Source organism: Ranitomeya imitator, chromosome 7, assembly GCF_032444005.1.
Source record: "Ranitomeya imitator isolate aRanImi1 chromosome 7, aRanImi1.pri, whole genome shotgun sequence".
Lineage (NCBI taxonomy): Eukaryota > Metazoa > Chordata > Amphibia > Anura > Dendrobatidae > Ranitomeya > Ranitomeya imitator.
The window spans coordinates 137,179,273-137,318,673 of record NC_091288.1 but is presented as its reverse complement, the minus strand read 5'-3'; positions in this window follow the sequence as shown (position 1 = coordinate 137,318,673).

The window sequence follows — 139,401 nt, the reverse complement described above, 5'->3', positions numbered from 1 at the left end:
TAGCGGACACCATGTCGCGTTTGGATAGCTCCTGTGTGCCTAAACATTGGCGCTCCCCCACAAGTGACCCCATTTTGGAAACTAGACCCCCCAAGGAACTTATTTAGATGCCTAGTGAGCACTTTAAACCCTCAGGTGCTTCACAAATTGATCTGTAAAAATGAAAAAGTACTTTTTTTTCACAAAAAAATTCTTTTCGCCTCAATTTTTTCATTTTCACATGGGCAGTAGGATAAAAAGGATCATAAAATTTGTTGGGCAATTTCTCCCGAGTACGTCGATACCTCATATGTGGGGGTAAACCACTGTTTGGGCACTCGGCAGGGCTCGGAAGGGAAGGCGCGCCATTTGACTTTTTGAATGGAAAATTACCGTATATACTCGAGTATAAGCCGAGATTTTTAGCCCAAATTTTAGGGCTGAAAGTGCCCCCCTCGGCTTATACTCGAGTCACGGTAGCGGTGGGGTCGGCAGGTGAGGGGGTGAGGGCGCTGGGGTATACTTACCTAGTCCCAGCGATCCTCGCGCTGTCCCTGCCGTCCCACGGGCTTCGGCGCTGCAGCTTCTTCCTCTCTTCAGCGGTCACGTGGGACCGCTCATTACAGAAATGAATAAGCGGCTCCACCTCCCATAGGGGCGGAGCCGCTTATTCATTTCTCTAATCAGCGGTGCCGGTGACCGCTGATAGAGAAAGAAGCTGCAGCGCCGAAGACAGGAGGGGACAGCGCGAGGATCGCCAGGACTAGGTGAGTATGTTATATTCACCTGTCCTCGTTCCAGCCGCCGGGCGCCGATCCATCTTCCCGGCCGGCGCCTCCATCTTCCCGGCGTCTGCGCTCTCTGACTGATCAGGCAGAGGGCGCGATGACGCATACAGTGTGCGCGGCGCCCTCTGCCTGATCAGTCAGAGCAGAGACGCCGGGAAGATGGAGGCGCCGGAACGAGACGCTGGGAGCTGCAATCAAGGGAGGTGAGTATGTGTTTTTTTTTTTTTATTGCAGCAGTAGCAGCGGCAGCAGAGATTAATGTGGAGCATCTATGGGGCACAGTGAACGGTGCAGAGCACCGTATAAGGCACAGCTAGGGGGCACAATGAACGGTGCAGAGCACCGTATAAGGCACAGCTAGGGGGCACAATGAACGGTGCAGAGCACCGTATAAGGCACAGCTAGGGGGCACAATGAACGGTGCAGAGCACCGTATAAGGCACAGCTAGGGGGCACAATGAACGGTGCAGAGCACCGTATAAGGCACAGCTAGGGGGCACAATGAACGGTGCAGAGCACCGTATAAGGCACAGCTAGGGGGCACAGTGAACGGTGCAGAGCACCGTATAAGGCACAGCTAGGGGGCACAATGAACGGTGCAGGGCACCGTATATGACACATCTATGGGGCACAGTGAACGGTGCAGAGCACCGTATAAGGCACAGCTAGGGGGCACAATGAACGGTGCAGAGCACCGTATAAGGCACAGCTAGGGGGCACAATGAACGGTGCAGAGCACCGTATAAGGCACAGCTAGGGGGCACAGTGAACGGTGCAGAGCACCGTATAAGGCACAGCTAGGGGGCACAATGAACGGTGCAGAGCACCGTATAAGGCACAGCTAGGGGGCACAATGAACGGTGCAGAGCACCGTATAAGGCACAGCTAGGGGGCACAGTGAACGGTGCAGAGCACCGTATATGGCACATCTATGGGGCACAATGAACGGTGCAGAGCACCGTATAAGGCACAGCTAGGGGGCACAGTGAACGGTGCAGAGCACCGTATAAGGCACAGCTAGGGGGCACAATGAACGGTGCAGAGCACCGTATAAGGCACAGCTAGGGGGCACAATGAACGGTGCAGAGCACCGTATAAGGCACAGCTAGGGGGCACAGTGAACGGTGCAGAGCACCGTATAAGGCACAGCTAGGGGGCACACTGAACGGTGCAGAGCACCGTATAAGGCACAGCTAGGGGGCACAGTGAACGGTGCAGAGCACCGTATATGGCACATCTATGGGGCACAATGAACGGTGCAGAGCACTGTATATGGCACAGCTATGGGGCACAATGAACGGTGCAGAGCACCGTATAAGGCACAGCTAGGGGGCACAGTGAACGGTGCAGAGCACCGTATAAGGCACAGCTAGGGGGCACAATGAACGGTGCAGAGCACCGTATAAGGCACAGCTAGGGGGCACAGTGAACGGTGCAGAGCACCGTATAAGGCACAGCTAGGGGGCACAGTGAACGGTGCAGAGCACCGTATAAGGCACAGCTAGGGGGCACAATGAACGGTGCAGAGCACCGTATAAGGCACAGCTAGGGGGCACAGTGAACGGTGCAGAGCACCGTATATGGCACATCTATGGGGCACAATGAACGGTGCAGAGCACCGTATAAGGCACAGCTAGGGGGCACAGTGAACGGTGCAGAGCACCGTATAAGGCACAGCTAGGGGGCACAATGAACGGTGCAGAGCACCGTATAAGGCACAGCTAGGGGGCACAGTGAACGGTGCAGAGCACCGTATAAGGCACAGCTAGGGGGCACAATGAACGGTGCAGAGCACCGTATAAGGCACAGCTAGGGGGCACAGTGAACGGTGCAGAGCACTATATGGGGCACAGCTATGGGGAAATATGAATGGTGTAGAGCACTATATGGCACAGCTATGGGGAAATAATGATCTATTTTTATTTTTGAAATTCACCGGTAAATGCTGCATTTCCACCCTAGGCTTATACTCGAGTCAATAAGTTTTCCCAGTTTTTTGTGGCAAAATTAGGGGGGTCGGCTTATACTCGGGTCGGCTTATACTCGAGTATATACGGTAGCTCCAATTGTTAGCGGACACCATGTCGCGTTTGGAGAGCCCCTGTGTGCCTAAACATTGGAGCTCCCCCACAAGTGACCCCATTTTGGAAACTAGACCCCCCAAGGAACTTATCTAGATGCATATTGAGCACTTTAAACCCCCAGGTGCTTCACAGAAGTTTATAACGCAGAGCCATGAAAATAAAAAATAATTTTTCTTTCCTCAAAAATGATTTTTTAGCCTGGAATTTCCTATTTTGCCAAGGATAATAGGAGAAATTGGACCCCAAATATTGTTGTCCAGTTTGTACTGAGTACGCTGATACCCCATATGTGGGGGTAAACCACTGTTTGGGCGCACGGCAGGGCTCGGAAGGGATGGCACGCCATTTGGCTTTTTAAATGGAAAATTAGCTCCAATCATTAGCGGACACCATGTCACGTTTGGAGAGCCCCTGTGTGCCTAAACATTGGAGATCCCCCAGAAATGACACCATTTTGGAAACTAGACCCCCAAAGGAACTAATCTACATGTGTGGTGAGGACTTTGAACCCCCAAGTGCTTCACAGAAGTTTATAACGCAGAGCCATGAAAAAAAAAAAAAAAAATTATTTTCTCAAAAATGATCTTTTAGCCTGCAATTTTTTATTTTCCCAAGGGTTACAGGAGAAATTTGACCCCAAAAGTTGTTGTCCAGTTTCTCCTGAGTACGCTGATACCCCATGTGTGGGGGTAAACCACTGTTTGGGCACATGCCGAAGCTCGGAAGTGAAGTAGTGACGTTTTGAAATGCAGACTTTGATGGAATGCTCTGTGGGCGTCACGTTGCGTTTGCAGAGCCCCTGATGTGCCTAAACAGTAGAAACCCCCCACAAGTGACCCCATTTTGGAAACTAGACCCCGAAAGGAACTTATCTAGATGTGTGGTGAGCACTTTGAACCCCCAAGTGCTTCATAGAAGTTTATAATGCAGAGCCGTGAAAATAATAAATACGTTTTCTTTCCTCAAAAATAATTATTTAGCCCAGAATTTTTTATTTTCCCAAGGGTTACAGAAGAAATTGGACCCCAAAAGTTGTTGTCCAGTTTCTCCTGAGTACGCTGATACCCCATGTGTGGGGGTAAACCACTGTTTGGGCACATGCCGAAGCTCGGAAGTGAAGTAGTGACGTTTTGAAATGCAGACTTTGATGGAATGCTCTGTGGGCGTCACGTTGCGTTTGCAGAGCCCCTGATGTGCCTAAACAGTAGAAACCCCCCACAAGTGACCCCATTTTGGAAACTAGACCCCGAAAGGAACTTATCTAGATGTGTGGTGAGCACTTTGAACCCCCAAGTGCTTCATAGAAGTTTATAATGCAGAGCCGTGAAAATAATAAATACGTTTTCTTTCCTCAAAAATAATTATTTAGCCCAGAATTTTTTATTTTCCCAAGGGTTACAGGAGAAATTGGACCCCAAAAGTTGTTGTCCAGTTTCTCCTGAGTACGCTGATACCCCATGAGTGGGGGTAAACCACTGTTTGGGCACACGTCGGGGCTCAGAAGGGAAGTAGTGACTTTTGAAATGCAGACTTTGATGGAATGGTCTGCGGGTGTCACGTTGCGTTTGCAGAGTCCCTGGTGTGCCTAAACAGTAGAAACCCCCACAAGTGACCCCATTTTAGAAACTAGACCCCCCAAGGAACTTATCTAGATATGTGGTGAGCACTTTGAACCCCCAAGTGCTTCACAGACGTTTACAACGCAGAGCCGTGAAAATAAAAAATCATTTTTCTTTCCTCAAAAATTATGTTTTAGCAAGCATTTTTTTAGATTCACAAGGGTAACAGGAGAAATTGGACCCCAGTAATTGTTGCGCAGTTTGTCCTGAGTATGCTGGTACCCCATATGTGGGGGTAAACCACTGTTTGGGCACACGTCAGGGCTCGGAAGTGAGGGAGCACCATTTGACTTTTTGAATACGAGATTGGCTGGAATCAATGGTGGCGCCATGTTGCGTTTGGAGACCCCTGATGTGCCTAAACAGTGGAAACCCCTCAATTCTACCTCCAACACTAACCCCAACACACCCCTAACCCTAATCCCAACTGTAGCCGTAACCCTAATCACAACCCTAACCACAACCCTAATTCCAACCTTAACCCTAAGGCTATGTGCCCACGTTGCGGATTCGTGTGAGATATTTCCGCACCATTTTTGAAAAATCCGCGGGTAAAAGGCACTGCGTTTTACCTGCAGATTTACCGCGGATTTCCAGTGTTTTTTGTGCGGATTTCACCTGTGGATTCCTATTGAGGAACAGGTGTAAAACGCTGCGGAATCCGCACAAAGAATTGACATGCTGCGGAAAATACAACGCAGCGTTTCCGCGCGGTATTTTCCGCACCATGGGCACAGCGGATTTGGTTTTTCATATGTTTACATGGTACTGTAAACCTGATGGAACACTGCTGCGAATCCGCAGCCAAATCCGCACCGTGTGCACGTAGCCTAATTCTAAAGGCATGTGCACACGCTGCGGAAAACGCTGCGGATCCGCAGCAGTTTCCCATGAGTTTACAGTTCAATGTAAACCTACGGGAAACAAAAATCGCTGTACACATGCTGCGGAAAAACTGCACGGAAACGCAGCGGTTTACATTCCGCAGCATGTCACTTCTTTGTGCGGATTCCGCAGCGGTTTTACAACTGCTCCAATAGAAAATCGCAGCTGTAAAACCGCAGTGAAATGCGCAGAAAAAACGCGGTAAATCCGCCATAAATCCGCAGCGGTTTAGCACTGCGGATTTATCAAATCCGCAGCGGAAAAATCCGCAGAGAACCAGAATACGTGTGCACATACCGAAACCCTAGCCCTAACCCTAACCCTACCCCTAACCCTACCCCTACCCCTAACCCTAACCCTACCCCTAACCCTACCCCTAACCCTACCCCTAACCCTACCCCTAACCCTAACCCTAACCCTATTCTAACATTAGTGGAAAAAAAATGTCTTTATTTTTTTTATTGTCCCTACCTATGGGGGTGACAAAGGGGGGGGGTCGTTTATTATTTTTTTTATTTTGATCACTGAGATATAATCTATCTCAGTGATCAAAATGCACTTTGGAACGAATCTGCCGGCCGGCAGATTCGGCGGGCGCACTGCGCATGCGCCCGCCATTTTGGAAGATGGCGGCGCCCAGAGAGAAGACGGACGGGACCCCGGCTGGATTGGTAAGTATGATGGGGTGGGGGGGGGACCACGGGGGGGGGATCGGAGCACGGGGGGGGAATCGGAGCGCGGGAGGGGTGGAACGGAGCACGGGGGGCGTGGAACAGAGCACGGGGGGGCTGGAATGGAGCACGGGGGGGCGGAACGGAGCACCGGGGGGGTGGATCGGAGTGCAGGGGGGGTGATTGGAGCACGGGGGGGTGATTGGAGCACGGGGGGAGCGGACAAGAGCACGGAGGGGAGCCGGAGCAGTGTACCGGCCAGATCGGGAGGCTGGGGCGGCGATCGGTGGGGTGGGGTGGGGGCACATTAGTATTTCCAGCCATGGCCGATGATATTTCAGCATCGGCCATGGCTGGATTGTAATATTTCACCAGTTATAATAGGTGAAATATTACAAATCGCTCTGATTGGCAGTTTCACTTTCAACAGCCAATGAGAGCGATCGTAGCCACGAGGGGGTGAAGCCACCCCCCCTGGGCTAAACTACCACTCCCCCTGTCCCTGCAGGCCGGGTGAAATGGGAGTTAACCCTTTCACCCGATCTGCAGGGACGCGATCTTTCCATGACGCCGCATAGGCGTCATGGGTCGGAATGGCACCGACTTTCATGACGCCTACGTGGCATCATGGGTCGGGAAGGGGTTAAGTATTTTGAGTGACATAGCTCTGTGATTTAATTGCATAAAAATTCAAAGTTGGAAAATTGCAAAATTTTCAAAATTTTCACCAAATTTCTGTTTTTTCTACAAATAATCACAGGTAATATCAAATAAATTTTACCACTAGCATGAAGTACTATATGTCACAAGAAAACAATGTCAGAATCCCCAGGATCCGTTGAAGCGTTCCAGAGTTATAACCTCATAAAGGGACAGTGGTCAGAATTGTAAAAATTGGCCTGGTCATTAACGTGCAAAACACCCTTGGGGGTAAAGGGGTTAAAATACTCAATTCCTCTTCCAGCAGGTTTCATAATCCGAATGTGCTTGCTATTCATAGCCCCCACACAGTTAGGAAAATTACAAATGTCCTTGAATTTTTCCGCATTTAGAAGCCAGATATCAGTTGGGGGAGGAATTCTTGACACAGAACATCACATAAAGCCCTGCAGGTGTCTCCAACAATCCCAGAAAGGGTGGACACTCCAATCCGGAACTGGAAATGGAGAGATAAGATCTCTCCAGTAGTCAGGAATCTGTCGAACAGAAAATGGAAATAAAAAAATTAATACATGGGTTTTTTAAAAATAATACCATGAACATGTGTTTGTTTTTCACAATTACATGCCTCAGGGTCACCAACAGACATTCCTCAGCAGGAATTGCTCTACGGAGTTGTGTGTCATGCCTGGTAATGGATCCTTGGACACATTGCAGCAAGTCATCAAAACTCCGTTCAGACATCCTCATGTAGTCAAAAAACTTCTGAGGGTTTGCACGCAGCTCGATGTATAATGGGTGGTCGGCTCCACGGCTCTCTCGGAGTTCAAGGATGGGGTGTTGCCAGTAGCGACGATGACGACGACGTCTTCTCAGTCTTTGTCTCCTTCTTGATAAGCAAAGGCAGCAGCCAATTTCAATTGTAAATCCAGATTAGCATAGAAGCTCAAGAAAATGTCAAGCTCCATCGTGCAGCAGGATACAGCAGCAAAAATGAGAATTTCCTCAGTGCAGTGTGTCTATATATATATATATATATATATATATATATATATATATACACATATATATTTATATATGTGTATATATATATATATATCATAAGACACACCCATTGGGTGTCTGATTTCAAGGAAAAGCTACTGGAAAACATTGGAAATATCGAACACATGCGCATACACAACGCAAACGCATGCACACGCAGCGCTTTTTTGCCGTCATGCGGAAGATGATGCGTAGTGATGAGTGAGTTTACTCGTTGCTCGGGTTTTCCCGGGCACGCTCGGGTGGTCCCTGAGTATTTGTAACTGCTCGGAGATTTAGTTGTAGTTGCCTCAGCTGCATGATTTACAGCTGATAGACAGCTTGAATACATGTGAGGATTCCCTAGCAACCAGACAACCCCCACATGTACTCAGGCTAGCTAGAAGCTGTAAATCATGCAGCTGCATCAACAAAAACTAAATCTCCGAGCAGTTACAAATACTCGGAGACCACCCGAGCAACGAGTATACTCGCTCATCACTAATGATGCAGACAAACACGCTGCGTAAGCATGTATTTGCATGCGTTTGCGGATGATATGCTGCGGACTCAAACACTAATGTAAACCTAACCTTGGAATATTGTGAAATTGCTGTTCAAATTTGAACCCTTCTAATTTCATTACAAAAAAAAAAAGTTTCAAAAATTATACTGATGTAAAGTAGATATGTGGGAAATGTTATTTATTAATTATTTTGTGTGGTATAACTATCTGATTAAAGGGCATAACAATTGCAAAATTTTCTTTTTTTTGTCAAATTTTCAACATTTATATAAATATAGGCAAACCATAAACAACCTAAATTTACCACTAACATCAAGTACAATGTCACAAAAAACAATCTCTGAATCAGTGGGATTCAGAGTTATTATCACATAAAGCAGGGATGGGGAATCTTTTTCTGCCAAGAGCCATTTGGATATTTATATCATCCTTCGGGGCCCGTACAAACTCCGCCCACAAAGTACATCCTGACTGGCACTGGTATCAGGAAATAATCTTTCATTCCATGCCCTTCAATGTTCAGTAGTGAACACTGCATGTGTGTGCTCATAGAGCAAGAAGAAATTAATGAGCTGGTTGTGATCAAAATACACCTCCCTGCCCAAGAAATCTGTACGGGGGCCTGATAAAAGGTCATCGAGGGCCGTAAATGGCCCTTGGGCCTGATGTTCCCCACCCCTGACATAAAGTGACAGTGGTCAGATTTAAAAAATTTGCCCTGGTCATTAAGGTCAAAATTAGCTCCGTAACTAAGGGGTTAAACATGATGTTGTAGCAGAGGTTGGACCCTGCAAGCGGAGTAGCTCCTGTTCTGTGACTGCTTTCTAAGGCTAGGTTCACATTGCATTAGTGCAATCCGTTTAGCGGATACGCTAACGGATTGCTCTAACGCAATGTCCAAAAAGGGATTGCGTTTGGCAATCCTGCTAGTGCAGATGCCCGATCTGCGCTAGCGAAGAACGGACCCTGAACGCTGCAAGCAGCGTTCAAGGTCCGTCCGAAACTAATCGCTGAAGCATGCCAAAAAAGGCATACGTTAGCGATCCGTTAGCACATTGCAGTCAATGGGTGCGCTAATGGATCCGTTACATAGCGTTAATTGCGCCAATTTCGCCATGTAATGGATTCCGTTAGCGGACACCCACTAACGCAATGTGAACCTAGCCTTAGTGCTTGGAGATCACTAGAATCCTGCTGATGAGACTCCGGTTTTGAATTCCTCCTGTCAGTTGCTGTGACAATGAGAGCACTGAGTGTCAGTTTTATGCCATGCACACACTATCAGTATTTGGTAATTATTTTAGACTAGCTAAAGAGCTTGGCATTGCCCAGGCATAGTAACTAACTGTGAGTTAGTTATAACAAATTATAATGAAGAAAAAGAAATTGTCGCTGTTGAACATAGCAACGCTCCCACACTGGTACATGGAACACAACTGGTGCCATTTTGTTGAAGCAAAAGTGCTTTTTTAACACAATATTAACCCCTTAATGACTGTCGATACGACTTTTAACACACAGCAGTTAAGGGGCTTTATTCCTCCTGCACCTCATGTTCCTTTACACACAGTCTCCTCCTGCACCTCAAGCTCCTCCTTTAGGCCACTTTCACATGTCCGTTTATTTCAGGTACAGGAAAAAAAACTGTACCGGAGATATCAGTGTCCATGTGTGTACTATGTGTGGCACATGCAGGGCCACCATCAGGGCATTACTGCCCTGACTGGCGTATGGGGCCCGATGACCAGAGGGGGCCTGCATCGGGCCCCATCTCTTCTGGTCATCGGGTCCCAGCGGCAGTATTCTGCCGGTGCAGAAACTGAACCTGCGTCCGAGATGCAGGTTCAGTTAAACTCTATTGCCGTGCAGGCCTGGGCCTGCACAGCAACAGTTAAAAGCCGAAAACTATTAGCTAAGCCACAAAAGAGGACTAAGGCTACGTTCACATTTGCGTTGTGCGGTGCTGCATCGGTGACACAATGCACAACGCAAACAAAAACGCATGCAAAACGCATTGTTTTGTGATGCATGCGTCCTTTTTTGGCATGATTTTGGACGCAAAAAAATGCAACTTGCTGCGTCCTCTGCGCCCTGACGCTTGCGCCAAAAAAGACGCATGCATCACAAAACGCAAGAAAATGCATGTCCATGCGCCCCCATGTTAAATATAGGGGCGCATGCGTCGCCGCGGCTGCGCCCGACGCAGCCCCGCAAAACGCTAATGTGAACGTAGCCTTAAATCCTCCAAAAATATAAAGAAAAAAAGGCAGCACCACTTACCTGCCCATGTCTTTGAACAAATGCACTACAGGATGCAGCCAGCCCATATAGCAAGATGTTGGCAACACAGGTGCAAAATACTAAATAGACAGCCACTCAACACCTACCCATCCATGGAGGGGGTGACTGCTTAGTATACATTTGCACAATAAAGGCTTGTATAGGGCGCTGTTCACATAAAGGCAATGCATAGTGTCTGGTTCCCAGCCTATTGGTCACGCCCCTACTATTCGATTAGGTGGGCTGGCCAGCACTCTCTCAATGCATTCCAGTGTGAACACCTTGTATACAAGACCAAACCTGCTGGGCTTGGCTGCACCCTGAAAAATACAGCGCATAAAATACACAAAAATAGTGAGGTATTGGTCGATATTTTGGCCAAAACTTGCAAGCTCACAACCCACGCCAAGGGTCCCCACACTTGCGAATGCTATTACTAAACTAATAGCAAAGCCACAAAAGAGGACTAAAATCCTCCAAAAATTAAAAGCTGAAAAAAGGCAGCACCTGCCCAGGTCTTTGAACAAATGCAGGACATGCATGTCCATTTATTGTGCAAATGTATACTAAGCAGTCACCCCCTCCATGAATGGGTATGTGGTGAGTGGCTGTCCATTTTGTATTTTGCACCTATGTTGCCAAAATCCTACAATATGGGCTGGCTGCATCCTGTAGTGCATTTGTTCAAAGACCTGTGCAGGTAAGCGGTGCTGCCTTTTTCTGCTGTTTATTTTATTTATTTTTTTAATAGTTAAAAGCCGCCAGCCAATCAGAGGCTGGCAGCTGACATCAGCGCGCACGTCACCGGCGTATGACATTGTCATTTGCCAGCGAGTGCGCGCTGGAACTGCGTGGAGAGAGCATAGCCGCAGGAGCGCGGCAAGGTAAGGAGAAAGGTTTTTTAATTTTTATTGAAAGCAGGAGGGGGGCTGCATGGGAGACATGGGGGAAGGATGGGAGACACGGGGAAGTATAGAGACACAGGTGGAAGAATGGGAGACACGGGGCAGGATGGGAGACACGGGAAGAATAGAGACACGGGGCAAGAATAGAGACACGGAAGAATAGAGACACGGGGAAGAATGGGAGACACGAGGGAAGAATGGGAGACATGGGGAAGAATGGAGACACGGGGAAGAATGGAGACACAGGGGTCAAAAAAGGAGACACGGGCCAAAACTGGAGACACAGGGGGCAAGAATGGAGAGACAGGGGGCAAGAATGGAGACACGGGTCAGGATGGAGACAAATGGGTCAGGATGGAGACAGATGGAGCAGGATGGAGACAGATGGGGCAAGCTGGAGACAGATGGGACAGGATCATGGTGCAGGATGGAGACATAATAATAATAATAATAATCTTTATAATAATAATCTTTATTTTTATATAGCGCTAACATATTCCGCAGCGCTTTACAGTTTGCACACATTATCATCACTGTCCCCGATGGGGCTCACAATCTAAATTCCCTATCATACTGATAGGGCACTCCGGTTTCCTCCCACATTCCAAAGACACCCACGACACCCCAAAGAAACCCACGCAAACACGGAGAGAACATACAAACTCTTTGCAGATGTTGTCCTTAGTGGGGTTTGAACCCAGGACTCCAGCGCTGCAAGGTTGCTGTGCTATCGACTGCGCCACCATGCTGCCCAACATATGGTGCAGGATGGATACAATGGAGACAGATGGGGCAGGATCATGGGAAAGATGGAGCAGGATCACGGGGCAGATGGGGCAGGATCACAGGACATCACATGGGGCAGAAAGGATACTGATGAGGGCAGGATGGGAGAACATATGGCTGGAGCCAGGAATGAGACACACAGGGTCAGGATGGGGGATATTATTACCATTTGGGCTAATTAAGGGATATTATTACTGCAGTCATGTATTTATTTTATTTTTGAGGATACTGTTTTAAATGGGGGGCGGTCCTGTTACTGTACAGAACGACACTATGTCGCTTTTTTTTCTTCATCTGGTGTAGTGTAGAAGTTGCGAAAAAATTAAGTAATGTGTTCTACAAGCGATGCTCTAGATAACCGTGTTATTTCCTGCAGAGACGAGCCCTGGCTGGATGAAGATGAAAAGCAAAGATGAAGGACTTCACCTAAAGACGTCACTGGTGAGTCAGTGTGTTACCTGTACACTGACACTATACACTGTTTACTATATACAGCTGTCCTGTGTACAATGTCACCAGTGATCACTGTATTACCTTTACACTGACACTACATACAGAGCTCCTGTGTATAATGTCATTGATCACTGTACAATATATATAGCGCTCGTGTGTATAATGGGTATCGTTTCTCCTTATGGAGAGTGACATACCATCTCTGGCTTGTCAAGGTAAGGAGGCTTATTCGCCGTGCAATGCTCATCTGGGAAATATAATATGCAAATTGCCTCTTCTGAGAAAAAGAGGACTTAAACTCTATAGCGCCACCTGTTGGAAGTAGCGATCCTACAAGTCACAATCAACCCTTTAACGAGTCGTACAATATGACTATTAAGGAGAAACGATACCCCTTAGACCCCAGTCCAGAGCCTGATTTGGCTTTTATCCTAAGTCATATTGCACGACATATTGCATAGAGTTTAAGTCCTCTTTTTCTCAGAAGAGGCAATTTGCGTGTGTATAACGTGTGACCTCCCATTGGAGGTCGGGGGTCACATGCTCAGGTCCTGTTTCAGCTCCTATTGGACCATCTGGAAGGTCCCGTAGCACTTCTGCTATAAAAGGTTTGCATGGCCACTCGGCCATGCACTAGTGTACACTTGAAAACGTGTGTGTGTAGATGTGTTAAAGTCGCTCTTTAATCATCCCCCTTCCTAGTGTTGTTGTCTGCTCGCATATGGTGGATGTTTGCTATCTAGCACCCGACAGTGCCATCTGCACACCAAGCACACGTTACAGTGCCTTTGCAGTGCCCGCTTATACGGCACTGGGTGCAATCAGTGCGCTTTCCTGACAGCCTGTCAATGTAGGGTGGGAATTCCAGCATCTGACTCAGGGCGTCCTCAGGCGCGGGCTCAAAAGCCACTGAGGGTCAGAGCGGGTCCAGTCACCAGCTTAGTGGGGGTGATTCATAGGGATCCCAGTGAGCAGGTCTTTCTGAGACTAAGTCCTGCTTTTCCCATACCTCAGGGGCGGGCTCAAAAGCCTTTCAGCTGTACCCTGTGACTGCTAACAGGGTGCAGCATATTTGTGGCGACTCTGTGAAGCAACAGAGTTCGCTTCTATTCACATTGGGTCAGGTCTAACCCACGTGTGAGCAAGCATCCGTCCGCCATTACTCAGCAGCAGGTGTCATCTCTGCACAGTGGACCCTGGACGACTGCGAACACACCTCATATTCTCTATTACTATTATTTGGTGCGTTCCGTCAGTCCTAACATTACACTACCGCCAGGGTCTGGCAAGTAACGGCGGACGAACAGCAATTACAACGGTACATCCAGCAGCTGGAGGGTAGATTGGCAGCTTTTGAGCGCACAACCTTGGCTGTGGATGTTACCGCAGTCACTTTTCAGGCTGCTAGCGTGGCTGCAGCCAGTCTGTCCACTGCCTCCGACATTGTCGTCTCCCGTTACCGGACAAGTTTGCTGGAGACAGTAAGCTGTGTTGGGGATTCGTGAGCCAGTGCGCTATACATCTTGAGCTCCTGGAGGCACGTTTTCCCACGGAATGGGCTAGAGTGTGATTTATAATATCCCTTCTGTTGGAGCGTGGCGATCATGTGGTGCAGAGTGCTCCCAGGTTCCTGGACACTCTGAAACAGGTCTTTATGGGGCCTAACATCACCCATGATTCGGCGCTTCAACTGTTGGCATTGACACAGGGTTCGTCCTTGGTCAGCCATTTTGCCGTCCTCTTCCAGACATTAGCATCTGAGCTGGAGTGGCCAGATAAAGTCCTGATTCCAGTGTTTTGGAGAGGACTGGCTGACCATATAAAGTACGCTTTGGCCACATTCCCGCTACACTGGAGGAGTTAATATCTTTATCCACTCGCATAGACCTCCGTTTTAATGAGCGAAGGTTGGAGCGAGCCCAGTGTAGACAGGTTTCGGTTGGTGCCTACCTTCCCCAAACCTCTAGAGTCACCTGTCCAGGCGTCCGAGCCCTATGAGGCCATGGAGGTATCTCGAGCAGGTCCTAAGTCTCAGGCTGCTCGAACACCCATGGTCTGTAGTGTCTGCCAGCAGTCAGGACATTATTCCAAGAATTGTCCACAGCGGCAGGGAAACGACCGTGTCTAGTAACTGTAGGAGAAGGTTCACTAGACACAGCGGCTTTTTCCTCCAAATAGTCCTTCAAGTGGACAATTACTTTTGGCCCTTCCACTTTTACGGTTGAGCTTTGTGTGGATTCCGGGGCGGAGGGAAATTACATGTCTTCTTCCTTCGCCCAACGGCATGCAATACCCCTGGTTATGCTAGCCAAGCCAGTGACCGTAAAAGTGGTGAATGGGTCGCTACTACCTTCACAGATCACACATCAGACTATCCACTTTTCTTTAACCATGTCTCCATCTCATCACTAGATCATCTCCCTTCTCATCATTCCCGAGGGAATAGATGAGATTCTTCTAGGGATACCTTGGTTGCGTTACCACTCCCCACATATTGAGTGGTCCTCTGGGCGAATTCTGGGATGGCGTAAATCCTGTGAAGGTAGATGTCAGAGGGAGTGTGTTCAGGTTGCTACTACGGAGATACCCACAGATCTTAGTTTTCTTCCCCAACGCTACTGATCCTATGCAGACGTTTTCTCCAAGAAAGATGCGAAGACTCTTCCGCCTCACCGCCCTTATGACTGTCCTATTGACCTCTTGCCAGGGGCAGAGCCTCCTCGGGGAAGTGTCTATCCCCAGAGGCGGAGGCAATGTCACAGTACATCCAGGAGAATCTGGCAAGAGGCTTCATTAGGAAGTCAGTGTCACCTGCGGGGGCCGGGGTTCTTTTTCGTGCAGAAGAAGAGCGGAGAATTACACCCATGTATAGACTACAGGGGTCTTAACGCCATTACCGTTAAGAATAAGTACCCTCTTCTCCTGATATCTGAGCTCTTCGAAAGGCTCCAGGGAGCTAGGGTATTTACTAAGCTAGATCTGCGGGGTGCCTACAACCTGATTTGCATCCGTGAGGGGGACGAGTGGAAGCTGGCCTTTAATACCAGAGATGGGTACTATGAATATCTGATGTTGCCCTTTGGGCTCTGTAATGCCCCAGCTGTCTTCCAAGACTTTGTGAATGACATCTTCCGGGATAAGCTTTCCACCTCAGTGGTGGTCTATCTGGATGATATTGTCATCTCCTCTCCAGATATTGATTCCCACCGGAAAGATGTTTGCAGAGTTTTCGATCTCCTACGGGCAAACTCCCTCTACGACAAGTTGGAGAAGTGTGTGTTTGAGCAGGAGTCCTTGCCTTTCCTGGGTTATATCATCTCAGCCCGGGGATTAGCTATGGATCCTGCCAAACTACAAGCAGTAATGGCCTGGCAGGAACCCCATTCTCTCAAGGGGTTACAGCGCTTTATGGGGTTCATTAATTATTATCGTCAGCTCATCCTCCACTTCTCAACTTTGGTAGCTCTCATGGTAGCCCTCACCAAGAAGGGAGCAAATCCCAAATTGTGGTCAGAGGAGGTCTCCAAAGCCTTCTTATCTGTTAAGTCCCACTTTGCTAGCGCTCCCATTCTACATCGTCCCGATGTAGATAAGCCTTTTATTATTGAGATGGATGCCTCATCTGTCGGAGCTGGAGCGGTCCTCTTCCAAAAGGACGCTCAAGGTCGGAAGCATCCTTGCTTCCTTTTCTCCAAGACGTTCACTCCGGTGGAGAGGAATTATTCCATCGGGGACAGGGGGTTGTTAGCAATGAAGTTGGCTTTTTCAGAATGGAGACACCTTCTGGAAGGGGCTCACTTTCCCTTCCAAGTCTACACTGACCATAAGAATTTGGTCTATTTGCAGACAGCCCAGCGGCTAAATTCTCACCAGGTCAGATGGTCCCTGTTCTTCTCCCGGTTCCACTTCACCCTTCATTTCCTATCTGGGGAGAAGAACATTCACACCAATGCTCTCTCCCGCTCCTTGGTATCATCAGTGGAGGAGGAGCCTCGGCTAATTGTTCCTTCTGAGAGTCTGAGAAATGTGGCTCCAGTGTCGCTAGAGTCTGTGCCTCCGGGCAAGACTTTTGTTCCTTCCAATTTGCAACCGGAGGTTCTCTCTTTGGCTCACTTGTCCAGGGTTGGCGGACATTTTTGGATCAAAAGGACATCTGAGCTTCTGGGGAGGACGTACTGGTGGCTGCATATGGCCCGTGACATTAGAGACTATATTCAGGCGTGCGTCTCCTGCGCCAAGAATAAGTCTCCTTGACAACGGCCATCTGGGTTACTCTACCTCCTAACAGTAGCTGATAAGCCCTAGGAGATGGTCGGGATGGACTTTGTGGTAGGCTTACCCAAGTCCCGTGGCTGCTCCGTTATTTGGGTAGTTATTTTGGTTAGTTATTTCTCTAAAATGGTGCATTTGGTGCCTCTCCCACGGTTACCTCCTGCACAAGCCTTGGCGGCGTTGTTTGTTAAACATGTCTTCCATTTACACGGTATGCCTGACAAGATTGTCAGTGACCAGGGACCATAGTTTGTGTCTCGGTTCTGGAGAGAGCTTTGTCACCTACTTAGTATTGAGCTGAATCTCTCTTCAGCGTACCATCCTGAGACAAATGGGTTGGTAGAGAGGGCCAACCAGACCCTGGTCACAAATCTACGACATTTTGTCTCAGCCAGGCAGGATGACTGGGTATCCCTGCTACCTCGGGCAGACTTTGCCTTGAACAACGCCGTAGCCGACTCCACTGGACAGACCCAATTCTTCCTTAATTACGGCCAGCATCCACGGGTTCCTGTGCCCATGCCCGTGTCTTATGCTGACTCTAGGGTGGCAGATTGGGCAGTGGAAGCATGGGACATCTGGGACCGTACACAGGATGCTATCCGGGCTTCCAAGGAGAGAATGAGGGTCTCTGCCGATGCACATCGGCGTCCCGCTCCGACCTTTGCTCCTGGTGACTTAGTGTGGCTCTCCGCCCACAATATCAGGCTGCAAGTTGAGTTCACTAAGTTTGCGCCTCGCTACTTAGGGCCTTTCAAAGTTCTGGAGCAGGTTAACCCTGTGGTCTATCATCTGGCTCTTCCTCCACGCCTGGTATCACCGACACCTTTCATGTGTCCCTCTTAAAGCCTGTTCACATGTCCCGGTTTTTTTAGTCATCTGCCAGGAAATCGGGTTTGTCCACGGACAATTATGACGTGAACGCTATCTTGGGGTGCAAGGTGGTACGTGGCAAAAAGTTCTATCTGGTGGACTGGAAGGGTCACGGCCCAGAGGACAAAACCTGGGAGCCTGTGCAGCACATTCGGGCTCTGCTGCTCATTGCAGCCTTTGAACGTAGCGAGGTCCAGGGAGGGGGGTTAATGTTAGGTGTCGAGTTCCCGCCTCCACACAGGGGGAATCTCAAACCATGTCCGCTGCGGTCTCCCATTCTTCTCCAGCCGCAGTGAAGCCTGCTCAGCGGGGACGTCGGTCCCAGGGTCTGGCTCAAGCTGATACTGTGCGACTGGTTACTGCTGCCTTTCCAGGCTCTTCCTTTGTAGCCAGCACTGATCAGCAGCGAGCAGGTCTTTCTGAGACTAAGTCCTGCTTTTCCCATACCTCAGGGGCGGGCTCAAAAGCCTTTCAGCTGTACCCTGTGACTGCTAACAGGGTGCAGCGTATTTGTGGTGACTCTGTGAAGCAACAGAGTTCACTTCTATTCACACTGGGTGAGGTCTAACTCACGTGTGAGCAAGATCTGTGTATAATGGCACTTATAGTGATGTTAGTACTGTTTTTTTTATTAATAATCAGTATTGTAGTATTCAGTCACTATGTGGTGGTAATATGTTGTCTGGCCATGGTGTGGCGGTATTTGTTCTTTGCATGTGCTGTTATTTGGTCACTATGTGGTGGTAATATGTGGTCTGGTCATGGTGTGGTGGTATTTGTTTCTTGTATGTGATATTATTCGGTCACTGGTGATAATACAGTATGTGTTCTGGACATGGTGTGGCGGTATTTGTTCCTTATATGTGGTATTATTGGTCATTTTAAAAATTGAAAAATAAATAAAAATATACCAAAATTGTATTAGATATTTTAACAAATGATTAATAGGATAGAGTAGAGTAGTGCTTGGCCAAAAGAGTCTACCTTGCCGTGGTGGCAGTTTAACAAATCTTTTGGCCAAAACAAAAGCTGCTGGCTATATGTGTGATCTGATGATGGGAAATGGTAATGCGTGATTGGTGAGAAGTTTTCCAAGAGAGAGTGGTGGGGCTGTAGACAGTTCGAGGGGTGGAGGCGGGGCTGGGGTGGAGCCTAGGTGGAGTCTTGGGGGTCCTGAAAATGTTGCCAGTATGGGGCCCCAAAATTCCTAGTGGCAGCCCTGGGCACATGTGTGGCAGCGTGTGCCACCCGTGTGCGCATCAGTACCACACGGACGGCTGCCGGGGAAGAAGTGCTACAGTAAGAGCTGTTCCCCGGTGGCAGATGCTGAAGCCAGCTCTCATCATTCTCCTCTGCTCACTGGCAGAGTAGGGGAGAATGATGAGAGCCAGCTTCAGCACCTGCCACCGGGGACCAGCGCTTACTGTAGTGCTTCTTTCCCGGTGCAGATGCGTGTCACACAGACGACATCAATGTGTGTTCTCCGTGTGCACGTGTGCGGGTCCGTGCTGATGGTAAAAAACAGACATGTCAACATGTTTTGCCCACGTACACATGGTCCATGGAAACACACTGACATGTGCACAGACCTATTCATGTCTCCAGTATGTGTGAAAACTGTCACCACACGTACCGGTGACATGGACATGTGAAAGAGGCCTTATACACAGCTTTTTTCTGCCACACAGCTTTTCTCCTTTATAGTCGCCTCCGGCAGCACCTCACACTCCTCTTCGATATACAATTGGAAACACTTGATCCCGAGAGAAATTGCAATAATGCGTATCGTATACACAGCCTACTTCTTCTGCAGCATCACACTTTTCTCCTTTAGACCTCGTTCACACGTTATTTGATCAGTATTTTTACTTCAGTATTTGTTAGCTAAAACTCGGAGTAAAACAATCAGAGAAAAAGTATATTAGAAACATGTCACCATTTCCGTATTTTTCTCCCACTCGTGGTTTTGGCTTATAAATAATGAGGTAAAATACTTACCAAAAGCCATAGCTCCCAACCGTCCCTCATTGTGCGGGATGGTCCCGGATTTGAACCTTTGCCCTGCTGTCCTGCACGGGATGCTCTGATCCCGCACCGCAGACAGCAGGACCGATACGCCCCCTTATGTTAATCCATGCCCCGGGCCCTTACCCTTCCGTATGGCTGCCTGCTTTCTGTGCACAGGACCTGTGATGAGGTCACAGGAGGGGAGGAGTCAGGGGGTCACATGATCGGGACCTCCGTGGATTGCAGGACTCGCTGCCTGTGCTGATTGCCAACTTGCTGCCACATGGTGCTGCAGACGCAGGATGAGGTAAGTGTGCTGCCTTGTGTGGGGTCAGGAGGTGTACAGTGTGAGGTGTACGGAGCGGAGCCGTGTGTGTGTGAGGTGTACGGAGCGGAGCCGTGTGTGTGTGCGAGGTGTACAGAGCGGAGCCGTGTGTGTGTGCGAGGTGTACGGAGCGGAGCCGTGTGTGTGAGAGGTGTACGGAGCGGAGCCGTGTGTGTGCGAGGTGTGCGGAGCCGTGTGTGTGTGAGAGGTGTACGGAGCGGTGCTATGTGTCGCCATTATATGGTGCAAAGTGCTATGTGTCGCCATTATATGGTACGAAGTGCTATGTGTCGCCATTATATGGTACGAAGTGCTATGTGTCGCCATTATATGGTACGAAGTGCTACAGTATGTAGCATCATGTGCGGTCATTATACAGTGTGGAGCATCGTGTGCGGTCATTATACAGTGTGGAGCATCATGTGGGGCCATTATACAGTATGGAGCATCATGTGCGGTCATTATACAGTATGGAGCATCATGTGGAGCCATTATACAGTATGGAATCATATGCGGTCATTATACAGTATGAAGAATTATGTGGGGCCATTATACAGTATTGAGCATCATGTGGGGCCATTATACAGTATGGAGCATCATGTGCAGTCATTATACAGTATTGAGCATCATGTGGAGCCATTATACAGTATGGAATCATATGCGGTCATTATACAGTATGGAGAATTATGTGGGGCCATTATACAGTATTGAGCATCATGTGAGGCCATTATACAGTATGGAGCATCATGTGCGGTCATTATACAGTATGGAGCATCATGTGGAGCCATTATACAGTATGGAATCATATGCGGTCATTATACAGTATGGAGAATTATGTGGGGCCATTATACAGTATTGAGCATCATGTGGGGCCATTATATAGTATGGAGCATCATGTGCAGTCATTATACAGTATTGAGCATCATGTGGGGTCATTATACAGTATGGAGCATCATGTGCGGCCAATATACAGTATGGAGCATCATGTGCGGTCATTATACAGTATGGAGCATCATGTGGGGCCATTATACAGTATGGAGCATCATGTGCTGTCATTATACAGTATGGAGCAACATGTGGAGCCATTATACAGTATGGAATCATATGCGGTCATTATACAGTATGGAGAATTATGTGGGGCCATTATACAGTATTGAGCATCATGTGGGGCCATTATACAGTATGGAGCATCATGTGCGGTCATTATACAGTATTGAGCATCATGTGGGGTCATTATACAGTATGGAGCATCATGTGTGGCCAATATACAGTATGGAGCATCATGTGCGGCCAATATACAGTATGGAGCATCATGTGCGGTCATTATACAGTATGGAGAATCATGTGGGGCCATTATACAGTATGGAGCATCATGTGCGGTCATTATACAGTATGGAGCTTCATGTGGAGCCATTAAACAGTATGGAATCATATGCGGTCATTATACAGTATGGAGAATTATGTGGGGCCATTATACAGTATTGAGCATCATGTGGGGCCATTATATAGTATGGAGCATCATGTGCGGTCATTATACAGTATTGAGCATCATGTGGGGCCATTATATAGTATGGAGCATCATGTGCGGTCATTATACAGTATTGAGCATCATGTGGGGTCATTATACGGTATGGAGCATCATGTGTGGCCAATATACAGTATGGAGCATCATGTGCAGCCAATATACAGTATGGAGCATCATGTGCGGCCAACATACAGTATGGAGCATCATGTGCGGTCATTATACAGTATGGAGCATCATGTGCGGTCATTATACAGTATGGAGCATCATGTGTCGCCATTATACAGTATGGAGCATCATGTGGAGCCATTATACAGTATGGAGCATCATGTGGAGCCATTATACAGTATGGAGCATCATGTGCGGTCATTATACAGTATTGAGCATCATGTGCGGTCATTATACAGTATTGAGCATCATGTGCGGTCATTATACAGTATTGAGCATCATGTGTGGCCATTATACAGTATGGAGCATCATGTGCGGCCAACATACAGTATGGAGCATCATGTGTGGCCATTATACAGTATGGAGCATCATATGCGGCCATCATACAGTATGGAGCATCATGTGTGGCCATTATACAGTATGGAGCATCATGTGTGGCCATTATACAGTATGGAGCATCATATGCGGCCATCATACTGTATGGAGCATCATGTGTGGCCATTATACAGTATGGAGCATCATGTGTGGCCATTATACAGTATGGAGCACTGTGTGGCCATTTTTTTTGTTTATAATTATTGTATATGAAACCATGTGATCAGCAGTGCTAAATGGGTGTGGTTGGGACGTGGATGTGGGTGTAACTAATTATGAATGGGTGTGGTCAGGGGTGTGGCCTAAAATTTGCCGCGTTGGGCGCCGCAAACTTTGTCCCTCTTTCCCATCTTCATAAGTTGAGAGGTATGGTTCTATTCTTATGGTTTATATAACCTGAAGGGGTGTGGGTTTATTGGTCATGTAGTCATGTTTTTAAATGGTTTTATTAGTGTGTCATTGAGGTATAATAAAGGTTTTTCTATTTTCTTATAATTGCTGGCCGTGCATGCCATTATTAGTCTAGTCTTTTTTTCTTTGTCCTCCAGTTTATGATTTCTACAGACTAGGTTTTGCACCCCATACTATTATTGTTATATGAGTGCACCCTATGCAGTATATGCACTTACTGCTTCATTGACACCTTCAGCAATTCCATAGAAAAAGCATTAAAAAGCCGGATGAGGAGACTACAATGAAGCTTGTATGTGGAGTTCGTGGAACCAACTCCCATTCAGTCATTTCAGTGCTGAACTGTAACGTTGGAGGGGATTGTTTGAGGTCCTCTCTCCAGCAACTCCGATCTAATCACCTGGCACTGAAGAATGTAGATCGGAGAGACTATGGCGAAATCCTCAAAAATCACCTACCATCTAGGAACCTAATGAGCCGTCTAGAAATCCATTCCGATCCAGACACTATCCCCACAGAAAACACAGCCTCGTCAGTTCCAACCACGCATGCGCGGGCGACGGCGGCTGTCATGACAACGTTCAACTACCTGCTTCTATACAACGCCCCCTCATATCTGCTCCTGCGCATGCGCTGGCATCTATCAAAGGCAATTACAACTGGTGACCACCCACGTGACACGGCACCAGGGAAGACGCATTTCCGGTGCACGTGTCATTTCCGGTGCCGCGCTCTATAAATGCCTGCCACGTGCATTGTTATGCATGTCAAAAGCGCGGGAGCACGCCAACTGCACGTCAGAGCAAGGTAAGACCTGCTGCACGCCCTGATTGGGCTGGCACACTTGGCATTTCTCTAGGGCCCGTTGCCAGGTTCTTCCATCGCGCATTCATCTGTATCAGCGCGATACATGCCGATACACATGAAAGCGATGATGGAGGAGAGAGAGCGTCCGGCTACGCTCCCTTTACGTCACTGCACTGCGCGCCACCCTGCTGAGGAGCAGCGGAGAAATGGGGATACGAAAGCAATGTATTTTTTGTAATTGTTTCATTGGCTGCGTTGTGTTCTCTATCTACCTCCGTGGGGAGCCCCTCATTGCCGCTTTTCATTGTGTACTGTATATGTGAGCACTGCGTTGTGTGTACTACTTGGGGGCCTCTTAATTGCCCTCTCCGTGGGGCGCTCTGCATTCCCCTCTCGTGGGGAGCCCCTCATTGCCCGCTCTTCACTGTGTACTGTATGTGAGCTCTGCTTTGTATACTGCATTGTGTGTTGTTCTTGGGGGCGCTCTGCATTGCCCTCTCCGTGGGGCGCTCTGCATTGCCCTCTCCGTGGGGAGCCCCTCATTGCCAGCTCTTCACTGTGTACTGTATGTGAGCTCTGCTTTGTGTACTGCATTGTGTGTTGTTCTTGGGGGCCTCTGCATTGACCGCTCCGTGGGTCGCTCTGCATTGGCCGCTCCGTGGGGTGCTCTGCATTCCCTTCTCCGTGGGGAGCCCCTCATTGCCAGCTCTTCACTGTGTACTGTATATGTGATCTCTGTATACTGCATTGTGTTTTTCTTGGGGGCCTCTGCGTGGGGCGCTCTGCATTGGCCGCTCTGTGGGGTGCTCTGCATTGGTCGCTCTGTGGGGCGCTCTGCATTGGCCGCTCTGCATTGCCCGCTCTGTGGGGAGCCCCTCTGCATTGCCCGCTCTGTGGGGAGCCCCTCTGCATTGCCCGCTCTGTGGGGAGCCCCTCTGCATTGCCCGCTCTGTGGGGAGCCCCTCTGCATTGCCCGCTCTGTGGGGAGCCCCTCTGCATTGCCCGCTCTGTGGGGAGCCCCTCTGCATTGCCCGCTCTGTGGGGAGCCCCTCTGCATTGCCCGCTCTGTGGGGAGCCCCTCTGCATTGCCCGCTCTGTGGGGAGCCCCTCTGCATTGCCCGCTCTGTGGGGAGCCCCTCTGCATTGCCCGCTCTGTGGGGAGCCCCTCTGCATTGCCCGCTCTGTGGGGAGCCCCTCTGCATTGCCCGCTCTGTGGGGAGCCCCTCTGCATTGCCCGCTCTGTGGGGAGCCCCTCTGCATTGCCCGCTCTGTGGGGAGCCCCTCTGCATTGCCCGCTCTGTGGGGAGCCCCTCTGCATTGCCCGCTCTGTGGGGAGCCCCTCTGCATTGCCCGCTCTGTGGGGAGCCCCTCTGCATTGCCCGCTCTGTGGGGAGCCCCTCTGCATTGCCCGCTCTGTGGGGAGCCCCTCTGCATTGCCCGCTCTGTGGGGAGCCCCTCTGCATTGCCCGCTCTGTGGGGAGCCCCTCTGCATTGCCCGCTCTGTGGGGAGCCCCTCTGCATTGCCCGCTCTGTGGGGAGCCCCTCTGCATTGCCCGCTCTGTGGGGAGCCCCTCTGCATTGCCCGCTCTGTGGGGAGCCCCTCTGCATTGCCCGCTCTGTGGGGAGCCCCTCTGCATTGCCCGCTCTGTGGGGAGCCCCTCTGCATTGCCCGCTCTGTGGGGAGCCCCTCTGCATTGCCCGCTCTGTGGGGAGCCCCTCTGCATTGCCCGCTCTGTGGGGAGCCCCTCTGCATTGCCCGCTCTGTGGGGAGCCCCTCTGCATTGCCCGCTCTGTGGGGAGCCCCTCTGCATTGCCCGCTCTGTGGGGAGCCCCTCTGCATTGCCCGCTCTGTGGGGAGCCCCTCTGCATTGCCCGCTCTGTGGGGAGCCCCTCTGCATTGCCCGCTCTGTGGGGAGCCCCTCTGCATTGCCCGCTCTTCACTGTGTACTGTATATGTGAGCTCTGCTTTGTGTACTGCATTGTGTGTTGTTCTTGGGGGGCCTCTGCATTGCTCGCTCTGTGGGGCCCTCTGCATTGCTCGCTCTGTGGGGCCCTCTGCATTGCCCGCTCTGTGGGGCCCTCTGCATTGCCCGCTCTGTGGGGCGCCCTGCATTGTATACTGTGTATGTTTGAGCTCTGTGTAGTGCATTGGGTGTACTTCCTGGGGGCCTCTGAATATGCTCTTTGTTGCGGTGGGGAGTGATGACTCTGCATTGCTCACTCTGTGGGGTGTTCTGCATTGCTCGCTCTGTGGGGCGCTCTGCATTGCTCGCTCTGTGGGGCGCTCTGCATTGCTCGCTCTGTGGGGCGCTCTGCATTGCTCGCTCTGTGGGGCGCCCTGCATTGCCCGCACTGTGGGGTGCCCTGCATTGTGTACTGTGTATGTTTGAGCTCTGTGTTGTGTAGTGCATTGTGTGTACTTCCTGGGGACCTCTGCATTTGCTCTTTGTTGTGGTGGGGAGGGAGGACTCCGCATTACCCGCTCTGTGGGGCGCCCTGCATTGCCCGCTCTGTGGGGCGCCCTGCATTGTGTACTGTGTATGTTAGAGCTCTGTGTTGTGTAGTGCATTGTGTGTACTTAATGGGAACCTCTGCATTGCCCGCTCTGTGGGGCGCTCTGCATTGCTCGCTCTGTGGAGCGCTCTGCATTGCCCGCTCTGTAGTGTGCTCTGCATTGTATACTGTGTATGTATGAGCTCTGTGTTGTGTAGTGCATTATGTGTACCTCCTGGGGGGCCTCTGTGTTTGCTCTTTGTTGCAATGGGGAGGGAGGACTCTGCATTGGTCGCTCTGTGGGGCGCTCTGCATTGGTCGCTCTGGGGCGCTCTGCATTGGTCGCTCTGTGGGGCGCTCTGCATTACTCGCTCTGGGGCGCTCTGCATTGCTCGCTCTGTGGGGCGCTCTGCATTGCTCGCTCTGTGGGGCGCTCTGCATTGCTCGCTCTGTGGGGCGCTCTGCATTACCCGCTCTGTGGGGCGCCCTGCATTGCCCTCTCTGTGGGGCGCCCTGCATTGCCCGCTCTGTGGGGCGCCCTGCATTGCCCGCTCTGTGGGGCGCCCTGCATTGCCCGCTCTGTGGGGCGCCCTGCATTGTATACTGTGTATGTTTGAGCTCTGTGTTGTGAAGTGCATTGTGTGTACTTCCTGTGGACCTCTGCATTGTCCGCTCTGTGGGGCGCTCTGCATTGTGTACTGTGTATGTTTGAGCTCTGTGTTGTGTAGTGCATTGTGTGTACTTCATGGGGACATCTGCATTGCCCGCTCTGTGGGGCCCTCTGCATTGCCCGCTCTGTGGGGCCCTCTGCATTGCCCGCTCTGTGGGGCCTTCTGCATTGCTCGCTCTGTGGGGCGCTCTGCATTGCTCGCTCTGTGGGGCGCTCTGCATTGCTCGCTCTGTGGGGCGCTCTGCATTGCTCGCTCTGTGGGGCGCCCTGCATTGCCCGACTGTGGGGTGCCCTGCATTGTGTACTGTGTATGTTTGAGCTCTGTGTTGTGTAGTGCATTGTGTGTACTTCCTGGGGACCTCTGCATTTGCTCTTTGTTGTGGTGGGGAGGGAGGACTCCGCATTACCCGCTCTGTGGGGCGCCCTGCATTGCCCGCTCTGTGGGGCGCCCTGCATTGTGTACTGTGTATGTTAGAGCTCTGTGTTGTGTAGTGCATTGTGTGTACTTAATGGGAACCTCTGCATTGCCCGCTCTGTGGGGCGCTCTGCATTGCTCGCTCTGTGGAGCGCTCTGCATTGCCCGCTCTGTAGTGTGCTCTGCATTGTATACTGTGTATGTATGAGCTCTGTGTTGTGTAGTGCATTATGTGTACCTCCTGGGGGGCCTCTGTGTTTGCTCTTTGTTGCAATGGGGAGGGAGGACTCTGCATTGCCCGCTCTGTGGGGCGCTCTGCATTGGTCGCTCTGGGGCGCTCTGCATTGGTCGCTCTGGGGCGCTCTGCATTGGTCGCTCTGTGGGGCGCTCTGCATTACTCGCTCTGGGGCGCTCTGCATTGCTCGCTCTGTGGGGCGCTCTGCATTGCTCGCTCTGTGGGGCGCTCTGCATTGCTCGCTCTGTGGGGCGCTCTGCATTGCTCGCTCTGTGGGGCGCTCTGCATTACCCGCTCTGTGGGGCGCCCTGCATTGCCCTCTCTGTGGGGCGCCCTGCATTGCCCGCTCTGTGGAGCGCTCTGCATTGCCCGCTCTGTAGTGTGCTCTGCATTGTATACTGTGTATGTATGAGCTCTGTGTTGTGTAGTGCATTATGTGTACCTCCTGGGGGGCCTCTGTGTTTGCTCTTTGTTGCAATGGGGAGGGAGGACTCTGCATTGCCCGCTCTGTGGGGCGCTCTGCATTGGTCGCTCTGTGGGGCGCTCTGCATTGGTCGCTCTGGGGCGCTCTGCATTGGTCGCTCTGTGGGGCGCTCTGCATTACTCGCTCTGGGGCGCTCTGTATTGCTCGCTCTGTGGGGCGCTCTGCATTGCTCGCTCTGTGGGGCGCTCTGCATTGCTCGCTCTGTGGGGCGCTCTGCATTACCCGCTCTGTGGGGCGCCCTGCATTGCCCGCTCTGTGGGGCGCCCTGCATTGCCCGCTCTGTGGGGCGCCCTGCATTGTATACTGTGTATGTTTGAGCTCTGTGTTGTGTAGTGCATTGTGTGTACTTCCTGTGGACCTCTGCATTGCCCGCTCTGTGGGGCCCTCTGCATTGCCCGCTCTGTGGGGCCCTCTGCATTGCCCGCTCTGTGGGGCCCTCTGCATTGCCCGCTCTGTGGGGCCCTCTGCATTGCCCGCTCTGTGGGGCGCCCTGCATTGCCCGCTCTGTGGGGCGCCCTGCATTGTGTACTGTGTATGTATGAGCTCTGTGTTGTGTAGTGCATTGTGTGTACTTCATGGGGACCTCTGCATTGCCCGCTCTGTGGGGCGCTCTGCATTGCTCGCTCTGTGGGGCCCTCTGCATTGCTCGCTCTGGGGCCCTCTGCATTGCCCGCTCTGTGGGGCCCTCTGCATTGCCCGCTCTGTGGGGCCCTCTGCATTGCCCGCTCTGTGGGGCCCTCTGCATTGCCCGCTCTGTGGGGCCCTCTGCATTGCCCGCTCTGTGGGGCCCTCTGCATTGTGTACTGTGTATGTATGAGCTCTGTGTTGTGTAGTGCATTGTGTGTACTTAATGGGGACCTCTGCATTGCCCGCTCTGTGGGGCGCTCTGCATTGCTCGCTCTGTGGAGCGCTCTGCATTGCCCGCTCTGTAGTGTGCTCTGCATTGTATACTGTGTATGTATGAGCTCTGTGTTGTGTAGTGCATTATGTGTACCTCCTGGGGGGCCTCTGTGTTTGCTCTTTGTTGCAATGGGGAGGGAGGACTCTGCATTGCCCGCTCTGTGGGGCGCTCTGCATTGGTCGCTCTGTGGGGCGCTCTGCATTGCTCGCTCTGTGGGGCGCTCTGCATTGCTCGCTCTGTGGGGCGCTCTGCATTGCTCGCTCTGTGGGGCGCTCTGCATTGCTCGCTCTGTGGGGCGCTCTGCATTGCTCGCTCTGTGGGGCGCTCTGCATTGCTCGCTCTGTGGGGCGCCCTGCATTGCCCGCTCTGTGGGGCGCCCTGCATTGCCCGCTCTGTGGGGCGCCCTGCATTGCCCGCTCTGTGGGGCGCCCTGCATTGCCCGCTCTGTGGGGCGCCCTGCATTGCCCGCTCTGTGGGGCGCCCTGCATTGCCCGCTCTGTGGGGCGCCCTGCATTGCCCGCTCTGTGGGGCGCTCTGCATTGCCTGCTCTGTGGAGCGCTCTGCATTGCCCGCTCTGTGGGGTGCCCTGCATTGTATACTGTGTATGTATGAGCTCTGTGTTGTGTAGTGCATTATGTGTACCTCCTGGGGGGCCTCTGCAATTTGCTCTTTGTTGCAATGCGGAGGGAGGACTCTGCATTGCCCGCTCTGTGGGGCTCCCTGCATTGGTCGCTCTGTGGGGCGCTCTGCATTGGTTGCTCTGTGGGGCGCTCTGCATTGCTCGCTCTGTGGGGCGCTCTGCATTGCTCGCTCTGTGGGGCGCTCTGCATTGCCCGCTGCGTGGAGAGCCTGGCATTGCCCGCACTGCATTGTATACTGTGTATGTTTGAGCTCTGTGTAGTGCATTGGGTGTACTTCATGGGGGCCTCTGAATATGCTCTTTGTTGCGGTGGGGAGTGATGACTCTGCATTGCTCGCTCTGTGGGGCGCTCTGCATTGCTCGCTCTGTGGGGCGCTCTGCATTGCTCGCTCTGTGGGGCGCTCTGCATTGCCCGCTCTGTGGGGCGCCCTGCATTGCCTGCACTGTGGGGCGCCCTGCATTGTGTACTGTGTATGTTTGAGCTCTGTGTTGTGTAGTGCTTTGTGTGTACTTCATGGGGGCCTCTGCATTGCCCGCTCTGTGGGGCGCTCTGCATAGCCAGCACGCCTTAGCCAGCACTTGTGCCCACGCCTTAAGCCTTAGCCAGCACTTGTGCCCACGCCTTAAGCCTTAGCCAGCACTTGTGCCCACGCCTTAAGCCTTAGCCAGCACTTGTGCCCATGCCTTAAGCCTTAGCCAGCACTTGTGCCCATGCCTTAAGCCTTAGCCAGCACTTGTGCCCACGCCTTAAGCCTTAGCCAGCACTTGTGCCCACGCCTTAAGCCTTAGCCAGCACTTGTGCCCACGCCTTACGCCTTAGCCAGCACTTGTTCCCAGGCCTTCCCCTTAGCCAGCACTTGTGCCCAGGCCTTGCCCCTTAGCCAGCACTTGTGCCCAGGCCTTAAGCCTTGGCCAGCACTTGTGCCCACTCCTTAAGCCTTAGCCAGCACTTGTGCCCATGCCTTAAGCCTTAGCCAGCACTTGTGCCCATGCCTTAAGCCTTAGCCAGCACTTGTGTCCATGCCGTAAGCCTTAGCCAGCACTTGTGCCCAGGCCTTGTGCTTTAGCCAGCACTTGTGCCCAGGCCTTAAGCCTTAGCCAGCACTTGTGCCCACGCCTTAAGCCTTAGCCAGCACTTGTGCCCATGCCTTAAGCCTTAGCCAGCACTTGTGCCCAGGCCTTGGGCTTTAGCCAGCACTTGTGCCCAGGCCTTGCCCCTTAGCCAGCACTTGTGCCCACGCCTTAAGCCTTAGTCAGCACTTGTGCCCACGCCTTAAGCCTTAGCCAGCACTTGTGCCCACGCCTTAAGCCTTAGCCAGCACTTGTGCCCACGCCTTAAGCCTTAGCCAGCACTTGTGCCCACGCCTTAAGCCTTAGCCAGCACTTGTGCCCACGCCTTAAGCCTTAGCCAGCACTTGTGCCCACGCCTTAAGCCTTAGCCAGCACGTGTGCCCACGCCTTGTGCCCACGCCTTAAGCCTTAGCCAGCACTTGTGCCCACGCCTTAAGCCTTAGCCAGCACTTGTGCCCACGCCTTAAGCCTTAGCCAGCACTTGTGCCCACGCCTTGTGCCCACGCCTTAAGCCTTAGCCAGCACTTGTGCCCACGCCTTAAGCCTTAGCCAGCACTTGTGCCCACGCCTTAAGCCTTAGCCAGCACTTGTGCCCACGCCTTAAGCCTTAGCCAGCACTTGTGCCCACGCCTTAAGCCTTAGCCAGCACTTGTGCCCACGCCTTAAGCCTTAGCCAGCACTTGTGCCCACGCCTTAAGCCTTAGCCAGCACTTGTGCCCACGCCTTATGCCCACGCCTTAAGCCTTAGCCAGCACTTGTGCCCACGCCTTAAGCCTTAGCCAGCACTTGTGCCCACGCCTTAAGCCTTAGCCAGCACTTGTGCCCACGCCTTAAGCCTTAGCCAGCACTTGTGCCCACGCCTTAAGCCTTAGCCAGCACTTGTGCCCACGCCTTAAGCCTTAGCCAGGACTTGTGCCCACGCCTTAAGCCTAAGCAAGCACTTGTGCCCACGCATTAAGCCTTAGCCAGCACTTGTGCCCACGCCTTAAGCCTTAGCCAGCACTTGTGCCCACGTCTTAAGCCTTAGCCAGCACTTGTGCCCACGCCTTAAGCCTTAGCCAGCACTTGTGCCCACGCCTTAAGCCTTAGCCAGCACTTGTGCCCACGCCTTAAGCCTTAGCCAGCACTTGTGCCCATGCCTTAAGCCTTAGCCAGCACTTGTGCCCATGCCTTAAGCCTTAGCCAGCACTTGTGCCCATGCCTTAAGCCTTAGCCAGCACTTGTGCCCATGCCTTGCGCCTTAGCCAGCACTTGTGCCCAGGCCTTGCCCCTTAGCCAGCACTTGTGCCCAGGCCTTGCCCCTTAGCCAGCACTTGTGCCCAGGCCTTGCCCTTTAGCCAGCACTTGTGCCCAGGCCTTAAGCCTTAGCCAGCACTTGTGCCCACGCCTTAAACCTTAGCCAGCACTTGTGCCCATGCCTTAAGCTTTAGCCAGCACTTGTGCCCATGCCTTAAGCCTTAGCCAGCACTTGTGCCCATGCCTTAAGCCTTAGCCAGCACTTGTGTCCATGCCTTAAGCCTTAGCCAGCACTTGTGCCCAGGCCTTGCGCCTTAGCCAGCACTTGTTCCCAGGCCTTCCCCTTAGCCAGCACTTGTGCCCAGGCCTTACGCCTTAGCCAGCACTTGTGCCCAGGCCTTGCCCCTTAGCCAGCACTTGTGCCCAGGCCTTAAGCCTTGGCCAGCACTTGTGCCCACTCCTTAAGCCTTAGCCAGCACTTGTGCCCATGCCATAAGCCTTAGCCAGCACTTGTGCCCATGCCTTAAGCCTTAGCCAGCACTTGTGCCCATGCCTTAAGCCTTAGCCAGCACTTGTGCCCACGCCTTTTGCCCACGCCTTAAGCCTTAGCCAGCACTTGCGCCCACGCCTTAAGCCTTAGCCAGCACTTGTGCCCACGCCTTAAGCCTTAGCCAGCACTTGTGCCCACGCCTTAAGCCTTAGCCAGCACTTGTGCCCACGCCTTAAGCCTTAGCCAGCACTTGTGCCCACGCCTTAAGCCTTAGCCAGCACTTGTGCCCACGCCTTAAGCCTTAGCCAGCACTTGTGCCCACGCCTTAAGCCTTAGCCAGCACTTGTGCCCACGCCTTAAGCCTTAGCCAGCACTTGTGCCCACGCCTTAAGCCTTAGCCAGCACTTGTGCCCACGCCTTAAGCCTTAGCCAACACTTGTGCCCATGCCTTAAGCCTTAGCCAGCACTTGTGCCCATGCCATAAGCCTTAGCCAGCACTTGTGCCCATGCCTTAAGCCTTAGCCAGCACTTGTGCCCATGCCTTAAGCCTTAGCCAGCACTTGTGCCCACGCCTTTTGCCCACGCCTTAAGCCTTAGCCAGCACTTGCGCCCACGCCTTAAGCCTTAGCCAGCACTTGTGCCCACGCCTTAAGCCTTAGCCAGCACTTGTGCCCACGCCTTAAGCCTTAGCCAGCACTTGTGCCCACGCCTTAAGCCTTAGCCAGCACTTGTGCCCACGCCTTAAGCCTTAGCCAGCACTTGTGCCCACGCCTTAAGCCTTAGCCAGCACTTGTGCCCACGCCTTAAGCCTTAGCCAGCACTTGTGCCCACGCCTTAAGCCTTAGCCAGCACTTGTGCCCACGCCTTAAGCCTTAGCCAGCACTTGTGCCCACGCCTTAAGCCTTAGCCAGCACTTGTGCCCACGCCTTAAGCCTTAGCCAGCACTTGTGCCCACGCCTTAAGCCTTAGCCAGCACTTGTGCCCACGCCTTAAGCCTTAGCCAGCACTTGTGCCCACGCCTTAAGCCTTAGCCAGCACTTGTGCCCACGCCTTAAGCCTTAGCCAGCACTTGTGCCCACGCCTTAAGCCTTAGCCAGCACTTGTGCCCACGCCTTAAGCCTTAGCCAGCACTTGTGCCCACGCCTTAAGCCTTAGCCAGCACTTGTGCCCACGCCTTAAGCCTTAGCCAGCACTTGTGCCCACGCCTTAAGCCTTAGCCAGCACTTGTGCCAATGCCTTAAGCCTTAGCCAGCACTTGTGCCCATGCCTTAAGCTTTAGCCAGCACTTGTGCCCATGCCTTAAGCCTTAGCCAGCACTTGTGCCCATGCCTTTTAGCCTTAGCCAGCACTTGTGTCCATGCCTTAAGCCTTAGCCAGCACTTGTGCCCAGGCCTTGCGCCTTAGCCAGCACTTTTGCCCATGCCTTGCGCCTTAGCCAGCACTTGTGCCCAGGCCTTGCGCCTTATCCAGCACTTGTGCCCACGCCTTAAGCCTTAGCCAGCACTTGTGCCCACGCCTTAAGCCTTAGCCAGCACTTGTGCCCACGCCTTAAGCCTTAGCCAGCACTTGTGCCCACGCCTTAAGCCTTAGCCAGCACTCGTGCCCACGCCTTAAGCCTTACCCAGCACTTGTGCCCACGCCTTAAGCCTTAGCCAGCACTTGTGCCCACGCCTTAAGCCTTAGCCAGCACTTGTGCCCAGGCCTTACGCCTTAGCCAGCACTTGTTCCCAGGCCTTCCCCTTAGCCAGCACTTGTGCCCAGGCCTTGCCCCTTAGCCAGCACTTGTGCCCAGGCCTTAAGCCTTGGCCAGCACTTGTGCCCACTCCTTAAGCCTTAGCCAGCACTTGTGCCCATGCCTTAAGCCTTAGCCAGCACTTGTGCCCATGCCTTAAGCCTTAGCCAGCACTTGTGCCCATGCCTTAAGCCTTAGCCAGCACTTGTGCCCATGCCTTAAGCCTTAGCCAGCACTTGTGCCCAGGCCTTGCTCTTTAGCCAGCACTTGTGCCCAGGCCTTGCCCCTTAGTCAGCACTTGTGCCCAGGCCTTGCCCCCTAGCCAGCACTTGTGCCCACGTCTTAAGCCTTAGCCAGCACTTGTGCCCACGCCTTAAGCCTTAGCCAGCACTTGTGCCCACGCCTTAAGCCTTAGCCAGCACTTGTGCCCACGCCTTAAGCCTTAGCCAGCACTTGTGCCCACGCCTTGTGCCCACGCCTTAAGCCTTAGCCAGCACTTGTGCCCACGCCTTAAGCCTTAGCCAGCACTCGTGCCCACGCCTTAAGCCTTAGCCAGCACTTGTGCCCACGCTTTAAGCCTTAGCCAGCACTTGTGCCCACGCCTTAAGCCTTAGCCAGCACTTGTGCCCACGCCTTAAGCCTTAGCCAGCACTTGTGCCCACGCCTTAAGCCTTAGCCAGCACTTGTGCCCACGCCTTAAGCCTTAGCCAGCACTTGTGCCCACGCCTTAAGCCTTAGCCAGCACTTGTGCCCACGCCTTAAGCCTTAGCCAGCACTTGTGCCCACGCCTTAAGCCTTAGCCAGCACTTGTGCCCACGCCTTAAGCCTTAGCCAGCACTTGTGCCCACGCCTTAAGCCTTAGCCAGCACTTGTGCCCACGCCTTAAGCCAGTACTTGTGCCCACGCCTTAAGCCTTAGCCAGCACTTGTGCCCACGCCTTAAGCCTTAGCCAGCACTTGTGCCCACGCCTTAAGCCTTAGCCAGCACTTGTGCCCACGCCTTAAGCCTTAGCCAGCACTTGTGCCCACGCCTTAAGCCTTAGCCAGCACTTGTGCCCACGCCTTAAGCCTTAGCCAGCACTTGTGCCCACGCCTTAAGCCTTAGCCAGCACTTGTGCCCACGCCTTAAGCCTTAGCCAGCACTTGTGCCCACGCCTTAAGCCTTAGCCAGCACTTGTGCCCACGCCTTAAGCCTTAGCCAGCACTTGTGCCCACGCCTTAAGCCTTAGCCAGCACTTGTGCCCACGCCTTAAGCCTTAGCCAGCACTTGTGCCCACGCCTTAAGCCTTAGCCAGCACTTGTGCCCATGCCTTAAGCCTTAGCCAGCACTTGTGCCCATGCCTTAAGCCTTAGCCAGCACTTGTGCCCAGGCTTTGCGCCTTAGCCAGCACTTGTGCCCAGGCCTTGCCCCTTAGCCAGCACTTGTGCCCAGGCCTTGCCCCTTAGCCAGCACTTGTGTCCATGCCTTAAGCCTTAGCCAGCACTTGTGCCCACGCCTTAAGCCTTAGCCAGCACTTGTGCCCAGGCCTTGCCCCTTAGCCAGCACTTGTGCCCATGCCTTATGCCTTAGCCAGCCCTTGTGCCCATGCCTTAAGCCTTAGCCAGCACTTGTGCCCACGCCTTAAGCCTTAGCCAGCACTTGTGCCCACGCCTTAAGCCTTAGCCAGCACTTGTGCCCACGCCTTAAGCCTTAACCAGCACTTGTGCCCACGCCTTAAGCCTTAGCCAGCACTTGTGCCCATGCCTTAAGCCTTAGCCAGCACTTGTGCCCATGCCTTAACCCTTAGCCAGCACTTGTGCCCAGGCCTTAAGCCTTAGCCAGCACTTGTGTCCACGCCTTAAGCCTTAGCCAGCACTTGTGCCCACGCCTTAAGCCTTAGCCAGCACTTGTGCCCACGCCTTAAGCCTTAGCCAGCACTTGTGCCCACGCCTTAAGCCTTAGCCAGCACTTGTGCCCACGCCTTAAGCCTTAGCCAGCACTTGTGCCCACGCCTTAAGCCTTAGCCAGCACTTATGCCCATGCCTTAAGCCTTAGCCAGCACTTGTGCCCATGCCTTAAGCCTTAGCCAGCACTTGTGCCCATGCCTTAAGCCTTAGCCAGCACTTGTGCCCATGCCTTAAGCCTTAGCCAGCACTTGTGCCCAGGCCTTGCGCCTTAGCCAGCACTTGTGCCCAGGCCTTGCCCCTTAGCCAGCACTTGTGCCCAGGCATTGCCCATTAGCCAGCACTTGTGTCCATGCCTTAAGCCTTAGCCAGCACTTGTGCCCATGCCTTGCCCCTTAGCCAGCACTTGTGTCCATGCCTTAAGCCTTAGCCAGCACTTGTGCCCATGCCTTAAGCCTTAGCCAGCACTTGTGTCCATGCCTTAAGCCTTAGCCAGCACTTGTGCCCAGGCCTTGCCTCTTAGCCAGCACTTGTGCCCATGCCCTAAGCCTTAGCCAGCACTTGTGCCCACGCCTTAAGCCTTAGCCAGCACTTGTGCCCACGCCTTAAGCCTTAGCCAGCACTTGTGCCCACGCCTTAAGCCTTAGCCAGCACTTGTGCCCACGCCTTAAGCCTTAGCCAGCACTTGTGCCCACGCCTTAAGCCTTAGCCAGCACTTGTGCCCACGCCTTAAGCCTTAGCCAGCACTTGTGCCCACGCCTTAAGCCTTAGCCAGCACTTGTGCCCACGCCTTAAGCCTTAGCCAGCACTTGTGCCCACGCCTTAAGCCTTAGCCAGCACTTGTGCCCACGCCTTAAGCCTTAGCCAGCACTTGTGCCCACGCCTTAAGCCTTAGCCAGCACTTGTGCCCACGCCTTAAGCCTTAGCCAGCACTTGTGCCCAGGCCTTGCCCCTTAGCCAGCACTTGTGCCCAGGCCTTGCCCCTTAGCCAGCACTTGTGCCCAGGCCTTGCCCCTTAGCCAGCACTTGTGCCCAGGCCTTGCCCCTTAGCCAGCACTTGTGCCCAGGCCTTGCCCCTTAGCCAGCACTTGTGCCCAGGCCTTGCCCCTTAGCCAGCACTTGTGCCCAGGCCTTGCCCCTTAGCCAGCACTTGTGCCCACGCCTTGCCCCTTAGCCAGCACTTGTGCCCACGCCTTAAGCCTTAGCCAGCACTTGTGCCCACGCCTTAAGCCTTAGCCAGCACTTGTGCCCACGCCTTAAGCCTTAGCCAGCACTTGTGCCCACGCCTTAAGCCTTAGCCAGCACTTGTGCCCACGCCTTAAGCCTTAGCCAGCACTTGTGCCCACGCCTTAAGCCTTAGCCAGCACTTGTGTCCACGCCTTAAGCCTTAGCCAGCACTTGTGCCCACGCCTTAAGCCTTAGCCAGCACTTGTGCCCACGCCTTAAGCCTTAGCCAGCACTTGTGCCCACGCCTTAAGCCTTAGCCAGCACTTGTGCCCACGCCTTAAGCCTTAGCCAGCACTTGTGCCCACGCTATAAGCCTTAGCCAGCACTTGTGCCCACGCCTTAAGCCTTAGCCAGCACTTGTGCCCACGCCTTAAGCCTTAGCCAGCACTTGTGCCCACGCCTTAAGCCTTAGCCAGCACTTGTGCCCACGCCTTAAGCCTTAGCCAGCACTTGTGCCCACGCCTTAAGCCTTAGCCAGCACTTGTGCCCACGCCTTAAGCCTTAGCCAGCACTTGTGCCCACGCCTTAAGCCTTAGCCAGCACTTGTGCCCACGCCTTAAGCCTTAGCCAGCACTTGTGCCCACGCCTTAAGCCTTAGCCAGCACTTGTGCCCACGCCTTAAGCCTTAGCCAGCACTTGTGCCCACGCCTTAAGCCTTAGCCAGCACTTGTGCCCACGCCTTAAGCCTTAGCCAGCACTTGTGCCCACGCCTTAAGCCTTAGCCAGCACTTGTGCCCACGCCTTAAGCCTTAGCCAGCACTTGTGCCCACGCCTTAAGCCTTAGCCAGCACTTGTGCCCACGCCTTAAGCCTTAGCCAGCACTTGTGCCCACGACTTAAGCCTTAGCCAGCACTTTTGCCCACGCCTTAAGCCTTAGCCAGCACTTTTGCCCACGCCTTAAGCCTTAGCCAGCACTTGTGCCCACGCCTTAAGCCTTAGCCAGCACTTGTGCCCACGTCTTAAGCCTTAGCCAGCACTTGTGCCCACGCCTTAAGCCTTAGCCAGCACTTGTGCCCACGCCTTAAGCCTTAGCCAGCACTTGTGCCCACGCCTTAAGCCTTAGCCAGCACTTGTGCCCACGCCTTAAGCCTTAGCCAGCACTTGTGCCCACGCCTTAAGCCTTAGCCAGCACTTGTGCCCACGCCTTAAGCCTTAGCCAGCACTTGTGCCCACGCCTTAAGCCTTAGCCAGCACTTGTGCCCACGCCTTAAGCCTTAGCCAGCACTTGTGCCCACGCCTTAAGCCTTAGCCAACACTTGTGCCCATGCCTTAAGCCTTAGCCAGCACTTGTGCCCATGCCATAAGCCTTAGCCAGCACTTGTGCCCATGCCTTAAGCCTTAGCCAGCACTTGTGCCCATGCCTTAAGCCTTAGCCAGCACTTGTGCCCACGCCTTTTGCCCACGCCTTAAGCCTTAGCCAGCACTTGCGCCCACGCCTTAAGCCTTAGCCAGCACTTGTGCCCACGCCTTAAGCCTTAGCCAGCACTTGTGCCCACGCCTTAAGCCTTAGCCAGCACTTGTGCCCACGCCTTAAGCCTTAGCCAGCACTTGTGCCCACGCCTTAAGCCTTAGCCAGCACTTGTGCCCACGCCTTAAGCCTTAGCCAGCACTTGTGCCCACGCCTTAAGCCTTAGCCAGCACTTGTGCCCACGCCTTAAGCCTTAGCCAGCACTTGTGCCCACGCCTTAAGCCTTAGCCAGCACTTGTGCCCACGCCTTAAGCCTTAGCCAGCACTTGTGCCCACGCCTTAAGCCTTAGCCAGCACTTGTGCCCATGCCTTAAGCCTTAGCCAGCACTTGTGCCCAGGCCTTGCTCTTTAGCCAGCACTTGTGCCCAGGCCTTGCCCCTTAGTCAGCACTTGTGCCCAGGCCTTGCCCCTTAGCCAGCACTTGTGCCCACGTCTTAAGCCTTAGCCAGCACTTGTGCCCACGCCTTAAGCCTTAGCCAGCACTTGTGCCCACGTCTTAAGCCTTAGCCAGCACTTGTGCCCACGCCTTAAGCCTTAGCCAGCACTTGTGCCCACGCCTTAAGCCTTAGCCAGCACTTGTGCCCACGCCTTAAGCCTTAGCCAGCACTTGTGCCCACGCCTTAAGCCTTAGCCAGCACTTGTGCCCACGCCTTAAGCCTTAGCCAGCACTTGTGCCCACGCCTTAAGCCTTAGCCAGCACTTGTGCCCACGCCTTAAGCCTTAGCCAGCACTTGTGCCCACGCCTTAAGCCTTAGCCAACACTTGTGCCCATGCCTTAAGCCTTAGCCAGCACTTGTGCCCATGCCATAAGCCTTAGCCAGCACTTGTGCCCATGCCTTAAGCCTTAGCCAGCACTTGTGCCCATGCCTTAAGCCTTAGCCAGCACTTGTGCCCACGCCTTTTGCCCACGCCTTAAGCCTTAGCCAGCACTTGCGCCCACGCCTTAAGCCTTAGCCAGCACTTGTGCCCACGCCTTAAGCCTTAGCCAGCACTTGTGCCCACGCCTTAAGCCTTAGCCAGCACTTGTGCCCACGCCTTAAGCCTTAGCCAGCACTTGTGCCCACGCCTTAAGCCTTAGCCAGCACTTGTGCCCACGCCTTAAGCCTTAGCCAGCACTTGTGCCCACGCCTTAAGCCTTAGCCAGCACTTGTGCCCACGCCTTAAGCCTTAGCCAGCACTTGTGCCCACGCCTTAAGCCTTAGCCAGCACTTGTGCCCACGCCTTAAGCCTTAGCCAGCACTTGTGCCCACGCCTTAAGCCTTAGCCAGCACTTGTGCCCACGCCTTAAGCCTTAGCCAGCACTTGTGCCCACGCCTTAAGCCTTAGCCAGCACTTGTGCCCACGCCTTAAGCCTTAGCCAGCACTTGTGCCCACGCCTTAAGCCTTAGCCAGCACTTGTGCCCACGCCTTAAGCCTTAGCCAGCACTTGTGCCCACGCCTTAAGCCTTAGCCAGCACTTGTGCCCACGCCTTAAGCCTTAGCCAGCACTTGTGCCCACGCCTTAAGCCTTAGCCAGCACTTGTGCCCACGCCTTAAGCCTTAGCCAGCACTTGTGCCCACGCCTTAAGCCTTAGCCAGCACTTGTGCCCACGCCTTAAGCCTTAGCCAGCACTTGTGCCAATGCCTTAAGCCTTAGCCAGCACTTGTGCCCATGCCTTAAGCTTTAGCCAGCACTTGTGCCCATGCCTTAAGCCTTAGCCAGCACTTGTGCCCATGCCTTAAGCCTTAGCCAGCACTTGTGTCCATGCCTTAAGCCTTAGCCAGCACTTGTGCCCAGGCCTTGCGCCTTAGCCAGCACTTGTGCCCACGCCTTGCGCCTTAGCCAGCACTTGTGCCCAGGCCTTGCGCCTTATCCAGCACTTGTGCCCACGCCTTAAGCCTTAGCCAGCACTTGTGCCCACGCCTTAAGCCTTAGCCAGCACTTGTGCCCACGCCTTAAGCCTTAGCCAGCACTTGTGCCCACGCCTTAAGCCTTAGCCAGCACTTGTGCCCACGCCTTAAGCCTTACCCAGCACTTGTGCCCACGCCTTAAGCCTTAGCCAGCACTTGTGCCCACGCCTTAAGCCTTAGCCAGCACTTGTGCCCAGGCCTTACGCCTTAGCCAGCACTTGTTCCCAGGCCTTCCCCTTAGCCAGCACTTGTGCCCAGGCCTTGCCCCTTAGCCAGCACTTGTGCCCAGGCCTTAAGCCTTGGCCAGCACTTGTGCCCACTCCTTAAGCCTTAGCCAGCACTTGTGCCCATGCCTTAAGCCTTAGCCAGCACTTGTGCCCATGCCTTAAGCCTTAGCCAGCACTTGTGCCCATGCCTTAAGCCTTAGCCAGCACTTGTGCCCATGCCTTAAGCCTTAGCCAGCACTTGTGCCCAGGCCTTGCTCTTTAGCCAGCACTTGTGCCCAGGCCTTGCCCCTTAGTCAGCACTTGTGCCCAGGCCTTGCCCCTTAGCCAGCACTTGTGCCCACGTCTTAAGCCTTAGCCAGCACTTGTGCCCACGCCTTAAGCCTTAGCCAGCACTTGTGCCCACGCCTTAAGCCTTAGCCAGCACTTGTGCCCACGCCTTAAGCCTTAGCCAGCACTTGTGCCCACGCCTTGTGCCCACGCCTTAAGCCTTAGCCAGCACTTGTGCCCACGCCTTAAGCCTTAGCCAGCACTCGTGCCCACGCCTTAAGCCTTAGCCAGCACTTTTGCCCACGCTTTAAGCCTTAGCCAGCACTTGTGCCCACGCCTTAAGCCTTAGCCAGCACTTGTGCCCACGCCTTAAGCCTTAGCCAGCACTTGTGCCCACGCCTTAAGCCTTAGCCAGCACTTGTGCCCACGCCTTAAGCCTTAGCCAGCACTTGTGCCCACGCCTTAAGCCTTAGCCAGCACTTGTGCCCACGCCTTAAGCCTTAGCCAGCACTTGTGCCCACGCCTTAAGCCTTAGCCAGCACTTGTGCCCACGCCTTAAGCCTTAGCCAGCACTTGTGCCCACGCCTTAAGCCTTAGCCAGCACTTGTGCCCACGCCTTAAGCCTTAGCCAGCACTTGTGCCCACGCCTTAAGCCTTAGCCAGCACTTGTGCCCACGCCTTAAGCCTTAGCCAGCACTTGTGCCCACGCCTTAAGCCAGTACTTGTGCCCACGCCTTAAGCCTTAGCCAGCACTTGTGCCCACGCCTTAAGCCTTAGCCAGCACTTGTGCCCACGCCTTAAGCCTTAGCCAGCACTTGTGCCCACGCCTTAAGCCTTAGCCAGCACTTGTGCCCACGCCTTAAGCCTTAGCCAGCACTTGTGCCCACGCCTTAAGCCTTAGCCAGCACTTGTGCCCACGCCTTAAGCCTTAGCCAGCACTTGTGCCCACGCCTTAAGCCTTAGCCAGCACTTGTGCCCACGCCTTAAGCCTTAGCCAGCACTTGTGCCCACGCCTTAAGCCTTAGTCAGCACTTGTGCCCACGCCTTAAGCCTTAGCCAGCACTTGTGCCCATGCCTTAAGCCTTAGCCAGCACTTGTGCCCATGCCTTAAGCCTTAGCCAGCACTTGTGTCCATGCCTTAAGCCTTAGCCAGCACTTGTGCCCAGGCTTTGCGCCTTAGCCAGCACTTGTGCCCAGGCCTTGCCCCTTAGCCAGCACTTGTGCCCAGGCCTTGCCCCTTAGCCAGCACTTGTGTCCATGCCTTAAGCCTTAGCCAGCACTTGTGCCCACGCCTTAAGCCTTAGCCAGCACTTGTGCCCAGGCCTTGCCCCTTAGCCAGCACTTGTGCCCATGCCTTATGCCTTAGCCAGCCCTTGTGCCCATGCCTTAAGCCTTAGCCAGCACTTGTGCCCACGCCTTAAGCCTTAGCCAGTACTTGTGCCCACGCCTTAAGCCTTAGCCAGCACTTGTGCCCACGCCTTAAGCCTTAGCCAGCACTTGTGCCCACGCCTTAAGCCTTAGCCAGCACTTGTGCCCATGCCTTAAGCCTTAGCCAGCACTTGTGCCCATGCCTTAAGCCTTAGCCAGCACTTGTGCCCAGGCCTTAAGCCTTAGCCAGCACTTGTGTCCACGCCTTAAGCCTTAGCCAGCACTTGTGCCCACGCCTTAAGCCTTAGCCAGCACTTGTGCCCACGCCTTAAGCCTTAGCCAGCACTTGTGCCCACGCCTTAAGCCTTAGCCAGCACTTGTGCCCACGCCTTAAGCCTTAGCCAGCACTTGTGCCCACGCCTTAAGCCTTAGCCAGCACTTATGCCCATGCCTTAAGCCTTAGCCAGCACTTGTGCCCATGCCTTAAGCCTTAGCCAGCACTTGTGCCCATGCCTTAAGCCTTAGCCAGCACTTGTGCCCATGCCTTAAGCCTTAGCCAGCACTTGTGTCTATGCCTTAAGCCTTAGCCAGCACTTGTGCCCAGGCCTTGCGCCTTAGCCAGCACTTGTGCCCAGGCCTTGCCCCTTAGCCAGCACTTGTGCCCAGGCATTGCCCATTAGCCAGCACTTGTGTCCATGCCTTAAGCCTTAGCCAGCACTTGTGCCCATGCCTTGCCCCTTAGCCAGCACTTGTGTCCATGCCTTAAGCCTTAGCCAGCACTTGTGCCCATGCCTTAAGCCTTAGCCAGCACTTGTGTCCATGCCTTAAGCCTTAGCCAGCACTTGTGCCCAGGCCTTGCCCCTTAGCCAGCACTTGTGCCCATGCCCTAAGCCTTAGCCAGCACTTGTGCCCACGCCTTAAGCCTTAGCCAGCACTTGTGCCCACGCCTTAAGCCTTAGCCAGCACTTGTGCCCACGCCTTAAGCCTTAGCCAGCACTTGTGCCCACGCCTTAAGCCTTAGCCAGCACTTGTGCCCACGCCTTAAGCCTTAGCCAGCACTTGTGCCCACGCCTTAAGCCTTAGCCAGCACTTGTGCCCACGCCTTAAGCCTTAGCCAGCACTTGTGCCCATGCCTTAAGCCTTAGCCAGCACTTGTGCCCATGCCTTAAGCCTTAGCCAGCACTTGTGCCCAGGCCTTGCCCCTTAGCCAGCACTTGTGCCCATGCCCTAAGCCTTAGCCAGCACTTGTGCCCACGCCTTAAGCCTTAGCCAGCACTTGTGCCCACGCCTTAAGCCTTAGCTAGCACTTGTGCCCACGCCTTAAGCCTTAGCCAGCACTTGTGCCCACGCCTTAAGCCTTAGCCAGCACTTGTGCCCACGCCTTAAGCCTTAGCCAGCACTTGTGCCCACGCCTTAAGCCTTAGCCAGCACTTGTGCCCACGCCTTAAGCCTTAGCCAGCACTTGTGCCCATGCCTTAAGCCTTAGCCAGCACTTGTGCCCATGCCTTAAGCCTTAGCCAGCACTTGTGCCCAGGCCTTGCCCCTTAGCCAGCACTTGTGCCCAGGCCTTGCCCCTTAGCCAGCACTTGTGCCCAGGCCTTGCCCCTTAGCCAGCACTTGTGCCCAGGCCTTGCCCCTTAGCCAGCACTTGTGCCCAGGCCTTGCCCCTTAGCCAGCACTTGTGCCCAGGCCTTGCCCCTTAGCCAGCACTTGTGCCCAGGCCTTGCCCCTTAGCCAGCACTTGTGCCCAGGCCTTGCCCCTTAGCCAGCACTTGTGCCCACGCCTTAAGCCTTAGCCAGCACTTGTGCCCACGCCTTAAGCCTTAGCCAGCACTTGTGCCCACGCCTTAAGCCTTAGCCAGCACTTGTGCCCACGCCTTAAGCCTTAGCCAGCACTTGTGCCCACGCCTTAAGCCTTAGCCAGCACTTGTGCCCACGCCTTAAGCCTTAGCCAGCACTTGTGCCCACGCCTTAAGCCTTAGCCAGCACTTGTGCCCACGCCTTAACCCTTAGCCAGCACTTGTGCCCACGCCTTAACCCTTAGCCAGCACTTGTGCCCACGCCTTAAGCCTTAGCCAGCACTTGTGCCCACGCCTTAAGCCTTAGCCAGCACTTGTGCCCACGCCTTAAGCCTTAGCCAGCACTTGTGCCCACGCCTTAAGCCTTAGCCAGCACTTGTGCCCACGCCTTAAGCCTTAGCCAGCACTTGTGCCCACGCCTTAAGCCTTAGCCAGCACTTGTGCCCACGCCTTAAGCCTTAGCCAGCACTTGTGCCCACGCCTTAAGCCTTAGCCAGCACTTGTGCCCACGCCTTAAGCCTTAGCCAGCACTTGTGCCCACGCCATAAGCCTTAGCCAGCACTTGTGCCCACGCCTTAAGCCTTAGCCAGCACTTGTGCCCACGCCTTAAGCCTTAGCCAGCACTTGTGCCCACGCCTTAAGCCTTAGCCAGCACTTGTGCCCACGCCTTAAGCCTTAGCCAGCACTTGTGCCCACGCCTTAAGCCTTAGCCAGCACTTGTGCCCACGCCTTAAGCCTTAGCCAGCACTTGTGCCCACGCCTTAAGCCTTAGCCAGCACTTGTGCCCACGCCTTAAGCCTTAGCCAGCACTTGTGCCCACGCCTTAAGCCTTAGCCAGCACTTGTGCCCACGCCTTAAGCCTTAGCCAGCACTTGTGCCCACGCCTTAAGCCTTAGCCAGCACTTGTGCCCACGCCTTAAGCCTTAGCCAGCACTTGTGCCCACGCCTTAAGCCTTAGCCAGCACTTGTGCCCACGCCTTAAGCCTTAGCCAGCACTTGTGCCCACGCCTTAAGCCTTAGCCAGCACTTGTGCCCACGCCTTAAGCCTTAGCCAGCACTTGTGCCCACGCCTTAAGCCTTAGCCAGCACTTGTGCCCACGCCATAAGCCTTAGCCAGCACTTGTGCCCACGCCTTAAGCCTTAGCCAGCACTTGTGCCCACGCCTTAAGCCTTAGCCAGCACTTGTGCCCACGCCTTAAGCCTTAGCCAGCACTTGTGCCCACGCCTTAAGCCTTAGTCAGCACTTGTGCCCACGCCTTAAGCCTTAGCCAGCACTTGTGCCCACTCCTTAAGCCTTAGCCAGCACTTGTGCCCATGCCATAAGCCTTAGCCAGCACTTGTGCCCATGCCTTAAGCCTTAGCCAGCACTTGTGCCCATGCCTTAAGCCTTAGCCAGCACTTGTGCCCACGCCTTTTGCCCACGCCTTAAGCCTTAGCCATCACTTGTGCCCACGCCTTAAGCCTTAGCCAGCACTTGCGCCCACGCCTTCAGCCTTAGCCAGCACTTGTGCCCATGCCTTAGCCAGCACTTGTGCCCATGCCTTAAGCCTTAGCCAGCACTTGTGCCCACGCCTTAAGCCTTAGCCAGCACTTGTGCCCACGCCTTAAGCCTTAGCCAGCACTTGTGCCCACGCCTTAAGCCTTAGCCAGCACTTGTGCCCACTCCTTAAGCCTTAGCCAGCACTTGTGCCCATGCCATAAGCCTTAGCCAGCACTTGTGCCCATGCCTTAAGCCTTAGCCAGCACTTGTGCCCATGCCTTAAGCCTTAGCCAGCACTTGTGCCCACGCCTTTTGCCCACGCCTTAAGCCTTAGCCATCACTTGTGCCCACGCCTTAAGCCTTAGCCAGCACTTGTGCCCACGCCTTAAGCCTTAGCCAGCACTTGTGCCCACGTCTTAAGCCTTAGCCAGCACTTGTGCCCACGCCTTAAGCCTTAGCCAGCACTTGTGCCCATGCCTTAAGCCTTAGCCAGCACTTGTGCCCACGCCTTAAGCCTTAACCAGCACTTGTGCTTAAGCCTTAGCCAGCACTTGTGCCCACGCCTTAAGCCTTAGCCAGCATTTGTGCCCATGCCTTAAGCCTTAGCCAGCACTTGTGCCCATGCCTTAAGCCTTAGCCAGCACTTGTGCCCAGGCCTTGCGCCTTAGCCAGCACTTGTGCCCAGGCCTTGCCCCTTAGCCAGCACTTGTGCCCAGGCCTTGCCCCTTAGCCAGCACTTGTGCCCATGCCTTAAGCCTTAGCCAGCACTTGTGCCCATGCCTTAAGCCTTAGCCAGCACTTGTGCCCAGGCCTTGCGCCTTAGCCAGCACTTGTGCCCAGGCCTTGCCCCTTAGCCAGCACTTGTGCCCAGGCCTTGCCCCTTAGCCAGCACTTGTGCCCATGCCTTAAGCCTTAGCCAGCACTTGTGCCCATGCCTTAAGCCTTAGCCAGCACTTGTGCCCAGGCCTTGCGCCTTAGCCAGCACTTGTGCCCAGGCCTTGCGCCTTAGCCAGCACTTGTGCCCAGGCCTTGCCCCTTAGCCAGCACTTGTGCCCAGGCCTTGCCCCTTAGCCAGCACTTGTGCCCACGCCTTAAGCCTTAGCCAGCACTTGTGCCCACGCCTTAAGCCTTAGCCAGCACTTGTGCCCACGCCTTAAGCCTTAGCCAGCACTTGTGCCCACGCCTTAAGCCTTAGCCAGCACTTGTGCCCACGCCTTAAGCCTTAGCCAGCACGTGTGCCCACGCCTTGTGCCCACGCCTTAAGCCTTAGCCAGCACTCGTGCCCACGCCTTAAGCCTTAGCCAGCACTCGTGCCCACGCCTTAAGCCTTAGCCAGCACTCGTGCCCACGCCTTAAGCCTTAGCCAGCACTCGTGCCCACGCCTTAAGCCTTAGCCAGCACTCGTGCCCACGCCTTAAGCCTTAGCCAGCACTCGTGCCCACGCCTTAAGCCTTAGCCAGCACTCGTGCCCACGCCTTAAGCCTTAGCCAGCACTCGTGCCCACGCCTTAAGCCTTAGCCAGCACTCGTGCCCACGCCTTAAGCCTTAGCCAGCACTCGTGCCCACGCCTTAAGCCTTAGCCAGCACTCGTGCCCACGCCTTAAGCCTTAGCCAGCACTTGTGCCCACGCCTTAAGCCTTAGCCAGCACTTGTGCCCACGCCTTAAGCCTTAGCCAGCACTTGTGCCCACGCCTTAAGCCTTAGCCAGCACTTGTGCCCACGCCTTAAGCCTTAGCCAGCACTTGTGCCCACGCCTTAAGCCTTAGCCAGTACTCGTGCCCACGCCTTAAGCCTTAGCCAGCAATCGTGCCCACGCCTTAAGCCTTAGCCAGCACTCGTGCCCACGCCTTAAGCCTTAGCCAGCACTTGTGCCCACGCCTTAAGCCTTAGCCAGCACTTGTGCCCACGCCTTAAGCCTTAGCCAGCACTTGTGCCCACGCCTTAAGCCTTAGCCAGCACTTGTGCCCACGCCTTAAGCCTTAGCCAGCACTTGCGCCCACGCCTTAAGCCTTAGCCAGCACTTGCGCCCACGCCTTAAGCCTTAGCCAGCACTTGTGCCCACGCCTTAAGCCTTAGCCAGCACTTGTGCCCACGCCTTAAGCCTTAGCCAGCACTTGTGCCCACGCCTTAAGCCTTAGCCAGCACTTGTGCCCACGCCTTGTGCCCACGCCTTAAGCCTTAGCCAGCACTTGTGCCCACGCCTTAAGCCTTAGCCAGCACTTGTGCCCAGGCCTTAAGCCTTAGCCAGCACTTGTGCCCAGGCCTTAAGCCTTAGCCAGCACTTGTGCCCAGGCCTTAAGCATTAGCCAGCACTTGTGCCCACGCCTTAAGCCTTAGCCAGCACTTGTGCCCACGCCTTAAGCCTTAGCCAGCACTTGTGCCCACGCCTTAAGCCTTAGCCAGCACTTGTGCCCACGCCTTGTGCCCACGCCTTAAGCCTTAGCCAGCACTTGTGCCCACGCCTTAAGCCTTAGCCAGCACTTGTGCCCACGCCTTAAGCCTTAGCCAGCACTTGTGCCCACGCCTTAAGCCTTAGCCAGCACTTGTGCCCACGCCTTAAGCCTTAGCCAGCACTTGTGCCCACGCCTTAAGCCTTAGCCAGCACTTGGGCCCACGCCTTAAGCCTTAGCCAGGACTTGTGCCCACGCCTTAAGCCTAAGCAAGCACTTGTGCCCACGCATTAAGCCTTAGCCAGCACTTGTGCCCACGCCTTAAGCCTTAGCCAGCACTTGTGCCCACGCCTTAAGCCTTAGCCAGCACTTGTGCCCATGCCTTAAGCCTTAGCCAGTACTTGTGCCCATGCCTTAAGCCTTAGCCAGCACTTGTGCCCATGCCTTGCGCCTTAGCCAGCACTTGTGCCCAGGCCTTGCCCCTTAGCCAGCACTTGTGCCCAGGCCTTGCCCCTTAGCCAGCACTTGTGCCCAGGCCTTGCCCTTTAGCCAGCACTTGTGCCCAGGCCTTAAGCCTTAGCCAGCACTTGTGCCCACGCCTTAAACCTTAGCCAGCACTTGTGCCCATGCCTTAAGCTTTAGCCAGCACTTGTGCCCATGCCTTAAGCCTTAGCCAGCACTTGTGCCCATGCCTTAAGCCTTAGCCAGCACTTGTGTCCATGCCTTAAGCCTTAGCCAGCACTTGTGCCCAGGCCTTGCGCCTTAGCCAGCACTTGTTCCCAGGCCTTCCCCTTAGCCAGCACTTGTGCCCAGGCCTTACGCCTTAGCCAGCACTTGTGCCCATGCCTTGCGCCTTAGCCAGCACTTGTGCCCAGGCCTTGCCCCTTAGCCAGCACTTGTGCCCAGGCCTTGCCCCTTAGCCAGCACTTGTGCCCAGGCCTTGCCCTTTAGCCAGCACTTGTGCCCAGGCCTTAAGCCTTAGCCAGCACTTGTGCCCACGCCTTAAACCTTAGCCAGCACTTGTGCCCATGCCTTAAGCTTTAGCCAGCACTTGTGCCCATGCCTTAAGCCTTAGCCAGCACTTGTGCCCATGCCTTAAGCCTTAGCCAGCACTTGTGTCCATGCCTTAAGCCTTAGCCAGCACTTGTGCCCATGCCTTAAGCCTTAGCCAGCACTTGTGCCCATGCCTTAAGCCTTAGCCAGCACTTGTGCCCATGCCTTAAGCCTTAGCCAGCACTTGTGCCCATGCCTTGCGCCTTAGCCAGCACTTGTGCCCAGGCCTTGCCCCTTAGCCAGCACTTGTGCCCAGGCCTTGCCCCTTAGCCAGCACTTGTGCCCAGGCTTTGCCCTTTAGCCAGCACTTGTGCCCAGGCCTTAAGCCTTAGCCAGCACTTGTGCCCACGCCTTAAACCTTAGCCAGCACTTGTGCCCATGCCTTAAGCTTTAGCCAGCACTTGTGCCCATGCCTTAAGCCTTAGCCAGCACTTGTGCCCATGCCTTAAGCCTTAGCCAGCACTTGTGTCCATGCCTTAAGCCTTAGCCAGCACTTGTGCCCAGGCCTTGCGCCTTAGCCAGCACTTGTTCCCAGGCCTTCCCCTTAGCCAGCACTTGTGCCCAGGCCTTACGCCTTAGCCAGCACTTGTTCCCAGGCCTTCCCCTTAGCCAGCACTTGTGCCCAGGCCTTGCCCCTTAGCCAGCACTTGTGCCCAGACCTTAAGCCTTGGCCAGCACTTGTGCCCACTCCTTAAGCCTTAGCCAGCACTTGTGCCCATGCCATAAGCCTTAGCCAGCACTTGTGCCCATGCCTTAAGCCTTAGCCAGCACTTGTGCCCATGCCTTAAGCCTTAGCCAGCACTTGTGCCCACGCCTTTTGCCCACGCCTTAAGCCTTAGCCAGCACTTGCGCCCACGCCTTAAGCCTTAGCCAGCACTTGTGCCCACGCCTTAAGCCTTAGCCAGCACTTGTGCCCACGCCTTAAGCCTTAGCCAGCACTTGTGCCCACGCCTTAAGCCTTAGCCAGCACTTGTGCCCACGCCTTAAGCCTTAGCCAGCACTTGTGCCCACGCCTTAAGCCTTAGCCAGCACTTGTGCCCACGCCTTAAGCCTTAGCCAGCACTTGTGCCCACGCCTTAAGCCTTAGCCAGCACTTGTGCCCACGCCTTAAGCCTTAGCCAGCACTTGTGCCCACGCCTTAAGCCTTAGCCAACACTTGTGCCCATACCTTAAGCCATAGCCAGCACTTGTGCCCACGCCTTAAGCCTTAGCCAGCACTTGTGCCCACGCCTTAAGCCTTAGCCAGCACTTGTGCCCACGCCTTAAGCCTTAGCCAGCACTTGTGCCCACGCCTTAAGCCTTAGCTAGCACTTGTGCCCACGCCTTAAGCCTTAGCCAGCACTTGTGCCCACGCCTTAAGCCTTAGCTAGCACTTGTGCCCACGCCTTAAGCCTTAGCCAGCACTTGTGCCCACGCCTTAAGCCTTAGCCAGCACTTGTGCCCACGCCTTAAGCCTTAGCCAGCACTTGTGCCAATGCCTTAAGCCTTAGCCAGCACTTGTGCCCATGCCTTAAGCTTTAGCCAGCACTTGTGCCCATGCCTTAAGCCTTAGCCAGCACTTGTGCCCATGCCTTAAGCCTTAGCCAGCACTTGTGCCCATGCCTTAAGCCTTAGCCAGCACTTGTGCCCAGGCCTTGCGCCTTAGCCAGCACTTTTGCCCACGCCTTGCGCCTTAGCCAGCACTTGTGCCCAGGCCTTGCGCCTTATCCAGCACTTGTGCCTACGCCTTAAGCCTTAGCCAGCACTTGTGCCCACGCCTTAAGCCTTAGCCAGCACTTGTGCCCACGCCTTAAGCCTTAGCCAGCACTTGTGCCCACGCCTTAAGCCTTAGCCAGCACTTGTGCCCACGCCTTAAGCCTTAGCCAGCACTTGTGCCCAGGCCTTAAGCCTTACCCAGCACTTGTGCCCACGCCTTAAGCCTTAGCCAGCACTTGTGCCCACGCCTTAAGCCTTAGCCAGCACTTGTGCCCAGGCCTTACGCCTTAGCCAGCACTTGTTCCCAGGCCTTCCCCTTAGCCAGCACTTGTGCCCAGGCCTTGCCCCTTAGCCAGCACTTGTGCCCAGGCCTTAAGCCTTGGCCAGCACTTGTGCCCACTCCTTAAGCCTTAGCCAGCACTTGTGCCCATGCCTTAAGCCTTAGCCAGCACTTGTGGCCATGCCTTAAGCCTTAGCCAGCACTTGTGCCCATGCCTTAAGCCTTAGCCAGCACTTGTGCCCATGCCTTAAGCCTTAGCCAGCACTTGTGCCCAGGCCTTGCTCTTTAGCCAGCACTTGTGCCCAGGCCTTGCCCCTTAGCCAGCACTTGTGCCCACGTCTTAAGCCTTAGCCAGCACTTGTGCCCACGCCTTAAGCCTTAGCCAGCACTTGTGCCCACGCCTTAAGCCTTAGCCAGCACTTGTGCCCACGCCTTAAGCCTTAGCCAGCACTTGTGCCCACGCCTTGTGCCCACGCCTTAAGCCTTAGCCAGCACTTGTGCCCACGCCTTAAGCCTTAGCCAGCACTCGTGCCCACGCCTTAAGCCTTAGCCAGCACTTGTGCCCACGCTTTAAGCCTTAGCCAGCACTTGTGCCCACGCCTTAAGCCTTAGCCAGCACTTGTGCCCACGCCTTAAGCCTTAGCCAGCACTTGTGCCCACGCCTTAAGCCTTAGCCAGCACTTGTGCCCACGCCTTAAGCCTTAGCCAGCACTTGTGCCCACGCCTTAAGCCTTAGCCAGCACTTGTGCCCACGCCTTAAGCCTTAGCCAGCACTTGTGCCCACGCCTTAAGCCTTAGCCAGCACTTGTGCCCACGCCTTAAGCCTTAGCCAGCACTTGTGCCCACGCCTTAAGCCTTAGCCAGCACTTGTGCCCACGCCTTAAGCCTTAGCCAGCACTTGTGCCCACGCCTTAAGCCTTAGCCAGCACTTGTGCCCACGCCTTAAGCCAGTACTTGTGCCCACGCCTTAAGCCTTAGCCAGCACTTGTGCCCAGGCTTTGCGCCTTAGCCAGCACTTGTGCCCAGGCCTTGCCCCTTAGCCAGCACTTGTGTCCATGCCTTAAGCCTTAGCCAGCACTTGTGCCCACGCCTTAAGCCTTAGCCAGCACTTGTGCCCAGGCCTTGCCCCTTAGCCAGCACTTGTGCCCATGCCTTATGCCTTAGCCAGCCCTTGTGCCCATGCCTTAAGCCTTAGCCAGCACTTGTGCCCACGCCTTAAGCCTTAGCCAGCACTTGTGCCCACGCCTTAAGCCTTAGCCAGCACTTGTGCCCACGCCTTAAGCCTTAGCCAGCACTTGTGCCCACGCCTTAAGCCTTAGCCAGCACTTGTGCCCATGCCCTAAGCCTTAGCCAGCACTTGTGCCCATGCCTTAAGCCTTAGCCAGCACTTGTGCCCAGGCCTTAAGCCTTAGCCAGCACTTGTGTCCACGCCTTAAGCCTTAGCCAGCACTTGTGCCCACGCCTTAAGCCTTAGCCAGCACTTGTGCCCACGCCTTAAGCCTTAGCCAGCACTTGTGCCCACGCCTTAAGCCTTAGCCAGCACTTGTGCCCACGCCTTAAGCCTTAGCCAGCACTTGTGCCCACGCCTTAAGCCTTAGCCAGCACTTGTGCCCATGCCTTAAGCCTTAGCCAGCACTTGTGCCCATGCCTTAAGCCTTAGCCAGCACTTGTGCCCATGCCTTAAGCCTTAGCCAGCACTTGTGCCCATGCCTTAAGCCTTAGCCAGCACTTGTGTCTATGCCTTAAGCCTTAGCCAGCACTTGTGCCCAGGCCTTGCGCCTTAGCCAGCACTTGTGCCCAGGCCTTGCCCCTTAGCCAGCACTTGTGCCCAGGCATTGCCCATTAGCCAGCACTTGTGTCCATGCCTTAAGCCTTAGCCAGCACTTGTGCCCACGTCTTAAGCCTTAGCCAGCACTTGTGCCCAGGCCTTGCCCCTTAGCCAGCACTTGTGCCCATGCCTTAAGCCTTAGCCAGCACTTGTGCCCATGCCTTAAGCCTTAGCCAGCACTTGTGCCCATGCCTTAAGCCTTAGCCAGCACTTGTGTCCATGCCTTAAGCCTTAGCCAGCACTTGTGCCCAGGCCTTGCCCCTTAGCCAGCACTTGTGCCCATGCCCTAAGCCTTAGCCAGCACTTGTGCCCACGCCTTAAGCCTTAGCCAGCACTTGTGCCCACGCCTTAAGCCTTAGCCAGCACTTGTGCCCACGCCTTAAGCCTTAGCCAGCACTTGTGCCCACGCCTTAAGCCTTAGCCAGCACTTGTGCCCACGCCTTAAGCCTTAGCCAGCACTTGTGCCCACGCCTTAAGCCTTAGCCAGCACTTGTGCCCACGCCTTAAGCCTTAGCCAGCACTTGTGCCCACGCCTTAAGCCTTAGCCAGCACTTGTGCCCATGCCTTAAGCCTTAGCCAGCACTTGTGCCCATGCCTTAAGCCTTAGCCAGCACTTGTGCCCAGGCCTTGCCCCTTAGCCAGCACTTGTGCCCAGGCCTTGCCCCTTAGCCAGCACTTGTGCCCAGGCCTTGCCCCTTAGCCAGCACTTGTGCCCAGGCCTTGCCCCTTAGCCAGCACTTGTGCCCAGGCCTTGCCCCTTAGCCAGCACTTGTGCCCAGGCCTTGCCCCTTAGCCAGCACTTGTGCCCAGGCCTTGCCCCTTAGCCAGCACTTGTGCCCAGGCCTTGCCCCTTAGCCAGCACTTGTGCCCAGGCCTTGCCCCTTAGCCAGCACTTGTGCCCAGGCCTTGCCCCTTAGCCAGCACTTGTGCCCACGCCTTGCCCCTTAGCCAGCACTTGTGCCCACGCCTTAAGCCTTAGCCAGCACTTGTGCCCACGCCTTAAGCCTTAGCCAGCACTTGTGCCCACGCCTTAAGCCTTAGCCAGCACTTGTGCCCACGCCTTAAGCCTTAGCCAGCACTTGTGCCCACGCCTTAAGCCTTAGCCAGCACTTGTGCCCACGCCTTAAGCCTTAGCCAGCACTTGTGCCCACGCCTTAAGCCTTAGCCAGCACTTGTGCCCACGCCTTAAGCCTTAGCCAGCACTTGTGCCCACGCCTTAAGCCTTAGCCAGCACTTGTGCCCACGCCTTAAGCCTTAGCCAGCACTTGTGCCCACGCCTTAAGCCTTAGCCAGCACTTGTGCCCACGCCTTAAGCCTTAGCCAGCACTTGTGCCCACGCCTTAAGCCTTAGCCAGCACTTGTGCCCACGCCTTAAGCCTTAGCCAGCACTTGTGCCCACGCCTTAAGCCTTAGCCAGCACTTGTGCCCACGCCTTAAGCCTTAGCCAGCACTTGTGCCCACGCCTTAAGCCTTAGCCAGCACTTGTGCCCACGCCTTAAGCCTTAGCCAGCACTTGTGCCCACGCCTTAAGCCTTAGCCAGCACTTGTGCCCATGCCATAAGCCTTAGCCAGCACTTGTGCCCATGCCTTAAGCCTTAGCCAGCACTTGTGCCCACGCCTTAAGCCTTAGCCAGCACTTGTGCCCACGCCTTAAGCCTTAGCCAGCACTTGTGCCCACGCCTTAAGCCTTAGCCAGCACTTGTGCCCACGCCTTAAGCCTTAGCCAGCACTTGTGCCCACGCCTTAAGCCTTAGCCAGCACTTGTGCCCATGCCTTAAGCCTTAGCCAGCACTTGTGCCCACGCCTTAAGCCTTAGCCAGCACTTGTGCCCACGCCTTAAGCCTTAGCCAGCACTTGTGCCCACGCCTTAAGCCTTAGCCAGCACTTGTGTCCACGCCTTAAGCCTTAGCCAGCACTTGTGCCCACGCCTTAAGCCTTAGCCAGCACTTGTGCCCACGCCTTAAGCCTTAGCCAGCACTTGTGCCCACGCCTTAAGCCTTAGCCAGCACTTGTGCCCACGCCTTAAGCCTTAGCCAGCACTTGTGCCCACGCCTTAAGCCTTAGCCAGCACTTGTGCCCATGCCATAAGCCTTAGCCAGCACTTGTGCCCATGCCTTAAGCCTTAGCCAGCACTTGTGCCCACGCCTTAAGCCTTAGCCAGCACTTGTGCCCACGCCTTAAGCCTTAGCCAGCACTTGTGCCCACGCCTTAAGCCTTAGCCAGCACTTGTGCCCACGCCTTAAGCCTTAGCCAGCACTTGTGCCCACTCCTTAAGCCTTAGCCAGCACTTGTGCCCATGCCATAAGCCTTAGCCAGCACTTGTGCCCATGCCTTAAGCCTTAGCCAGCACTTGTGCCCATGCCTTAAGCCTTAGCCAGCACTTGTGCCCACGCCTTTTGCCCACGCCTTAAGCCTTAGCCATCACTTGTGCCCACGCCTTAAGCCTTAGCCAGCACTTGCGCCCACGCCTTCAGCCTTAGCCAGCACTTGTGCCCATGCCTTAAGCCTTAGCCAGCACTTGTGCCCATGCCTTAAGCCTTAGCCAGCACTTGTGCCCACGCCTTAAGCCTTAGCCAGCACTTGTGCCCACGCCTTAAGCCTTAGCCAGCACTTGTGCCCACTCCTTAAGCCTTAGCCAGCACTTGTGCCCATGCCATAAGCCTTAGCTAGCACTTGTGCCCATGCCTTAAGCCTTAGCCAGCACTTGTTCCCACGCCTTAAGCCTTAGCCAGCACGTGTGCCCACGCCTTGTGCCCACGCCTTAAGCCTTAGCCAGCACTCGTGCCCACGCCTTAAGCCTTAGCCAGCACTTGTGCCCACGCCTTAAGCCTTAGCCAGCACTTGTGCCCATGCCATAAGCCTTAGCCAGCACTTGTGCCCATGCCTTAAGCCTTAGCCAGCACTTGTGCCCACGCCTTAAGCCTTAGCCAGCACTTGTGCCCACGCCTTAAGCCTTAGCCAGCACTTGTGCCCACGCCTTAAGCCTTAGCCAGCACTTGTGCCCACGCCTTAAGCCTTAGCCAGCACTTGTGCCCACTCCTTAAGCCTTAGCCAGCACTTGTGCCCATGCCATAAGCCTTAGCCAGCACTTGTGCCCATGCCTTAAGCCTTAGCCAGCACTTGTGCCCATGCCTTAAGCCTTAGCCAGCACTTGTGCCCACGCCTTTTGCCCACGCCTTAAGCCTTAGCCATCACTTGTGCCCACGCCTTAAGCCTTAGCCAGCACTTGCGCCCACGCCTTCAGCCTTAGCCAGCACTTGTGCCCATGCCTTAAGCCTTAGCCAGCACTTGTGCCCATGCCTTAAGCCTTAGCCAGCACTTGTGCCCACGCCTTAAGCCTTAGCCAGCACTTGTGCCCACGCCTTAAGCCTTAGCCAGCACTTGTGCCCACTCCTTAAGCCTTAGCCAGCACTTGTGCCCATGCCATAAGCCTTAGCTAGCACTTGTGCCCATGCCTTAAGCCTTAGCCAGCACTTGTGCCCACGCCTTAAGCCTTAGCCAGCACGTGTGCCCACGCCTTGTGCCCACGCCTTAAGCCTTAGCCAGCACTCGTGCCCACGCCTTAAGCCTTAGCCAGCACTCGTGCCCACGCCTTAAGCCTTAGCCAGCACTCGTGCCCACGCCTTAAGCCTTAGCCAGCACTCGTGCCCACGCCTTAAGCCTTAGCCAGCACTCGTGCCCACGCCTTAAGCCTTAGCCAGCACTCGTGCCCACGCCTTAAGCCTTAGCCAGCACTCGTGCCCACGCCTTAAGCCTTAGCCAGCACTCGTGCCCACGCCTTAAGCCTTAGCCAGCACTCGTGCCCACGCCTTAAGCCTTAGCCAGCACTCGTGCCCACGCCTTAAGCCTTAGCCAGCACTCGTGCCCACGCCTTAAGCCGTAGCCAGCACTTGTGCCCACGCCTTAAGCCTTAGCCAGCACTTGTGCCCACGCCTTAAGCCTTAGCCAGCACTTGTGCCCACGCCTTAAGCCTTAGCCAGCACTTGTGCCCACGCCTTAAGCCTTAGCCAGTACTTGTGCCCACGCCTTAAGCCTTAGCCAGCACTCGTGCCCACGCCTTAAGCCTTAGCCAGCACTCGTGCCCACGCCTTAAGCCTTAGCCAGCACTCGTGCCCACGCCTTAAGCCTTAGCCAGCACTCGTGCCCACGCCTTAAGCCTTAGCCAGCACTTGTGCCCACGCCTTAAGCCTTAGCCAGCACTTGTGCCCACGCCTTAAGCCTTAGCCAGCACTTGTGCCCACGCCTTAAGCCTTAGCCAGCACTTGTGCCCACGCCTTAAGCCTTAGCCAGCACTTGTGCCCACGCCTTAAGCCTTAGCCAGCACTTGCGCACACGCCTTAAGCCTTAGCCAGCACTTGTGCCCACGCCTTAAGCCTTAGCCAGCACTTGTGCCCACGCCTTAAGCCTTAGCCAGCACTTGTGCCCACGCCTTAAGCCTTAGCCAGCACTTGTGCCCACGCCTTAAGCCTTAGCCAGCACTTGTGCCCACGCCTTGTGCCCACGCCTTAAGCCTTAGCCAGCACTTGTGCCCACGCCTTAAGCCTTAGCCAGCACTTGTGCCCACGCCTTAAGCCTTAGCCAGCACTTGTGCCCACGCCTTAAGCCTTAGCCAGCACTTGTGCCCACGCCTTAAGCCTTAGCCAGCACTTGTGCCCACGCCTTAAGCCTTAGCCAGCACTTGTGCCCACGCCTTAAACTTTAGGCAGTACTTGTGCCCACGCCTTAAGCCTTAGCCAGCACTTGTGCCCACGCCTTAAGCCTTAGCCAGCACTTGTGCCCACGCCTTAAGCCTTAGCCAGCACTTGTGCGCACGCCTTAAGCCTTAGCCAGCACTTGTGCCCACGCCTTAAGCCTTAGCCAGCACTTGTGCCCACGTCTTAAGCCTTAGCCAGCACTTGTGCCCAGGCCTTAAGCCTTAGCCAGCACTTGTGCCCAGGCCTTAAGCCTTAGCCAGCACTTGTGCCCAGGCCTTAAGCCTTAGCCAGCACTTGTGCCCAGGCCTTAAGCCTTAGCCAGCACTTGTGCCCAGGCCTTAAGCCTTAGCCAGCACTTGTGCCCAGGCCTTAAGCCTTAGCCAGCACTTGTGCCCAGGCCTTAAGCCTTAGCCAGCACTTGTGCCCACGCCTTAAGCATTAGCCAGCACTTGTGCCCACGCCTTAAGCCTTAGCCAGCACTTGTGCCCACGCCTTAAGCCTTAGCCAGCACTTGTGCCCACGCCTTAAGCCTTAGCCAGCACTTGTGCCCACGCCTTAAGCCTTAGCCAGCACTTGTGCCCACGCCTTAAGCCTTAGCCAGTACTTGTGCCCACGCCTTAAGCCTTAGCCAGCACTTGTGCCCACGCCTTAAGCCTTAGCCAGCACTTGTGCCCACGCCTTAAGCCTTAGCCAGCACTTGTGCCCATGCCTTAAGCCTTAGCCAGCACTTGTGCCCATGCCTTAAGCCTTAGCCAGCACTTGTGCCCATGCCTTAAGCCTTAGCCAGCACTTGTGCCCATGCCTTAAGCCTTAGCCAGCACTTTTGCCCATGCCTTAAGCCTTAGCCAGCACTTTTGAGCCCCTTGCATGTTTGTTTTTCTGTCTTTAGTTACATGATGGTTATGCACACAGGGCAGGCTTTACGCTCTTCGCTCTTGTCCCGTCTGAATGCGCATGCACGACTGTAATTGGGGAAGAAGGCATTACCCATTTACGGAGGACAGACAAGAAGTGCCCGGTCGCTTAAAGCATGGGGTTATGGAGAGGCTCCGCACTGTACAACAAAGGATCTAGTTCTAAATGTCTAAGTACAGAGTAGAGGGGTGAAAGCTAGCTCTTCACCCCTATGGGTGCCTAACCCTTTATGCAAAGTGTGCAAAGAGTTAGCCGTATGCCTTAAGCCTAGCCAGCAATTGTGTCCATGCCTTAAGCCTAGCCAGCACTTGTGCCCCCGCCTTAAGCCTTAGCCAGCACTTGTGCCCACGCCTTAAGCCTTAGCCAGCACTTGTGCCCACGCCTTAAGCCTTAGCCAGCACTTGTGCCCACGCCTTAAGCCTTAGCCAGCACTTGTGCCCTGGCCTTAAGCCTTAGCCAGCACTTGTGCCCTGGCCTTAAGCCTTAGCCAGCACTTGTACCCAGGCCTTAAGCCTTAGCCAGCACTTGTGCCCAGGCCTTAAGCCTTAGCCAGCACTTGTGCCCAGGCCTTAAGCCTTAGCCAGCACTTGTGCCCAGGCCTTAAGCCTTAGCCAGCACTTGTGCCCAGGCCTTAAGCCTTAGCCAGCACTTGTGCCCAGGCCTTAAGCCTTAGCCAGCACTTGTGCCCAGGCCTTAAGCCTTAGCCAGCACTTGTGCCCAGGCCTTAAGCCTTAGCCAGCACTTGTGCCCTGGCCTTAAGCCTTAGCCAGCACTTGTGCCCTGGCCTTAAGCCTTAGCCAGCACTTGTGCCCTGGCCTTAAGCCTTAGCCAGCACTTGTGCCCTGGCCTTAAGCCTTAGCCAGCACTTGTGCCCACGCCTTAAGCCTTAGCCAGCACTTGTGCCCAGGCCTTATGCCTTAGCCAGCACTTGTGCCCAGGCCTTAAGCCTTAGCCAGCACTTGTGCCCAGGCCTTAAGCCTTAGCCAGCACTTGTGCCCAGGCCTTAAGCCTTAGCCAGCACTTGTGCCCAGGCCTTAAGCCTTAGCCAGCACTTGTGCCCAGGCCTTAAGCCTTAGCCAGCACTTGTGCCCAGGCCTTAAGCCATAGCCAGCACTTGTGCCCAGGCCTTAAGCCTTAGCCAGCACTTGTGCCCAGGCCTTAAGCCTTAGCCAGCACTTGTGCCCAGGCCTTAAGCCTTAGCCAGCACTTGTGCCCACGCCTTAAGCCTTAGCCAGCACTTGTGCCCAGGCCTTAAGCCTTAGCCAGCACTTGTGCCCAGGCCTTAAGCCTTAGCCAGCACTTGTGCCCAGGCCTTAAGCCTTAGCCAGCACTTGTGCCCAGGCCTTAAGCCTTAGCCAGCACTTGTGCCCAGGCCTTAAGCCTTAGCCATCACTTGTGCCCAGGTCTTAAGCCTTAGCCAGCACTTGTGCCCAGGCCTTAAGCCTTAGCCAGCACTTGTGCCCAGGCCTGAAGCCTTAGCCAGCACTTGTGCCCAGGCCTTAGGCCTTAGCCAGCACTTGTGCCCAGGCCTTAGCCAGCACTTGTGCCCAGGCCTTAAGCCTTAGTCAGCACTTGTGCCCAGGCCTTAAGCCTTAGCCAGCACTTGTGCCCAGGCCTTAAGCCTTAGCCAGCACTTGTGCCCAGGCCTTAAGCCTTAGCCAGCACTTGTGCCCAGGCCTTAAGCCTTAGCCAGCACTTGTGCCTAGGCCTTAAGCCTTAGCCAGCACTTGTGCCCAGGCCTTAAGCCTTAGCCAGCACTTGTGCCCAGGCCTTAAGCCTTAGCCAGCACTTGTGCCCTGGCCTTAAGCCTTCGCCAGCACTTGTGCCCTGGCCTTAAGCCTTAGCCATCACTTGTGCCCTGGCCTTAAGCCTTAACCAGCACTTGTGCCCACGCCTTAAGCCTTAGCCAGCACTTGTGCCCAGGCCTTAAGCCTTAGCCAGCACTTGTGCCCAGGCCTTAAGCCTTAGCCAGCACTTGTGCCCAGGCCTTAGCCAGGTCTTGTGCCCAGGCCTTAAGCCTTAGCCAGCACTTGTGCCCAGGCCTTAAGCCTTAGCCAGCACTTGTGCCCAGGCCTTAAGCCTTAGCCAGCACTTGTGCCCAGGCCTTAAGCCTTAGCCAGCACTTGTGCCCAGGCCTTAAGCCTTAGCCAGCAGTTGTGCCCAGGCCTTAAGCCTTAGCCAGCACTTGTGCCCAGGCCTTAAGCCTTAGCCAGCACTTGTGCCCGGGCCTTAAGCCTTAGCCAGCACTTGTGCCCGGGCCTTAAGCCTTAGCCAGCACTTGTGCCCGGGCCTTAAGCCTTAGCCAGCACTTGTGCCCTGGTCTTAAGCCTTAGCCAGCACTTGTGCCCAGGCCTTAAGCCTTAGCCAGCACTTGTGCCCAGGCCTTAAGCCTTAGCCAGCACTTTTGCCCAGGCCTTAAGCCTTAGCCAGCACTTTTGCCCAGGCCTTACGCCTTAGCCAGCACTTGTGCCCAGGCCTTAGCCAGCACTTGTGCCCAGGCCTTAGCCAGCACTTGTGCCCAGGCCTTAGCCAGCACTTGTGCCCAGGCCTTAGCCAGCACTTGTGCCCAGGCCTTAGCCAGCACTTGTGCCCAGGCCTTAGCCAGCACTTGTGCCCAGGCCTTAGCCAGCACTTGTGCCCAGGCCTTAGCCAGCACTTGTGCCCAGGCCTTAGCCAGCACTTGTGCCCAGGCCTTAGCCAGCACTTGTGCCCAGGCCTTAGCCAGCACTTGTGCCCAGGCCTTAGCCAGCACTTGTGCCCAGGCCTTAGCCAGCACTTGTGCCCAGGCCTTAAGCCTTAGCCAGCACTTGTGCCCAGGCCTTAAGCCTTAGCCAGCACTTGTGCCCAGGCCTTAAGCCTTAGCCAGCACTTGTGCCCAGGCCTTAAGCCTTAGCCAGCACTTGTGCCCAGGCCTTAAGCCTTAGCCAGCACTTGTGCCCAGGCCTTAAGCCTTAGCCAGCACTTGTGCCCAGGCCTTAAGCCTTAGCCAGCACTTGTGCCCAGGCCTTAAGCCTTAGCCAGCACTTGTGCCCAGGCCTTAAGCCTTAGCCAGCACTTGTGCCCAGGCCTTAAGCCTTAGCCAGCACTTGTGCCCAGGCCTTAAGCCTTAGCCAGCACTTGTGCCCAGGCCTTAAGCCTTAGCCAGCACTTGTGCCCAGGCCTTAAGCCTTAGCCAGCACTTGTGCCCAGGCCTTAAGCCTTAGCCAGCACTTGTGCCCAAGCCTTAAGCCTTAGCCAGCACTTGTGCCCAAGCCTTAAGCCTTAGCCAGCACTTGTGCCCACGCCTTAAGCCTTAGCCAGAACTTGTGCCCACGCCTTAAGCCTTAGCCAGCACTTGTGCCCAGGTCTTAAGCCTTAGCCAGCACTTGTGCCCAGGCCTTAAGCCTTAGCCAGCACTTGTGCCCAGGCATTAAGCCTTAGCCTGCACTTGTGCCCAGGCCTTAAGCCTCAGCCAGCACTTGTGCCCTGGCCCTAAGCCTCAGCCAGCACTTGTGCCCTGGCCTTAAGCCTCAGCCAGCACTTGTGCCCAGGCCTTAAGCCTCAGCCAGCACTTGTGCCCAGGCCTTAAGCCTTAGCCAGCACTTGTGCCCAGGCCTTAAGCCTTACCCAGCACTTGTGCCCAGGCCTTAAGCCTTAGCCAGCACTTGTGCCCAGGCCTTAAGCCTTAGCCAGCACTTGTGCCCAGGCCTTAAGCCTTAGCCAGCACTTGTGCCCAGGCCTTAAGCCTTAGCCAGCACTTGTGCCCAGGCCTTAGCCAGCACTTGTGCCCAGGCCTTAAGCCTTAGCCTGCACTTGTGCCCAGGCCTTAAGCCTTAGCCAGCACTTGTGCCCAGGCCTTAAGCCTTAGCCAGCACTTGTGCCCAGGTCTTAAGCCTTAGCCAGCACTTGTGCCCAGGCCTTAAGCCTTAGCCAGCACTTGTGCCCAGGCCTTAGGCCTTAGCCAGCACTTGTGCCCAGGTCTTAGCCAGCACTTGTGCCCAGGCCTTAAGCCTTAGCCAGCACTTGTGCCCAGGCCTTAAGCCTTAGCCAGCACTTGTGCCCAGGCCTTAAGCCTTAGCCAGCACTTGTGCCCAGGCCTTAAGCCTTAACCAGCACTTGTGCCCAGGCCTTAAGCCTTAGCCAGCACTTGTGCCCAGGCCTTAGGCCTTAGCCAGCACTTGTGCCCAGGTCTTAGCCAGCACTTGTGCCCAGGCCTTAAGCCTTAGCCAGCACTTGTGCCCACGCCTTAAGCCTTAGCCAGCACTTGTGCCCTGGCCTTAAGCCTTAGCCAGCACTTGTGCCCTGGCCTTAAGCCTTAGCCAGCACTTGTGCCCACGCCTTAAGCCTTAGCCAGTACTTGTGCCCACGCCTTAAGCCTTAGCCAGCACTTGTGCCCACGCCTTAAGCCTTAGCCAGCACTTGTGCCCACGCCTTAAGCCTTAGCCAGCACTTGTGCCCATGCCTTGCCCCTTAGCCAGCACTTGTGCCCAGGCCTTGCCCCTTAGCCAGCACTTGTGTCCACGCCTTAAGCCTTAGCCAGCACTTGTGCCCACGCCGTAAGCCTTAGACAGCACTTGTGCCCACGCCTTAAGCCTTAGCCAGCACTTGTGCCCACGCCTTAAGCCTTAGCCAGCACTTGTGCCCACGCCTTAAGCCTTAGCCAGCACTTGTGCCCACGCCTTAAGCCTTAGCCAGCACTTGTGCCCACGACTTAAGCCTTAGCCAGCACTTGTGCCCTGGCCTTAAGCCTTAGCCAGCACTTGTGCCCAGGCCTTAAGCCTTAGCCAGCACTTGTGCCCAGGCCTTAAGCCTTAGCCAGCACTTGTGCCCAGGCCTTAAGCCTTAGCCAGCACTTGTGCCCTGGCCTTAAGCCTTAGCCAGCACTTGTGCCCTGGCCTTAAGCCTTAGCCAGCACTTGTGCCCTGGCCTTAAGCCTTAGCCAGCACTTGTGCCCTGGCCTTAAGCCTTAGCCAGCACTTGTGCCCTGGCCTTAAGCCTTAGCCAGCACTTGTGCCCACGCCTTAAGCCTTAGCCAGCACTTGTGCCCACGCCTTAAGCCTTAGCCAGCACTTGTGCCCACGCCTTAAGCCTTAGCCAGCACTTGTGGCCACGCCTTAAGCCTTAGCCAGCACTTGTGGCCATGCCTTAAGCCTTAGCCAGCACTTGTGCCCACGCCTTTAGCCTTAGCCAGCACTTGTGCCCACGCCTTAAGCCTTAGCCAGCACTTGTGCCCATGCCTTAAGCTTTAGCCAGCACTTGTGCCCAGGCCTTTAGCCTTAGCCAGCACTTGTGCCGTGTCCACGCCTTAAGCCTTAGCCAGCACTTGTGCCCAGGCCTTAAGCCTTAGCCAGCACTTGTGCCCAGGCCTTAAGCCTTAGCCAGCACTTGTGCCCAGGCCTTAAGCCTTAGCCAGCACTTGTGCCCAGGCCTTAAGCCTTAGCCAGCACTTGTGCCCAGGCCTTAAGCCTTAGCCAGCACTTGTGCCCAGGCCTTAAGCCTTAGCCAGCACTTGTGCCCAGGCCTTAAGCCTTAGCCAGCACTTGTGCCCAGGCCTTAAGCCTTAGCCAGCACTTGTGCCCACGCCTTAAGCCTTAGCCAGCACTTGTGCCCAGGCCTTAAGCCTTAGCCAGCACTTGTGCCCAGGCCTTAGCCAGCACTTGTGCCCAGGCCTTAAGCCTTAGCCAGCACTTGTGCCCAGGCCTTAAGCCTTAGCCAGCACTTGTGCCCAGGCCTTAAGCCTTAGCCAGCACTTGTGCCCAGGTCTTAAGCCTTAGCCAGCACTTGTGCCCAGGCCTTAAGCCTTAACCAGCACTTGTGCCCAGGCCTTAAGCCTTAGCCAGCACTTGTGCCCAGACCTTAGGCCTTAGCCAGCACTTGTGCCCAGGCCTTAAGCCTTAGCCAGCACTTGTGCCCAGGCCTTAAGCCTTAGCCAGCACTTGTGCCCAGGCCTTAAGCCTTAGCCAGCACTTGTGCCCAGGCCTTAAGCCTTAGCCAGACCTTGTGCCCAGGCCTTAAGCCTTAACCAGCACTTGTGTCCAGGCCTTAAGCCTTAGCCAGCACTTGTGCCCAGGCCTTAGGCCTTAGCCAGCACTTGTGCCCAGGTCTTAGCCAGCACTTGTGCCCACGCCTTAAGCCTTAGCCAGCACTTGTGCCCAGGCCTTAAGCCTTAGCCAGCACTTGTGCCCAGGCCTTAAGCCTTAGCCAGACCTTGTGCCCAGGCCTTAAGCCTTAGCCAGCACTTGTGCCCAGGCCTTAAGCCTTAGCCAGCACTTGTGCCCAGGCCTTAAGCCTTAGCCAGCACTTGTGCCCAGGCCTTAAGCCTTAGCCAGCACTTGTGCCCAGGCCTTAAGCCTTAGCCAGCATTTGTGCCCAGGCCTTAAGCCTTAGCCAGCACTTGTGCCCAGGCCTTAAGCCTTAGCCAGCACTTGTGCCCAGGCCTTAAGCCTTAGCCAGCACTTGTGCCCAGGCCTTAAGCCTTAGCCAGCACTTGTGCCCAGGCCTTAAGCCTTAGCCAGCACTTGTGCCCAGGCCTTAAGCCTTAGCCAGCACTTGTGCCCAGGCCTTAAGCCTTAGCCAGCACTTGTGCCCAGGCCTTAAGCCTTAGCCAGCACTTGTGCCCAGGCCTTAAGCCTTAGCCAGCACTTGTGCCCAGGCCTTAAGCCTTAGCCAGCACTTGTGCCCAGGCCTTAAGCCTTAGCCAGCACTTGTGCCCAGGCCTTAAGCCTTAGCCAGCACTTGTGCCCAGGCCTTAAGCCTTAGCCAGCACTTGTGCCCAGGCCTTAAGCCTTAGCCAGCACTTGTGCCCAGGCCTTAAGCCTTAGCCAGCACTTGTGCCCAGGCCTTAAGCCTTAGCCAGCACTTGTGCCCAGGCCTTAGGCCTTAGCCAGCACTTGTGCCCAGGTCTTAGCCAGCACTTGTGCCCAGGCCTTAAGCCTTAGCCAGCACTTGTGCCCAGGCCTTAAGCCTTAGCCAGCACTTGTGCCCAGGCCTTAAGCCTTAGCCAGACCTTGTGCCCAGGCCTTAAGGCTTAGCCAGCACTTGTGCCCAGGCCTTAAGCCTTAGCCAGCACTTGTGCCCAGGCCTTAAGCCTTAGCCAGCACTTGTGCCCAGGCCTTAAGCCTTAGCCAGCACTTGTGCCCAGGCCTTAAGCCTTAGCCAGCACTTGTGCCCAGGCCTTAAGCCTTAGCCAGCACTTGTGCCCAGGCCTTAAGCCTTAGCCAGCACTTGTGCCCAGGCCTTAAGCCTTAGCCAGCACTTGTGCCCAGGCCTTAAGCCTTAGCCAGCACTTGTGCCCAGGCCTTAAGCCTTAGCCAGCACTTGTGCCCAGGCCTTAAGCCTTAGCCAGCACTTGTGCCCTGGCCCTAAGCCTCAGCCAGCACTTGTGCCCTGGCCTTAAGCCTTAGCCAGCACTTGTGCCCAGGCCTTAAGCCTTAGCCAGCACTTGTGCCCATGCCTTAAGCCTTAGTCAGCACTTTTGAGCCCCTTGCATGTTTGTTTTTCTGTCTTTAGTTACATGATGGTTATGCACACAGGGCAGGCTTTACGCTCTTCGCTCTTGTCCCGTCTGAATACGCATGCACAACTATAATTGGGGAAGAAGGCATTACCCATTTACGGAGGACAGTCAAGAAGTGCCTGGTCGCTTGGAGCATGGGGTTATGGAGAGGCTCCGAACTGTACAACAAAGGATCTAGTCCTAAATGTCCAAGTACAGAGTAGAGGGGTGAAAGCTAGCTCTTCACCCCTATGGGTGCCTAACCCTTTATGCAAAGAGTGCAAAGAGTTAGCCGTATGCCTTAAGCCTAGCCAGCACTTGTGCCCGTGCCTTAAGCCTAGCCAGCACTTGTGCCCATGCCTAAAGCCTAGCCAGCACTTGTGCCCATGCCTTAAGCCTAGCCAGCACTTGTGCCCATGCCTTAAGCCTAGCCAGCACTTGTGCCCACGCCTTAAGCCTTAGCCACCACTTGTGCCCACGCCTTAAGCCTTAGCCAGCACTTGTGTCCACGCCCTAAGCCTTAGCCAGCACTTGTGCCCACGCTTTAAGCCTTAGCCAGCACTTGTGCCCACGCTTTAAGCCTTAGCCAGCACTTGTGCCCACGCCTTAAGCCTTAGCCAGCACTTGTGCCCACTCCTTAAGCCTTAGCCAGCACTTGTGCCCACGCCTTAAGCCTTAGCCAGCACTTGTGCCCACGCCTTAAGCCTTAGCCAGCACTTGTGCCCACGCCTTAAGCCTTAGCCAGCACTTGTGCCCATGCCTTAAGCCTTAGCCAGCACTTGTGCCCATGCCTTAAGCCTTAGCCAGCACTTGTGCCCATGTCTTAAGCCTTAGCCAGCACTTGTGCCGAGGCCTTAAGCCTTAGCCAGCACTTGTGCCGAGGCCTTAAGCCTTAGCCAGCACTTGTGCCCAGGCCTTAAGCCTTAGCCAGCACTTGTGCCCAGGCCTTAAGCCTTAGCCAGCACTTGTGCCCTGGCCTTAAGCCTTAGCCAGCACTTGTGCCCAGGCCTTAAGCCTTAGCCAGCACTTGTGCCCTGGCCTTAAGCCTTAGCCAGCACTTGTGCCCAGGCCTTAAGCCTTAGCCAGCACTTTTGCCCATGCCTTAAGCCTTAGCCAGCACTTTTGAGCCCCTTGCATGTTTGTTTTTCTGTCTTTAGTTACATGATGGTTATGCACACAGGGCAGGCTTTACGCTCTTCGCTCTTGTCCCGTCTGAATGCGCATGCACGACTGTAATTGGGGAAGAAGGCATTACCCATTTACGGAGGACAGACAAGAAGTGCCTGGTCGCTTGGAGAATGGGGTTATGGAGAGGCTCCGCACTGTACAACAAAGGATCTAGTCCTAAATGTCCAAGTACAGAGTAGAGGGGTGAAAGCTAGCTCTTCACCCCTATGGGTGCCTAACCCTTTATGCAAAGAGTGCAAAGAGTTAGCCGTATGCCTTAAGCCTAGCCAGCACTTGTGCCCATGCCTTAAGCCTTAGCCAGCACTTGTGCCCACGCCTTAAGCCTAGCCAGCACTTGTGCCCATGCCTTAAGCATAGCCAGCACTTGTGCCCACGCCCTAAGCCTTAGCCAGCACTTGTGCCCACGCCTTAAGCCTTAGCCAGCACTTGTGCCCACGCCTTAAGCCTTAGCCAGCACTTGTGCCCACGCCTTAAGCCTTAGCCAGCACTTGTGCCCACGCCTTAAGCCTTAGCCAGCACTTGTGCCCACGCCTTAAGCCTTAGCCAGCACTTGTGCCCATGCCTTAAGCTTAAGTCAGCACTTTTGAGCCCCTTGCATGTTTGTTTTTCTGTCTTTAGTTACATGATGGTTATGCACACAGGGCAGGCTTTACGCTCTTCGCTCTTGTCCCGTCTGAATGCGCATGCACAACTATAATTGGGGAAGAAGGCATTACCCATTTACGGAGGACAGTCAAGAAGTGCCTGGTCGCTTGGAGCATGGGGTTATGGAGAGGCTCCGAACTGTACAACAAAGGATCTAGTCCTAAATGTCCAAGTACAGAGTAGAGGGGTGAAAGCTAGCTCTTCACCCCTATGGGTGCCTAACCCTTTATGCAAAGAGTGCAAAGAGTTAGCCGTATGCCTTAAGCCTAGCCAGCACTTGTGCCCGTGCCTTAAGCCTAGCCAGCACTTGTGCCCATGCCTAAAGCCTAGCCAGCACTTGTGCCCATGCCTTAAGCCTAGCCAGCACTTGTGCCCATGCCTTAAGCCTAGCCAGCACTTGTGCCCACGCCTTAAGCCTTAGCCACCACTTGTGCCCACGCCTTAAGCCTTAGCCAGCACTTGTGTCCACGCCCTAAGCCTTAGCCAGCACTTGTGCCCACGCTTTAAGCCTTAGCCAGCACTTGTGCCCACGCTTTAAGCCTTAGCCAGCACTTGTGCCCACGCCTTAAGCCTTAGCCAGCACTTGTGCCCACTCCTTAAGCCTTAGCCAGCACTTGTGCCCACGCCTTAAGCCTTAGCCAGCACTTGTGCCCACGCCTTAAGCCTTAGCCAGCACTTGTGCCCACGCCTTAAGCCTTAGCCAGCACTTGTGCCCATGCCTTAAGCCTTAGCCAGCACTTGTGCCCATGCCTTAAGCCTTAGCCAGCACTTGTGCCCATGTCTTAAGCCTTAGCCAGCACTTGTGCCGAGGCCTTAAGCCTTAGCCAGCACTTGTGCCGAGGCCTTAAGCCTTAGCCAGCACTTGTGCCCAGGCCTTAAGCCTTAGCCAGCACTTGTGCCCAGGCCTTAAGCCTTAGCCAGCACTTGTGCCCTGGCCTTAAGCCTTAGCCAGCACTTGTGCCCAGGCCTTAAGCCTTAGCCAGCACTTGTGCCCTGGCCTTAAGCCTTAGCCAGCACTTGTGCCCAGGCCTTAAGCCTTAGCCAGCACTTTTGCCCATGCCTTAAGCCTTAGCCAGCACTTTTGAGCCCCTTGCATGTTTGTTTTTCTGTCTTTAGTTACATGATGGTTATGCACACAGGGCAGGCTTTACGCTCTTCGCTCTTGTCCCGTCTGAATGCGCATGCACGACTGTAATTGGGGAAGAAGGCATTACCCATTTACGGAGGACAGACAAGAAGTGCCTGGTCGCTTGGAGAATGGGGTTATGGAGAGGCTCCGCACTGTACAACAAAGGATCTAGTCCTAAATGTCCAAGTACAGAGTAGAGGGGTGAAAGCTAGCTCTTCACCCCTATGGGTGCCTAACCCTTTATGCAAAGAGTTAGCCGTATGCCTTAAGCCTTAGCCAGCACTTGTGCCCATGCCTTAAGCCTTAGCCAGCACTTGTGCCCACGCCTTAAGCCTAGCCAGCACTTGTGCCCATGCCTTAAGCATAGCCAGCACTTGAGCCCACGCCCTAAGCCTTAGCCAGCACTTGTGCCCACGCCTTAAGCCTTAGCCAGCACTTGTGCCCACGCCTTAAGCCTTAGCCAGCACTTGTGCCCACGCCTTAAGCCTTAGCCAGCACTTGTGCCCACGCCTTAAGCCTTAGCCAGCACTTGTGCCCACGCCTTAAGCCTTAGCCAGCACTTGTGCCCAGGCCTTAAGCCTTAGCCAGCACTTGTGCCCACGCCTTAAGCCTTAGCCAGCACTTGTGCCCACGCCTTAAGCCTTAGCCAGCACTTGTGCCCACGCCTCAAGCCTTAGCCAAATCTTGTGCCCACGCCCTAAGCCTTAGCCAGCACTTGTGCCCACTCCTTAAGCCTTAGCCAGCACTTGAGCCCACGCCTTAAGCCTTAGCCAGCACTTGGGCCCAGGCCTTAAGCCTTAGCCAGCACTTGTGCCCACGCCTTAAGCCTTAGTCAGCACTTGTGCCTATGCCTTAAGCCTTAGCCAGCACTTGTGCCCATGACTTAAGCCTTAGCCAGCACTTGTGCCCACGCCTTAAGCCTTAGCCAGCACTTGTGCCCACGCCTTAAGCCTTAGCCAGCACTTGTGCCCACGCCTTAAGCCTTAGCCAGCACTTGTGCCCAGGCCTTAAGCCTTAGCCAGCACTTGTGCCCAGGCCATAAGCCTCAGCCAGCACTTGTGCCCTGGCCCTAAGCCTCAGCCAGCACTTGTGCCCTGGCCTTAAGCCTCAGCCAGCACTTGTGCCCAGGCCTTAAGCCTTAGCCAGCACTTGTGCCAAGGCCTTAAGCCTTAGCCAGCACTTGTGCCCATGCCTTAAGCCTTAGTCAGCACTTTTGAGCCCCTTGCATGTTTGTTTTTCTGTCTTTAGATACATGATGGTTATGCACACAGGGCAGGCTTTACGCTCTTCGCTCTTGTCCCGTTTGAATGCGCATGCACAACTGTAATTGGGGAACAAGGCATTACCCATTTACGGAGGACAGACAAGAAGTGCCTGGTCGCTTGGAGCATGGGGTTATGGAGAGGCTCCGCACTGTACAACAAAGGATCTAGTCCTAAATGTCCAAGTACAGAGTAGAGGGGTGAAAGCTAGCTCTTCACCCCTATGGGTGCCTAACCCTTTATGCAAAGAGTTAGCCGTATGCCTTAAGCTTAGCCAGCACTTGTGCCCATGCCTTAAGCCTAGCCAGCACTTGTGCCCATGCCTTAAGCCTAGCCAGCACTTGTGCCCATGCCTTAAGCCTTAGCCAGCCCTTGTGCCCACGCCTTAAGCCTTAGCCAGCACTTGTGCCCACGCCTTAAGCCTTAGCCAGCCCTTGTGCCCACGCCTTAAGCCTTAGCCAGCCCTTGTGCCCACGCCTTAAGCCTTAGCCAGCCCTTGTGCCCACGCCTTAAGCCTTAGCCAGCACTTGTGCCCACGCCTTAAGCCTTAGCCAGCACTTGTGCCCATGCCTTAAGCCTTAGCCAGCACTTGTGCCCATGCCTTAAGCCTTAGCCAGCACTTGTGCCCATGCCTTAAGCCTTAGCCAGCACTTTTGAGCCCCTTGCATGTTTGTTTTTCTGTCTTTAGTTACATGATGGTTATGCACACAGGGCAGGCTTTACACTCTTCGCTCTTGTCCCGTCTGAATGCGCATGCACGACTGTAATTGGGGAAGAAGGCATTACCCATTTACGGAGGACAGACAAGAAGTGCCTGGTCGCTTGGAGCATGGGGTTATGGAGAGGCTCCGCACTGTACAACAAAGGATCTAGTCCTAAATGTCCAAGTACAGAGTAGAGGGGTGAAAGCTAGCTCTTCACCCCTATGGGTGCCTAACCCTTTATGCAAAGAGTGCAAAGAGTTAGCCGTATGACTTAAGCCTAGGCAGCAATTGTGCCCATGCCTTAAACCGAGCCAGCACTTGTGCCAATGCCTTAAGCCTAGCCAGCACTTGTGCCCATGGCTTAAGCCTAGCCAGCACTTGTGCCCACGCCTTAAGCCTTAGCCAGCACTTGTGCCCACGCCTTAAGCCTTAGCCAGCACTTTTGCCCACGCCTTAAGCCTTAGCCAGCACTTGTGCCCACGCCTTAAGCCTTAGCCAGCACTTGTGCCCTGGCCTTAAGCCTTAGCCAGCACTTGTGCCCTGGCCTTAAGCCTTAGCCAGCACTTGTGCCCAGGCCTTAAGCCTTAGCCAGCACTTGTGCCCACGCCTTAAGCCTTAGCCAGCACTTGTGCCCACGCCTTAAGCCTTAGCCAGCACTTGTGCCCACGCCGTAAGCCTTAGCCAGCACTTGTGCCCACGCCGTAAGCCTTAGCCAGCACTTGTGCCCTGACCTTAAGCCTTAGCCAGCACTTGTGCCCACGCCTTAAGCCTTATCCAGCACTTGTGCCCAGGCCTTAAGCCTTAGCCAGCACTTGTGCCCACGCCTTAAGCCTTAGCCAGCACTTGTGCCCACGCCTTAAGCCTTAGCCAGCACTTGTGCCCTGGCCTCAAGCCTTAGCCAGCACTTGTGCCCTGGCCTCAAGCCTTAGCCAGCACTTGTGCCCAGGCCTTAAGCCTTAGCCAGCACTTGTGCCCAGGCCTTAAGCCTTAGCCAGCACTTGTGCCCAGGCCTTAAGCCTTAGCCAGCACTTGTGCCCAGGCCTTAAGCCTTAGCCAGCACTTGTGCCCAGGCCTTAAGCCTTAGCCAGCACTTGTGCCCAGGCCTTAAGCCTTAGCCAGCACTTGTGCCCAGGCCTTAAACCTTAGCCAGCACTTGTGCCCAGGCCTTAAGCCTTAGCCAGCACTTGTGCCCAGGCCTTAAGCCTTAGCCAGCACTTGTGCCCAGGCCTTAAGCCTTAGCCAGCACTTGTGCCCAGGCCTTAAGCCTTAGCCAGCACTTGTGCCCAGGCCTTAAGCCTTAGCCAGCACTTGTACCCACGCCTTAAGCCTTAGCCAGCACTTGTGCCCACGCCTTAAGCCTTAGCCAGCACTTGTGCCCACGCCTTAAGCCTTAGCAAGCACTTGTGCCCACGCCTTAAGCCTTAGCCAGCACTTGTGCCCACGCCTTAAGCCTTAGCCAGCACTTGTGCCCACGCCTTAAGCTTTAGCCAGCACTTGTGCCCACGCCTTAAGCCTTAGCCAGACCTTGTGCCCAGGCCTTAAGCATTAGCCAGCACTTGTGCCCACGCCTTAAGCCTTAGCCAGCACTTGTGCCCATGGCTTAAGCCTAGCCAGCACTTGTGCCCACGCCTTAAGCCTTAGCCAGCACTTGTGCCCACGCCTTAAGCCTTAGCCAGCACTTTTGCCCACGCCTTAAGCCTTAGCCAGCACTTGTGCCCACGCCTTAAGCCTTAGCCAGCACTTGTGCCCTGGCCTTAAGCCTTAGCCAGCACTTGTGCCTTGGCCTTAAGCCTTAGCAAGCACTTGTGCCCAGGCCTTAAGCCTTAGCCAGCACTTGTGCCCAGGCCTTAAGCCTTAGCCAGCACTTGTGCCCACGCCTTAAGCCTTAGCCAGCACTTGTGCCCACGCCTTAAGCCTTAGCCAGCACTTGTGCCCACGCCGTAAGCCTTAGCCAGCACTTGTGCCCAAGCCTTAAGCCTTAGCCAGCACTTGTGCCCTGACCTTAAGCCTTAGCCAGCACTTGTGCCCACGCCTTAAGCCTTATCCAGCACTTGTGCCCAGGCCTTAAGCCTTAGCCAGCACTTGTGCCCACGCCTTAAGCCTTAGCCAGCACTTGTGCCCTGGCCTCAAGCCTTAGCCAGCACTTGTGCCCTGGCCTCAAGCCTTAGCCAGCACTTGTGCCCAGGCCTTAAGCCTTAGCCAGCACTTGTGCCCAGGCCTTAAGCCTTAGCCAGCACTTGTGCCAGGCCTTAAGCCTTAGCCAGCACTTGTGCCCAGGCCTTAAGCCTTAGCCAGCACTTGTGCCCAGGCCTTAAGCCTTAGCCAGCACTTGTGCCAGGCCTTAAGCCTTAGCCAGCACTTGTGCCCAGGCCTTAAGCCTTAGCCAGCACTTGTGCCCAGGCCTTAAGCCTTAGCCAGCACTTGTGCCCAGGCCTTAAGCCTTAGCCAGCACTTTTGCCCATGCCTTAAGCCTTAGCCAGCACTTTTGAGCCCCTTGCATGTTTGTTTTTCTGTCTTTAGTTACATGATGGTTATGCACACAGGGCAGGCTTTACGCTCTTCGCTCTTGTCCCGTCTGAATGCGCATGCACGACTGTAATTGGGGAAGAAGGCATTACCCATTTACGGAGGACAGACAAGAAGTGCCTGGTCGCTTGGAGAATGGGGTTATGGAGAGGCTCCGCACTGTACAACAAAGGATCTAGTCCTAAATGTCCAAGTACAGAGTAGAGGGGTGAAAGCTAGCTCTTCACCCCTATGGGTGCCTAACCCTTTATGCAAAGAGTGCAAAGAGTTAGCCGTATGCCTTAAGCCTAGCCAGCACTTGTGCCCATGCCTTAAGCCTTAGCCAGCACTTGTGCCCACGCCTTAAGCCTAGCCAGCACTTGTGCCCATGCCTTAAGCATAGCCAGCACTTGTGCCCACGCCCTAAGCCTTAGCCAGCACTTGTGCCCACGCCTTAAGCCTTAGCCAGCACTTGTGCCCACGCCTTAAGCCTTAGCCAGCACTTGTGCCCACGCCTTAAGCCTTAGCCAGCACTTGTGCCCACGCCTTAAGCCTTAGCCAGCACTTGTGCCCACGCCTTAAGCCTTAGCCAGCACTTGTGCCCAGGCTTTAAGCCTTAGCCAGCACTTGTGCCCACGCCTTAAGCCTTAGCCAGCACTTGTGCCCACGCCTTAAGCCTTAGCCAGCACTTGTGCCCACGCCTCAAGCCTTAGCCAAATCTTGTGCCCACGCCCTAAGCCTTAGCCAGCACTTGTGCCCACGCCCTAAGCCTTAGCCAGCACTTGTGCCCACTCCTTAAGCCTTAGCCAGCACTTGAGCCCACGCCTTAAGCCTTAGCCAGCACTTGGGCCCAGGCCTTAAGCCTTAGCCAGCACTTGTGCCCACGCCTTAAGCCTTAGTCAGCACTTGTGCCCATGCCTTAAGCCTTAGCCAGCACTTGTGCCCACGCCTTAAGCCTTAGCCAGCACTTGTGCCCACGCCTTAAGCCTTAGCCAGCACTTGTGCCCACGCCTTAAGCCTTAGCCAGCACTTGTGCCCACGCCTTAAGCCTTAGCCAGCACTTGTGCCCACGCCTTAAGCCTTAGCCAGCACTTGTGCCCAGGCCTTAAGCCTTAGCCAGCACTTGTGCCCAGGCCATAAGCCTCAGCCAGCACTTGTGCCCTGGCCCTAAGCCTCAGCCAGCACTTGTGCCCTGGCCTTAAGCCTTAGCCAGCACTTGTGCCCAGGCCTTAATCCTTAGCCAGCACTTGTGCCAAGGCCTTAAGCCTTAGCCAGCACTTGTGCCCATGCCTTAAGCCTTAGTCAGCACTTTTGAGCCCCTTGCATGTTTGTTTTTCTGTCTTTAGTTACATGATGGTTATGCACACAGGGCAGGCTTTACGCTCTTCGCTCTTGTCCCGTTTGAATGCGCATGCACAACTGTAATTGGGGAACAAGGCATTACCCATTTACGGAGGACAGACAAGAAGTGCCTGGTCGCTTGGAGCATGGGGTTATGGAGAGGCTCCGCACTGTACAACAAAGGATCTAGTCCTAAATGTCCAAGTACAGAGTAGAGGGGTGAAAGCTAGCTCTTCACCCCTATGGGTGCCTAACCCTTTATGCAAAGAGTTAGCCGTATGCCTTAAGCCTAGCCAGCACTTGTGCCCATGCCTTAAGCCTAGCCAGCACTTGTGCCCATGCCTTAAGCCTAGCCAGCACTTGTGCCCATGCCTTAAGCCTTAGCCAGCCCTTGTGCCCACGCCTTAAGCCTTAGCCAGCACTTGTGCCCACGCCTTAAGCCTTAGCCAGCCCTTGTGCCCACGCCTTAAGCCTTAGCCAGCCCTTGTGCCCACGCCTTAAGCCTTAGCCAGCACTTGTGCCCACGCCTTAAGCCTTAGCCAGTACTTGTGCCCATGCCTTAAGCCTTAGCCAGCACTTGTGCCCATGCCTTAAGCCTTAGCCAGCACTTGTGCCCATGCCTTAAGCCTTAGCCAGCACTTGTGCCCATGCCTTAAGCCTTAGCCAGCACTTTTGAGCCCCTTGCATGTTTGTTTTTCTGTCTTTAGTTACATGATGGTTATGCACACAGGGCAGGCTTTACGCTCTTCGCTCTTGTCCCGTCTGAATGCGCATGCACGACTGTAATTGGGGAAGAAGGCATTACCCATTTACGGAGGACAGACAAGAAGTGCCTGGTCGCTTGGAGCATGGGGTTATGGAGAGGCTCCGCACTGTACAACAAAGGATCTAGTCCTAAATGTCCAAGTACAGAGTAGAGGGGTGAAAGCTAGCTCTTCACCCCTATGGGTGCCTAACCCTTTATGCAAAGAGTTAGCCGTATGCCTTAAGCCTAGGCAGCAATTGTGCCCATGCCTTAAACCGAGCCAGCACTTGTGCCAATGCCTTAAGCCTAGCCAGCACTTGTGCCCATGGCTTAAGCCTAGCCAGCACTTGTGCCCACGCCTTAAGCCTTAGCCAGCACTTGTGCCCACGCCTTAAGCCTTAGCCAGCACTTTTGCCCACGCCTTAAGCCTTAGCCAGCACTTGTGCCCACGCCTTAAGCCTTAGCCAGCACTTGTGCCCTGGCCTTAAGCCTTAGCCAGCACTTGTGCCTTGGCCTTAAGCCTTAGCAAGCACTTGTGCCCAGGCCTTAAGCCTTAGCCAGCACTTGTGCCCAGGCCTTAAGCCTTAGCCAGCACTTGTGCCCAGGCCTTAAGCCTTAGCCAGCACTTGTGCCCACGCCTTAAGCCTTAGCCAGCACTTGTGCCCACGCCTTAAGCCTTAGCCAGCACTTGTGCCCACGCCGTAAGCCTTAGCCAGCACTTGTGCCCACGCCGTAAGCCTTAGCCAGCACTTGTGCCCTGACCTTAAGCCTTAGCCAGCACTTGTGCCCACGCCTTAAGCCTTATCCAGCACTTGTGCCCAGGCCTTAAGCCTTAGCCAGCACTTGTGCCCACGCCTTAAGCCTTAGCCAGCACTTGTGCCCTGGCCTCAAGCCTTAGCCAGCACTTGTGCCCTGGCCTCAAGCCTTAGCCAGCACTTGTGCCCAGGCCTTAAGCCTTAGCCAGCACTTGTGCCCAGGCCTTAAGCCTTAGCCAGCACTTGTGCCAGGCCTTAAGCCTTAGCCAGCACTTGTGCCCAGGCCTTAAGCCTTAGCCAGCACTTGTGCCCAGGCCTTAAGCCTTAGCCAGCACTTGTGCCAGGCCTTAAGCCTTAGCCAGCACTTGTGCCCAGGCCTTAAGCCTTAGCCAGCACTTGTGCCCAGGCCTTAAGCCTTAGCCAGCACTTGTGCCCAGGCCTTAAGCCTTAGCCAGCACTTGTGCCCAGGCCTTAAGCCTTAGCCAGCACTTGTGCCCAGGCCTTAAGCCTTAGCCAGCACTTGTGCCCATGCCTTAAGCCTTAGTCAGCACTTTTGAGCCCCTTGCATGTTTGTTTTTCTGTCTTTAGTTACATGATGGTTATGCACACAGGGCAGGCTTTACGCTCTTCGCTCTTGTCCCGTCTGAATGCGCATGCACAACTATAATTGGGGAAGAAGGCATTACCCATTTACGGAGGACAGACAAGAAGTGCCTGGTCGCTTGGAGCATGGGGTTATGGAGAGGCTCCGAACTGTACAACAAAGGATCTAGTCCTAAATGTCCAAGTACAGAGTAGAGGGGTGAAAGCTAGCTCTTCACCCCTATGGGTGCCTAACCCTTTATGCAAAGAGTGCAAAGAGTTAGCCGTATCCCTTAAGCCTAGCCAGCACTTGTGCCCATGCCTTAAGCCTTGCCAGCACTTGTGCCCATGCCTTAAGCCTAGCCAGCACTTGTGCCCATGCCTTAAGCCTAGCCAGCACTTGTGCCCATGCCTTAAGCCTAGCCAGCACTTGTGCCCATGCCTTAAGCCTAGCCAGCACTTGTGCCCACGCCTTAAGCCTTAGCCAGCACTTGTGCCCACGCCTTAAGCCTTAGCCAGCACTTGTGTCCACGCCCTAAGCCTTAGCCAGCACTTGTGCCCACGCTTTAAGCCTTAGCCAGCACTTGTGCCCACGCTTTAAGCCTTAGCCAGCACTTGTGCCCAGGCCTTAAGCCTTAGCCAGCACTTGTGCCCACGCCTTAAGCCTTAGCCAGCACTTGTGCCCACGCCTTAAGCCTTAGCCAGCACTTGTGCCCACGCCTTAAGCCTTAGCCAGCACTTGTGCCCACGCCTTAAGCCTTAGCCAGCACTTGTGCCCATGCCTTAAGCCTTAGCCAGCACTTGTGCCCATGTCTTAAGCCTTAGCCAACACTTGTGCCGAGGCCTTAAGCCTTAGCCAGCACTTGTGCCCAGGCCTTAAGCCTTAGCCAGCACTTGTGCCCAGGCCTTAAGCCTTAGCCAGCACTTGTGCCCAGGCCTTAAGCCTTAGCCAGCACTTGTGCCCAGGCCTTAAGCCTCAGCCAGCACTTGTGCCCTGGCCCTAAGCCTTAGCCAGCACTTGTGCCCTGGCCTTAAGCCTTAGCCAGCACTTGTGCCCAGGCCTTAAGCCTTAGCCAGCACTTGTGCCCTGGCCTTAAGCCTTAGCCAGCACTTGTGCCCAGGCCTTAAGCCTTAGCCAGCACTTTTGCCCATGCCTTAAGCCTTAGCCAGCACTTTTGAGCCCCTTGCATGTTTGTTTTTCTGTCTTTAGTTACATGATGGTTATGCACACAGGGCAGGCTTTACGCTCTTCGCTCTTGTCCCGTCTGAATGCGCATGCACGACTGTAATTGGGGAAGAAGGCATTACTCATTTACGGAGGACAGACAAGAAGTGCCTGGTCGCTTGGAGAATGGGGTTATGGAGAGGCTCCGAACTGTACAACAAAGGATCTAGTCCTAAATGTCCAAGTACAGAGTAGAGGGGTGAAAGCTAGCTCTTCACCCCTATGGGTGCCTAACCCTTTATGCAAAGAGTTAGCCGTATGCCTTAAGCCTTAGCCAGCACTTGTGCCCATGCCTTAAGCCTTAGCCAGCACTTGTGCCCACGCCTTAAGCCTAGCCAGCACTTGTGCCCACGCCTTAAGCATAGCCAGCACTTGTGCCCACGCCCTAAGCCTTAGCCAGCACTTGTGCCCACGCCTTAAGCCTTAGCCAGCACTTGTGCCCACGCCTTAAGCCTTAGCCAGCACTTGTGCCCACGCCTTAAGCCTTAGCCAGCACTTGTGCCCACGCCTTAAGCCTTAGCCAGCACTTGTGCCCACGCCTTAAGCCTTAGCCAGCACTTGTGCCCAGGCCTTAAGCCTTAGCCAGCACTTGTGCCCAGGCCTTAAGCCTTAGCCAGCACTTGTGCCCTGGCCCTAAGCCTTAGCCAGCACTTGTGCCCTGGCCTTAAGCCTTAGCCAGCACTTGTGCCCAGGCCTTAAGCCTTAGCCAGCACTTGTGCCCTGGCCTTAAGCCTTAGCCAGCACTTGTGCCCAGGCCTTAAGCCTTAGCCAGCACTTTTGCCCATGCCTTAAGCCTTAGCCAGCACTTTTGAGCCCCTTGCATGTTTGTTTTTCTGTCTTTAGTTACATGATGGTTATGCACACAGGGCAGGCTTTACGCTCTTCGCTCTTGTCCCGTCTGAATGCGCATGCACGACTGTAATTGGGGAAGAAGGCATTACCCATTTACGGAGGACAGACAAGAAGTGCCTGGTCGCTTGGAGAATGGGGTTATGGAGAGGCTCCGCACTGTACAACAAAGGATCTAGTCCTAAATGTCCAAGTACAGAGTAGAGGGGTGAAAGCTAGCTCTTCACCCCTATGGGTGCCTAACCCTTTATGCAAAGAGTTAGCCGTATGCCTTAAGCCTTAGCCAGCACTTGTGCCCATGCCTTAAGCCTTAGCCAGCACTTGTGCCCACGCCTTAAGCCTAGCCAGCACTTGTGCCCATGCCTTAAGCATAGCCAGCACTTGAGCCCACGCCCTAAGCCTTAGCCAGCACTTGTGCCCACGCCTTAAGCCTTAGCCAGCACTTGTGCCCACGCCTTAAGCCTTAGCCAGCACTTGTGCCCACGCCTTAAGCCTTAGCCAGCACTTGTGCCCACGCCTTAAGCCTTAGCCAGCACTTGTGCCCACGCCTTAAGCCTTAGCCAGCACTTGTGCCCAGGCCTTAAGCCTTAGCCAGCACTTGTGCCCACGCCTTAAGCCTTAGCCAGCACTTGTGCCCACGCCTTAAGCCTTAGCCAGCACTTGTGCCCACGCCTCAAGCCTTAGCCAAATCTTGTGCCCACGCCCTAAGCCTTAGCCAGCACTTGTGCCCACTCCTTAAGCCTTAGCCAGCACTTGAGCCCACGCCTTAAGCCTTAGCCAGCACTTGGGCCCAGGCCTTAAGCCTTAGCCAGCACTTGTGCCCACGCCTTAAGCCTTAGTCAGCACTTGTGCCTATGCCTTAAGCCTTAGCCAGCACTTGTGCCCATGACTTAAGCCTTAGCCAGCACTTGTGCCCACGCCTTAAGCCTTAGCCAGCACTTGTGCCCACGCCTTAAGCCTTAGCCAGCACTTGTGCCCACGCCTTAAGCCTTAGCCAGCACTTGTGCCCATGCCTTAAGCCTTAGTCAGCACTTGTGCCCATGCCTTAAGCCTTAGCCAGCACTTGTGCCCATGCCTTAAGCCTTAGCCAGCACTTGTGCCCACGCCTTAAGCCTTAGCCAGCACTTGTGCCCACGCCTTAAGCCTTAGCCAGCACTTGTGCCCACGCCTTAAGCCTTAGCCAGCACTTGTGCCCAGGCCTTAAGCCTTAGCCAGCACTTGTGCCCAGGCCATAAGCCTCAGCCAGCACTTGTGCCCTGGCCCTAAGCCTCAGCCAGCACTTGTGCCCTGGCCTTAAGCCTCAGCCAGCACTTGTGCCCAGGCCTTAAGCCTTAGCCAGCACTTGTGCCAAGGCCTTAAGCCTTAGCCAGCACTTGTGCCCATGCCTTAAGCCTTAGTCAGCACTTTTGAGCCCCTTGCATGTTTGTTTTTCTGTCTTTAGATACATGATGGTTATGCACACAGGGCAGGCTTTACGCTCTTCGCTCTTGTCCCGTTTGAATGCGCATGCACAACTGTAATTGGGGAACAAGGCATTACCCATTTACGGAGGACAGACAAGAAGTGCCTGGTCGCTTGGAGCATGGGGTTATGGAGAGGCTCCGCACTGTACAACAAAGGATCTAGTCCTAAATGTCCAAGTACAGAGTAGAGGGGTGAAAGCTAGCTCTTCACCCCTATGGGTGCCTAACCCTTTATGCAAAGAGTTAGCCGTATGCCTTAAGCTTAGCCAGCACTTGTGCCCATGCCTTAAGCCTAGCCAGCACTTGTGCCCATGCCTTAAGCCTAGCCAGCACTTGTGCCCATGCCTTAAGCCTTAGCCAGCCCTTGTGCCCACGCCTTAAGCCTTAGCCAGCACTTGTGCCCACGCCTTAAGCCTTAGCCAGCCCTTGTGCCCACGCCTTAAGCCTTAGCCAGCCCTTGTGCCCACGCCTTAAGCCTTAGCCAGCACTTGTGCCCACGCCTTAAGCCTTAGCCAGTACTTGTGCCCATGCCTTAAGCCTTAGCCAGCACTTGTGCCCATGCCTTAAGCCTTAGCCAGCACTTGTGCCCATGCCTTAAGCCTTAGCCAGCACTTGTGCCCATGCCTTAAGCCTTAGCCAGCACTTTTGAGCCCCTTGCATGTTTGTTTTTCTGTCTTTAGTTACATGATGGTTATGCACACAGGGCAGGCTTTACACTCTTCGCTCTTGTCCCGTCTGAATGCGCATGCACGACTGTAATTGGGGAAGAAGGCATTACCCATTTACGGAGGACAGACAAGAAGTGCCTGGTCGCTTGGAGCATGGGGTTATGGAGAGGCTCCGCACTGTACAACAAAGGATCTAGTTCTAAATGTCCAAGTACAGAGTAGAGGGGTGAAAGCTAGCTCTTCACCCCTATGGGTGCCTAACCCTTTATGCAAAGAGTGCAAAGATTTAGCCGTATGACTTAAGCCTAGGCAGCAATTGTGCCCATGCCTTAAACCGAGCCAGCACTTGTGCCAATGCCTTAAGCCTAGCCAGCACTTGTGCCCATGGCTTAAGCCTAGCCAGCACTTGTGCCCACGCCTTAAGCCTTAGCCAGCACTTGTGCCCACGCCTTAAGCCTTAGCCAGCACTTTTGCCCACGCCTTAAGCCTTAGCCAGCACTTGTGCCCACGCCTTAAGCCTTAGCCAGCACTTGTGCCCTGGCCTTAAGCCTTAGCCAGCACTTGTGCCCAGGCCTTAAGCCTTAGCCAGCACTTGTGCCCACGCCTTAAGCCTTAGCCAGCACTTGTGCCCACGCCTTAAGCCTTAGCCAGCACTTGTGCCCACGCCGTAAGCCTTAGCCAGCACTTGTGCCCACGCCGTAAGCCTTAGCCAGCACTTGTGCCCTGACCTTAAGCCTTAGCCAGCACTTGTGCCCACGCCTTAAGCCTTATCCAGCACTTGTGCCCAGGCCTTAAGCCTTAGCCAGCACTTGTGCCCACGCCTTAAGCCTTAGCCAGCACTTGTGCCCACGCCTTAAGCCTTAGCCAGCACTTGTGCCCTGGCCTCAAGCCTTAGCCAGCACTTGTGCCCTGGCCTCAAGCCTTAGCCAGCACTTGTGCCCAGGCCTTAAGCCTTAGCCAGCACTTGTGCCCAGGCCTTAAGCCTTAGCCAGCACTTGTGCCCAGGCCTTAAGCCTTAGCCAGCACTTGTGCCCAGGCCTTAAGCCTTAGCCAGCACTTGTGCCCAGGCCTTAAGCCTTAGCCAGCACTTGTGCCCAGGCCTTAAACCTTAGCCAGCACTTGTGCCCAGGCCTTAAGCCTTAGCCAGCACTTGTGCCCAGGCTTTAAGCCTTAGCCAGCACTTGTGCCCAGGCCTTAAGCCTTAGCCAGCACTTGTGCCCAGGCCTTAAGCCTTAGCCAGCACTTGTGCCCAGGCCTTAAGCCTTAGCCAGCACTTGTACCCACGCCTTAAGCCTTAGCCAGCACTTGTGCCCACGCCTTAAGCCTTAGCCAGCACTTGTGCCCACGCCTTAAGCCTTAGCAAGCACTTGTGCCCACGCCTTAAGCCTTAGCCAGCACTTGTGCCCACGCCTTAAGCCTTAGCCAGCACTTGTGCCCACGCCTTAAGCCTTAGCCAGCACTTGTGCCCACGCCTTAAGCCTTAGCCAGACCTTGTGCCCAGGCCTTAAGCCTTAGCCAGCACTTGTGCCCACGCCTTAAGCCTTAGCCAGCACTTGTGCCCACGGCTTAAGCCTAGCCAGCACTTGTGCCCACGCCTTAAGCCTTAGCCAGCACTTGTGCCCACGCCTTAAGCCTTAGCCAACACTTTTGCCCACGCCTTAAGCCTTAGCCAGCACTTGTGCCCACGCCTTAAGCCTTAGCCAGCACTTGTGCCCTGGCCTTAAGCCTTAGCCAGCACTTGTGCCTTGGCCTTAAGCCTTAGCAAGCACTTGTGCCCAGGCCTTAAGCCTTAGCCAGCACTTGTGCCCAGGCCTTAAGCCTTAGCCAGCACTTGTGCCCAGGCCTTAAGCCTTAGCCAGCACTTGTGCCCACGCCTTAAGCCTTAGCCAGCACTTGTGCCCACGCCTTAAGCCTTAGCCAGCACTTGTGCCCACGCCGTAAGCCTTAGCCAGCACTTGTGCCCAAGCCTTAAGCCTTAGCCAGCACTTGTGCCCTGACCTTAAGCCTTAGCCAGCACTTGTGCCCACGCCTTAAGCCTTATCCAGCACTTGTGCCCAGGCCTTAAGCCTTAGCCAGCACTTGTGCCCACGCCTTAAGCCTTAGCCAGCACTTGTGCCCTGGCCTCAAGCCTTAGCCAGCACTTGTGCCCTGGCCTCAAGCCTTAGCCAGCACTTGTGCCCAGGCCTTAAGCCTTAGCCAGCACTTGTGCCCAGGCCTTAAGCCTTAGCCAGCACTTGTGCCCAGGCCTTAAGCCTTAGCCAGCACTTGTGCCAGGCCTTAAGCCTTAGCCAGCACTTGTGCCCAGGCCTTAAGCCTTAGCCAGCACTTGTGCCCAGGCCTTAAGCCTTAGCCAGCACTTGTGCCAGGCCTTAAGCCTTAGCCAGCACTTGTGCCCAGGCCTTAAGCCTTAGCCAGCACTTGTGCCCAGGCCTTAAGCCTTAGCCAGCACTTGTGCCCAGGCCTTAAGCCTTAGCCAGCACTTGTGCCCAGGCCTTAAGCCTTAGCCAGCACTTGTGCCCAGGCCTTAAGCCTTAGCCAGCACTTGTGCCCAGGCCTTAAGCCTTAGCCAGCACTTGTGCCCATGCCTTAAGCCTTAGTCAGCACTTTTGAGCCCCTTGCATGTTTGTTTTTCTGTCTTTAGTTACATGATGGTTATGCACACAGGGCAGGCTTTACGCTCTTCGCTCTTGTCCCGTCTGAATGCGCATGCACAACTATAATTGGGGAAGAAGGCATTACCCATTTACGGAGGACAGACAAGAAGTGCCTGGTCGCTTGGAGCATGGGGTTATGGAGAGGCTCCGAACTGTACAACAAAGGATCTAGTCCTAAATGTCCAAGTACAGAGTAGAGGGGTGAAAGCTAGCACTTCACCCCTATGGGTGCCTAACCCTTTATGCAAAGAGTGCAAAGAGTTAGCCGTATCCCTTAAGCCTAGCCAGCACTTGTGCCCATGCCTTAAGCCTTGCCAGCACTTGTGCCCATGCCTTAAGCCTAGCCAGCACTTGTGCCCATGCCTTAAGCCTAGCCAGCACTTGTGCCCATGCCTTAAGCCTAGCCAGCACTTGTGCCCACGCCTTAAGCCTTAGCCAGCACTTGTGCCCACGCCTTAAGCCTTAGCCAGCACTTGTGTCCACGCCCTAAGCCTTAGCCAGCACTTGTGCCCACGCTTTAAGCCTTAGCCAGCACTTGTGCCCACGCTTTAAGCCTTAGCCAGCACTTGTGCCCACGCCTTAAGCCTTAGCCAGCACTTGTGCCCACGCCTTAAGCCTTAGCCAGCACTTGTGCCCACGCCTTAAGCCTTAGCCAGCACTTGTGCCCACGCCTTAAGCCTTAGCCAGCACTTGTGCCCACGCCTTAAGCCTTAGCCAGCACTTGTGCCCATGCCTTAAGCCTTAGCCAGCACTTGTGCCCATGTCTTAAGCCTTAGCCAGCACTTGTGCCGAGGCCTTAAGCCTTAGCCAGCACTTGTGCCCAGGCCTTAAGCCTTAGCCAGCACTTGTGCCCAGGCCTTAAGCCTTAGCCAGCACTTGTGCCCAGGCCTTAAGCCTTAGCCAGCACTTGTGCCCATGCCTTAAGCCTCAGCCAGCACTTGTGCCCTGGCCCTAAGCCTTAGCCAGCACTTGTGCCCTGGCCTTAAGCCTTAGCCAGCACTTGTGCCCAGGCCTTAAGCCTTAGCCAGCACTTGTGCCCTGGCCTTAAGCCTTAGCCAGCACTTGTGCCCAGGCCTTAAGCCTTAGCCAGCACTTTTGCCCATGCCTTAAGCCTTAGCCAGCACTTTTGAGCCCCTTGCATGTTTGTTTTTCTGTCTTTAGTTACATGATGGTTATGCACACAGGGCAGGCTTTACGCTCTTCGCTCTTGTCCCGTCTGAATGCGCATGCACGACTGTAATTGGGGAAGAAGGCATTACCCATTTACGGAGGACAGACAAGAAGTGCCTGGTCGCTTGGAGAATGGGGTTATGGAGAGGCTCCGCACTGTACAACAAAGGATCTAGTCCTAAATGTCCAAGTACAGAGTAGAGGGGTGAAAGCTAGCTCTTCACCCCTATGGGTGCCTAACCCTTTATGCAAAGAGTTAGCCGTATGCCTTAAGCCTTAGCCAGCACTTGTGCCCATGCCTTAAGCCTTAGCCAGCACTTGTGCCCACGCCTTAAGCCTAGCCAGCACTTGTGCCCATGCCTTAAGCATAGCCAGCACTTGTGCCCACGCCCTAAGCCTTAGCCAGCACTTGTGCCCACGCCTTAAGCCTTAGCCAGCACTTGTGCCCACGCCTTAAGCCTTAGCCAGCACTTGTGCCCACGCCTTAAGCCTTAGCCAGCACTTGTGCCCACGCCTTAAGCCTTAGCCAGCACTTGTGCCCACGCCTTAAGCCTTAGCCAGCACTTGTGCCCAGGCCTTAAGCCTTAGCCAGCACTTGTGCCCAGGCCTTAAGCCTCAGCCAGCACTTGTGCCCTGGCCCTAAGCCTTAGCCAGCACTTGTGCCCTGGCCTTAAGCCTTAGCCAGCACTTGTGCCCAGGCCTTAAGCCTTAGCCAGCACTTGTGCCCTGGCCTTAAGCCTTAGCCAGCACTTGTGCCCAGGCCTTAAGCCTTAGCCAGCACTTTTGCCCATGCCTTAAGCCTTAGCCAGCACTTTTGAGCCCCTTGCATGTTTGTTTTTCTGTCTTTAGTTACATGATGGTTATGCACACAGGGCAGGCTTTACGCTCTTCGCTCTTGTCCCGTCTGAATGCGCATGCACGACTGTAATTGGGGAAGAAGGCATTACCCATTTACGGAGGACAGACAAGAAGTGCCTGGTCGCTTGGAGAATGGGGTTATGGAGAGGCTCCGCACTGTACAACAAAGGATCTAGTCCTAAATGTCCAAGTACAGAGTAGAGGGGTGAAAGCTAGCTCTTCACCCCTATGGGTGCCTAACCCTTTATGCAAAGAGTTAGCCGTATGCCTTAAGCCTTAGCCAGCACTTGTGCCCATGCCTTAAGCCTTAGCCAGCACTTGTGCCCACGCCTTAAGCCTAGCCAGCACTTGTGCCCATGCCTTAAGCATAGCCAGCACTTGTGCCCACGCCCTAAGCCTTAGCCAGCACTTGTGCCCACGCCTTAAGCCTTAGCCAGCACTTGTGCCCACGCCTTAAGCCTTAGCCAGCACTTGTGCCCACGCCTTAAGCCTTAGCCAGCACTTGTGCCCACGCCTTAAGCCTTAGCCAGCACTTGTGCCCACGCCTTAAGCCTTAGCCAGCACTTGTGCCCAGGCCTTAAGCCTTAGCCAGCACTTGTGCCCACGCCTTAAGCCTTAGCCAGCACTTGTGCCCACGCCTTAAGCCTTAGCCAGCACTTGTGCCCACGCCTCAAGCCTTAGCCAAATCTTGTGCCCACGCCCTAAGCCTTAGCCAGCACTTGTGCCAACGCCCTAAGCCTTAGCCAGCACTTGTGCCCACTCCTTAAGCCTTAGCCAGCACTTGAGCCCACGCCTTAAGCCTTAGCCAGCACTTGGGCCCAGGCCTTAAGCCTTAGCCAGCACTTGTGCCCACGCCTTAAGCCTTAGTCAGCACTTGTGCCCATGCCTTAAGCCTTAGCCAGCACTTGTGCCCATGACTTAAGCCTTAGCCAGCACTTGTGCCCACGCCTTAAGCCTTAGCCAGCACTTGTGCCCACGCCTTAAGCCTTAGCCAGCACTTGTGCCCACGCCTTAAGCCTTAGCCAGCACTTGTGCCCACGCCGTAAGCCTTAGCCAGCACTTGTGCCCACGCCGTAAGCCTTAGCCAGCACTTGTGCCCTGACCTTAAGCCTTAGCCAGCACTTGTGCCCACGCCTTAAGCCTTATCCAGCACTTGTGCCCAGGCCTTAAGCCTTAGCCAGCACTTGTGCCCACGCCTTAAGCCTTAGCCAGCACTTGTGCCCACGCCTTAAGCCTTAGCCAGCACTTGTGCCCTGGCCTCAAGCCTTAGCCAGCACTTGTGCCCTGGCCTCAAGCCTTAGCCAGCACTTGTGCCCAGGCCTTAAGCCTTAGCCAGCACTTGTGCCCAGGCCTTAAGCCTTAGCCAGCACTTGTGCCCAGGCCTTAAGCCTTAGCCAGCACTTGTGCCCAGGCCTTAAGCCTTAGCCAGCACTTGTGCCCAGGCCTTAAGCCTTAGCCAGCACTTGTGCCCAGGCCTTAAACCTTAGCCAGCACTTGTGCCCAGGCCTTAAGCCTTAGCCAGCACTTGTGCCCAGGCCTTAAGCCTTAGCCAGCACTTGTGCCCAGGCCTTAAGCCTTAGCCAGCACTTGTGCCCAGGCCTTAAGCCTTAGCCAGCACTTGTGCCCAGGCCTTAAGCCTTAGCCAGCACTTGTACCCACGCCTTAAGCCTTAGCCAGCACTTGTGCCCACGCCTTAAGCCTTAGCCAGCACTTGTGCCCACGCCTTAAGCCTTAGCAAGCACTTGTGCCCACGCCTTAAGCCTTAGCCAGCACTTGTGCCCACGCCTTAAGCCTTAGCCAGCACTTGTGCCCACGCCTTAAGCCTTAGCCAGCACTTGTGCCCACGCCTTAAGCCTTAGCCAGACCTTGTGCCCAGGCCTTAAGCCTTAGCCAGCACTTGTGCCCACGCCTTAAGCCTTAGCCAGCACTTGTGCCCTGGCCTTAAGCCTTAGCCAGCACTTGTACCCACGCCTTAAGCCTTAGCCAGCACTTGTGCCCACGCCTTAAGCCTTAGCCAGCACTTGTGCCCACGCCTTAAGCCTTAGCCAGCACTTGTGCCCACGCCTTAAGCCTTAGCCAGCACTTGTGCCCACGCCTTAAGCCTTAGCCAGCACTTGTGCCCACGCCTTAAGCCTTAGCCAGCACTTGTGCCCACGCCTTAAGCCTTAGCCAGCACTTGTGCCCACGCCTTAAGCCTTAGCCAGACCTTGTGCCCAGGCCTTAAGCCTTAGCCAGCACTTGTGCCCACGCCTTAAGCCTTAGCCAGCACTTGTGCCCATGGCTTAAGCCTAGCCAGCACTTGTGCCCACGCCTTAAGCCTTAGCCAGCACTTGTGCCCACGCCTTAAGCCTTAGCCAGCACTTTTGCCCACGCCTTAAGCCTTAGCCAGCACTTGTGCCCACGCCTTAAGCCTTAGCCAGCACTTGTGCCCTGGCCTTAAGCCTTAGCCAGCACTTGTGCCTTGGCCTTAAGCCTTAGCAAGCACTTGTGCCCAGGCCTTAAGCCTTAGCCAGCACTTGTGCCCAGGCCTTAAGCCTTAGCCAGCACTTGTGCCCAGGCCTTAAGCCTTAGCCAGCACTTGTCCCCACGCCTTAAGCCTTAGCCAGCACTTGTGCCCACGCCTTAAGCCTTAGCCAGCACTTGTGCCCACGCCGTAAGCCTTAGCCAGCACTTGTGCCCAAGCCTTAAGCCTTAGCCAGCACTTGTGCCCTGACCTTAAGCCTTAGCCAGCACTTGTGCCCACGCCTTAAGCCTTATCCAGCACTTGTGCCCAGGCCTTAAGCCTTAGCCAGCACTTGTGCCCACGCCTTAAGCCTTAGCCAGCACTTGTGCCCTGGCCTCAAGCCTTAGCCAGCACTTGTGCCCTGGCCTCAAGCCTTAGCCAGCACTTGTGCCCAGGCCTTAAGCCTTAGCCAGCACTTGTGCCCAGGCCTTAAGCCTTAGCCAGCACTTGTGCCAGGCCTTAAGCCTTAGCCAGCACTTGTGCCCAGGCCTTAAGCCTTAGCCAGCACTTGTGCCCAGGCCTTAAGCCTTAGCCAGCACTTGTGCCAGGCCTTAAGCCTTAGCCAGCACTTGTGCCCAGGCCTTAAGCCTTAGCCAGCACTTGTGCCCAGGCCTTAAGCCTTAGCCAGCACTTGTGCCCAGGCCTTAAGCCTTAGCCAGCACTTGTGCCCAGGCCTTAAGCCTTAGCCAGCACTTGTGCCCAGGCCTTAAGCCTTAGCCAGCACTTGTGCCCAGGCCTTAAGCCTTAGCCAGCACTTGTGCCCAGGCCTTAAGCCTTAGCCAGCACTTGTGCCCATGCCTTAAGCCTTAGTCAGCACTTTTGAGCCCCTTGCATGTTTGTTTTTCTGTCTTTAGTTACATGATGGTTATGCACACAGGGCAGGCTTTACGCTCTTCGCTCTTGTCCCGTCTGAATGCGCATGCACAACTATAATTGGGGAAGAAGGCATTACCCATTTACGGAGGACAGACAAGAAGTGCCTGGTCGCTTGGAGCATGGGGTTATGGAGAGGCTCCGAACTGTACAACAAAGGATCTAGTCCTAAATGTCCAAGTACAGAGTAGAGGGGTGAAAGCTAGCTCTTCACCCCTATGGGTGCCTAACCTTTTATGCAAAGAGTGCAAAGAGTTAGCCGTATCCCTTAAGCCTAGCCAGCACTTGTGCCCATGCCTTAAGCCTTGCCAGCACTTGTGCCCATGCCTTAAGCCTAGCCAGCACTTGTGCCCATGCCTTAAGCCTAGCCAGCACTTGTGCCCATGCCTTAAGCCTAGCCAGCACTTGTGCCCACGCCTTAAGCCTTAGCCAGCACTTGTGCCCACGCCTTAAGCCTTAGCCAGCACTTGTGTCCACGCCCTAAGCCTTAGCCAGCACTTGTGCCCACGCTTTAAGCCTTAGCCAGCACTTGTGCCCACGCTTTAAGCCTTAGCCAGCACTTGTGCCCACGCCTTAAGCCTTAGCCAGCACTTGTGCCCACGCCTTAAGCCTTAGCCAGCACTTGTGCCCACGCCTTAAGCCTTAGCCAGCACTTGTGCCCACGCCTTAAGCCTTAGCCAGCACTTGTGCCCACGCCTTAAGCCTTAGCCAGCACTTGTGCCCATGCCTTAAGCCTTAGCCAGCACTTGTGCCCATGTCTTAAGCCTTAGCCAGCACTTGTGCCCTGGCCCTAAGCCTTAGCCAGCACTTGTGCCCTGGCCTTAAGCCTTAGCCAGCACTTGTGCCCAGGCCTTAAGCCTTAGCCAGCACTTGTGCCCTGGCCTTAAGCCTTAGCCAGCACTTGTGCCCAGGCCTTAAGCCTTAGCCAGCACTTTTGCCCATGCCTTAAGCCTTAGCCAGCACTTTTGAGCCCCTTGCATGTTTGTTTTTCTGTCTTTAGTTACATGATGGTTATGCACACAGGGCAGGCTTTACGCTCTTCGCTCTTGTCCCGTCTGAATGCGCATGCACGACTGTAATTGGGGAAGAAGGCATTACCCATTTACGGAGGACAGACAAGAAGTGCCTGGTCACTTGGAGAATGGGGTTATGGAGAGGCTCCGCACTGTACAACAAAGGATCTAGTCCTAAATGTCCAAGTACAGAGTAGAGGGGTGAAAGCTAGCTCTTCACCCCTATGGGTGCCTAACCCTTTATGCAAAGAGTTAGCCGTATGCCTTAAGCCTTAGCCAGCACTTGTGCCCATGCCTTAAGCCTTAGCCAGCACTTGTGCCCACGCCTTAAGCCTAGCCAGCACTTGTGCCCATGCCTTAAGCATAGCCAGCACTTGTGCCCACGCCCTAAGCCTTAGCCAGCACTTGTGCCCATGCCTTAAGCCTTAGCCAGCACTTGTGCCCACGCCTTAAGCCTTAGCCAGCACTTGTGCCCACGCCTTAAGCCTTAGCCAGCACTTGTGCCCACGCCTTAAGCCTTAGCCAGCACTTGTGCCCACGCCTTAAGCCTTAGCCAGCACTTGTGCCCACGCCTTAAGCCTTAGCCAGCACTTGTGCCCAGGCCTTAAGCCTTAGCCAGCACTTGTGCCCAGGCCTTAAGCCTCAGCCAGCACTTGTGCCCTGGCCCTAAGCCTTAGCCAGCACTTGTGCCCTGGCCTTAAGCCTTAGCCAGCACTTGTGCCCAGGCCTTAAGCCTTAGCCAGCACTTGTGCCCTGGCCTTAAGCCTTAGCCAGCACTTGTGCCCAGGCCTTAAGCCTTAGCCAGCACTTTTGCCCATGCCTTAAGCCTTAGCCAGCACTTTTGAGCCCCTTGCATGTTTGTTTTTCTGTCTTTAGTTACATGATGGTTATGCACACAGGGCAGGCTTTACGCTCTTCGCTCTTGTCCCGTCTGAATGCGCATGCACGACTGTAATTGGGGAAGAAGGCATTACCCATTTACGGAGGACAGACAAGAAGTGCCTGGTCGCTTGGAGAATGGGGTTATGGAGAGGCTCCGCACTGTACAACAAAGGATCTAGTCCTAAATGTCCAAGTACAGAGTAGAGGGGTGAAAGCTAGCTCTTCACCCCTATGGGTGCCTAACCCTTTATGCAAAGAGTTAGCCGTATGCCTTAAGCCTTAGCCAGCACTTGTGCCCATGCCTTAAGCCTTAGCCAGCACTTGTGCCCACGCCTTAAGCCTAGCCAGCACTTGTGCCCATGCCTTAAGCATAGCCAGCACTTGTGCCCACGCCCTAAGCCTTAGCCAGCACTTGTGCCCACGCCTTAAGCCTTAGCCAGCACTTGTGCCCACGCCTTAAGCCTTAGCCAGCACTTGTGCCCACGCCTTAAGCCTTAGCCAGCACTTGTGCCCACGCCTTAAGCCTTAGCCAGCACTTGTGCCCACGCCTTAAGCCTTAGCCAGCACTTGTGCCCAGGCCTTAAGCCTTAGCCAGCACTTGTGCCCACGCCTTAAGCCTTAGCCAGCACTTGTGCCCACGCCTTAAGCCTTAGCCAGCACTTGTGCCCACGCCTCAAGCCTTAGCCAAATCTTGTGCCCACGCCCTAAGCCTTAGCCAGCACTTGTGCCAACGCCCTAAGCCTTAGCCAGCACTTGTGCCCACTCCTTAAGCCTTAGCCAGCACTTGAGCCCACGCCTTAAGCCTTAGCCAGCACTTGGGCCCAGGCCTTAAGCCTTAGCCAGCACTTGTGCCCACGCCTTAAGCCTTAGTCAGCACTTGTGCCCATGCCTTAAGCCTTAGCCAGCACTTGTGCCCATGACTTAAGCCTTAGCCAGCACTTGTGCCCACGCCTTAAGCCTTAGCCAGCACTTGTGCCCACGCCTTAAGCCTTAGCCAGCACTTGTGCCCACGCCTTAAGCCTTAGCCAGCACTTGTGCCCACGCCGTAAGCCTTAGCCAGCACTTGTGCCCACGCCGTAAGCCTTAGCCAGCACTTGTGCCCTGACCTTAAGCCTTAGCCAGCACTTGTGCCCACGCCTTAAGCCTTATCCAGCACTTGTGCCCAGGCCTTAAGCCTTAGCCAGCACTTGTGCCCACGCCTTAAGCCTTAGCCAGCACTTGTGGCCACGCCTTAAGCCTTAGCCAGCACTTGTGCCCTGGCCTCAAGCCTTAGCCAGCACTTGTGCCCTGGCCTCAAGCCTTAGCCAGCACTTGTGCCCAGGCCTTAAGCCTTAGCCAGCACTTGTGCCCAGGCCTTAAGCCTTAGCCAGCACTTGTGCCCAGGCCTTAAGCCTTAGCCAGCACTTGTGCCCAGGCCTTAAGCCTTAGCCAGCACTTGTGCCCAGGCCTTAAGCCTTAGCCAGCACTTGTGCCCAGGCCTTAAACCTTAGCCAGCACTTGTGCCCAGGCCTTAAGCCTTAGCCAGCACTTGTGCCCAGGCCTTAAGCCTTAGCCAGCACTTGTTCCCAGGCCTTAAGCCTTAGCCAGCACTTGTGCCCAGGCCTTAAGCCTTAGCCAGCACTTGTGCCCACGCCTTAAGCCTTAGCCAGCACTTGTGCCCTGGCCTTAAGCCTTAGCCAGCACTTGTGCCCACGCCTTAAGCCTTAGCCAGCACTTGTGCCCTGGCCTTAAGCCTTAGCCAGCACTTGTACCCACGCCTTAAGCCTTAGCCAGCACTTGTGCCCACGCCTTAAGCCTTAGCCAGCACTTGTGCCCACGCCTTAAGCCTTAGCCAGCACTTGTGCCCACGCCTTAAGCCTTAGCCAGCACTTGTGCCCACGCCTTAAGCCTTAGCCAGCACTTGTGCCCACGCCTTAAGCCTTAGCCAGCACTTGTGCCCACGCCTTAAGCCTTAGTCAGTACTTGTGCCCATGCCTTAAGCCTTAGCCAGCACTTGTGCCCATGCCTTATGCCTTAGCCAGCACTTGTGCCCATGCCTTAAGCCTTAGCCAGCACTTGTGCCCACGCCTTAAGCCTTAGCCAGCACTTGTGCCCACGCCTTAAGCCTTAGCCAGCACTTGTGCCCATGCCTTAAGCCTTAGCCAGCACTTGTGCCCATGCCTTAAGCCTTAGCCAGAACTTTTGCCCATGCCTTAAGCCTTAGCCAGCACTTTTGAGCCCCTTGCATGTTTGTTTTTCTGTCTTTAGTTACATGATGGTTATGCACACAGGGCAGGCTTTACGCTCTACGCTCTTGTCCCGTCTGAATGCGCATGCACGACTGTAATTGGGGAAGAAGGCATTACCCATTTACGGAGGACAGACAAGAAGTGCCTGGTCGCTTGGAGCATGGGGTTATGGAGAGGCTCCGCACTGTACAACAAAGGATCTAGTTCTTAATGTCCAAGTACAGAGTAGAGGGGTGAAAGCTAGCTCTTCACCCCTATGGGTGCCTAACCCTTTATGCAAAGAGTGCAAAGAATTAGCCGTATGCCTTAAGCCTAGCCAGCAATTGTGCCCATGCCTTAAACCGAGCCAGCACTTGTGCCCATGCCTTAAGCCTAGCCAGCACTTGTGCCCATGCCTTAAGCCTAGCCAGCACTTGTGCCCATGCCTTAAGCCTTAGCCAGCACTTGTGCCCACGCCTTAAGCCTTAGCCAGCACTTGTGCCCACGCCTTAAGCCTTAGCCAGCACTTTTGCCCACGCCTTAAGCCTTAGCCAGCACTTGTGCCCACGCCTTAAGCCTTAGCCAGCACTTGTGCCCACGACTTAAGCCTTAGCCAGCACTTGTGCCCTGGCCTTAAGCCTTAGCCAGCACTTGTGCCCAGGCCTTAAGCCTTAGCCAGCACTTGTGCCCAGGCCTTAAGCCTTAGCCAGCACTTGTGCCCAGGCCTTAAGCCTTAGCCAGCACTTGTGCCCTGGCCTTAAGCCTTAGCCAGCACTTGTGCCCTGACCTTAAGCCTTAGCCAGCACTTGTGCCCACGCCTTAAGCCTTAGCCAGCACTTGTGCCCACGCCTTAAGCCTTAGCCAGCACTTGTGCCCACGCCTTAAGCCTTAGCCAGCACTTGTGCCCACGCCTTAAGCCTTAGCCAGCACTTGTGCCCTGGCCTTAAGCCTTAGCCAGCACTTGTGGCCATGCCTTAAGCCTTAGCCAGCACTTGTGCCCACGACTTAAGCCTTAGCCAGCACTTGTGCCCTGGCCTTAAGCCTTAGCCAGCACTTGTGCCCAGGCCTTAAGCCTTAGCCAGCACTTGTGCCCAGGCCTTAAGCCTTAGCCAGCACTTGTGCCCTGGCCTTAAGCCTTAGCCAGCACTTGTGCCCTGACCTTAAGCCTTAGCCAGCACTTGTGCCCACGCCTTAAGCCTTAGCCAGCACTTGTGCCCACGCCTTAAGCCTTAGCCAGCACTTGTGCCCACGCCTTAAGCCTTAGCCAGCACTTGTGCCCACGCCATAAGCCTTAGCCAGCACTTGTGCCCTGGCCTTAAGCCTTAGCCAGCACTTGTGGCCATGCCTTAAGCCTTAGCCAGCACTTGTGCCCACGCCTTTAGCCTTAGCCAGCACTTGTGCCCATGCCTTAAGCCTTAGCCAGCACTTGTGCCCAAGCCTTAAGCCTTAGCCAGCACTTGTGCCCAGGCCTTTAGCCTTAGCCAGCACTTGTGCCCACGCCTTAAGCCTTAGCCAGCACTTGTGCCAAGGCCTTAAGCCTTAGCCAGCACTTGCGCCCAGGCCTTAAGCCTTAGCCAGCACTTGTGCCCAGCCCTTAGCTTTAGCCAGCACTTGTGCCCAGGCCTTAAGCCTTAGCCAGCACTTGTGCCCAGGCCTTAAGCCCTAGCCAGCACTTGTGCCCAGGCCTTAAGCCTTAGCCAGCACTTGTGCCCAGGCCTTAAGCTCTAGCCAGCACTTGTGCCCACGCCTTAAGCCTTAGCCAGCACTTGTGCCCACGCCTTAAGCCTTAGCCAGCACTTGTGCCCAGGCCTTAAGCCTTAGCCAGCACTTGTGCCCAGGCCTTAAGCCTCAGCCAGCACTTGTGCCCTGACCTTAAGCCTTAGCCAGCACTTGTGCCCACGCCTTAAGCCTTAGCCAGCACTTGTGCCCACGCCTTAAGCCTTAGCCAGCACTTGTGCCCACGCCTTAAGCCTTAGCCAGCACTTGTGCCCACGCCTTAAGCCTTAGCCAGCACTTGTGGCCACGCCTTAAGCCTTAGCCAGCACTTGTGCCCACGCCTTAAGCCTTAGCCAGCACTTGTGCCCATGCCTTAAGCCTTAGCCAGCACTTGTGCCCAAGCCTTAAGCCTTAGCCAGCACTTGTGCCCAGGCCTTTAGCCTTAGCCAGCACTTGTGCCCACGCCTTAAGCCTTAGCCAGCACTTGCGCCCAGGCCTTAAGCCTTAGCCAGCACTTGCGCCCAGGCCTTAAGCCTTAGCCAGCACTTGTGCCCAGCCCTTAGCCTTAGCCAGCACTTGTTCCCAGGCCTTAAGCCTTAGCCAGCACTTGTGCCCAGGCCTTAAGCCTTAGCCAGCACTTGTGCCCAGGCCTTAAGCCTTAGCCAGCACTTGTGCCCAGGCCTTAAGCCTTAGCCAGCACTTGTGCCCACGCCTTAAGCCTTAGCCAGCACTTGTGCCCACGCCTTAAGCCTTAGCCAGCACTTGTGCCCAGGCCTTAAGCCTCAGCCAGCACTTGTGCCCAGGCCTTAACTCTCAGCCAGCACTTGTACCCTGGCCCTAAGCCTTAGCCAGCACTTGTGCACTGGCCTTAAGCCTTAGCCAGCACTTGTGCCCAGGCCTTAAGCCTTAGCCAGCACTTGTGCCCAGGCCTTAAGCCTTAGCCAGCACTTGTGCCCAGGCCTTAAGCCTTAGCCAGCACTTGTGCCCAGGCCTTAAGCCTTAGCCAGCACTTGTGCCCAGGCCTTAAGCCTTAGCCAGCACTTGTGCCCTGGCCTTAAGCCTTAGCCAGCACTTGTGCCCACGCCTTAAGCCTTAGCCAGCACTTGTGCCCACGCCTTAAGCCTTAGCCAGCACTTGTGCCCAAGCCTTAAGCCTTAGCCAGCACTTGTGCCCACGCCTTAAGCCTTAGCCAGCACTTGTGCCCACGCCTTAAGCCTTAGCCAGCACTTGTGCCCACGCCCTAAGCCTTAGCCAGCACTTGTGCCCACGCCTTAAGCCTTAGCCAGCACTTGTGCCCAGGCCTTAAGCCTTAGCCAGCACTTGTGCCCAGGCCTTAAGCCTTAGCCAGCACTAGTGCCCAGGCCTTAAGCCTTAGCCAGCACTTGTGCCCAGGCCTTAAGCCTTAGCCAGCACTTGTGCCCAGGCCTTAAGCCTTAGCCAGCACTTGTGCCCAGGCCTTAAGCCTTAGCCAGCACTTGTGCCCACGCCTTAAGCCTTAGCCAGCACTTGTGCCCACGCCGTAAGCCTTAGCCAGCACTTGTGCCCACGCCGTAAGCCTTAGCCAGCACTTGTGCCCACGCCGTAAGCCTTAGCCAGCACTTGTGCCCACGCCTTAAGCTTTAGCCAGCACTTGTGCCCATGCCTTAAGCCTTAGCCAGCACTTGTGCCCTGGCCTTAAGCCTTAGCCAGCACTTGTACCCACGCCTTAAGCCTTAGCCAGCACTTGTACCCACGCCTTAAGCCTTAGCCAGCACTTGTGCCCACGCCTTAAGCCTTAGCCAGCACTTGTGCCCATGCCTTAAGCCTTAGCCAGCACTTGTGCCCTGGCCTTAAGCCTTAGCCAGCACTTGTACCCACGCCTTAAGCCTTAGCCAGCACTTGTGCCCACGCCTTAAGCCTTAGCCAGCACTTGTGCCCACGCCTTAAGCCTTAGCCAGCACTTGTGCCCACGCCTTAAGCCTTAGCCAGCACTTGTGCCCACGCCTTAAGCCTTAGCCAGCACTTGTGCCCACGCCTTAAGCCTTAGTCAGTACTTGTGCCCATGCCTTAAGCCTTAGCCAGCACTTGTGCCCATGCCTTATGCCTTAGCCAGCACTTGTGCCCACGCCTTAAGCCTTAGCCAGCACTTGTGCCCACGCCTTAAGCCTTAGCCAGCACTTGTGCCCACGCCTTAAGCCTTAGCCAGCACTTGTGCCCATGCCTTAAGCCTTAGCCAGCACTTGTGCCCATGCCTTAAGCCTTAGCCAGCACTTTTGCCCATGCCTTAAGCCTTCGCCAGCACTTTTGAGCCCCTTGCATGTTTGTTTTTCTGTCTTTAGTTACATGATGGTTATGCACACAGGGCAGGCTTTACGCTCTTCGTTCTTGTCCCGTCTGAATGCGCATGCACGACTGTAATTGGGGAAGAAGGCATTACCCATTTACGGAGGACAGACAAGAAGTGCCTGGTCGCTTGGAGCATGGGGTTATGGAGAGGTTCCGCACTGTACAACAAAGGATCTAGTCCTTAATGTCCAAGTACAGAGTAGAGGGGTGAAAGCTAGCTCTTCACCCCTATGGGTGCCTAACCCTTTATGCAAAGAGTGCAAAGAGTTAGCCGTATGCCTTAAGCCTAGCCAGCAATTGTGCCCATGCCTTAAACCGAGCCAGCACTTGTGCCCATGCCTTAAGCCTAGCCAGCACTTGTGCCCATGCCTTAAGCCTAGCCAGCACTTGTGCCCATGCCTTAAGCCTACCCAGCACTTGTGCCCACGCCTTAAGCCTTAGCCAGCACTTGTGCCCACGCCTTAAGCCTTAGCCAGCACTTTTGCCCACGCCTTAAGCCTTAGCCAGCACTTGTGCCCACGCCTTAAGCCTTAGCCAGCACTTGTGCCCACGACTTAAGCCTTAGCCAGCACTTGTGCCCTGGCCTTAAGCCTTAGCCAGCACTTGTGCCCAGGCCTTAAGCCTTAGCCAGCACTTGTGCCCAGGCCTTAAGCCTTAGCCAGCACTTGTGCCCAGGCCTTAAGCCTTAGCCAGCACTTGTGCCCAGGCCTTAAGCGTTAGCCAGCACTTGTGCCCTGGCCTTAAGCCTTAGCCAGCACTTGTGCCCTGGCCTTAAGCCTTAGCCAGCACTTGTGCCCACGCCTTAAGCCTTAGCCAGCACTTGTGCCCACGCCTTAAGCCTTAGCCAGCACTTGTGCCCACGCCTTAAGCCTTAGCCAGCACTTGTGCCCACGCCTTAAGCCTTAGCCAGCACTTGTGCCCACGCCTTAAGCCTTAGCCAGCACTTGTGCCCTGGCCTTAAGCCTTAGCCAGCACTTGTGGCCATGCCTTAAGCCTTAGCCAGCACTTGTGCCCAAGCCTTAAGCCTTAGCCAGCACTTGTGCCCAGGCCTTTAGCCTTAGCCAGCACTTGTGCCCACGCCTTAAGCCTTAGCCAGCACTTGTGCCAAGGCCTTAAGCCTTAGCCAGCACTTGCGCCCAGGCCTTAAGCCTTAGCCAGCACTTGTGCCCAGCCCTTAGCTTTAGCCAGCACTTGTGCCCAGGCCTTAAGCCTTAGCCAGCACTTGTGCCCAGGCCTTAAGCCCTAGCCAGCACTTGTGCCCAGGCCTTAAGCCTTAGCCAGCACTTGTGCCCATGCCTTAAGCCTTAGCCAGCACTTGTGCCCACGCCTTAAGCCTTAGCCAGCACTTGTGCCCACGCCTTAAGCCTCAGCCAGCACTTGTGCCCAGGCCTTAAGCCTCAGCCAGCACTTGTGCCCAGGCCTTAAGCCTCAGCCAGCACTTGTGCCCTGGCCCTAAGCCTTAGCCAGCACTTGTGCCCTGGCCTTAAGCCTTAACCAGCACTTGTGCCCAGGCCTTAAGCCTTAGCCAGCACTTGTGCCCAGGCCTTAAGCCTTAGCCAGCACTTGTGCCCATGCCTTAAGCCTTAGCCAGCACTTGTGCCCACGCCTTAAGCCTTAGCCAGCACTTGTGCCCTGGCCTTAAGCCTTAGCCAGCACTTGTGCCCACGCCTTAAGCCTTAGCCAGCACTTGTGCCCTGGCCTTAAGCCTTAGCCAGCACTTGTGCCCTGGCCTTAAGCCTTAGCCAGCACTTGTGCCCTGGCCTTAAGCCTTAGCCAGCACTTGTGCCCTGGCCTTAAGCCTTAGCCAGCACTTGTGCCCTGGCCTTAAGCCTTAGCCAGCACTTGTGCCCTGGCCTTAAGCCTTAGCCAGCACTTGTGCCCTGGCCTTAAGCCTTAGCCAGCACTTGTGCCCTGACCTTAAGCCTTAGCCAGCACTTGTGCCCACGCCTTAAGCCTTAGCCAGCACTTGTGCCCACGCCTTAAGCCTTAGCCAGCACTTGTGCCCACGCCTTAAGCCTTAGCCAGCACTTGTGCTCTGGCCTTAAGCCTTAGCCAGCACTTGTGGCCATGCCTTAAGCCTTAGCCAGCACTTGTGGCCATGCCTTAAGCCTTAGCCAGCACTTGTGCCCACGCCTTAAGCCTTAGCCAGCACTTGTGCCCATGCCTTAAGCCTTAGCCAGCACTTGTGCCCAAGCCTTAAGCCTTAGCCAGCACTTGTGCCCAGGCCTTTAGCCTTAGCCAGCACTTGTGCCCACGCCTTAAGCCTTAGCCAGCACTTGTGCCCAGGCCTTAAGCCTTAGCCAGCACTTGCGCCCAGGCCTTAAGCCTTAGCCAGCACTTGTGCCCAGCCCTTAGCCTTAGCCAGCACTTGTGCCCAGGCCTTAAGCCTTAGCCAGCACTTGTGCCCAGGCCTTAAGCCTTAGCCAGCACTTGTGCCCATGCCTTAAGCCTTAGCCAGCACTTGTGCCCACGCCTTAAGCCTTAGCCAGCACTTGTGCCCACGCCTTAAGCCTTAGCCAGCACTTGTGCCCAGGCCTTAAGCCTCAGCCAGCACTTGTGCCCAGGCCTTAAGCCTCAGCCAGCACTTGTGCCCTGGCCCTAAGCCTTAGCCAGCACTTGTACCCTGGCCTTAAGCCTTAGCCAGCACTTGTGCCCAGGCCTTAAGCCTTAGCCAGCACTTGTGCCCAGGCCTTAAGCCTTAGCCAGCACTTGTGCCCAGGCCTTAAGCCTTAGCCAGCACTTGTGCCCAGGCCTTAAGCCTTAGCCAGCACTTGTGCCCAGGCCTTAAGCCTTAGCCAGCACTTGTGCCCACGCCTTAAGCCTTAGCTAGCACTTGTGCCCTGGCCTTAAGCCTTAGCCAGCACTTGTGCCCAGGCCTTAAGCCTTAGCCAGCACTTGTGCCCAGGCCTTAAGCCTTAGCCAGCACTTGTGCCCAGGCCTTAAGCCTCAGCCAGCACTTGTGCCCTGACCTTAAGCCTTAGCCAGCACTTGTGCCCACGCCTTAAGCCTTAGCCAGCACTTGTGCCCACGCCTTAAGCCTTAGCCAGCACTTGTGCCCACGCCTTAAGCCTTAGCCAGCACTTGTGCCCACGCCTTAAGCCTTAGCCAGCACTTGTGCCCACGCCTTAAGCCTTAGCCAGCACTTGTGGCCACGCCTTAAGCCTTAGCCAGCACTTGTGCCCACGCCTTAAGCCTTAGCCAGCACTTGTGCCCATGCCTTAAGCCTTAGCCAGCACTTGTGCCCAAGCCTTAAGCCTTAGCCAGCACTTGTGCCCAGGCCTTTAGCCTTAGCCAGCACTTGTGCCCACGCCTTAAGCCTTAGCCAGCACTTGCGCCCAGGCCTTAAGCCTTAGCCAGCACTTGCGCCCAGGCCTTAAGCCTTAGCCAGCACTTGTGCCCAGCCCTTAGCCTTAGCCAGCACTTGTTCCCAGGCCTTAAGCCTCAGCCAGCACTTGTGCCCTGACCTTAAGCCTTAGCCAGCACTTGTGCCCACGCCTTAAGCCTTAGCCAGCACTTGTGCCCACGCCTTAAGCCTTAGCCAGCACTTGTGCCCACGCCTTAAGCCTTAGCCAGCACTTGTGCCCACGCCTTAAGCCTTAGCCAGCACTTGTGGCCACGCCTTAAGCCTTAGCCAGCACTTGTGCCCACGCCTTAAGCCTTAGCCAGCACTTGTGCCCATGCCTTAAGCCTTAGCCAGCACTTGTGCCCAAGCCTTAAGCCTTAGCCAGCACTTGTGCCCAGGCCTTTAGCCTTAGCCAGCACTTGTGCCCACGCCTTAAGCCTTAGCCAGCACTTGCGCCCAGGCCTTAAGCCTTAGCCAGCACTTGCGCCCAGGCCTTAAGCCTTAGCCAGCACTTGTGCCCAGCCCTTAGCCTTAGCCAGCACTTGTTCCCAGGCCTTAAGCCTTAGCCAGCACTTGTGCCCAGGCCTTAAGCCTTAGCCAGCACTTGTGCCCAGGCCTTAAGCCTTAGCCAGCACTTGTGCCCAGGCCTTAAGCCTTAGCCAGCACTTGTGCCCACGCCTTAAGCCTTAGCCAGCACTTGTGCCCACGCCTTAAGCCTTAGCCAGCACTTGTGCCCAGGCCTTAAGCCTCAGCCAGCACTTGTGCCCAGGCCTTAACTCTCAGCCAGCACTTGTACCCTGGCCCTAAGCCTTAGCCAGCACTTGTGCACTGGCCTTAAGCCTTAGCCAGCACTTGTGCCCAGGCCTTAAGCCTTAGCCAGCACTTGTGCCCAGGCCTTAAGCCTTAGCCAGCACTTGTGCCCAGGCCTTAAGCCTTAGCCAGCACTTGTGCCCAGGCCTTAAGCCTTAGCCAGCACTTGTGCCCAGGCCTTAAGCCTTAGCCAGCACTTGTGCCCTGGCCTTAAGCCTTAGCCAGCACTTGTGCCCACGCCTTAAGCCTTAGCCAGCACTTGTGCCCACGCCTTAAGCCTTAGCCAGCACTTGTGCCCAAGCCTTAAGCCTTAGCCAGCACTTGTGCCCACGCCTTAAGCCTTAGCCAGCACTTGTGCCCACGCCTTAAGCCTTAGCCAGCACTTGTGCCCACGCCCTAAGCCTTAGCCAGCACTTGTGCCCACGCCTTAAGCCTTAGCCAGCACTTGTGCCCAGGCCTTAAGCCTTAGCCAGCACTTGTGCCCAGGCCTTAAGCCTTAGCCAGCACTAGTGCCCAGGCCTTAAGCCTTAGCCAGCACTTGTGCCCAGGCCTTAAGCCTTAGCCAGCACTTGTGCCCAGGCCTTAAGCCTTAGCCAGCACTTGTGCCCAGGCCTTAAGCCTTAGCCAGCACTTGTGCCCACGCCTTAAGCCTTAGCCAGCACTTGTGCCCACGCCGTAAGCCTTAGCCAGCACTTGTGCCCACGCCGTAAGCCTTAGCCAGCACTTGTGCCCACGCCGTAAGCCTTAGCCAGCACTTGTGCCCACGCCTTAAGCTTTAGCCAGCACTTGTGCCCATGCCTTAAGCCTTAGCCAGCACTTGTGCCCTGGCCTTAAGCCTTAGCCAGCACTTGTACCCACGCCTTAAGCCTTAGCCAGCACTTGTGCCCACGCCTTAAGCCTTAGCCAGCACTTGTGCCCACGCCTTAAGCCTTAGCCAGCACTTGTGCCCACGCCTTAAGCCTTAGCCAGCACTTGTGCCCACGCCTTAAGCCTTAGCCAGCACTTGTGCCCACGCCTTAAGCCTTAGTCAGTACTTGTGCCCATGCCTTAAGCCTTAGCCAGCACTTGTGCCCATGCCTTATGCCTTAGCCAGCACTTGTGCCCACGCCTTAAGCCTTAGCCAGCACTTGTGCCCACGCCTTAAGCCTTAGCCAGCACTTGTGCCCACGCCTTAAGCATTAGCCAGCACTTGTGCCCATGCCTTAAGCCTTAGCCAGCACTTGTGCCCATGCCTTAAGCCTTAGCCAGCACTTTTGCCCATGCCTTAAGCCTTCGCCAGCACTTTTGAGCCCCTTGCATGTTTGTTTTTCTGTCTTTAGTTACATGATGGTTATGCACACAGGGCAGGCTTTACGCTCTTCGCTCTTGTCCCGTCTGAATGCGCATGCACGACTGTAATTGGGGAAGAAGGCATTACCCATTTACGGAGGACAGACAAGAAGTGCCTGGTCGCTTGGAGCATGGGGTTATGGAGAGGTTCCGCACTGTACAACAAAGGATCTAGTCCTTAATGTCCAAGTACAGAGTAGAGGGGTGAAAGCTAGCTCTTCACCCCTATGGGTGCCTAACCCTTTATGCAAAGAGTGCAAAGAGTTAGCCGTATGCCTTAAGCCTAGCCAGCAATTGTGCCCATGCCTTAAACCGAGCCAGCACTTGTGCCCATGCCTTAAGCCTAGCCAGCACTTGTGCCCATGCCTTAAGCCTAGCCAGCACTTGTGCCCATGCCTTAAGCCTACCCAGCACTTGTGCCCACGCCTTAAGCCTTAGCCAGCACTTGTGCCCACGCCTTAAGCCTTAGCCAGCACTTTTGCCCACGCCTTAAGCCTTAGCCAGCACTTGTGCCCACGCCTTAAGCCTTAGCCAGCACTTGTGCCCACGACTTAAGCCTTAGCCAGCACTTGTGCCCTGGCCTTAAGCCTTAGCCAGCACTTGTGCCCAGGCCTTAAGCCTTAGCCAGCACTTGTGCCCAGGCCTTAAGCCTTAGCCAGCACTTGTGCCCAGGCCTTAAGCCTTAGCCAGCACTTGTGCCCAGGCCTTAAGCGTTAGCCAGCACTTGTGCCCTGGCCTTAAGCCTTAGCCAGCACTTGTGCCCTGGCCTTAAGCCTTAGCCAGCACTTGTGCCCACGCCTTAAGCCTTAGCCAGCACTTGTGCCCACGCCTTAAGCCTTAGCCAGCACTTGTGCCCACGCCTTAAGCCTTAGCCAGCACTTGTGCCCACGCCTTAAGCCTTAGCCAGCACTTGTGCCCACGCCTTAAGCCTTAGCCAGCACTTGTGCCCTGGCCTTAAGCCTTAGCCAGCACTTGTGGCCATGCCTTAAGCCTTAGCCAGCACTTGTGCCCAAGCCTTAAGCCTTAGCCAGCACTTGTGCCCAGGCCTTTAGCCTTAGCCAGCACTTGTGCCCACGCCTTAAGCCTTAGCCAGCACTTGTGCCAAGGCCTTAAGCCTTAGCCAGCACTTGCGCCCAGGCCTTAAGCCTTAGCCAGCACTTGTGCCCAGCCCTTAGCTTTAGCCAGCACTTGTGCCCAGGCCTTAAGCCTTAGCCAGCACTTGTGCCCAGGCCTTAAGCCCTAGCCAGCACTTGTGCCCAGGCCTTAAGCCTTAGCCAGCACTTGTGCCCATGCCTTAAGCCTTAGCCAGCACTTGTGCCCACGCCTTAAGCCTTAGCCAGCACTTGTGCCCACGCCTTAAGCCTCAGCCAGCACTTGTGCCCAGGCCTTAAGCCTCAGCCAGCACTTGTGCCCAGGCCTTAAGCCTCAGCCAGCACTTGTGCCCTGGCCCTAAGCCTTAGCCAGCACTTGTGCCCTGGCCTTAAGCCTTAACCAGCACTTGTGCCCAGGCCTTAAGCCTTAGCCAGCACTTGTGCCCAGGCCTTAAGCCTTAGCCAGCACTTGTGCCCATGCCTTAAGCCTTAGCCAGCACTTGTGCCCACGCCTTAAGCCTTAGCCAGCACTTGTGCCCTGGCCTTAAGCCTTAGCCAGCACTTGTGCCCACGCCTTAAGCCTTAGCCAGCACTTGTGCCCTGGCCTTAAGCCTTAGCCAGCACTTGTGCCATGGCCTTAAGCCTTAGCCAGCACTTGTGCCCTGGCCTTAAGCCTTAGCCAGCACTTGTGCCCTGGCCTTAAGCCTTAGCCAGCACTTGTGCCCTGGCCTTAAGCCTTAGCCAGCACTTGTGCCCTGGCCTTAAGCCTTAGCCAGCACTTGTGCCCTGGCCTTAAGCCTTAGCCAGCACTTGTGCCCTGACCTTAAGCCTTAGCCAGCACTTGTGCCCACGCCTTAAGCCTTAGCCAGCACTTGTGCCCACGCCTTAAGCCTTAGCCAGCACTTGTGCCCACGCCTTAAGCCTTAGCCAGCACTTGTGGTCTGGCCTTAAGCCTTAGCCAGCACTTGTGGCCATGCCTTAAGCCTTAGCCAGCACTTGTGGCCATGCCTTAAGCCTTAGCCAGCACTTGTGCCCACGCCTTAAGCCTTAGCCAGCACTTGTGCCCATGCCTTAAGCCTTAGCCAGCACTTGTGCCCAAGCCTTAAGCCTTAGCCAGCACTTGTGCCCAGGCCTTTAGCCTTAGCCAGCACTTGTGCCCACGCCTTAAGCCTTAGCCAGCACTTGTGCCCAGGCCTTAAGCCTTAGCCAGCACTTGCGCCCAGGCCTTAAGCCTTAGCCAGCACTTGTGCCCAGCCCTTAGCCTTAGCCAGCACTTGTGCCCAGGCCTTAAGCCTTAGCCAGCACTTGTGCCCAGGCCTTAAGCCTTAGCCAGCACTTGTGCCCAGGCCTTAAGCCTTAGCCAGCACTTGTGCCCATGCCTTAAGCCTTAGCCAGCACTTGTGCCCACGCCTTAAGCCTTAGCCAGCACTTGTGCCCACGCCTTAAGCCTCAGCCAGCACTTGTGCCCAGGCCTTAAGCCTCAGCCAGCACTTGTGCCCAGGCCTTAAGCCTCAGCCAGCACTTGTGCCCTGGCCCTAAGCCTTAGCCAGCACTTGTACCCTGGCCTTAAGCCTTAGCCAGCACTTGTGCCCAGGCCTTAAGCCTTAGCCAGCACTTGTGCCCAGGCCTTAAGCCTTAGCCAGCACTTGTGCCCAGGCCTTAAGCCTTAGCCAGCACTTGTGCCCAGGCCTTAAGCCTTAGCCAGCACTTGTGCCCAGGCCTTAAGCCTTAGCCAGCACTTGTGCCCACGCCTTAAGCCTTAGCTAGCACTTGTGCCCTGGCCTTAAGCCTTAGCCAGCACTTGTGCCCAGGCCTTAAGCCTTAGCCAGCACTTGTGCCCAGGCCTTAAGCCTTAGCCAGCACTTGTGCCCAGGCCTTAAGCCTCAGCCAGCACTTGTGCCCTGACCTTAAGCCTTAGCCAGCACTTGTGCCCACGCCTTAAGCCTTAGCCAGCACTTGTGCCCACGCCTTAAGCCTTAGCCAGCACTTGTGCCCACGCCTTAAGCCTTAGCCAGCACTTGTGCCCACGCCTTAAGCCTTAGCCAGCACTTGTGCCCACGCCTTAAGCCTTAGCCAGCACTTGTGGCCACGCCTTAAGCCTTAGCCAGCACTTGTGCCCACGCCTTAAGCCTTAGCCAGCACTTGTGCCCATGCCTTAAGCCTTAGCCAGCACTTGTGCCCAAGCCTTAAGCCTTAGCCAGCACTTGTGCCCAGGCCTTTAGCCTTAGCCAGCACTTGTGCCCACGCCTTAAGCCTTAGCCAGCACTTGCGCCCAGGCCTTAAGCCTTAGCCAGCACTTGCGCCCAGGCCTTAAGCCTTAGCCAGCACTTGTGCCCAGCCCTTAGCCTTAGCCAGCACTTGTTCCCAGGCCTTAAGCCTTAGCCAGCACTTGTGCCCAGGCCTTAAGCCTTAGCCAGCACTTGTGCCCAGGCCTTAAGCCTTAGCCAGCACTTGTGCCCAGGCCTTAAGCCTTAGCCAGCACTTGTGCCCACGCCTTAAGCCTTAGCCAGCACTTGTGCCCACGCCTTAAGCCTTAGCCAGCACTTGTGCCCAGGCCTTAAGCCTCAGCCAGCACTTGTGCCCAGGCCTTAACTCTCAGCCAGCACTTGTACCCTGGCCCTAAGCCTTAGCCAGCACTTGTGCACTGGCCTTAAGCCTTAGCCAGCACTTGTGCCCAGGCCTTAAGCCTTAGCCAGCACTTGTGCCCAGGCCTTAAGCCTTAGCCAGCACTTGTGCCCAGGCCTTAAGCCTTAGCCAGCACTTGTGCCCAGGCCTTAAGCCTTAGCCAGCACTTGTGCCCAGGCCTTAAGCCTTAGCCAGCACTTGTGCCCTGGCCTTAAGCCTTAGCCAGCACTTGTGCCCACGCCTTAAGCCTTAGCCAGCACTTGTGCCCACGCCTTAAGCCTTAGCCAGCACTTGTGCCCAAGCCTTAAGCCTTAGCCAGCACTTGTGCCCACGCCTTAAGCCTTAGCCAGCACTTGTGCCCACGCCTTAAGCCTTATCCAGCACTTGTGCCCACGCCCTAAGCCTTAGCCAGCACTTGTGCCCACGCCTTAAGCCTTAGCCAGCACTTGTGCCCAGGCCTTAAGCCTTAGCCAGCACTTGTGCCCAGGCCTTAAGCCTTAGCCAGCACTAGTGCCCAGGCCTTAAGCCTTAGCCAGCACTTGTGCCCAGGCCTTAAGCCTTAGCCAGCACTTGTGCCCAGGCCTTAAGCCTTAGCCAGCACTTGTGCCCAGGCCTTAAGCCTTAGCCAGCACTTGTGCCCACGCCTTAAGCCTTAGCCAGCACTTGTGCCCACGCCGTAAGCCTTAGCCAGCACTTGTGCCCACGCCGTAAGCCTTAGCCAGCACTTGTGCCCACGCCGTAAGCCTTAGCCAGCACTTGTGCCCACGCCTTAATCTTTAGCCAGCACTTGTGCCCATGCCTTAAGCCTTAGCCAGCACTTGTGCCCTGGCCTTAAGCCTTAGCCAGCACTTGTACCCACGCCTTAAGCCTTAGCCAGCACTTGTGCCCACGCCTTAAGCCTTAGCCAGCACTTGTGCCCACGCCTTAAGCCTTAGCCAGCACTTGTGCCCACGCCTTAAGCCTTAGCCAGCACTTGTGCCCACGCCTTAAGCCTTAGCCAGCACTTGTGCCCACGCCTTAAGCCTTAGTCAGTACTTGTGCCCATGCCTTAAGCCTTAGCCAGCACTTGTGCCCATGCCTTATGCCTTAGCCAGCACTTGTGCCCACGCCTTAAGCCTTAGCCAGCACTTGTGCCCACGCCTTAAGCCTTAGCCAGCACTTGTGCCCACGCCTTAAGCCTTAGCCAGCACTTGTGCCCATGCCTTAAGCCTTAGCCAGCACTTGTGCCCATGCCTTAAGCCTTAGCCAGCACTTTTGCCCATGCCTTAAGCCTTCGCCAGCACTTTTGAGCCCCTTGCATGTTTGTTTTTCTGTCTTTAGTTACATGATGGTTATGCACACAGGGCAGGCTTTACGCTCTTCGCTCTTGTCCCGTCTGAATGCGCATGCACGACTGTAATTGGGGAAGAAGGCATTACCCATTTACGGAGGACAGACAAGAAGTGCCTGGTCGCTTGGAGCATGGGGTTATGGAGAGGTTCCGCACTGTACAACAAAGGATCTAGTCCTTAATGTCCAAGTACAGAGTAGAGGGGTGAAAGCTAGCTCTTCACCCCTATGGGTGCCTAACCCTTTATGCAAAGAGTGCAAAGAGTTAGCCGTATGCCTTAAGCCTAGCCAGCAATTGTGCCCATGCCTTAAACCGAGCCAGCACTTGTGCCCATGCCTTAAGCCTAGCCAGCACTTGTGCCCATGCCTTAAGCCTAGCCAGCACTTGTGCCCATGCCTTAAGCCTACCCAGCACTTGTGCCCACGCCTTAAGCCTTAGCCAGCACTTGTGCCCACGCCTTAAGCCTTAGCCAGCACTTTTGCCCACGCCTTAAGCCTTAGCCAGCACTTGTGCCCACGCCTTAAGCCTTAGCCAGCACTTGTGCCCACGACTTAAGCCTTAGCCAGCACTTGTGCCCTGGCCTTAAGCCTTAGCCAGCACTTGTGCCCAGGCCTTAAGCCTTAGCCAGCACTTGTGCCCAGGCCTTAAGCCTTAGCCAGCACTTGTGCCCAGGCCTTAAGCCTTAGCCAGCACTTGTGCCCAGGCCTTAAGCGTTAGCCAGCACTTGTGCCCTGGCCTTAAGCCTTAGCCAGCACTTGTGCCCTGGCCTTAAGCCTTAGCCAGCACTTGTGCCCACGCCTTAAGCCTTAGCCAGCACTTGTGCCCACGCCTTAAGCCTTAGCCAGCACTTGTGCCCACGCCTTAAGCCTTAGCCAGCACTTGTGCCCACGCCTTAAGCCTTAGCCAGCACTTGTGCCCAGGCCTTAAGCCTTAGCCAGCACTTGTGCCCAGGCCTTAAGCCTTAGCCAGCACTTGTGCCCAGGCCTTAAGCCTTAGCCAGCACTTGTGCCCTGGCCTTAAGCCTTAGCCAGCACTTGTGCCCACGCCTTAAGCCTTAGCCAGCACTTGTGCCCACGCCTTAAGCCTTAGCCAGCACTTGTGCCCAAGCCTTAAGCCTTAGCCAGCACTTGTGCCCACGCCTTAAGCCTTAGCCAGCACTTGTGCCCACGCCTTAAGCCTTATCCAGCACTTGTGCCCACGCCCTAAGCCTTAGCCAGCACTTGTGCCCACGCCTTAAGCCTTAGCCAGCACTTGTGCCCAGGCCTTAAGCCTTAGCCAGCACTTGTGCCCAGGCCTTAAGCCTTAGCCAGCACTAGTGCCCAGGCCTTAAGCCTTAGCCAGCACTTGTGCCCAGGCCTTAAGCCTTAGCCAGCACTTGTGCCCAGGCCTTAAGCCTTAGCCAGCACTTGTGCCCAGGCCTTAAGCCTTAGCCAGCACTTGTGCCCACGCCTTAAGCCTTAGCCAGCACTTGTGCCCACGCCGTAAGCCTTAGCCAGCACTTGTGCCCACGCCGTAAGCCTTAGCCAGCACTTGTGCCCACGCCGTAAGCCTTAGCCAGCACTTGTGCCCACGCCTTAATCTTTAGCCAGCACTTGTGCCCATGCCTTAAGCCTTAGCCAGCACTTGTGCCCTGGCCTTAAGCCTTAGCCAGCACTTGTACCCACGCCTTAAGCCTTAGCCAGCACTTGTGCCCACGCCTTAAGCCTTAGCCAGCACTTGTGCCCACGCCTTAAGCCTTAGCCAGCACTTGTGCCCACGCCTTAAGCCTTAGCCAGCACTTGTGCCCACGCCTTAAGCCTTAGCCAGCACTTGTGCCCACGCCTTAAGCCTTAGTCAGTACTTGTGCCCATGCCTTAAGCCTTAGCCAGCACTTGTGCCCATGCCTTATGCCTTAGCCAGCACTTGTGCCCACGCCTTAAGCCTTAGCCAGCACTTGTGCCCACGCCTTAAGCCTTAGCCAGCACTTGTGCCCACGCCTTAAGCCTTAGCCAGCACTTGTGCCCATGCCTTAAGCCTTAGCCAGCACTTGTGCCCATGCCTTAAGCCTTAGCCAGCACTTTTGCCCATGCCTTAAGCCTTCGCCAGCACTTTTGAGCCCCTTGCATGTTTGTTTTTCTGTCTTTAGTTACATGATGGTTATGCACACAGGGCAGGCTTTACGCTCTTCGCTCTTGTCCCGTCTGAATGCGCATGCACGACTGTAATTGGGGAAGAAGGCATTACCCATTTACGGAGGACAGACAAGAAGTGCCTGGTCGCTTGGAGCATGGGGTTATGGAGAGGTTCCGCACTGTACAACAAAGGATCTAGTCCTTAATGTCCAAGTACAGAGTAGAGGGGTGAAAGCTAGCTCTTCACCCCTATGGGTGCCTAACCCTTTATGCAAAGAGTGCAAAGAGTTAGCCGTATGCCTTAAGCCTAGCCAGCAATTGTGCCCATGCCTTAAACCGAGCCAGCACTTGTGCCCATGCCTTAAGCCTAGCCAGCACTTGTGCCCATGCCTTAAGCCTAGCCAGCACTTGTGCCCATGCCTTAAGCCTACCCAGCACTTGTGCCCACGCCTTAAGCCTTAGCCAGCACTTGTGCCCACGCCTTAAGCCTTAGCCAGCACTTTTGCCCACGCCTTAAGCCTTAGCCAGCACTTGTGCCCACGCCTTAAGCCTTAGCCAGCACTTGTGCCCACGACTTAAGCCTTAGCCAGCACTTGTGCCCTGGCCTTAAGCCTTAGCCAGCACTTGTGCCCAGGCCTTAAGCCTTAGCCAGCACTTGTGCCCAGGCCTTAAGCCTTAGCCAGCACTTGTGCCCAGGCCTTAAGCCTTAGCCAGCACTTGTGCCCAGGCCTTAAGCGTTAGCCAGCACTTGTGCCCTGGCCTTAAGCCTTAGCCAGCACTTGTGCCCTGGCCTTAAGCCTTAGCCAGCACTTGTGCCCACGCCTTAAGCCTTAGCCAGCACTTGTGCCCACGCCTTAAGCCTTAGCCAGCACTTGTGCCCACGCCTTAAGCCTTAGCCAGCACTTGTGCCCACGCCTTAAGCCTTAGCCAGCACTTGTGCCCACGCCTTAAGCCTTAGCCAGCACTTGTGCCCTGGCCTTAAGCCTTAGCCAGCACTTGTGGCCATGCCTTAAGCCTTAGCCAGCACTTGTGCCCACGCCTTTAGCCTTAGCCAGCACTTGTGCCCATGCCTTAAGCCTTAGCCAGCACTTGTGCCCAAGCCTTAAGCCTTAGCCAGCACTTGTGCCCAGGCCTTTAGCCTTAGCCAGCACTTGTGCCCACGCCTTAAGCCTTAGCCAGCACTTGTGCCAAGGCCTTAAGCCTTAGCCAGCACTTGCGCCCAGGCCTAAAGCCTTAGCCAGCACTTGTGCCCAGCCCTTAGCTTTAGCCAGCACTTGTGCCCAGGCCTTAAGCCTTAGCCAGCACTTGTGCCCAGGCCTTAAGCCCTAGCCAGCACTTGTGCCCAGGCCTTAAGCCTTAGCCAGCACTTGTGCCCATGCCTTAAGCCTTAGCCAGCACTTGTGCCCACGCCTTAAGCCTTAGCCAGCACTTGTGCCCACGCCTTAAGCCTCAGCCAGCACTTGTGCCCAGGCCTTAAGCCTCAGCCAGCACTTGTGCCCAGGCCTTAAGCCTCAGCCAGCACTTGTGCCCTGGCCCTAAGCCTTAGCCAGCACTTGTGCCCTGGCCTTAAGCCTTAACCAGCACTTGTGCCCAGGCCTTAAGCCTTAGCCAGCACTTGTGCCCAGGCCTTAAGCCTTAGCCAGCACTTGTGCCCATGCCTTAAGCCTTAGCCAGCACTTGTGCCCACGCCTTAAGCCTTAGCCAGCACTTGTGCCCTGGCCTTAAGCCTTAGCCAGCACTTGTGCCCACGCCTTAAGCCTTAGCCAGCACTTGTGCCCTGGCCTTAAGCCTTAGCCAGCACTTGTGCCCTGGCCTTAAGCCTTAGCCAGCACTTGTGCCCTGGCCTTAAGCCTTAGCCAGCACTTGTGCCCTGGCCTTAAGCCTTAGCCAGCACTTGTGCCCTGGCCTTAAGCCTTAGCCAGCACTTGTGCCCTGGCCTTAAGCCTTAGCCAGCACTTGTGCCCTGGCCTTAAGCCTTAGCCAGCACTTGTGCCCTGACCTTAAGCCTTAGCCAGCACTTGTGCCCACGCCTTAAGCCTTAGCCAGCACTTGTGCCCACGCCTTAAGTTTTAGCCAGCACTTGTGCCCACGCCTTAAGCCTTAGCCAGCACTTGTGCTCTGGCCTTAAGCCTTAGCCAGCACTTGTGGCCATGCCTTAAGCCTTAGCCAGCACTTGTGGCCACGCCTTAAGCCTTAGCCAGCACTTGTGCCCACGCCTTAAGCCTTAGCCAGCACTTGTGCCCATGCCTTAAGCCTTAGCCAGCACTTGTGCCCAAGCCTTAAGCCTTAGCCAGCACTTGTGCCCAGGCCTTTAGCCTTAGCCAGCACTTGTGCCCAGGCCTTTAGCCTTAGCCAGCACTTGTGCCCAGGCCTTAAGCCTTAGCCAGCACTTGCGCCCAGGCCTTAAGCCTTAGCCAGCACTTGTGCCCAGCCCTTAGCCTTAGCCAGCACTTGTGCCCTGGCCCTAAGCCTTAGCCAGCACTTGTACCCTGGCCTTAAGCCTTAGCCAGCACTTGTGCCCAGGCCTTAAGCCTTAGCCAGCACTTGTGCCCAGGCCTTAAGCCTTAGCCAGCACTTGTGCCCAGGCCTTAAGCCTTAGCCAGCACTTGTGCCCAGGCCTTAAGCCTTAGCCAGCACTTGTGCCCAGGCCTTAAGCCTTAGCCAGCACTTGTGCCCAGGCCTTAAGCCTTAGCCAGCACTTGTGCCCACGCCTTAAGCCTTAGCCAGCACTTGTGCCCTGGCCTTAAGCCTTAGCCAGCACTTGTGCCCACGCCTTAAGCCTTAGCCAGCACTTGTGCCCACGCCTTAAGCCTTAGCCAGCACTTGTGCCCACGCCTTAAGCCTTAGCCAGCACTTGTGCCCACACCTTAAGCCTTAGCCAGCACTTGTGCCCACGCCCTAAGCCTTAGCCAGCACTTGTGCCCACGCCTTAAGCCTTAGCCAGCACTTGTGCCCAGGCCTTAAGCCTTAGCCAGCACTTGTGCCCAGGCCTTAAGCCTTAGCCAGCACTTGTGCCCAGGCCTTAAGCCTTAGCCAGCACTGGTGCCCAGGCCTTAAGCCTTAGCCAGCACTTGTGCCCAGGCCTTAAGCCTTAGCCAGCACTTGTGCCCAGGCCTTAAGCCTTAGCCAGCACTTGTGCCCAGGCCTTAAGCCTTAGCCAGCACTTGTGCCCAGGCCTTAAGCCTTAGCCAGCACTTGTGCCCAGGCCTTAAGCCTTAGCCAGCACTTGTGCCCAGGCCTTAAGCCTTAGCCAGCACTTGTGCCCAGGCCTTAAGCCTTAGCCAGCACTTGTGCCCAGGCCTTAAGCCTTAGCCAGCACTTGTGCCCACGCCTTAAGCCTTAGCCAGCACTTGTGCCCACGCCGTAAGCCTTAGCCAGCACTTGTGCCCACGCCGTAAGCCTTAGCCAGCACTTGTGCCCACGCCGTAAGCCTTAGCCAGCACTTGTGCCCACGCCGTAAGCCTTAGCCAGCACTTGTGCCCACGCCTTAAGCTTTAGCCAGCACTTGTGCCCACGCCTTAAGCCTTATCCAGCACTTGTGCCCAGGCCTTAAGCCTTAGCCAGCACTTGCGCCCAGGCCTTAAGCCTTAGCCAGCACTTGCGCCCAGGCCTTAAGCCTTAGCCAGCACTTGTGCCCAGCCCTTAGCCTTAGCCAGCACTTGTGCCCACGCCTTAAGCCTTAGCCAGCACTTGTGCCCACGCCTTAAGCCTTAGCCAGCACTTGTGCCCACGCCTTAAGCCTTAGCCAGCACTTGTGCCCACGCCTTAAGCCTTAGCCAGCACTTGTGCCCACGCCTTAAGCCTTAGCCAGCACTTGTGCCCATGCCTTAAGCCTTAGCCAGCACTTCTGCCCACGCCTTAAGCCTTAGCCAGCACTTGTGCCCACGCCTTAAGCCTTAGCCAGCACTTGTGCCCACGCCTTAAGCCTTAGCCAGCACTTGTGCCCACGCCTTAAGCCTTAGCCAGCACTTGTGCCCACGCCTTAAGCCTTAACCAGCACTTGTGCCCACGCCTTAAGCCTTAGCCAGCACTTGTGCCGAGGCCTTAAGCCTTAGCCAGCACTTGTGCCGAGGCCTTAAGCCTTAGCCAGCACTTGTGCCGAGGCCTTAAGCCTTAGCCAGCACTTGTGCCCAGGCCTTAAGCCTTAGCCAGCACTTGTGCCCAGGCCTTAAGCCTCAGCCAGCACTTGTGCCCAGGCCTTAAGCCTCAGCCAGCACTTGTGCCCTGGCCCTAAGCCTTAGCCAGCACTTGTGCCATGGCCTTAAGCCTTAGCCAGCACTTGTGCCCAGGCCTTAAGCCTTAGCCAGCACTTGTGCCCAGGCCTTAAGCCTTAGCCAGCACTTGTGCCCAGGCCTTAAGCCTTAGCCAGACCTTGTGCCCAGGCCTTATTCCTTAGCCAGCACTTGTGCCCACGCGTTAAGCCTTAGCCAGCACTTGTGCCCTGGCCTTAAGCCTTAGCCAGCACTTGTGCCCACGCCTTAAGCCTTAGCCAGCACTTGTGCCCACGCCTTAAGCCTTAGCCAGCACTTGTGCCCACGCCTTAAGCCTTAGCCAGCACTTGTGCCCACGCCTTAAGCCTTAGCCAGCACTTGTGCCCACGCCTTAAGCCTTAGCCAGCACTTGTGCCCACGCCTTAAGCCTTAGCCAGCACTTGTGCCCACGCCTTAAGCCTTAGTCAGTACTTGTGCCCACGCCTTAAGCCTTAGCCAGCACTTGTGCCCACGCCTTAAGCCTTAGCCAGCACTTGTGCCCATGCCTTAAGCCTTAGCCAGCACTTGTGCCCACGCCTTAAGCCTTAGCCAGCACTTGTGCCCAGGCCTTAAGCCTTAGCCAGCACTTGTGCCCAGGCCTTAAGCCTTAGCCAGCACTTGTGCCCAGGCCTTAAGCCTTAGCCAGACCTTGTGCCCAGGCCTTAAGCCTTAGCCAGCACTTGTGCCCACGCGTTAAGCCTTAGCCAGCACTTGTGCCCTTACCTTAAGCCTTAGCCAGCACTTGTGCCCACGCCTTAAGCCTTAGCCAGCACTTGTGCCCACGCCTTAAGCCTTAGCCAGCACTTGTGCCCACGCCTTAAGCCTTAGCCAGCACTTGTGCCCACGCCTTAAGCCTTAGCCAGCACTTGTACCCACGCCTTAAGCCTTAGCCAGCACTTGTGCCCACGCCTTAAGCCTTAGCCAGCACTTGTGCCCACGCCTTAAGCCTTAGTCAGTACTTGTGCCCACGCCTTAAGCCTTAGCCAGCACTTGTGCCCACGCCTTAAGCCTTAGCCAGCACTTGTGCCCACGCCTTAAGCCTTAGCCAGCACTTGTGCCCACGCCTTAAGCCTTAGCCAGCACTTGTGCCCACGCCTTAAGCCTTAGCCAGCACTTGTGCCCACGCCTTAAGCCTTAGCCAGCACTTGTGCCCATGCCTTAAGCCTTAGCCAGCACTTGTGCCCATGCCTTAAGCCTTAGCCAGCACTTTTGCCCATGCCTTAAGCCTTAGCCAGCACTTTTGAGCCCCTTGCATGTTTGTTTTTCTGTCTTTAGTTACATGATGGTTATGCACACAGGGCAGGTGCCCATGCCTTAAGCCTTAGCCAGCACTTTTGCCCATGCCTTAAGCCTTAGCCAGCACTTTTGAGCCCCTTGCATGTTTGTTTTTCTGTCTTTAGTTACATGATGGTTATGCACACAGGGCAGGCTTTACGCTCTTCGCTCTTGTCCCGTCTGAATGCGCATGCACGACTGTAATTGGGGAAGAAGGCATTACCCATTTACGGAGGACAGACAAGAAGTGCCTGGTCGCTTGGAGCATGGGGTTATGGAGAGGCTCCGCACTGTACAACAAAGGATCTAGTCCTAAATGTCCAAGTACAGAGTAGAGGGGTGAAAGCTAGCTCTTCACCCCTATGGGTGCCTAACCCTTTATGCAAAGAGTGCAAAGAGTTAGCCGTATGCCTTAAGACTAGCCAGCAATTGTGCCCATGCCTTAAACCGAGCCAGCACTTGTGCCCATGCCTTAAGCCTAGCCAGCACTTGTGCCCATGCCTTAAGCCTAGCCAGCACTTGTGCCCATGCCTTAAGCCTAGCCAGCACTTGTGCCCATGCCTTAAGCCTTAGCCAGCACTTGTGCCCACGCCTTAAGCCTTAGCCAGCACTTTTGCCCACGCCTTAAGCCTTAGCCAGAACTTGTGCCCACGCCTTAAGCCTTAGCCAGCACTTGTGCCCACGACTTAAGCCTTAGCCAGCACTTGTGCCCTGGCCTTAAGCCTTAGCCAGCACTTGTGCCCACGCGTTAAGCCTTAGCCAGCACTTGTGCCCACGCCTTAAGCCTTAGCCAGCACTTGTGCCCACGCCTTAAGCCTTAGCCAGCACTTGTGCCCATGCCGTAAGCCTTAGCCAGCACTTGTGCCCACGCCGTAAGCCTTAGCCAGCACTTGTGCCCACGCCTTAAGCTTTAGCCAGCACTTGTGCCCACGCCTTAAGCCTTATCCAGCACTTGTGCCCAGGCCTTAAGCCTTAGCCAGCACTTGCGCCCAGGCCTTAAGCCTTAGCCAGCACTTGCGCCCAGGCCTTAAGCCTTAGCCAGCACTTGTGCCCAGCCCTTAGCCTTAGCCAGCACTTGTGCCCAGGCCTTAAGCCTTAGCCAGCACTTGTGCCCAGGCCTTAAGCCTTAGCCAGCACTTGTGCCCAGGCCTTAAGCCTTAGCCAGCACTTGTGCCCATGCCTTAAGCCTTAGCCAGCACTTGTGCCCACGCCTTAAGCCTTAGCCAGCACTTGTGCCCACGCCTTAAGCCTTAGCCAGCACTTGTGCCCAGGCCTTAAGCCTCAGCCAGCACTTGTGCCCAGGCCTTAAGCCTCAGCCAGCACTTGTGCCCTGGCCCTAAGCCTTAGCCAGCACTTGTGCCCTGGCCTTAAGCCTTAGCCAGCACTTGTGCCCAGGCCTTAAGCCTTAGCCAGCACTTGTGCCCAGGCCTTAAGCCTTAGCCAGCACTTGTGCCCAGGCCTTAAGCCTTAGCCAGCACTTGTGCCCAGGCCTTAAGCCTTAGCCAGCACTTGTGCCCTGGCCTTAAGCCTTAGCCAGCACTTGTGCCCTGGCCTTAAGCCTTAGCCAGCACTTGTGCCCACGCCTTAAGCCTTAGCCATCCCTTGTGCCCACGCCTTAAGCCTTAGCCAGCCCTTGTGCCCTGGCCATAAGCCTTAGCCAGCACTTGTGCCCACGCCTTAAGCCTTAGCCAGCACTTGTGCCCACGCCTTAAGCCTTAGCCAGCACTTGTGCCCACGCCCTAAGCCTTAGCCAGCACTTGTGCCCACGCCTTTAGCCTTAGCCAGCACTTGTGCCCACGCCTTAAGCCTTAGCCAGCACTTGTGCCCACGCCTTACGCCTTAGCCAGCACTTGTGCCCAGGCCTTAAGCCTTAGCCAGCACTTGTGCCCAGGCCTTAAGCCTTAGCCAGCACTTGTGCCCAGGCCTTAAGCCTTAGCCAGCACTTGTGCCCAGGCCTTAAGCCTTAGCCAGCACTTGTGCCCAGGCCTTAAGCCTTAGCCAGCACTTGTGCCCACGCCTTAAGCCTTAGCCAGCACTTGTGCCCACGCCGTAAGCCTTAGCCAGCACTTGTGCCCACGCCGTAAGCCTTAGCCAGCACTTGTGCCCACGCCGTAAGCCTTAGCCAGCACTTGTGCCCACGCCTTAAGCTTTAGCCAGCACTTGTGCCCACGCCTTAAGCCTTATCCAGCACTTGTGCCCAGGCCTTAAGCCTTAGCCAGCACTTGTGCCCACGCCTTAAGCCTTAGCCAGCACTTGTGCCCTGGCCTCAAGCCTTAGCCAGCACCTGTGCCCTGGCCTCAAGCCTTAGCCAGCACTTTTGCCCAGGCCTTAAGCCTTAGCCAGCACTTGTGCCCAGGCCTTAAGCCTTAGCCAGCACTTGTGCCCAGGCCTTAAGCCTTATCCAGCACTTGTGCCCAGGCCTTAAACCTTAGCCAGCACTTGTGCCCAGGCCTTAAGCCTTAGCCAGCACTTGTGCCCAGGCCTTAAGCCTTAGCCAGCACTTGTGCCCACGCCTTAAGCCTTAGCCAGCACTTGTGCCCACGCCTTAAGCCTTAGCCAGCACTTGTGCCCACGCCTTAAGCCTTAGCCAGCACTTGTGCCCACGCCTTAAGCCTTAGCCAGCACTTGTGCCCACGCCTTAAGCCTTAGCCAGCACTTGTGCCCACGCCTTAAGCCTTAGCCAGCACTTGTGCCCACGCCTTAAGCCTTAGCCAGCACTTGTGCCCACGCCTTAAGCCTTAGCCAGCACTTCTGCCCACGCCTTAAGCCTTAGCCAGCACTTGTGCCCACGCCTTAAGCCTTAGCCAGCACTTGTGCCCACGCCTTAAGCCTTAGCCAGCACTTGTGCCCACGCCTTAAGCCTTAGCCAGCACTTGTGCCCACGCCTTAAGCCTTAACCAGCACTTGTGCCCACGCCTTAAGCCTTAGCCAGCACTTGTGCCGAGGCCTTAAGCCTTAGCCAGCACTTGTGCCGAGGCCTTAAGCCTTAGCCAGCACTTGTGCCCAGGCCTTAAGCCTTAGCCAGCACTTGTGCCCAGGCCTTAAGCCTTAGCCAGCACTTGTGCCCAGGCCTTAAGCCTCAGCCAGCACTTGTGCCCAGGCCTTAAGCCTCAGCCAGCACTTGTGCCCTGGCCCTAAGCCTTAGCCAGCACTTGTGCCATGGCCTTAAGCCTTAGCCAGCACTTGTGCCCAGGCCTTAAGCCTTAGCCAGCACTTGTGCCCAGGCCTTAAGCCTTAGCCAGCACTTGTGCCCAGGCCTTAAGCCTTAGCCAGACCTTGTGCCCAGGCCTTATTCCTTAGCCAGCACTTGTGCCCACGCGTTAAGCCTTAGCCAGCACTTGTGCCCTGGCCTTAAGCCTTAGCCAGCACTTGTGCCCACGCCTTAAGCCTTAGCCAGCACTTGTGCCCACGCCTTAAGCCTTAGCCAGCACTTGTGCCCACGCCTTAAGCCTTAGCCAGCACTTGTGCCCACGCCTTAAGCCTTAGCCAGCACTTGTGCCCACGCCTTAAGCCTTAGCCAGCACTTGTGCCCACGCCTTAAGCCTTAGCCAGCACTTGTGCCCACGCCTTAAGCCTTAGCCAGCACTTGTGCCCACGCCTTAAGCCTTAGCCAGCACTTGTGCCCACGCCTTAAGCCTTAGTCAGTACTTGTGCCCACGCCTTAAGCCTTAGCCAGCACTTGTGCCCACGCCTTAAGCCTTAGCCAGCACTTGTGCCCATGCCTTAAGCCTTAGCCAGCACTTGTGCCCACGCCTTAAGCCTTAGCCAGCACTTGTGCCCAGGCCTTAAGCCTTAGCCAGCACTTGTGCCCAGGCCTTAAGCCTTAGCCAGCACTTGTGCCCAGGCCTTAAGCCTTAGCCAGACCTTGTGCCCAGGCCTTAAGCCTTAGCCAGCACTTGTGCCCACGCGTTAAGCCTTAGCCAGCACTTGTGCCCTTACCTTAAGCCTTAGCCAGCACTTGTGCCCACGCCTTAAGCCTTAGCCAGCACTTGTGCCCACGCCTTAAGCCTTAGCCAGCACTTGTGCCCACGCCTTAAGCCTTAGCCAGCACTTGTGCCCACGCCTTAAGCCTTAGCCAGCACTTGTACCCACGCCTTAAGCCTTAGCCAGCACTTGTGCCCACGCCTTAAGCCTTAGCCAGCACTTGTGCCCACGCCTTAAGCCTTAGTCAGTACTTGTGCCCACGCCTTAAGCCTTAGCCAGCACTTGTGCCCACGCCTTAAGCCTTAGCCAGCACTTGTGCCCACGCCTTAAGCCTTAGCCAGCACTTGTGCCCACGCCTTAAGCCTTAGCCAGCACTTGTGCCCACGCCTTAAGCCTTAGCCAGCACTTGTGCCCATGCCTTAAGCCTTAGCCAGCACTTGTGCCCATGCCTTAAGCCTTAGCCAGCACTTTTGCCCATGCCTTAAGCCTTAGCCAGCACTTTTGAGCCCCTTGCATGTTTGTTTTTCTGTCTTTAGTTACATGATGGTTATGCACACAGGGCAGGCTTTACGCTCTTCGCTCTTGTCCCGTCTGAATGCGCATGCACGACTGTAATTGGGGAAGAAGGCATTACCCATTTACGGAGGACAGACAAGAAGTGCCTGGTCGCTTGGAGCATGGGGTTATGGAGAGGCTCCGCACTGTACAACAAAGGATCTAGTCCTAAATGTCCAAGTACAGAGTAGAGGGGTGAAAGCTAGCTCTTCACCCCTATGGGTGCCTAACCCTTTATGCAAAGAGTGCAAAGAGTTAGCCGTATGCCTTAAGACTAGCCAGCAATTGTGCCCATGCCTTAAACCGAGCCAGCACTTGTGCCCATGCCTTAAGCCTAGCCAGCACTTGTGCCCATGCCTTAAGCCTAGCCAGCACTTGTGCCCATGCCTTAAGCCTAGCCAGCACTTGTGCCCATGCCTTAAGCCTTAGCCAGCACTTGTGCCCACGCCTTAAGCCTTAGCCAGCACTTTTGCCCACGCCTTAAGCCTTAGCCAGAACTTGTGCCCACGCCTTAAGCCTTAGCCAGCACTTGTGCCCACGACTTAAGCCTTAGCCAGCACTTGTGCCCTGGCCTTAAGCCTTAGCCAGCACTTGTGCCCAGGCCTTAAGCCTTAGCCAGCACTTGTGCCCAGGCCTTAAGCCTTAGCCAGCACTTGTGCCCAGGCCTTAAGCCTTAGCCAGCACTTGTGCCCAGGCCTTAAGCCTTAGCCAGCACTTGTGCCCAGGCCTTAAGCCTTAGCCAGCACTTGTGCCGAGGCCTTAAGCCTTAGCCAGCACTTGTGCCGAGGCCTTAAGCCTTAGCCAGCACTTGTGCCCAGGCCTTAAGCCTTAGCCAGCACTTGTGCCCAGGCCTTAAGCCTTAGCCAGCACTTGTGCCCAGGCCTTAAGCCTCAGCCAGCACTTGTGCCCAGGCCTTAAGCCTCAGCCAGCACTTGTGCCCTGGCCCTAAGCCTTAGCCAGCACTTGTGCCATGGCCTTAAGCCTTAGCCAGCACTTGTGCCCAGGCCTTAAGCCTTAGCTAGCACTTGTGCCCAGGCCTTAAGCCTTAGCCAGCACTTGTGCCCAGGCCTTAAGCCTTAGCCAGACCTTGTGCCCAGGCCTTATTCCTTAGCCAGCACTTGTGCCCACGCGTTAAGCCTTAGCCAGCACTTGTGCCCTGGCCTTAAGCCTTAGCCAGCACTTGTGCCCACGCCTTAAGCCTTAGCCAGCACTTGTGCCCACGCCTTAAGCCTTAGCCAGCACTTGTGCCCACGCCTTAAGCCTTAGCCAGCACTTGTGCCCACGCCTTAAGCCTTAGCCAGCACTTGTGCCCACGCCTTAAGCCTTAGCCAGCACTTGTGCCCACGCCTTAAGCCTTAGCCAGCACTTGTGCCCACACCTTAAGCCTTAGTCAGTACTTGTGCCCACGCCTTAAGCCTTAGCCAGCACTTGTGCCCACGCCTTAAGCCTTAGCCAGCACTTGTGCCCATGCCTTAAGCCTTAGCCAGCACTTGTGCCCACGCCTTAAGCCTTAGCCAGCACTTGTGCCCAGGCCTTAAGCCTTAGCCAGCACTTGTGCCCAGGCCTTAAGCCTTAGCCAGCACTTGTGCCCAGGCCTTAAGCCTTAGCCAGACCTTGTGCCCAGGCCTTAAGCCTTAGCCAGCACTTGTGCCCACGCGTTAAGCCTTAGCCAGCACTTGTGCCCTTACCTTAAGCCTTAGCCAGCACTTGTGCCCACGCCTTAAGCCTTAGCCAGCACTTGTGCCCACGCCTTAAGCCTTAGCCAGCACTTGTGCCCACGCCTTAAGCCTTAGCCAGCACTTGTGCCCACGCCTTAAGCCTTAGCCAGCACTTGTACCCACGCTTTAAGCCTTAGCCAGCACTTGTGCCCACGCCTTAAGCCTTAGCCAGCACTTGTGCCCACGCCTTAAGCCTTAGTCAGTACTTGTGCCCACGCCTTAAGCCTTAGCCAGCACTTGTGCCCACGCCTTAAGCCTTAGCCAGCACTTGTGCCCACGCCTTAAGCCTTAGCCAGCACTTGTGCCCACGCCTTAAGCCTTAGCCAGCACTTGTGCCCACGCCTTAAGCCTTAGCCAGCACTTGTGCCCACGCCTTAAGCCTTAGCCAGCACTTGTGCCCATGCCTTAAGCCTTAGCCAGCACTTGTGCCCATGCCTTAAGCCTTAGCCAGCACTTTTGCCCATGCCTTAAGCCTTAGCCAGCACTTTTGAGCCCCTTGCATGTTTGTTTTTCTGTCTTTAGTTACATGATGGTTATGCACACAGGGCAGGTGCCCATGCCTTAAGCCTTAGCCAGCACTTTTGCCCATGCCTTAAGCCTTAGCCAGCACTTTTGAGCCCCTTGCATGTTTGTTTTTCTGTCTTTAGTTACATGATGGTTATGCACACAGGGCAGGCTTTACGCTCTTCGCTCTTGTCCCGTCTGAATGCGCATGCACGACTGTAATTGGGGAAGAAGGCATTACCCATTTACGGAGGACAGACAAGAAGTGCCTGGTCGCTTGGAGCATGGGGTTATGGAGAGGCTCCGCACTGTACAACAAAGGATCTAGTCCTAAATGTCCAAGTACAGAGTAGAGGGGTGAAAGCTAGCTCTTCACCCCTATGGGTGCCTAACCCTTTATGCAAAGAGTGCAAAGAGTTAGCCGTATGCCTTAAGACTAGCCAGCAATTGTGCCCATGCCTTAAACCGAGCCAGCACTTGTGCCCATGCCTTAAGCCTAGCCAGCACTTGTGCCCATGCCTTAAGCCTAGCCAGCACTTGTGCCCATGCCTTAAGCCTAGCCAGCACTTGTGCCCATGCCTTAAGCCTTAGCCAGCACTTGTGCCCACGCCTTAAGCCTTAGCCAGCACTTTTGCCCACGCCTTAAGCCTTAGCCAGAACTTGTGCCCACGCCTTAAGCCTTAGCCAGCACTTGTGCCCACGACTTAAGCCTTAGCCAGCACTTGTGCCCTGGCCTTAAGCCTTAGCCAGCACTTGTGCCCAGGCCTTAAGCCTTAGCCAGCACTTGTGCCCAGGCCTTAAGCCTTAGCCAGCACTTGTGCCCAGGCCTTAAGCCTTAGCCAGCACTTGTGCCCAGGCCTTAAGCCTTAGCCAGCACTTGTGCCCAGGCCTTAAGCCTTAGCCAGCACTTGTGCCCAGGCCTTAAGCCTTAGCCAGCACTTGTGCCCAGGCCTTAAGCCTTAGCCAGCACTTGTGCCCAGGCCTTAAGCCTTAGCCAGCACTTGTGCCCAGGCCTTAAGCCTTAGCCAGCACTTGTGCCCACGCGTTAAGCCTTAGCCAGCACTTGTGCCCAGGCCTTAAGCCTTAGCCAGCACTTGTGCCCACGCGTTAAGCCTTAGCCAGCACTTGTGCCCACGCCTTAAGCCTTAGCCAGCACTTGTGCCCACGCCTTAAGCCTTAGCCAGCACTTGTGCCCATGCCGTAAGCCTTAGCCAGCACTTGTGCCCACGCCGTAAGCCTTAGCCAGCACTTGTGCCCACGCCTTAAGCTTTAGCCAGCACTTGTGCCCACGCCTTAAGCCTTATCCAGCACTTGTGCCCAGGCCTTAAGCCTTAGCCAGCACTTGCGCCCAGGCCTTAAGCCTTAGCCAGCACTTGCGCCCAGGCCTTAAGCCTTAGCCAGCACTTGTGCCCAGCCCTTAGCCTTAGCCAGCACTTGTGCCCAGGCCTTAAGCCTTAGCCAGCACTTGTGCCCAGGCCTTAAGCCTTAGCCAGCACTTGTGCCCAGGCCTTAAGCCTTAGCCAGCACTTGTGCCCATGCCTTAAGCCTTAGCCAGCACTTGTGCCCACGCCTTAAGCCTTAGCCAGCACTTGTGCCCACGCCTTAAGCCTTAGCCAGCACTTGTGCCCAGGCCTTAAGCCTCAGCCAGCACTTGTGCCCAGGCCTTAAGCCTCAGCCAGCACTTGTGCCCTGGCCCTAAGCCTTAGCCAGCACTTGTGCCCTGGCCTTAAGCCTTAGCCAGCACTTGTGCCCAGGCCTTAAGCCTTAGCCAGCACTTGTGCCCAGGCCTTAAGCCTTAGCCAGCACTTGTGCCCAGGCCTTAAGCCTTAGCCAGCACTTGTGCCCAGGCCTTAAGCCTTAGCCAGCACTTGTGCCCTGGCCTTAAGCCTTAGCCAGCACTTGTGCCCTGGCCTTAAGCCTTAGCCAGCACTTGTGCCCACGCCTTAAGCCTTAGCCATCCCTTGTGCCCACGCCTTAAGCCTTAGCCAGCCCTTGTGCCCTGGCCATAAGCCTTAGCCAGCACTTGTGCCCACGCCTTAAGCCTTAGCCAGCACTTGTGCCCACGCCTTAAGCCTTAGCCAGCACTTGTGCCCACGCCCTAAGCCTTAGCCAGCACTTGTGCCCACGCCTTTAGCCTTAGCCAGCACTTGTGCCCACGCCTTAAGCCTTAGCCAGCACTTGTGCCCACGCCTTACGCCTTAGCCAGCACTTCTGCCCAGGCCTTAAGCCTTAGCCAGCACTTGTGCCCAGGCCTTAAGCCTTAGCCAGCACTTGTGCCCAGGCCTTAAGCCTTAGCCAGCACTTGTGCCCAGGCCTTAAGCCTTAGCCAGCACTTGTGCCCAGGCCTTAAGCCTTAGCCAGCACTTGTGCCCACGCCTTAAGCCTTAGCCAGCACTTGTGCCCACGCCGTAAGCCTTAGCCAGCACTTGTGCCCACGCCGTAAGCCTTAGCCAGCACTTGTGCCCACGCCGTAAGCCTTAGCCAGCACTTGTGCCCACGCCTTAAGCTTTAGCCAGAACTTGTGCCCACGCCTTAAGCCTTATCCAGCACTTGTGCCCAGGCCTTAAGCCTTAGCCAGCACTTGTGCCCACGCCTTAAGCCTTAGCCAGCACTTGTGCCCTGGCCTCAAGCCTTAGCCAGCACCTGTGCCCTGGCCTCAAGCCTTAGCCAGCACTTTTGCCCAGGCCTTAAGCCTTAGCCAGCACTTGTGCCCAGGCCTTAAGCCTTAGCCAGCACTTGTGCCCAGGCCTTAAGCCTTATCCAGCACTTGTGCCCAGGCCTTAAGCCTTAGCCAGCACTTGTGCCCAGGCCTTAAGCCTTAGCCAGCACTTGTGCCCAGGCCTTAAGCCTTAGCCAGCACTTGTGCCCAGGCCTTAAGCCTTAGCCAGCACTTGTGCCCACGCCTTAAGCCTTAGCCAGCACTTGTGCCCACGCCTTAAGCCTTAGCCAGCACTTGTGCCCACGCCTTAAGCCTTAGCCAGCACTTGTGCCCACGCCTTAAGCCTTAGCCAGCACTTGTGCCCACGCCTTAAGCCTTAGCCAGCACTTGTGCCCACGCCTTAAGCCTTAGCCAGCACTTGTGCCCACGCCTTAAGCCTTAGCCAGCACTTCTGCCCACGCCTTAAGCCTTAGCCAGCACTTGTGCCCACGCCTTAAGCCTTAGCCAGCACTTGTGCCCACGCCTTAAGCCTTAGCCAGCACTTGTGCCCACGCCTTAAGCCTTAGCCAGCACTTGTGCCCACGCCTTAAGCCTTAACCAGCACTTGTGCCCACGCCTTAAGCCTTAGCCAGCACTTGTGCCGAGGCCTTAAGCCTTAGCCAGCACTTGTGCCGAGGCCTTAAGCCTTAGCCAGCACTTGTGCCCAGGCCTTAAGCCTTAGCCAGCACTTGTGCCCAGGCCTTAAGCCTTAGCCAGCACTTGTGCCCAGGCCTTAAGCCTCAGCCAGCACTTGTGCCCAGGCCTTAAGCCTCAGCCAGCACTTGTGCCCTGGCCCTAAGCCTTAGCCAGCACTTGTGCCATGGCCTTAAGCCTTAGCCAGCACTTGTGCCCAGGCCTTAAGCCTTAGCCAGCACTTGTGCCCAGGCCTTAAGCCTTAGCCAGCACTTGTGCCCAGGCCTTAAGCCTTAGCCAGACCTTGTGCCCAGGCCTTATTCCTTAGCCAGCACTTGTGCCCACGCGTTAAGCCTTAGCCAGCACTTGTGCCCTGGCCTTAAGCCTTAGCCAGCACTTGTGCCCACGCCGTAAGCCTTAGCCAGCACTTGTGCCCACGCCTTAAGCCTTAGCCAGCACTTGTGCCCACGCCTTAAGCCTTAGCCAGCACTTGTGCCCACGCCTTAAGCCTTAGCCAGCACTTGTGCCCACGCCTTAAGCCTTAGCCAGCACTTGTGCCCACGCCTTAAGCCTTAGCCAGCACTTGTGCCCACGCCTTAAGCCTTAGCCAGCACTTGTGCCCACGCCTTAAGCCTTAGCCAGCACTTGTGCCCACGCCTTAAGCCTTAGTCAGTACTTGTGCCCACGCCTTAAGCCTTAGCCAGCACTTGTGCCCACGCCTTAAGCCTTAGCCAGCACTTGTGCCCATGCCTTAAGCCTTAGCCAGCACTTGTGCCCACGCCTTAAGCCTTAGCCAGCACTTGTGCCCAGGCCTTAAGCCTTAGCCAGCACTTGTGCCCAGGCCTTAAGCCTTAGCCAGCACTTGTGCCCAGGCCTTAAGCCTTAGCCAGACCTTGTGCCCAGGCCTTAAGCCTTAGCCAGCACTTGTGCCCACGCGTTAAGCCTTAGCCAGCACTTGTGCCCTTACCTTAAGCCTTAGCCAGCACTTGTGCCCACGCCTTAAGCCTTAGCCAGCACTTGTGCCCACGCCTTAAGCCTTAGCCAGCACTTGTGCCCACGCCTTAAGCCTTAGCCAGCACTTGTGCCCACGCCTTAAGCCTTAGCCAGCACTTGTACCCACGCCTTAAGCCTTAGCCAGCACTTGTGCCCACGCCTTAAGCCTTAGCCAGCACTTGTGCCCACGCCTTAAGCCTTAGTCAGTACTTGTGCCCACGCCTTAAGCCTTAGCCAGCACTTGTGCCCACGCCTTAAGCCTTAGCCAGCACTTGTGCCCACGCCTTAAGCCTTAGCCAGCACTTGTGCCCACGCCTTAAGCCTTAGCCAGCACTTGTGCCCACGCCTTAAGCCTTAGCCAGCACTTGTGCCCATGCCTTAAGCCTTAGCCAGCACTTGTGCCCATGCCTTAAGCCTTAGCCAGCACTTTTGCCCATGCCTTAAGCCTTAGCCAGCACTTTTGAGCCCCTTGCATGTTTGTTTTTCTGTCTTTAGTTACATGATGGTTATGCACACAGGGCAGGCTTTACGCTCTTCGCTCTTGTCCCGTCTGAATGCGCATGCACGACTGTAATTGGGGAAGAAGGCATTACCCATTTACGGAGGACAGACAAGAAGTGCCTGGTCGCTTGGAGCATGGGGTTATGGAGAGGCTCCGCACTGTACAACAAAGGATCTAGTCCTAAATGTCCAAGTACAGAGTAGAGGGGTGAAAGCTAGCTCTTCACCCCTATGGGTGCCTAACCCTTTATGCAAAGAGTGCAAAGAGTTAGCCGTATGCCTTAAGACTAGCCAGCAATTGTGCCCATGCCTTAAACCGAGCCAGCACTTGTGCCCATGCCTTAAGCCTAGCCAGCACTTGTGCCCATGCCTTAAGCCTAGCCAGCACTTGTGCCCATGCCTTAAGCCTAGCCAGCACTTGTGCCCATGCCTTAAGCCTTAGCCAGCACTTGTGCCCACGCCTTAAGCCTTAGCCAGCACTTTTGCCCACGCCTTAAGCCTTAGCCAGAACTTGTGCCCACGCCTTAAGCCTTAGCCAGCACTTGTGCCCACGACTTAAGCCTTAGCCAGCACTTGTGCCCTGGCCTTAAGCCTTAGCCAGCACTTGTGCCCAGGCCTTAAGCCTTAGCCAGCACTTGTGCCCAGGCCTTAAGCCTTAGCCAGCACTTGTGCCCAGGCCTTAAGCCTTAGCCAGCACTTGTGCCCAGGCCTTAAGCCTTAGCCAGCACTTGTGCCCAGGCCTTAAGCCTTAGCCAGCACTTGTGCCCAGGCCTTAAGCCTTAGCCAGCACTTGTGCCCAGGCCTTAAGCCTTAGCCAGCACTTGTGCCCAGGCCTTAAGCCTTAGCCAGCACTTGTGCCCAGGCCTTAAGCCTTAGCCAGCACTTGTGCCCACGTGTTAAGCCTTAGCCAGCACTTGTGCCCAGGCCTTAAGCCTTAGCCAGCACTTGTGCCCACGCGTTAAGCCTTAGCCAGCACTTGTGCCCACGCCTTAAGCCTTAGCCAGCACTTGTGCCCACGCCTTAAGCCTTAGCCAGCACTTGTGCCCACGCCTTAAGCCTTAGCCAGCACTTGTGCCCACGCCTTAAGCCTTAGCCAGCACTTGTGCCCACGCCTTAAGCCTTAGCCAGCACTTGTGCCCACGCCTTAAGCCTTAGCCAGCACTTGTGCCCACGCCTTAAGCCTTAGTCAGTACTTGTGCCCACGCCTTAAGCCTTAGCCAGCACTTGTGCCCACGCCTTAAGCCTTAGCCAGCACTTGTGCCCACGCCTTAAGCCTTAGCCAGCACTTGTGCCCACGCCTTAAGCCTTAGCCAGCACTTGTGCCCACGCCTTAAGCCTTAGCCAGCACTTGTGCCCATGCCTTAAGCCTTAGCCAGCACTTGTGCCCATGCCTTAAACCTTAGCCAGCACTTTTGCCCATGCCTTAAGCCTTAGCCAGCACTTTTGAGCCCCTTGCATGTTTGTTTTTCTGTCTTTAGTTACATGATGGTTATGCACACAGGGCAGGCTTTACGCTCTTCGCTCTTGTCCCGTCTGAATGCGCATGCACGACTGTAATTGGGGAAGAAGGCATTACCCATTTACGGAGGACAGACAAGAAGTGCCTGGTCGCTTGGAGCATGGGGTTATGGAGAGGCTCCGCACTGTACAACAAAGGATCTAGTCCTAAATGTCCAAGTACAGAGTAGAGGGGTGAAAGCTAGCTCTTCACCCCTATGGGTGCCTAACCCTTTATGCAAAGAGTGCAAAGAGTTAGCCGTATGCCTTAAGCCTAGCCAGCAATTGTGCCCATGCCTTAAACCGAGCCAGCACTTGTGCCCATGCCTTAAGCCTAGCCAGCACTTGTGCCCATGCATTAAGCCTAGCCAGCACTTGTGCCCATTCCTTAAGCCTAGCCAGCACTTGTGCCCATGCCTTAAGCCTTAGCCAGCACTTGTGCCCACGCCTTAAGCCTTAGCCAGCACTTTTGCCCACGCCTTAAGCCTTAGCCAGCACTTGTGCCCACGCCTTAAGCCTTAGCCAGCACTTGTGCCCACGACTTAAGCCTTAGCCAGCACTTGTGCCCTGGCCTTAAGCCTTAGCCAGCACTTGTGCCCAGGCCTTAAGCCTTAGCCAGCACTTGTGCCCAGGCCTTAAGCCTTAGCCAGCACTTGTGCCCAGGCCTTAAGCCTTAGCCAGCACTTGTGCCCAGGCCTTAAGCCTTAGCCAGCACTTGTGCCCAGGCCTTAAGCGTTAGCCAGCACTTGTGCCCTGGCCTTAAGCCTTAGCCAGCACTTGTGCCCACGCCTTAAGCCTTAGCCAGCACTTGTGCTCACGCCTTAAGCCTTAGCCAGCACTTGTGCCCATGCCTTAAGCCTTAGCCAGCACTTGTGCCCAGCCCTTAGCCTTAGCCAGCACTTGTGCCCAGGCCTTAAGCTTTAGCCAGCACTTGTGCCCAGGCCTTAAGCCTTAGCCAGCACTTGTGCCCAGGCCTTAAGCCTTAGCCAGCACTTGTGCCCAGGCCTTAAGCCTTAGCCAGCACTTGTGCCCAGGCCTTAAGCCTTAGCCAGCACTTGTGCCCAGGCCTTAAGCCTTAGCCAGCACTTGTGCCCAGGCCTTAAGCCTCAGCCAGCACTTGTGCCCAGGCCGTATGCCTCAGCCAGCACTTGTGCCCTGGCCCTAAGCCTTAGCCAGCACTTGTGCCCTTGCCCTAAGCCTTAGCCAGCACTTGTGCCCTGGCCTTAAGCCTTAGCCAGCACTTGTGCCCAGGCCTTAAGCCTTAGCCAGCACTTGTGCCCAGGCCTTAAGCCTTAGCCAGCACTTGTGCCCAGGCCTTAAGCCTTAGCCAGCACTTGTGCCTAGGCCTTAAGCCTTAGCCAGCACTTGTGCCCAGGCCTTAAGCCTTAGCCAGCACTTGTGCCCTGGCCTTAAGCCTTAGCCAGCACTTGTGCCCACGCCTTAAGCCTTAGCCAGCACTTGTGCCCACGCCTTAAGCCTTAGCCAGCACTTGTGCCCACGCCTTAAGCCTTAGCCAGCACTTGTGCCCACGCCTTAAGCCTTAGCCAGCACTTGTGCCCACGCCTTAAGCCTTAGCCAGCACTTGTGCCCACGCCTTAAGCCTTAGCCAGTACTTGTGCCCATGCCTTAAGCCTTAGCCAGCACTTGTGCCCATGCCTTAAGTGTTTGCCAGCACTTGTGCCCATGCCTGAAGCCTTTGCCAGCACTTGTGCCCATGCCTGAAGCCTTAGCCAGCACTTGTGCCCACGCCTTAAGCCTTAGCCAGCACTTGTGCCCATGCCTTAAGCCTTAGCCAGCACTTGTGCCCATGCCTTAAGCCTTAGCCAGCACTTTTGCCCATGCCTTAAGCCTTAGCCAGCACTTTTGAGCCCCTTGCATGTTTGTTTTTCTGTCTTTAGTTACATGATGGTTATGCACACAGGGCAGGCTTTACGCTCTTCGCTCTTGTCCCGTCTGAATGCGCATGCACGACTGTAATTGGGGAAGAAGGCATTACCCATTTACGGAGGACAGACAAGAAGTGCCTGGTCGCTTGGAGCATGGGGTTATGGAGAGGCTCCGCACTGTACAACAAAGGATCTAGTCCTAAATGTCCAAGTACAGAGTAGAGGGGTGAAAGCTAGCTCTTCACCCCTATGGGTGCCTAACCCTTTATGCAAAGAGTGCAAAGAGTTAGCCGTATGCCTTAAGCCTAGCCAGCAATTGTGCCCATGCCTTAAACCGAGCCAGCACTTGTGCCCATGCCTTAAGCCTAGCCAGCACTTGTGCCCATGCCTTAAGCCTAGCCAGCACTTGTGCCCATGCCTTAAGCCTAGCCAGCACTTGTGCCCACGCCTTAAGCCTTAGCCAGCACTTGTGCCCACGCCTTAAGCCTTAGCCAGCACTTTTGCCCACGCCTTAAGCCTTATCCAGCACTTGTGCCCAGGCCTTAAGCCTTAGCCAGCACTTGTGCCCACGCCTTAAGCCTTAGCCAGCACTTGTGCCCTGGCCTCAAGCCTTAGCCAGCACCTGTGCCCTGGCCTCAAGCCTTAGCCAGCACTTGTGCCCAGGCCTTAAGCCTTAGCCAGCACTTGTGCCCAGGCCTTAAGCCTTAGCCAGCACTTGTGCCCAGGCCTTAAGCCTTATCCAGCACTTGTGCCCAGGCCTTAAACCTTAGCCAGCACTTGTGCCCAGGCCTTAAGCCTTAGCCAGCACTTGTGCCCAGGCCTTAAGCCTTAGCCAGCACTTGTGCCCAGGCCTTAAGCCTTAGCCAGCACTTGTGCCCACGCCTTAAGCCTTAGCCAGCACTTGTGCCCACGCCTTAAGCCTTAGCCAGCACTTGTGCCCACGCCTTAAGCCTTAGCCAGCACTTGTGCCCACGCCTTAAGCCTTAGCCAGCACTTGTGCCCACGCCTTAAGCCTTAGCCAGCACTTGTTCCCATGCCTTAGGCCTTAGCCAGCACTTGTGCCCACGCCTTAAGCCTTAGCCAGCACTTGTGCCCACGCCTTAAGCCTTAGCCAGCACTTGTGCCCACGCCTTAAGCCTTAGCCAGCACTTGTGCCCACGCCTTAAGCCTTAGCCAGCACTTGTGCCCACGCCTTAAGCCTTAACCAGCACTTGTGCCCACGCCTTAAGCCTTAGCCAGCACTTGTGCCGAGGCCTTAAGCCTTAGCCAGCACTTGTGCCGAGGCCTTAAGCCTTAGCCAGCACTTGTGCCCAGGCCTTAAGCCTTAGCCAGCACTTGTGCCCAGGCCTTAAGCCTCAGCCAGCACTTGTGCCCAGGCCTTAAGCCTCAGCCAGCACTTGTGCCCTGGCCCTAAGCCTTAGCCAGCACTTGTGCCCACGCCTTAAGCCTTAGCCAGCACTTGTGCCCACGCCTTAAGCCTTAGCCAGCACTTGTGCCCACGCCTTAAGCCTTAGCCAGCACTTGTGCCCACGCCTTAAGCCTTAGCCAGCACTTGTTCCCACGCCTTAAGCCTTAGTCAGTACTTGTGCCCACGCCTTAAGCCTTAGCCAGCACTTGTGCCCATGCCTTAAGCCTTAGCCAGCACTTGTGCCCATGCCTTAAGCCTTAGCCAGCACTTGTGCCCACGCCTTAAGCCTTAGCCAGCACTTGTGCCCAGGCCTTAAGCCTTAGCCAGCACTTGTGCCCAGGCCTTAAGCCTTAGCCAGCACTTGTGCCCAGGCCTTAAGCCTTAGCCAGACCTTGTGCCCAGGCCTTAAGCCTTAGCCAGCACTTGTGCCCAGGCCTTAAGCCTTAGCCAGCACTTGTGCCCTTACCTTAAGCCTTAGCCAGCACTTGTGCCCACGCCTTAAGCCTTAGCCAGCACTTGTGCCCACGCCTTAAGCCTTAGCCAGCACTTGTGCCCACGCCTTAAGCCTTAGCCAGCACTTGTGCCCACGCCTTAAGCCTTAGCCAGCACTTGTGCCCAGGCCTTAAGCCCTAGCCAGCACTTGTGCCCAGGCCTTAAGCCTTAGCCAGCACTTGTGCCCATGCCTTAAGCCCTAGCCAGCACTTGTGCCCACGCCTTAAGCCTTAGCCAGCACTTGTGCCCACGCCTTAAGCCTTAGCCAGCACTTGTGCCCAGGCCTTAAGCCTCAGCCAGCACTTGTGCCCTGGCCCTAAGCCTTAGCCAGCACTTGTGCCCTGGCCTTAAGCCTTAACCAGCACTTGTGCCCAGGCCTTAAGCCTTAGCCAGCACTTGTGCCCAGGCCTTAAGCCTCAGCCAGCACTTGTGCCCTGGCCCTAAGCCTTAGCCAGCACTTGTGCCCTGGCCTTAAGCCTTAACCAGCACTTGTGCCCAGGCCTTAAGCCTTAGCCAGCACTTGTGCCCAGGCCTTAAGCCTTAGCCAGCACTTGTGCCCATGCCTTAAGCCTTAGCCAGCACTTGTGCCCACGCCTTAAGCCTTAGCCAGCACTTGTGCCCTGGCCTTAAGCCTTAGCCAGCACTTGTGCCCACGCCTTAAGCCTTAGCCAGCACTTGTGCCCTGGCCTTAAGCCTTAGCCAGCACTTGTGCCCTGGCCTTAAGCCTTAGCCAGCACTTGTGCCCAGCCCTTAGCCTTAGCCAGCACTTGTGCCCAGGCCTTAAGCCTTAGCCAGCACTTGTGCCCAGGCCTTAAGCCTTAGCCAGCACTTGTGCCCAGGCCTTAAGCCTTAGCCAGCACTTGTGCCCACGCCTTAAGCCTTAGCCAGCACTTGTGCCCACGCCTTAAGCCTCAGCCAGCACTTGTGCCCACGCCTTAAGCCTCAGCCAGCACTTGTGCCCAGGCCTTAAGCCTCAGCCAGCACTTGTGCCCAGGCCTTAAGCCTCAGCCAGCACTTGTGCCCTGGCCCTAAGCCTTAGCCAGCACTTGTGCCCTGGCCTTAAGCCTTAGCCAGCACTTGTGCCCAGGCCTTAAGCCTTAGCCAGCACTTGTGCCCAGGCCTTAAGCCTTAGCCAGCACTTGTGCCCAGGCCTTAAGCCTTAGCCAGCACTTGTGCCCAGGCCTTAAGCCTTAGCCAGCACTTGTGCCCTGGCCTTAAGCCTTAGCCAGCACTTGTGCCCTGGCCTTAAGCCTTAGCCAGCACTTGTGCCCACGCCTTAAGCCTTAGCCATCCCTTGTGCCCACGCCTTAAGCCTTAGCCAGCCCTTGTGCCCTGGCCATAAGCCTTAGCCAGCACTTGTGCCCACGCCTTAAGCCTTAGCCAGCACTTGTGCCCACGCCTTAAGCCTTAGCCAGCACTTGTGCCCACGCCCTAAGCCTTAGCCAGCACTTGTGCCCACGCCTTTAGCCTTAGCCAGCACTTGTGCCCACGCCTTAAGCCTTAGCCAGCACTTGTGCCCACGCCTTACGCCTTAGCCAGCACTTGTGCCCAGGCCTTAAGCCTTAGCCAGCACTTGTGCCCAGGCCTTAAGCCTTAGCCAGCACTTGTGCCCAGGCCTTAAGCCTTAGCCAGCACTTGTGCCCAGGCCTTAAGCCTTAGCCAGCACTTGTGCCCAGGCCTTAAGCCTTAGCCAGCACTTGTGCCCACGCCTTAAGCCTTAGCCAGCACTTGTGCCCACGCCGTAAGCCTTAGCCAGCACTTGTGCCCATGCCGTAAGCCTTAGCCAGCACTTGTGCCCACGCCGTAAGCCTTAGCCAGCACTTGTGCCCACGCCTTAAGCTTTAGCCAGCACTTGTGCCCACGCCTTAAGCCTTATCCAGCACTTGTGCCCAGGCCTTAAGCCTTATCCAGCACTTGTGCCCAGGCCTTAAGCCTTAGCCAGCACTTGTGCCCACGCCTTAAGCCTTAGCCAGCACTTGTGCCCTGGCCTCAAGCCTTAGCCAGCACCTGTGCCCTGGCCTCAAGCCTTAGCCAGCACTTTTGCCCAGGCCTTAAGCCTTAGCCAGCACTTGTGCCCAGGCCTTAAGCCTTAGCCAGCACTTGTGCCCAGGCCTTAAGCCTTATCCAGCACTTGTGCCCAGGCCTTAAACCTTAGCCAGCACTTGTGCCCAGGCCTTAAGCCTTAGCCAGCACTTGTGCCCAGGCCTTAAGCCTTAGCCAGCACTTGTGCCCAGGCCTTAAGCCTTAGCCAGCACTTGTGCCCACGCCTTAAGCCTTAGCCAGCACTTGTGCCCACGCCTTAAGCCTTAGCCAGCACTTGTGCCCACGCCTTAAGCCTTAGCCAGCACTTGTGCCCACGCCTTAAGCCTTAGCCAGCACTTGTGCCCACGCCTTAATCCTTAGCCAGCACTTGTGCCCACGCCTTAAGCCTTAGCCAGCACTTGTGCCCACGCCTTAATCCTTAGCCAGCACTTCTGCCCACGCCTTAAGCCTTAGCCAGCACTTGTGCCCACGCCTTAAGCCTTAGCCAGCACTTGTGCCCACGCCTTAAGCCTTAGCCAGCACTTGTGCCCACGCCTTAAGCCTTAGCCAGCACTTGTGCCCACGCCTTAAGCCTTAACCAGCACTTGTGCCCACGCCTTAAGCCTTAGCCAGCACTTGTGCCGAGGCCTTAAGCCTTAGCCAGCACTTGTGCCGAGGCCTTAAGCCTTAGCCAGCACTTGTGCCCAGGCCTTAAGCCTTAGCCAGCACTTGTGCCCAGGCCTTAAGCCTTAGCCAGCACTTGTGCCCAGGCCTTAAGCCTCAGCCAGCACTTGTGCCCAGGCCTTAAGCCTCAGCCAGCACTTGTGCCCTGGCCCTAAGCCTTAGCCAGCACTTGTGCCATCGCCTTAAGCCTTAGCCAGCACTTGTGCCCAGGCCTTAAGCCTTAGCCAGCACTTGTGCCCAGGCCTTAAGCCTTAGCCAGCACTTGTGCCCAGGCCTTAAGATTTAGCCAGACCTTGTGCCCAGGCCTTATTCCTTAGCCAGCACTTGTGCCCACGCGTTAAGCCTTAGCCAGCACTTGTGCCCTGGCCTTAAGCCTTAGCCAGCACTTGTGCCCACGCCTTAAGCCTTAGCCAGCACTTGTGCCCACGCCTTAAGCCTTAGCCAGCACTTGTGCCCACGCCTTAAGCCTTAGCCAGCACTTGTGCCCACGCCTTAAGCCTTAGCCAGCACTTGTGCCCACGCCTTAAGCCTTAGCCAGCACTTGTGCCCACGCCTTAAGCCTTAGCCAGCACTTGTGCCCACGCCTTAAGCCTTAGTCAGTACTTGTGCCCACGCCTTAAGCCTTAGCCAGCACTTGTGCCCATGCCTTAAGCCTTAGCCAGCACTTGTGCCCATGCCTTAAGCCTTAGCCAGCACTTGTGCCCACGCCTTAAGCCTTAGCCAGCACTTGTGCCCAGGCCTTAAGCCTTAGCCAGCACTTGTGCCCAGGCCTTAAGCCTTAGCCAGCACTTGTGCCCAGGCCTTAAGCCTTAGCCAGACCTTGTGCCCAGGCCTTAAGCCTTAGCCAGCACTTGTGCCCACGCGTTAAGCCTTAGCCAGCACTTGTGCCCTTACCTTAAGCCTTAGCCAGCACTTGTGCCCACGCCTTAAGCCTTAGCCAGCACTTGTGCCCACGCCTTAAGCCTTAGCCAGCACTTGTGCCCACGCCTTAAGCCTTAGCCAGCACTTGTGCCCACGCCTTAAGCCTTATCCAGCACTTGTACCCACGCCTTAAGCCTTAGCCAGCACTTGTGCCCACGCCTTAAGCCTTAGCCAGCACTTGTGCCCACGCCTTAAGCCTTAGTCAGTACTTGTGCCCACGCCTTAAGCCTTAGCCAGCACTTGTGCCCACGCCTTAAGCCTTAGCCAGCACTTGTGCCCACGCCTTAAGCCTTAGCCAGCACTTGTGCCCACGCCTTAAGCCTTAGCCAGCACTTGTGCCCACGCCTTAAGCCTTAGCCAGCACTTGTGCCCACGCCTTAAGCCTTAGCCAGCACTTGTGCCCATGCCTTAAGCCTTAGCCAGCACTTTTGCCCATGCCTTAAGCCTTAGCCAGCACTTTTGAGCCCCTTGCATGTTTGTTTTTCTGTCTTTAGTTACATGATGGTTATGCACACAGGGCAGGCTTTACGCTCTTCGCTCTTGTCCCGTCTGAATGCGCATGCACGACTGTAATTGGGGAAGAAGGCATTACCCATTTACGGAGGACAGACAAGAAGTGCCTGGTCGCTTGGAGCATGGGGTTATGGAGAGGCTCCGCACTGTACAACAAAGGATCTAGTCCTAAATGTCCAAGTACAGAGTAGAGGGGTGAAAGCTAGCTCTTCACCCCTATGGGTGCCTAACCCTTTATGCAAAGAGTGCAAAGAGTTAGCCGTATGCCTTAAGACTAGCCAGCAATTGTGCCCATGCCTTAAACCGAGCCAGCACTTGTGCCCATGCCTTAAGCCTAGCCAGCACTTGTGCCCATGCCTTAAGCCTAGCCAGCACTTGTGCCCATGCCTTAAGCCTAGCCAGCACTTGTGCCCATGCCTTAAGCCTTAGCCAGCACTTGTGCCCACGCCTTAAGCCTTAGCCAGCACTTTTGCCCACGCCTTAAGCCTTAGCCAGAACTTGTGCCCACGCCTTAAGCCTTAGCCAGCACTTGTGCCCACGACTTAAGCCTTAGCCAGCACTTGTGCCCTGGCCTTAAGCCTTAGCCAGCACTTGTGCCCAGGCCTTAAGCCTTAGCCAGCACTTGTGCCCAGGCCTTAAGCCTTAGCCAGCACTTGTGCCCAGGCCTTAAGCCTTAGCCAGCACTTGTGCCCAGGCCTTAAGCCTTAGCCAGCACTTGTGCCCAGGCCTTAAGCCTTAGCCAGCACTTGTGCCCAGGCCTTAAGCCTTAGCCAGCACTTGTGCCCAGGCCTTAAGCCTTAGCCAGCACTTGTGCCCAGGCCTTAAGCCTTAGCCAGCACTTGTGCCCAGGCCTTAAGCCTTAGCCAGCACTTGTGCCCACGCGTTAAGCCTTAGCCAGCACTTGTGCCCATGCCTTAAGCCTAGCCAGCACTTGTGCCCATGCCTTAAGCCTAGCCAGCACTTGTGCCCATGCCTTAAGCCTAGCCAGCACTTGTGCCCATGCCTTAAGCCTTAGCCAGCACTTGTGCCCACGCCTTAAGCCTTAGCCAGCACTTTTGCCCACGCCTTAAGCCTTAGCCAGAACTTGTGCCCACGCCTTAAGCCTTAGCCAGCACTTGTGCCCACGACTTAAGCCTTAGCCAGCACTTGTGCCCTGGCCTTAAGCCTTAGCCAGCACTTGTGCCCAGGCCTTAAGCCTTAGCCAGCACTTGTGCCCAGGCCTTAAGCCTTAGCCAGCACTTGTGCCCAGGCCTTAAGCCTTAGCCAGCACTTGTGCCCAGGCCTTAAGCCTTAGCCAGCACTTGTGCCCAGGCCTTAAGCCTTAGCCAGCACTTGTGCCCAGGCCTTAAGCCTTAGCCAGCACTTGTGCCCAGGCCTTAAGCCTTAGCCAGCACTTGTGCCCAGGCCTTAAGCCTTAGCCAGCACTTGTGCCCAGGCCTTAAGCCTTAGCCAGCACTTGTGCCCACGCGTTAAGCCTTAGCCAGCACTTGTGCCCAGGCCTTAAGCCTTAGCCAGCACTTGTGCCCACGCGTTAAGCCTTAGCCAGCACTTGTGCCCACGCCTTAAGCCTTAGCCAGCACTTGTGCCCACGCCTTAAGCCTTAGCCAGCACTTGTGCCCACGCCTTAAGCCTTAGCCAGCACTTGTGCCCACGCCTTAAGCCTTAGCCAGCACTTGTGCCCACGCCTTAAGCCTTAGCCAGCACTTGTGCCCACGCCTTAAGCCTTAGCCAGCACTTGTGCCCACGCCTTAAGCCTTAGTCAGCACTTGTGCCCACGCCTTAAGCCTTAGCCAGCACTTGTGCCCACGCCTTAAGCCTTAGCCAGCACTTGTGCCCACGCCTTAAGCCTTAGCCAGCACTTGTGCCCACGCCTTAAGCCTTAGCCAGCACTTGTGCCCACGCCTTAAGCCTTAGCCAGCACTTGTGCCCACGCCTTAAGCCTTAGCCAGCACTTGTGCCCATGCCTTAAGCCTTAGCCAGCACTTTTGCCCATGCCTTAAGCCTTAGCCAGCACTTTTGAGCCCCTTGCATGTTTGTTTTTCTGTCTTTAGTTACATGATGGTTATGCACACAGGGCAGGCTTTACGCTCTTCGCTCTTGTCCCGTCTGAATGCGCATGCACGACTGTAATTGGGGAAGAAGGCATTACCCATTTACGGAGGACAGACAAGAAGTGCCTGGTCGCTTGGAGCATGGGGTTATGGAGAGGCTCCGCACTGTACAACAAAGGATCTAGTCCTAAATGTCCAAGTACAGAGTAGAGGGGTGAAAGCTAGCTCTTCACCCCTATGGGTGCCTAACCCTTTATGCAAAGAGTGCAAAGAGTTAGCCGTATGCCTTAAGCCTAGCCAGCAATTGTGCCCATGCCTTAAACCGAGCCAGCACTTGTGCCCATGCCTTAAGCCTAGCCAGCACTTGTGCCCATGCATTAAGCCTAGCCAGCACTTGTGCCCATTCCTTAAGCCTAGCCAGCACTTGTGCCCATGCCTTAAGCCTTAGCCAGCACTTGTGCCCACGCCTTAAGCCTTAGCCAGCACTTTTGCCCACGCCTTAAGCCTTAGCCAGCACTTGTGCCCACGCCTTAAGCCTTAGCCAGCACTTGTGCCCACGACTTAAGCCTTAGCCAGCACTTGTGCCCTGGCCTTAAGCCTTAGCCAGCACTTGTGCCCAGGCCTTAAGCCTTAGCCAGCACTTGTGCCCAGGCCTTAAGCCTTAGCCAGCACTTGTGCCCAGGCCTTAAGCCTTAGCCAGCACTTGTGCCCAGGCCTTAAGCCTTAGCCAGCACTTGTGCCCAGGCCTTAAGCGTTAGCCAGCACTTGTGCCCTGGCCTTAAGCCTTAGCCAGCACTTGTGCCCACGCCTTAAGCCTTAGCCAGCACTTGTGCTCACGCCTTAAGCCTTAGCCAGCACTTGTGCCCATGCCTTAAGCCTTAGCCAGCACTTGTGCCCAGCCCTTAGCCTTAGCCAGCACTTGTGCCCAGGCCTTAAGCTTTAGCCAGCACTTGTGCCCAGGCCTTAAGCCTTAGCCAGCACTTGTGCCCAGGCCTTAAGCCTTAGCCAGCACTTGTGCCCAGGCCTTAAGCCTTAGCCAGCACTTGTGCCCAGGCCTTAAGCCTTAGCCAGCACTTGTGCCCAGGCCTTAAGCCTTAGCCAGCACTTGTGCCCAGGCCTTAAGCCTCAGCCAGCACTTGTGCCCAGGCCGTATGCCTCAGCCAGCACTTGTGCCCTGGCCCTAAGCCTTAGCCAGCACTTGTGCCCTTGCCCTAAGCCTTAGCCAGCACTTGTGCCCTGGCCTTAAGCCTT